Here is a 144,179-nt window from a genome sequence, read left to right as displayed (position 1 = left end):
GGAAGCAGTTAACCATGTGGAGAGAGAGAATATGAGCGGGATTATCATCCACGGATACAGACAGCGGGAGATAGAGGCACATGTCTGGGACCATCTCAAGGTCCTGCATGGCTGCGCTTTACAGGGCATGGTGGGTGTGGCTAGAGAAGAACCTAGAGTGGCGGGCCCCTGAGTGCTGTATTGAGGAATGTGGGCGTCAAGCATCGAAGCCTAGCTTGGTGCCATCCAGACGGCAGATACTCAATAGTCACCTGTGAAATTAAATTCAATGGCTGTAACCACAGGGAAATTCATGGTTTCTTTTTTAAATTAAATTTTTATTTATTTATTTACTTTAATTTTTTTAAAGTTGAAATACAGTTCTTTCACAATATCGTATCTGAATATATACTTTTTCAGAATTTTTTTTTGGAGGGGCGCACCTGCAGCATATGGAAGTTCCCAGGTGAGGGGTCCAGTTGGAGCTGCAGCTAATGGCCTGCACCACAGCAGTGAGGAATCCGAACAACATCTGTGACCTGCACCACAGCTCCTGGCATCACTGGATCCTTAACCCACTGAGTGAGGCCAGGGATTGAACCCACATCCTCATGGGTACTAGTTGGGTCTGTTACCACTGAGCCACAGCTCGGAATTTTTTACCTTATAGGTTATTATAAAATACTGAGTGCAATTCCTTGTGCCAGCCTATACCACAGCCACGGCCACAGCAATGCCAGATCTGAGCCACATCTGTGACCTACACCACAGCTCACAGCAACGCCAGATCCTTAACCCACTGAGTGAGGCCAGGGATCAAACCCATGTCCTCATGAATACCAGTCGGGTTCGTTACTGCTGAGCCACCATGGAAACTCCAGTGTGTTGCTCTTTCTTAAATCATCTCTAATGTATGAAGAGAAATATAATTAAATATAATTAAATACCCTCCTACATTGACCATCAGGACTCATTATGGAATAAACCACTCTCTTCTCCACAGATTTCAAGTAAAAATCCTGAACTTAAATTGGGAGATTTCTGACTCTTTAGAGACCAATTTAGGCAGGACTATGAAGATTCATATGCAGCCAGCAGGGGGCTCTGGGACATAAGAAAAAGGCCACTGCTAACGGGCTAAATTCTCCCCCAAATTTGCTTTCTCTGAACAAAATGAACTCTGATGTAGAAAGAGATAGACTATTCCATTTTCTGGCTGGGGCCCAGTGGAGAGAGGCCCCCTTTTCTGCTCATGGTGCTTAAAGATATAGGTGGGAGAAGATCCTGCAATGGCTCTGCAGGTTAAGAACCCAACTGGTATCCATGAGGATTTGGGTTCGATCCCTGGTCTTGCTCAGTGGGTTAAGGATCTGGTGTTGACATGAGCTGTGGTGTAGGTCACAGATGCATCTTGGATCTGGTGTGGCCGTGGCTGTGGTGTAGGCCGGCAGCTATAGCTCCAATTGGACCCCTAGCCTGGGAATTTCCACATGCCTCAGGAGTGGCCCTAAAAGAAAGAAAAGGAAAGAAAGGAAAAAAAAAAAAAAAGAGTCTGGTGGAGGAGGAGATGGACCTGCACTCTGAAGAAGCCCCATACAGAATAGTCTGTCTTAAATAGTGAGTTTTTTGTTGTTGGAAGGGCTCTAACAGAGGCCCCTATTCGCCTTTCAGAAACACGATCCAACAGTCCATGTCTCCCCAGGGTGCCTTGATATAAGCAACTGTGCTTGAATTTATAAAATGCAAAGCCCTTAATGACATTATTTGATGAAATTTCTCATCAATGACCCAGTAACTCTTTTGGCTGTGATTCGAGCCTCAGCAGAAGGACCTTACCTGCCTCCAACTCTCTCTCACCCCAGCTCCTGTGTTGACACCAGCAAGGATTTACTCCAGTGGGTCCCATCAGTGCTTTTTTCAGTGACAATGCTCTGTAGGAGGAACAGCAGCAGCCCCAGCAGCTGACTGGTCCTGCGCCTTGACGTTTAGCCTACTGTTTGGAGCCGGAGATGACTTTTCTGTCATTGCACTTTTGTAGATAATTTGCCATGGCCATGGCAGTGTGGAGAGGGAAGGAGTGTGGCTTCTAGTCTCAGCTCTGTCACTGGCAGACACAGGCTGCCCGCTCCTTTCCTCCCTGAGCCTCATTTGTGAGAGAGGGCATAGCGAGAGCCAAGCATTTTCTTAAAAGCCTTGCACTATGATTTTATGCAATGGTGGTATGAACACCACCAAGAACACTGCAGCTCTGTGGCGCGGTTAGCCTGGCTCGGGTTGGGTCAAGGTGATGTCACAGGCTCCACCTCTCCTGGAGCAGGTGTATCTACCAGAACCATTCCACCAGGATCAGTGGAATGAAAGACCAATAAGTTTGACAAATTTGTCAAACATGCAGACTCCTGGCCCCTTGCCCAGTTCTGCTGAGCCAGAGCTGCTAGCGGGGACCCAGAAGCCATTATGTAATTAACCCCTGGGGGATTCTGATGCGTAGCAAAGTGTGAGACCGCTACTCACAGGATCAAGTCTAGCCTCTCTGCAGCATGGAGTACAAGCCCTGTGGAACCTGGCCCCTGACCAGTGTGTCCTTCTGCCAACAACACACACACACACACACACACACACACACACACACACACACACGAACACACACCCGTACCAGAGACTCCATACCCGGCTCTCCCCTAACTGGCAGGTGGAGAAGGCACCTGGACATTAGTACTACTGTGATTTTGCTCATACCACTCACACTGGTTCTTCTCCTACATGTTGCTTCTATACCAACCCAAGATCAGCTGCTCATCTTTGTGTTTCATTTGAGCTGACACCTCTTCCCTGGAGCTTCTCATTCAGAATACGTCCATTCCACCTTCCCTTATGCCCCCTCTACCATGACCAGACTCTTGTCCATCTCACCTGATACTTTGGCGTCCTTGTGGGTCCACCCGGCCCCTCCCAGACTGCATTCCACAAAGGCTGGACCGCTGTCTTATTTGTCATTGTAACCCCAGTGTCTCCTCCGGGGTGGAACCTAGAAAGTACTATGTAAGTCTTGGATAAATGAAGGAGTGAATGAATGAGCTGTCTACAGAGTTCCTGAGAAGAGAAGTATGACATGTGGTCTGCTGAGTTCTGGGAGAATGGATAGAGGTTAGGCTGGATTTAATAAGGGTGAGTAAGATCCTTACCAGAGGATGGTGAAGAAGCCAACAGGGAACCTTGAGGATACTGGTGACAGAGGACAGGTCAAGAAAATTAAGTGACAAGGAAAGTGGGAAGGGGACATTGATCATCTGGGACTTAATCTCACAGTCAGCTGAGATTACTTTGGCACTTTGGATGGTGCAAATTTCAGGAAGTTGGTCTTCCTGCCCTTTGTCACTCATGCCTTGGTCATCCCAGACATTTGATGGTGCACGGTGCCTGGTACACAGTAGGCAGCGGAATAATGCTGGATGAGTGGGTAAGGAAATTAGAATAGTGCAGAGCTGACTTTCATAGGGAGGGAACAAAGCAGCAGGTACAAAGCTAAGCTAGAAATAGAAGCAGACTAAGCTTTGGAATTTGGCAAACTTGTGTTCAAATCCCAGATCTATTTGCTGTGGCTCTCGGGCCAGTCACTCAACCTCTCTGAGCTTTAGATTTTTCCTCTATGAACAGAGCTGGGGATCTCAACCATCACTAGGATGATTGGAACATGTTTATGAAGTGTGTGGCACAGAGTAGGTGCTCAGGAAACAGTAGCCATTGGTATGTGAGGTCCCTCTGGAGAACCTCCTCTGTGTGTATGGACGTGAGGGGAAATATTATAGCCTCCACACATGAGGTAGGCACAGCTCAGTGTGCATCCAGGCTCTGCTTTCATATAGGTTTTTGTAAGAGCCTTTGGCGGGAAAGATTTCCTTATTGAAATATGCCCAAGTGCACAGGAGTGACAGACCAACTGGCAGCCATTGCTCCATCCCTGGTAGCTTTTCTCTGATTACTAAGGTTCCCCCGTGAGTGCCTTCACCCTTGGGTAATGGAGCTTGCATAAGACTAAGCTCCTGCTCTTGAATACCTGACCTGAGACCAAAAGAAATTCCAAAGATTTCATGGAATGTCTAGAAGGAACAAGAGACAACTGGAGCATGAATTTAGAATGCCCACCATTCAGATGCCTGAACTTGGCAGAACTAGTGTCCTCTGGGGCTTGTCCTATTCCATGAGAGAATCACCCAAGGAATCTTCCCTTTTTAGTTCTTAGATTTCTTCCCCCAACTTTCTTTCTGGGCTCCCTCATTTTTTTGTTGTTTGTTTTTATCTTTTTGCCCTTTTAGGGCCACACCTGCAGCATATGGAGGTTCCCAGGTCAGGAGTCTAATTGGAGCTGTAGCTGCCGGCCTACGCCAGAGCCACAGCAACGCCAGATCCAAGCCAAGTCTGCAACCTACACCACAGCTCACAGCAACACCGGATCCTTAACCCGCTGAGCAAGGCCAGGTGTCGAACCCACAAACTCATGGTTCCTAGTGGGATTCGTTTCCATTGCACCACAAGGAGAAATCCCATCCCTTATTTATGGATGTTGAACCAGGCTTGCATGCCCAGGAGAAATCTCACTTGGTTGTGGAGTATAACTCTTTTTATATGCTATTAGACTCAATTTGCTAATATTTTGTTGAGGATGTTTGCATCAATGTTCATGAGAGATAATAGTCTTGTAGTTTTCCTTTCTTGTAATGTCTTTGTCTTGTTTGGGTGATAGGTTAATGCTGGTCTCATAGGATGAGTTAGGAAATAGTTCCTCTGCTTCCATCCTCTGAAAGAGATTGTAGAGCATGGGTATAATTCCTTACTTAAATATTTAGTTGAACTCACCAATGAACCATCTGGATCTGATGCTTTCTGTTTTGGAATATTATTAATTATTGATTCAATTTCTTTAATAGATATATGCCTATTCAGACTGCCTATTTTTTCTTGTGTGAGTTCTATCAGATTGTATATTTGATGCAATTGGTCCGTTTCATCTTGGTTATCAGATATGTGGGCACTGAGTTATTCATAGTATTCCTGGGGATCTACTGTCCATAGGGTCTGTAGTGATGTTCCCGTTTTCATTTCTGATACTAGTAATTTATGTCTTTTCATCCCTCCCTCTTTTTCTTTTTTAGTTAGACTGGCTAGAGGCTTATCGATTTTATTGATCAAAGAACCAGATTTTGGTTTCATTGATTTTCCCATTTGATTTCCTGCTTTTTCTTTGTTTGCTTGCTTTTTAGGGCTACCCTTGCCCCATATGATCCAAACTGTGTCTGCAATCTACACCACAGCTCATGGCAATGCCAGATCCCTGATGCACTGAGCAAGACATAGGATTGAACCTGCATCCTCATGGATACTAGTAAGATTTGTTTCTGCTGTGCCATAATGGGAACTCCCCTGATTTCCTGTTTTATTTTTTTTATTTTTTATTTATTTTATTTTCCCACTGTACAGCAAGGGGGTCAGGTTATCCTTACATGTATACATTGCCATTACAGTTTTTCCCCCACCCTTTCTTCTGTTGCAACATGAGTATCTAGACATAGTTCTCAATGCTATTCAGCAGGATCTCCTTGTAAATCTATTCTAGGTTGTGTCTGATAAGCCCAAGCTCCCGATCCCTCCCACTCCCTCCCCCTCCCATCAGGCAGCCACAAGTCTCTTCTCCAAGTCCATGATTTTCTTTTCTGAGGAGATGTTCATTTGTGCTGGATATTAGATTCCAGTTATAAGTGATATCATATGGTATTTGTCTTTGTCTTTCTGGCTCATTTCACTCAGTATGAGATTCTCTAGTTCCATCCATGTTGCTGCAAATGGCATGATGTCATCCTTTTTTATGGCTGAGTAGTATTCCATTGTGTATATATACCACTTCTTCCTAATCCAATCCTCTGTCGATGGACATTTGGATTGTTTCCATGTCCTGGCTATTGTGAATAGTGCTGCAATGAACATGCGGGTGCATATGTCTCTTTTAAGTAGAGCTTTGTCTGGATAGATGCCCAAGAGTGGGATTGCAGGGCCATATGGAAGTTCTATGTATAGATTTCTAAGGTATCTCCAAACTGTTCTCCATAGTGGCTGTACCAGTTGACATTCCCACCAGCAGTGCAGGAGGGTTCCCTTTTCTCCACAGCCCCTCCAGCACTTGTTATTTGTGGATTTATGAATGATGGCCATTCTGACTGGTGTGAGGTGGTATCTCATGGTAGTTTTGATTTGCATTTCTCTTATAATCAGCGATGTTGAGCATTTTTTCATGTGTTTGTTGGCCATCTGTGTATCTTCTTTGGAGAAATGTCTATTCAGGTCTTTTGCCCATTTTTCCATTGATTGATTGGTTTTTTTGCTGTTGAGTTGTATAAGTTGCTTATATATTCTAGAGATTAAGCCCTTGTCGGTTGCATCATTTGAAACTATTTTCTCCCGTTCTGTAAGTTGTCTTTTTGTTTTCTTTTTGGTTTCCTTTGCTGTGCAAAAGCTTTTCAGTTTGATGAGGTCCCATGGGTTTATTTTTGCTCTAATTTCTATTGCTTTGGGAGACTGACCTGAGAAAATATTCATGATTTTGATGTCAGAGAGTGTTTTGCCTATGTTTTCTTCTAGGAGTTTGATGGTGTCCTGTCGTATATTTAAGTCTTTCAGCCATTTGGAGTTTATTTTTGTGCATGGTGGGAGGGTGTGTTCTAGTTTCATTGCTTTGCATGCAGCTGTCCAGGTTTCCCAGCAATGCTTGCTGAATAGACTTTCCTTTTCCCATTTTATGTTCTTGCCTCCCTTGTCAAAGATTAATTGACCATAGGTGTCAGGGTTAATTTCCGGATTCTCTATTCTGTTCCATTGGTCTGTCTGTCTGTTTTGATACCAGTACCACACTGTTTTGATGACTGTGGCTTTGTAGTATTTCTTGAAGTCTGGGAGAGTTATGCCTCCTGCTTGGTTTTTGTTTCTCAGGATTGCTTTGGCGATTCTGGGTCTTTTGTTGTTCCATATAAATGTTTGGATTGTTTGTTCTAGTTCTGTGAAAAATGTCATGGGTAATTTGATAGGGATTGCATTGAATCTGTAGATTGCTTTGGGTAGGATGGCCATTTTCACAATATTGATTTTTCCAATCCAGGAACATGGAATATCTTTCCACTTCTTTACATCTTCTTTGATTAAGGTTTTATAGTTCTCGGCATATAGGTCCTTTACCTCTTTGGTCAGGTGTATTCCGAGGTATTTGATTTTGTGTGTTACAATTTTAAAAGGTATCGTATTTTTGTATTCCTTTTCTAATGTTTCATTGCTGGTATACAGAAATGCAACTGACTTCTGAATGTTAATCTTATATCCTGCCACTTTGCTGAATTTATTAATCAGTTCAAGGAGTTTTGGGGTTGAGTCCTTAGGGTTTTCTAGGTATAGAATCATGTCATCTGCATACAGTGACAGTTTGATCTCTTCTCTTCCTATATGGATGCCTTTGATTTCTTTTGTTTGTCTAATTGCTGTGGCTAAGACTTCCAAAACGATGTTGAAGAGCAGTGGTGAGAGTGGGCATCCCTGTCTTGTTCCAGATTTGAGTGAGAAGGCTTTCAGTTTTTCCCCATTGAGTATTATATTTGCTGTGGGTTTATCATAAATGGCTTTGATTATATTCAGGAATGTTCCCTCTATACCCACTTTGGCGAGGGTCTTGATCATGAATGGATGTTGAACTTTGTCAAATGCTTTTTCTGCATCTATTGAGATGATCATATGATTTTTGACTTTTTTTTTGTTAATGTGGTGTATGATGCTGATTGATTTGCGTATGTTGAACCATGATTTCCTGTTTTAAATTTCACTAATTTCTCCTCTAATACTTATTATTTCTTTCCTTCTGCTCACTTTGGATTTAATTTTTTTTTCTTTTTTAGTGTTTCCTAAAGTAGAAACTTGAATTATTAATTTTAGATATTTCTTTTTTTGGCCCCACCCACAGCATATGGAGGTTCCAAGGCCAGCGATCAAATTTGAGCCACAACTGCAACCTACACCACAGCTACAGCAACACTGGATCCTTAACCTACTGTGCCAAAGAGAGAACTCCAAAATTTCTTCTTTTTTAACATTTGTATTCAATCTATGTTTCCAAGAGCTGCTTTTGCTGCATTCTGTAAATTTTTTGTTTTGTTTTGTCTTTTTGCCTTTTGTAGGGCTGCTCCCATGGCATATGGAGGTTCCCAGGCTAGGGGTCGAATCGGAGCTGCAGCTTCTGGCCTATGCCACAGCCACAGCAACATGGGATCCAAGCCACACCTACAACGTATACCACAGCTCACAGCAATGCCAGATCCTAAACTCACTGAGTGAGGCCAGGGATCAAACCCGTAATCTCATGGCTCCTAGTCAGATTCATTAATCACTGAGCTACAATGGGAACTCATACATCCTGTAAATTTTATAAGTTGTACTTTCATTTTTATTTAATTAAAAATATTTTAAAATTTCCCTTGAGATTTATTTTTTCACTTATGTGTTAGAAGTGTGATGTTTAGTCTTCCTTAATTTCTTTTTCTTTTATTTCTATAGCCATATTTTTATAACCATGGACGTTTCTGGGCTAGGAGTTGCAGCTGAGGCCTATGCCACAGTCACAGCAACACCGGATCTGAGTTGCATCTGTAAGATACATGGCAGCTTGTAGCAACACTGGATCCTTAACCCACTGAGTGAGGCCAGGGATTAAACATGTATCCTCACAGAGACAATACTGGGTCCTTAACCCACTGAGCCACAACGGGAACTCCTAGGCTTCCTTACTTTTAAGGACAGACTCCCTGAGAGCAGGGAGATACAGCAAGGTGTGGTTGGTTGCCTAGACCTGAGAACCAGTGTAGCTCCAGATGCCTAATTTGCATGGTCTCTCAACAAACCAGGAATCTTTAGGCAATAAGAGTTCTTTTCCCTAAAGCTAAAGTCACACAAGCCAAGGCTGATGAGTAACTCAAAAATTCTGGTCCAGGGGATATGGAAACCATGAAACAGATCTTGTGCTAGAGAACTCACAGCTGAGAAGGGGAGGCAACACTGGTGACAGGCAGGTGTACAGAAAGCTCCATGGGAGCAGAGAGAAAGCCTAGTTTGAAAAAATGGACAGGTGTGCACCAGGTGTGTTTTGGGGATGGAGAGGCATGGAAGTGCATGTCACGAAGGGCATTCAAATGGAGGAAGTAGTGCGGCCAAAGTTCAGGAATGAGGCAACATGCCTTCACGGGAAACCTCCAACCTGGCTGTGACCGAGTGTGGGAATGGAAATACGATGAAAACTAGGTTAGGTTTGCCTTTAAAATTAATAGCATTTATAAATATATTTATACATTTATTTGTATATAAACAAATGGTATTTCTAATAAGTAAAAAGTGTGAAACAAAGTAGGCCTAAAACATAGGGCTTACTTTATCCTAGAGCCCAGTCTGGGCCTCAGTTTCTCTATCAGTACACCAAAGGTCACTTGGATAAGATCAATAATTTAATTGTTCTAGCCGCCGAACTGTATTTTCACCCCTTCCTCCAGGGAAACTTTTGCAGTCCTCCATAAGATAAAAGATCAAAATATATCAGTTGTTCGAAATAATTGGAGGACGAGGCTCCCAGCTTACTTAATACCTCATTACGGCTTTGAGGTTGCTGCAACTCCTTCAGACACTCCCATGGCCGAGGGCTAGTTGATCTGTAATAGCATCTCTACTGCTGAAACACAACGATCCCAAGTTTAATGGATTGAACGTCGCATACTTAATAATAAATAATAAATATTGTCTAAAGTAGGCACCATTAAGAAAGTCTTTGGAGGATCTTTCACATATTTAACAAAAAGTCTAAAATAGGAAGCTTTCCCCCCCTCTAGGGGGATTGATTCTAATCTCCAAGATGCCCATGTTAGCACTTTAGGAGACCTTTGAACATCCTGAAACCAAAGGCAGAATCTTCAGTTTACATGCAGGGTAAGAACTACTGGATAAGTTAGATGATTTTGTATTTTCAAAAGCCAAAGTTTACCAGGGAAAAAACTAGTAAGTCTTGTTTAAACTGGTTGATGGCTGCCTTCAGGGGGAAACTGTCTTTCACAGAACTAAAGAGGGGTTCCCAATCCAGATACAGAGGTGTGGAGCCTGGATCCTAACCTGGGCATTTTCTGGAACTGAGCCTGAATCATTTGCCTAGGATTTCCACACTCCTAAATATCAGAAGTAGGAGATATACCTTCAGGATTTCTCTCTCTCTCTCTTTTTTTTTTTTTTGTCTTTTTAGCGCTGCACCCTTGGCATATGGAAGTTCCCAGGCTAGAGGTTGAATCAGAGCTGTAGCCGCTGGCCTTCACCACAGCCACAGCAACACCAGATCTGAGCCGCATCTATAATTTACACCAAAGCTCACAGTAACACCAGATCCTTAACCTACTGAGTGAGGCCAGGTATCAAACCCACGTCCTCATGGATACTAGTCAGTTTTGTTACCGCGGAGCCACAACCGGCATTCCAGGATTACATTCTTATGGCTCTAAATCTTGTGATTCCTGATTTTGGGAAAAGAGACCCTTAGAATGAGGAACAGGATATTTTTCAAAGAGCTCTAGGAGTTCTCTTGTGGGGCAGTGGGTTAAGGATCCAGCATTGTCACTGCAAGGGCTCTGGTCGCTGATATGGCGCTGCTTCGATCCCTGGCCTGGGAACTTCCAAATGCTGTGGGTGTGGCCAAATAATACAAAAAATAAAATAAAATAAAAAAGGGCTCTATGTCTCAGAAAGATTTAGACTCTTGTGGCCTAAATGCACTGGAATAAAGCTGCCACAGTGTGGAGAGGAATGCCACAAGAAGGCTGGCTCTGAGCTGGGGACGCAAGGAGGGGGCTGTTTCCTAGGCTCACCATCTTCAGAAAGGGTGAGAATCACTTTCTGGGCACCTGCCACTCTTACCCACTGAAAGCAGTGGGAGAGGCGCCTTCATGGGGGAGTCTGACCACATAACTTACTGAAGAGCTGGAGTCAGATAGAGGAGGGAGGGTATCAATGAGTCCCCTAGCCCCTCCCTCACATCTCAGAAATAACAGCAGAAAAAACAACTCCAACTAAACCAGTCGACTAGTTAGGAAGACGTTCCAGAAGTCCAAGAACCAGCAGTGTCATATTTTATAAGATTTTGATAATGTCATAACTGCTTAAATGCATTACTTTGTTATCTGGTGTCTGTTGCTGTTCAGTGACGTGAGGAAAAGTAACATATAGTTAAGGATATTAGTCAGGACAGACTAGGCTCTGCTACAGAAACAAATAAACCTAGGAGTCTCTATAACAATGCAATAAAAACTTTTCTTTCTTGTGGGAAGTTCGGCGTGCTCAGGAGGCCCTCCTTCACCTTGCAGCTTTGTCATTGGTATGTAACCTCTCTGCAAGAAAGACACGCCACTTCATTCACCAACCACTGGCCAGAATGAGTTCCATGGCGCCAATCTAACCACAAGGACAGCCAGGGAGTGTAGGTGTACACAGAAGACTTGGTGAGCACCGTCTCTACCAAGTACGCTGTCTGAGCTCCAAACACCCCTTTGAGGTCTTCCTTCCCCATGCACAGACCACTTAACCCCTTTCCCCAAATCTCTCCCAGTCGCTACTTCCAGTTTTAAACCCTCCAGGATTTCCTAAAAATATTCGCCCATCTTCCCATCAGGTCTGCATGACTCCTCTTGGCTCAGGGATCTCTGAAAAAACTAGTCACTCATCAATCCCACGCTCAGGATATAATGATGGAACTGGGATGATAGGACCTCAAAAAGCACTTCTGCTGGGAGAGAGAGAGGATGGGAAGCACACAGCAGTCCTTGTCCATCGTGATTCTGAAATCCCACTGGGTAGACCCTATCAAAGCCCGTTTGGCCTGGATAAGCAATGAGGTCTTCCTGTACAGCACAGGGAACTCTCTCCAGTCTCTTGGGGTAGAACGTGATGGAGGATAGTATGAGAAAAAGAATGTATTTATGTATGTATGACCGGGTCGCTATGCCGCACAGCAGAAATTGACACAGCACTATAAATCAACTATACTCTAATAAAAATAAAATAAATTTTTAAAAAGTCTTTATCTGGAAAGAGTTGGCTTTTTTGTTTGTTTGTTTTTTATCCTTTCAAGGCACCAAATTTCTAGACTTTCTAGTTCTTCCTTTTCTCTCTGAGCTCATCTATTCTTAAAATATCTTATCAAATCCAGTTAATAGCAACCAACACCCATCACTAATGGATATTTTTCTTTTTCTTTTTTCAGCTCCACACCTGCAGCATATGGAAGTTCCTGGGCTAGGAGTTGAATTGGAGCTGCAAATGCCGACCACAGCCACAGCCACAGCAACACCTTGTCTGAGCCACATCTGTGACTTGTGCTGCAGCTCACGGCAATGCTGGATCCTTAACCTACTGAGCAAGGCCAGGGATTGAACCCATATCCTTATGGATACTATGTTGGGTTCTTAACCCACTGAGCCACAATGGGAACTCGAATATTTTTCTAATCCTTACCCTGGAGTTGCCACTTCAATAAGCTCACTGTCTGCCTCCAGAGTAACTGCAAGAAACAATTTGACCCTATGTTGTGCTTTTTTAAAATACAATGAACTGACATATTTCCACCCTAAGTCTTAATTTTCCTCAATGCCTATCACCCTACCATGAAGGAAGTGTCACACATTTTAGGTTTGTTGCTCCAGCAAAAGTCCAGTTCCTGTCCCAATTTCTGCTGTAGTTAGGATAATTAGTGCCAGTCACCACAACCAAGAAACCCAGAGGTTGCCCAGCTTACATGACCATTATAAGGTCTTGGGCAGCAGAAACCAGTGTTTTAGGTTGGGTTCCCAAGAAACAGGCTTTGAGCATGAGCTGTGTGTGGAGTTTCATTGAGCATGTTTTTGGGGAAATACACCTGTAAGGAAATGAGGGGGGCAGGATTGGGTGGAGGGACAAGCCAATCCCATGGGGAGCTCTGGAGCTGGGATGGCCCTTCAGCATTGTCCCAAACTGGAGCAAGAGAGTTGGGCCTTTGTATCCAGGCACCAGCCGGTCACTGGCTACTGGCTATCCCCTTGCAGAGGACATAAACTCGGGTATAGCTGTACCCCACATGGAGGGTAATTCCCAGTGAGGAGCACAGCTGTAAGCCATCAGCATCCAGGAGGTACGTTTATCATCCCTGAAGAGGGGATCTGCGGGGGACACCACAGTGTCCCGCTGAAAAAACACAAAGGTTCTGGTGTTACAGGTGGGGCACCATTACGGCCTCTACCTGCACTGGAGTTGGAGCAGGTCAACTCCAGGGGACCCGGAAGTGAAGAGCCGTTGGAACTGTTGATCCCAGCTGTCTGTGTCCAGGTTCCCCCAAACAACTGATTCTTCTCTTTTTCCTTCCATTCCCAAGCGAGGGCCTCTCTTTTGCAGAAATTACATGGGAACCGTCTTGAAAGAGGATTCTGGGAATTCCGGTTTTGTGCATTTCCCTTGCGAGGCAGTGGAGAATCCAGAAGGAAACGGGGATGTCATCCAGCTGACCGAGATCACCTCTCGGTGCTGAGGCGCTCCATGAACGGTGCAAGAAATCCATCACCCCAAACCGGGAAACCTTTGTGCCAAGGTATTAATCTTAGAGTGATTTACAAAAGGGAAAATCAAAACGAACCCAAACATCCAATAACAGGAATATTTGAGGAAGTGTGGGCATGAAAATATGAAGCCAGGCTGCAAGCTCCCTGGAAGCCAAGCTGTACCTAGCACAGTGCCCACTTCTGACTTTTAGTAAGTGTGGATGCTTGGGGGTAATTGGCCCTCTTGCCAGAGCATTCACAGGTATAAAAAAATAATAACACTCAGCTACCAAACACAAGTGATGATATTAAATGGACAGAGTGGAAAAGCAGAATTCAAAATCTTAAGCTCACTGTAATTCAACCATTAAAGTATCTGTGCAGGTGAAACAATGCAGAAAAGGAATTGGAGAAAAGAGCCACTGCAAGGGTCTGGGCACTGTCTTTGGAAGCTGAGAGGCTGTGGAAGCAGAGAAAGATTGGGGTTGGCTTCTCTGAAGGATGGGGTCTGAGGGGAGGTCAGGGAAGGCAGGGAAGTGAACCCAGATACAAGCCTGTGGGTGTGGGATCAGGACACTCCTCCTTGCCCATGTCGATTCAAAGTCAGTCAAGCCAGCTTAGCTCCAGAAAGAAGTTCACTGGGAGCAGGTGACAGTAATCGCCCTCTTCCTGAGGGTCCCAGCTGGTCATAAAGTCTTCTCTGTCTGATGGTTCTTTGAGCCAAAATTGTCCTCAAAGACCTCCTGGGGAGTGGCAGCCAGAGGTGGAATGTGTCTGTCTCTTGGTTCTTGGGGGTAAATCTTGTCTAAATAGCTTGGATGAATGAGACTTGGGGTAGGTTAAACCACTTTTTATAATGTGATAGTACTAAGATAAGACCTCAAACATGATCACATCAAGTTTATATTCTTTCAATGCCCATCTTTGCCTCTGTCTAAACTGGGCATTGTTAGAGAAGTATCCACGAGTAGGTACATAACTCATCATTCCATTATCATCCCATCAATATCATTGTCACTGCCATCACCATCATCCCACCACCACCATCATCCCTCCACCACCATCATACTATCATCTTATTTTATTATTATTATTTTTTGCCTTTTCTAGGGCTGCTCCCATGGCATGTGGAGTTTCCCAGGTTAGCGGTCTAATCGGAGCTGTAGCCGCCGGCCTCACCACAGCCACAGCAACGTGGGATCCAAGCCTCGTCTTTGACCTACAGCTCATGGCAATGCCGGATCCTCAACCCACTGAGCAAGGCCAGGGATCGAACCTGCAACCTCATGGTTCCTAGACAGATTCGTTGACTACCGCGCCACAACAGGAACTCCCATCATACTATCATTTTAATCATCTTCTTCATCATTCCACCACTACTACCATCATCATCATCCCACCACCATCACCACCCACCACCGTCATGCCATCATTTTCATCATGCCATCCAATCCGTTGAAGGCCTTAAGAGTAAAACTGAAGTTTCCTGGAGAAGAGGAAATTCGGCCTTCAGGCTGTAGCATCAACTTCTGCCTGAGTTTCTGGCCTGCTGACATACCCTACAAATGTTGACTCCACAATCTTCTGAGCCAGTTCCTTAAAACAGATCTCTTTATATATGATATTGATACTGTTGTAGATAGATATATAATAAAGATACATGTAAGGATAGAGATACATGGGTATATATGGATATATGTATGGATAAGGTATATACACACATATGTAGATAGATGTAGAAGATATATGTAAGGATACTTACATGTACTTAAAAACATACATACATATATAAAGACATATGTATCTTATTGATTCTGTTTTCCTGGAGAGCCCTGACTGATACACCTGGTCTAACGCCTCTTCTTCATTTTCAGGGAAGAGAGACTAAGGGTCAGTGAGGGAAGTGACGAGGCCAAGGTCACCCTTGGACACGGGAGCTAGATCTCAGGGATCCTGAGCCTTGGCTCTGGGCTCTTTTTTGTCCTCAAATGAATCGTTTTCTGAGACCTGTAATAGCGAGAAAGCTGAGCCACAGGGACCCCCACGCTGCCTCTTTTCCATCCCCTTTCAAGTGAACCCTTTCATCCTATGCAGAAGCGACGGGGTTCGTGTTAAAGTGGATTGGTTTTCATGTCTCAGAGGAAAAGAGGGGGGGTGCAGAGTGAGGGACATTTTCCCTGATTCTCATTTCCTTGCGATTTTGCATAATTTTGGTCATTAACTTTGGGGAGTGTAGTCAGACCGTTCAGTCCCCTGGGGGGCTGTAATGACATCTGTGGTGCGTGAAAGGCTGTTCCAGGTAGAAAACTCCAGGCAAAGAGGGCATTCAGCACTGGGAGCTGACCCAGTTTTTCAAAGAGCCCGAGAGCATTTGCTGTGCTTAAAATCCTCCCTGTCCCTTGTCCCTTGTCAGGGAAATTTCCCCTTGTTGTCACTTCTGCTGTCCTTGCCCTGGACAGTACATCATGTCTCAGGAACCTCCATGGCTTAGGGTAGGGTGGGGTGGCTCAGACCCTCCCACCCTACCTACGGGCAAGGACCCAGGGGTCCAGCCTTCACTCATGAGGCAGGAGCACTAGACTGAGAATCAAAGCAGGATTTTTGATTCTGCGGAGGGTCCATCCTTAACTCCCTCTCAACTTAGCTGTGCAGTGTTGCTGGAGTCACTCACCCTTTCTGGGCCTCCCCAACTTGTCTCCTTTCCTCTTGGAACTCTCATAGCCTCTTGTTTTTACTGTACAGTATTTGCCATGTGGTTTGATTAGTCATCTCTCTAATGCAATACGGGATTGGATGATCTTTGACTTGTTACTAAGCCTCAATATCCTCATCTGTGAAATGGGGAAATCACAAGTATTGCTCCAGAAGGCTCTTATGAGAATTAAGTAAGCTAATGCCGTGGTGACCCCTGAGTTTTCCTCGTCAGGATCAGCATTCAGTGACTCTCTCTCCCAGTAAATTGTAGACCGTAGAAAGCAGGGACTTGCTCATTATATTTCATCTTTGAACTTTAGCCTAGTGCATAAAGGATCTTCAAAAATGCTGAATGATTAAATAAATGCAAATGCCCACCCGTGTATTATTAAATCAATGAGAATATGCATTCATTCACAAATGAAAGCTTAGGAATAATTTTTTTATGTTAAAATATAGTTGACTTACAATGTTTCCTCAGTTTCTGTTGTACAGCCAAGTGACCCCATCACACTCAGTTCCCTGTGCTGTACAGTGGGGTCCCGTTGCCCATCCATGCCAAATATAACAGTTTGCGTTCAAAATCACGAACTGTCTATCCATCACACTCCCTGCCCCTCTGCCGCCCCCCAACCCTGGGAACCACAAGGCTGCTCTCCTTGTCTATGATTCTGTTTTGTAGATAGGTTCATCCGTGCCATATTTTAGATTCCATAAATAACTGATATCATATGGCATTTTTCTTTTTCTTTCTGGCTTACTTCACTTGGTATGAGAATATAGTTTCATCCGTGTTGCTGCATAAGGCATCAGTTTATCTTTTTTATGGCTGAATAGTATTCCAATGTCCATTGAAAAAGATACATGGACCCCTATGTTCACTGCAGCACTAGTCACAATAACCAAGACATGGAAACAACCTAAATGTCCATCAATAGATGAAAGGATTAAGAAAATGTGGTACCTATACACAGTGGAATACTACTCTAATGAATAATTTTGACCTCTAATGTTCAAACATATGTTTAGCAGTACCACTCTTTATTGAAATAAGATTGTCTGCTGGAGCCCAACACACAGAAGAAGAGAGCAAGACTCTGACTCAAGTGGAGGTGGGGTTGCCTAGGCACTCCCAGCTCAGCCCATCTTTTGGCCTCTCACTTGCCTGTACTCAGCAAGCACCATCTCTGGGTTTCTCCAGGACTCCACTAAGATGAGGCTTATAAGACACAGCTTTAGCCCCGCCAACCCACTCATCCATCCTTAAGACATACTCCAAAAACAGGAGAACCCCATCTTCTTAATCCATTACATGTAGAATGGATAAGCAATGAGGTCCTTCTGTACAGCACAGGGAACTATATCTGGTTTCTTGGGATAGACCATGATGAGAGAGAATATGAGAAAAAGAAGGCATATATATATATATATATATATATATATATATATATATATATAGTGACTGGGTCACTATGTTTTATAGCAGAAACTGACACAGCACTATAAATCAACTATACTCTAATTAAAAAAAAAAAAAAAACGGTAGAACCCAGTAGACCCCTTCTTCACATAAATAGTCTCTGTGCTGTTATTTATGGTGGCAAAAATTTGCAAACAACTAAAAAGATACAGCAGTAAAGATATTTGCACAAGAAAGTAAATTAGGAATCCCACTCTATGGGATAAGCTGGCTGATAACAAAGGTAACTGAAAGTCATTTGCAAAGAAGTAAAATACTGAGAAAGGATTGGAGCTTTGTAAAAATGCATCTTCATCTAAATAAGAGAAGCAGAAAAACATCAGGGAATTAAGACAAAGGGTTAGGTTGGACTGGAGGAATTCTGGTTGAGTGTTTTTGCTTCTTTCTCATTTCCTTTATTGTAGCATACAGCTGCTTGTGCAATATATAGAAATCAGGAGTAGAAAAAAAGGAATTTTTTTGATACAAAGGTGTTAACTAGAAAGTGCTTATTCTTTACTTCCATATTAAATTTGTTTCATAAAAGAGTCCAGCATACAGTCAAGTTGGGGAAGGTACTAAAATGCCTTGTGTGTGTGTATTGTGTGTGCCTGTGTGCATGAGGGTATGCGTGCATACGTGTGTGAATACATGCACGTGTGTGTGTGTGTGTGCGTGTGTGCGTGTGTGTGTGTGTGCGCGTGTGTGCGTGCCTGGCCAGCATCTCTGAGAGGCAAGCACAGGTGATCCCCAGCCTTGCTTTAGCAAAGTGGCCACAGGCATCTCCCTGCCTCCCTTGCCAGTCGCATCCCATTAGCCAAGGTGATGCTTCACCAGGCTGGCGCTCCCGGCTCAGAATGTTATTAAATACACAGATCGTCCCTGGCCTATTCTTAGTTCTGGCAGATTCTAGAGGAGGAAAATGAATTCCGCCTCTGCTCAGGAACAGCAAGTTCATTCCAAGTAGTGTCACCACAGGGAGAAGAAAATGCTATAAAACCTTATACAATAACCAGCAGTCCTGGACAGAGTGTTTTTTGTTCTGTGGGTTTTTTTTTTTTTAAAGAAAAATTTAAAAAGAAGGTCTGTGCTCAGTCTGGTGTAGTACAAAGATCACGATCCTTGAAATAAGAGAGATCTTGGTTTCAATTTCATCACTGCTGCTTCTAGCTGCTGGACTTTGAACGAAATATCTAATCTACTTGAGTCTTTTGTTTATAATGCTATATGGGGTTATGGAATGAAAGTTTGTTTATCTTTCCCCCTCCCTCCCATTCATAGGATGAGGCCCTAACCCTACATACAATGGTATTTGGAAGTGGGGCATTTGGGAGGTAATAAGATTTAGAGGAGGTCGTGAGGGTGGGTCCCCCATGACGGAATTAGTGCCTTTATAAAAAAAGGAAGAATTTATACCAGAGTTTCTTCTATTGTGTGAGGACACAGCAAGAAGTTGACGGTCTGCAAGCCAGAAAAAGGGCTCTCTCCAGGGACTGAATCTGCCAGCTTCTTGATCTTGGACTGTGGAACTTTCGGAACTGTGAGAAATAAATATCTGGGGTTTTTGTTTTTTCTTTTTTGGCTGCCCCACAGCATATGGAGTTCCTGGGCCAGGGATCAGATCCCAGCTGTAGTTGCAACCTGAACCACAGCTGTGGCAATGCGGGATCCTTAACCCACTGCATGGGGCCAGGGATCAAACCTGCGTCCCATTGCTCCCAAAATGCTGCTGATGCTGTTGTGCCACAGCGGGAATTCCAAATGTATGTTGTTTAAACCACACAGTATGTAATATTTTATTAAAGCAGCTTGATCTAAGATAACTTGGGATGAATTATTTAATTCTAAGTTTGATGGGAGGATGACAGGAGATAATATACAAAATCATTGATGTGCACTTGTTGGCACATAGTAGGTACACAATAAATATTAGTCCCAAATTCCTTCACACCTTGATGAATTGAAAGATGGTTCTTCATGTGCCATCCACCCTCCCAGGATTTAATACAGGTAAAGATAGAGGTAGAATCTGGAAATATCTGACCTGACCAGGCCCTTGTCTTTCTTCTCTGTTTAAGTTGCCTCACCAGTAGGGTCCAGAGGCAGCTGAATTTTAGAAGGGTTTTGTGCCAATTACAAGTGTGATTCCCTGTGGAATTGAGCAAGGACCCAGAGACTTCCTCTTGGGAGTTCCAGGGTGAGAAATGAACATTTTAAAATGCTCGAGGGGAAAAGTTTGGACCTTTGAGATCTGAGGGCTTTGGGAGGATGAAGGAAAGGCTGACATCCACCTATATATGTGGGCTTAGTCCTCTTGGCCATCAAGCCCTGAAGAATCAATAGAACAGTGGATTAACTTCCCCCTGCCCTTGATGCTGGGACAGGCTCTGAAGACTTGAAGTCAGGCAGACTCCTTTAGCCAGAATCCTTACTTACCAGAAGGCTACCTGTTGGTCTACCACCAGCTCTACTTTCTCACCTGCAAAACTGCTGTTGCTTAAGGCACACTAATAATCTAAACTGGAGCTCTAAAGAGGTGACAAAAAATGACCTATCTGGGGGTCCAGGGTCAGAGAGAGGAAGGTAAGTCATGAAGGAGCAGATGCCTAGTGAAACAGACACTGATGGAAACGGACAACAACTTGAAGTTTAAAACAAAAAGTAACATGAAGAAGTTCAGGTAATAGTACAAATAAGACCCCCTGGGACTGAAAAAAAGTGATCTTGAAGTTAAAAACCAAGGAGGAAGTTTTGGTCATGATTGAGACCCAAGTTAGTGTCTCAGAGAGGCAAGGGCATGAACTATTTGAAATTGCAGAACAAAATCATAAAGACTTGGAGGTCATGAGAAAAAAGATAAGAAATAGGAGGAGAGATGCAGAGACCTTAACATACAAACAGTGAGAACTTTAAAAAAATGAACATGGGATAGATGGAGAGATGATAATCAATGAACAAATAACAGAACACCGCTTTTATGAGCCAAAGGGGGGAAAAACCCAGAGACTGTGGATGGAAGGAGTTTGTCAGGTTCCAGCTTGGATGAATAAGAAAAGTCACAGTCTCAGGCATAGCCTGCTAAAGTCCCCAAATTCTAAGGATAAAGAAAAGCTCTTACAAGTTTTGTGGCAGAAATAATAAATTAACTACAAGGGGAAATCAATCCAGCTGATATCAGACCTCTCCTTTGCATCATCTGGAAGACTGAAGACAGTAAATTACCATCTACAGACAGCTGAGTGCGAAGGACCGAGACATCATATTCTGGGTTCCACCAAAGACATCCTTCTCCAGGAGGGTATATCCACATGATCCATCTGAAAAATGACCTGAGGTTTATGCCCATTAACTAATAAGTGAACTCAGAGGAAGACCTCAAGGTGGGAGAGAGGAAGAGGCAGGAAGCAAGGTGAGCCGTGGTGTGTAATAAAAATATATTAAATATATATTAATATATATTTAGGATAATATAAATATGTTTTAATATATATTTACTATATCTTAATATGTATGTTAAGATATATTAAATATAAACAAATAAGTTTGGACTGTCTGGGGTGTGTAATATGTTTACCGAATAAAGGCTGTTGAAATAGAAAGGACTAGCCACATTTGTACATTGAACTGATTCATCAAAATCAGGCACTGGGAGGGGTGGGGGGAGGGGGGAGAGTAAAAGCATCCTCGGGAGCATATGTGAAGTGGAAAGAAAAGTAGAAGAGGAAATTAAAAGTATTTCCAGCACTCATCTCACTGGGTGGCAAGGAAGTGTGGGTGACAGAGCATCTTGGGGACACTGTGCATCTTTGATGGGAAGGAGATTAGTTACCACCTTAGTTCCAAATATTTTTCAGCAAATATATACCTGGTGAAGAGTGCAGGCAGCAGATAAATAGGCACTGAGGGAATGGGAGAAGATAAGAGAGCTTCCAAATTAACAATGGCAAGAAATAAAATGAATAATAGCTTCTTATTCATGTGGCTTCATATAGGAAAATAGAAAAATGAAATGGAGTGAAACAAATAGTAAGCATAAAATAAACTGTAAGGAATAAAGTCTGTTGGTGATTACACTAAATGCGAATGGTTGGATTTTCTCACTCAAAGATGGAGGCTTTCATGTTGGGTTAAAAAAAAATAACATCTAGGAGTTCCCGCTGCTGTGCAGTGGAATTAGAATCCTACTGCAGAGACTTGGGTCCCTGTCGAAATGTGGGTTCAATCCCTGGCCTGGAGCAATGAATGGGTTAAATGGATCTGGCATTACTGTAGCTGTGGCATAGGTCACAGCTGTGGTTTGGATTCAGTCCCTGGCCCGGGAACTTCCATATGTCACAGGTGTGGCCATAACATTAAAAAAAATTTTAAATAACATAAAATAAAACCAGTAATAAATATTTAAAATAAAGAGGATAGCAGAGATGAAGTTGTTACAAGATGAAAATAGAAGAATCAATAGGCTTTGTCTCTTACAGTAATAAGCAACTTGAAATGGGTATAGGGAGAAAGAGTTCATTTGCAATAGTGATAAAAACTCTAAATTATCTAGAAATAAATATACGAAGAAAGGATAAGATCTATACGAAGGTCATTAGGAAATCTCATTGAGGTATAGGAAACCAAGAGCTGATCAAATGAAAAAAAAGTGAGTTACGGAGTTACGGCACAGCAGAAATGAATCTGACTAGGAACAATGAGGTTGTGGATTCGATCCCTGGCCTCGCTCAGTGGGTTAAGGATCTGGCATTGCTGTGGCTGTGGTGTAGGCTGGCAGCTTAGCTCTGATTAGACCCCTAGCCTGGGAACCTCCCTATGCCACGGGTGCGGCCCTAAAAAGACAGAAGATTATATATATATGGTTAGAAAAGGATATGTTTTATCATAAAAGTGTCAGTCCATCTGAAATACATATGTAAATTATACAAAATTTCCATTAGAATTTCAAATCTTCCCTGGGGTACGTTATTGAATAATATATAAATTTGTATGGGAAAATAACACCTGATAATGCTTCCACACATACACCAAATGAGTGTGAGTGTTGACCCACCAGACATATTAAAGGTATAGATGAAGAAGGAAAGACTCATCTTACCTGATGTCAGAATATATTACAAAACCACCGTGACCGAATCAATCTGATATTGGGTAAGGACTAGATAAAGTGTTCAGGGGAACAGAACTGAGCATGAAAAATAAGTCCCTTTTAGTAGGAAATTTTAACATAATAAAAGCATGGCTCAGTATAGTTGAGTAAATGCTTTTTTGAACAAAGAATGTTGACTCAACTGGTTATCCACATGGAAGGAAACAAAACTGAATTGCTATCTTAGATCATGCAAAGCATGTTAGATGGGTTACAGACTATGTTTTAAAAGATAAACTAAGAGTTCCTGTTGTGGCTCAGTGGTAACAAACTGACCAGGATACATGAGGATGCAGGTTGGACCCCTGGCCTCATTCAGTGGGTTAAGGATCCAGCGTTGCCTTGAGCTGCAGTGTAGGTAAAAGACCTAACTCAGATTCCAAGTTGCTGTGGCTGTGGCATAGGCTGGCAACTGTAGCTCTGATTCAATCCCTGGTGGGGGACTTCCATATGCTTTGGGTGTGGCCCTAAAATGCAAAATAAATAAATAAATAAATAAATAAATGAACAAACTAAAAATTTGCAAGATAAACTATACATATCATCTAGGCGTACTTTCTGAACAAAGGAGAAACTTTCTGAACAAAGACCAGAAAACTGGATGCCATAAAAGAAAAGGCAGACATATTTGGATATATAAAATCTAAAACATACAGAGCAAAAAAACTCTCTGAACCAAGTCAAGATACAAATGGTAGATTTGGAAAAAAAATATATGTAGCACAGATGATAGTCAATACATACAATATATACACAGTCCTTAAAATTTGATAAGATCAATCAACACAGTGGAAGAGTCCCCTTTGTGAAGAAGCATTATCTACAACAGCAAATCCAAACAGCCAAAAATCATATGGAAATTCACCATCAGTCAAAAACATGCAAATTAAAGTTACAATGATGTAGCACTTTATCCCCCAAAGCCTGATAAAATTTAAAAGAGTGATAATTGTTGCCAGAGGGCATTTGCGAAGAAAGGTTCTCATGCATTTCTGGTGGAAGTGTGAGTTGTTACAACCTTTCAGGAAAGCCATCTGCCAACATCTGGTAAAATTAAAAATTCATGTGAACCCTAACCTCACAACCCCATTCCTGGGAATAGATTCCCTAGTGGTGAAGCCACCAGCATGATAGCTCCTGTGGTAGCATCCTTCACTGTGGGCGGTGCTGGGGCAGGGCGGGGGGCGGGAACAACTGGATTTAAACAGATGCCTTCTTTTCTCTCTGTAATTAACCCCCTCCAAGGTCCTAATGCTCATAAGCAATGCTCATAAGACTCCCCACTTGAATTAGCCTTGGTCTGTACTCCCTTTCTGGGGCATTTGCCCTTGTACAGGGTACCAGAGACCAGAGGAAATGGAAGTGTCTTTGGGGCCAGAAGGTGACCCTCGATCCTCTCAAGAAAAGCTGTAGGGAAGCGAGTGGGTATGGGGTGGGGTGGGTTCAGCACTTGCAGAGCTTTGCACCCCAAGCTGAGGGTTGGACTCTGCAGACCATGGGGACCTTACAGACATGTGGTGAGCGACATCTACAGAAGGCAGGGCTGGATGCTAGGAGACCCTTTACCCTGGTGTTTTGTTCTCTGCTTAACTGGAGGCATGAATGGGCTTCAGAAGGTCACAGATTCCAGGTAGAAACAGCTTTTAGGGAAGGGACCACCATTCAACCCACAGCAGCCCCCATCCCCTCTTGGGGCCTCAACTTCCACCAGCCGTGCCATGGAGGCTGGACCAGGTGCTGGTGCTAGTGGATGCTGTGGAGCTGGGGGCAGGGCCGTGCTTTGCCTCCTGGGGGAAGAGAACAGAGTGCATCCTGAAAACAATGTTCCTCGTAGTGTTAGGTGTCCCTTGGGTGTGAGCAGCACAGAGCTCTCCATAAATTCTTTTTCAAACTTTCTCATTTTCCCCTTAGGCTTTCATTCCCACCAGACCTAAGGGAGAAATAAAATATGAAAAATGAGTTGCTTCCATCCTCTCCAAAATACCAAGTCGATTTTTAAGTGTTTGTTAAATATTCCAAACATGGGTAAAAGTCCAGAACGAATGTGATGTGGCACCCACGAATGGCGAGGAGATTTGGAGGTGTCTCTTTCAGAGAAGAGTGGAGGGATGGCAGGGCAGAGTCAAGGATGCACCTTACATTCCAGTTCAGAGAAAATAATCTGGCATCCTCAGCAGTTCTCTGCACCTGCCTGGGCTGATGCTCCGAAGCTCTAGGCAGTTGAATTTTGGGGTGATTTCTAGTTATTAAAATTTTATTTCATGCCATTTCAACTTTTCTTCCCCTTTTATCCTCTATATCCCCCTTTATCCTCTATATCCCTCTCCTTTCATACACACTCATTCTCATGTATTGGATGTCCTTCCAAACATTTATTTACTTGTAGGACTCATAAAAATTAGATGGCAACATTTCAGTAACATAGGTATATCTCTTATGAAGTAGATAATACATTAGATTCGGTTTTCTGCACATTTTCTCACTCTACCTCCTAGTTTAGAAATTGAGCCAACTTCTAGGTAGGCGTGTGCCGTGGACATCATCCTGTGATGGAAGTCTGGGCTACTTTCAGTCCTTTGTCACTATAAACATTAGTGCAGTGAACATCTTTGAATCTGTCTCCTTGAGCAGCTGTGAAGGGTTCCTTTGGGGTTTGAACTTGAAGGTGGACTTGCTGGTCCATTGGTGGAAATTCACCCAGGAGAACACCTCCAGGCTTCTGTTCTACAGAAGAGCCATTCCAGGAGTTCCCATCATGGCTCAGAGATAATGAACCCAACTGGTATCCATGAGGATGTGGGTTCGATCCCTGGCATCACTCAGTGGGTTAAGGGTCTGGCGTTGCTATAGCTGTGATATAGGCTGGCAGCTGTAGCTCTGATTAGACCCCTAGACTGGGAACCTTTATACACCACGGGTGTGACCCTAAAAAGACAAAAAGGGGGGGCATTCCACATCCCACTCGCATCAGCACCACATGAGAGCTTCACTTTGCTCACAGCCAAGCCTGCACTTAGATCACCCAATGTTTTCATTTTGCCAATTAGAGGCATGGAAGTGGTACCCCATTTTGATTTGCATTTCTTTGAATGCTGAACACTAGCTGTCTGATCCAGAACTGATTTCTTAGCCTTTTGTGCCTCTTTTTCCTCTTCATAGGAGGTGGTGAAGATTCTCCGAGTCAACTCCTGTAAAGTGCTTATATTATGCTTGGCATATAGTAAACACTCAATTAATGTCAGCTGAGCACAGTCCATATTTTTCAGCTTCATTGTGTCCAGTGACAAGGAGCTCATTAGTGAGGTACAATTTACCCAAGGTCAGAGAGCAGCGGGTGGCAGAGCCAGGTTAAAATCTGAGGGGCCTGCCTTTCAAGTAACTGTCTTACCTTTGGTACTGGCAGAAGAAACAGAAGTTGGTAGGCAGGTTTGTAACACATGACAGCCATCATCACGCATCTGGTCACAGAGAAGCACAATCCCCTGGGAATTTCAGCCCAGGGTCAAGTGATGTTGGGACTGGACCAGGAGGGCAGAGGATCTGGGGCCTGATGGTAATGGAGGAGGGGGTGGGGTGGGGAGGGAGAGACAAAGAGACAAGGACAGAGAGATGAAGATAGAGACAGAGACAGCGACAGAGATAGAGAGACAGAGAGAGACAGGGTGACAAAGAGAGAGACGAGCAGAGAGAGAAGAGAGGAGAAAGAGACAGAGGAAGACAGAGAGACAGAGAGAGAATGAGACACGGAAAGGGGACAGATAGAGATAGAGACTGATTGACAAGGAATGTGATGGAAACAAGGAGAAGAGAGGAGAGAATGGCAGATAGAGGGAGTCAGAGGGAGACAGATGCAGAGAGAGGAGAGAGAGAGATGTAGAGACACAGAGCTAGAGACAGAGAGGAAGATCAAGAGAGATAGACAGGTGGGTAAAGGGGAGAAAGAGTGAGAGATGTAGCAAAGACAGGAAAAAAATATAAAGAATGTTCCTAGCTGCTCCCCTGAAGCTTGGCTCTTGGTTCCCAAGGGTCTTCTTCTATCCCTACACTAAACTCCCCCTTTCTTATTTCTGCCAACTTGAGTGAGCTTCAGTCCTTGTAAACAAATGTACCCTGATTGAAACCGATGGGTGACAGGGACCCAGGATCACTATTTCTCATTCTACCCTCTGGCAGTCCCTAAAAAAGGTCCTGGAGGGTTAGCATCTTGGGTAGGCATTCTAGAAGCACAGCTGGATCATTCCAGAGACAAAGCAGGGGCCGTCCACATGCCCAACAAGAGAGGCTGCAAAGTCAAGCTATTACCAGGGTGGAAGGGCATAGAGACATTAAAAATGATAAATATGGTGATTACACAAAGTCCTCCCTGTGAACGAAAGAGGTAAGTGAAAAAACTTAGGAAGCAGGAAGAGGTACTGATTACCAAGACATAAAGGCATAAAAACAATGTTGACAGTTGATAAGGATCAGCAGAGGCTGTGGAGAGGTATGACTGGTTGTTTTGTTAAGATAACTTTTTTTTTTTTTGTATTGTTGATGCACAAAGAATATCATGAAATAAATGCTCTTTGGACCAGTAATAAGTATGCCCTGAAAAAATTTCCTGATAAAACATCTCGAGTATGGAATTCATGGTGTGTCTTAATAATGCTCTTCATGTCCTCTGCCCACCACCACCCACCCCAGAAAGGACCAAAGGTAGGGATCAGCCAGGCTCTTGGAACCAGGGAGACACAGGATGAGTGCTGGTTCCACCACCAAATCTGTGTGAAGTGGTTATTATTATCTGCCCCTTGATCCATCCCAACCACGTGGCTGGTGAACAAGCTGCACTCAGCTGACTTCTCTCCTCATTTTCATTCATTCCTTTCTTTTCTTTTTACTTTTGAGTCCACTGTTTAATTTATTTTTAAAGGTAATTTTATTGGAGTATAGTTGACAATGTTGTATTAGTTTCAGGTGTACAGCGTATAAATATAATCCATTCTTTTTTCCCATGTTACAAACTATTGAGTATATTTTCCTTTGCTATACAGTAGGTTTCGGTTACTCATCTCTTTTAAACATTCCTTTCCTAATCTGCAACAGAACGTGAGCACACGATACTAACAGGGTGCTAGGTACTGGGATACAAAGGTGATGACACTGGATCATTCAGGGGATTTCAACTATGAGTAACAGACACCCCAACCCAGACTGGCTCATACAGTGAGGAAATGCATTGCTGGCAGAATTAGGAACCCAGAACATGGTTGGGAGATCTGGAGGGTCCATGGCACCATGGAGGACACATTTTCTCCCATCTCTGTCTTCTGGCCTCTGCAAAGCTGGGTACACACTGAGGATGGTTTTTCTCATGGTCGAGGAGCCACTGGGCCAATGATCTTCCTCACTACTGGCTAATTCAGGTTGAGGAGAGAGAGAGAGAGAGAGAATCTCTGCTAAATCTACAGGTAATCTTGTCTTCTTACTGAACCAGCTTTTATGCCTGCACCTGAACCAACAACCATCTCTAGGGCAATCCATGCCTTGCATTGACTTGCTTATCCCTGAGTTCATGACCAATCATCAGTAATGAGGATGAAGTTACCACAACATCTTGGACTAATGCATGCCCATCTCTGGACCTAGAGTTAATTTTTCAAATTTCATTCTGCTGTAAAATAATGTGTTGGGGAATGGTAGAGCTGTTGGGATCAGCCACAATGTCCATTACACAGAATCTCTGTTTCTCAGGATTCACAACTCAATGGAGGAAGTAAGTAAATTCCTTTCATACAGGAGCTGATGGAGGAACACATAAGGCCCACCTCTGGGGTGTGGAATGATGGATGACTCAGCCTGGGGTCCTAAAAAGCGTCCCCAGATGACTGGGGAGCTGAAGGGGGACAGGGAAGGGTGGAAAGACATATCTAGGAGAGACGAGCAGAGGCAAATGTACAGAGATTTGAATGGCATGCTGCATATGCCTAACTGAGAAGTTCAGTGAGTGCAGAGCAAGGATATGGATCAGGATGGGTAGATAGCAAGTCTAAATGGCAGGATGACCCAGACCTTCATGCCCTGTTATTTAGTTAAGCATCCTGGGCTTGATTTGTGAGCCAAGAAGAGCCATGTGGTCTCTGATAGTAACCAAATGTCATCAGATCACTTCCTTGTTGGGGCTTGAAGATCCCTATTTAACCATCCAGGTGGGAGTCACCTAAAAGTGGGGAAAGGTTCATCTCTCATGACTTTATCATCCTTCCGTCAGTCAACTCTTGCACATATCCACCCAGTAGCTTATCTGCAGGAGAGGCCCAGACACCCAGGCTGTGACTCACACGGGTTCTTCTGCAAACTTGATGTAAAGCTTCCTGCTGCAAAGCTTTACTTAGCAGCATGTTCCCCCACTGCAAGCAAGTGACAGCCGATGACTAATGTGTGGACGCAAAGGTGTTGCCCAGAGCATACACCAGAGGGAAGATTAATAGGATCAATACTTGTCTTGTGTTGGGGTTTGGGGGAAGCTGATTTTAAACCAACAGTGAATCATGGTGCTTACTTTCTCCTCATAGTTGGACTAAGTAAGGAACAGTCTTATTCTGACCCTTGAGCCCTACCTGCTCAAAAGGGTCCTCTTTTGTATTGTGGGCCATTGAACAATTGTAGTGACACAGTGATGCCTAGAGTTCTTCTTGCTTTGTCTCTCTAAGTCTCTGTCCCTCCACCTATCTCTCTCTCTCTCTCTGTCTCTGCAGCATTTCTTGAGATTATCCTACAAATATCTGTACCATGCATTATTAAAGATTCAGGGAATATGAATTTATAATTCCTAGTCTCATTGCTGAGAATTTACATAGTTGGAAAGAAGCCCAATAACACAGAGAAGTTTTGTCATGTGAAATAGTAATGCAAGCTGTAAGCACAGGCACCTTCTCAACCACGGCTGGACCATGGCCCCAGGGAGGCATTCCTTGGCCTGGCCTACGGTGATATTCCTGGCAAAGAATTTAAAAGTGTTTTCCTTGAACACCTCCCTGGTGGCTGGCTGTGCTGGGTTCTGGAGATACAGATGAGTTAGGGACAGCCTAGGGAACCAGAATCCAGGCAGAGTGGTCACATCCTCAGTGTGGCATGCCGTGGGAACAGCCAAACCATGCCTGTCCTCTGCAACTGGATTTAGCCCGATGCTGGAAAATCCCCTCTGCTTCCTGGGCCACAGAGTCCTCATATGTAAGGCACTAGGTTTTGTGATCTTTCAGGCCACCACAGATCCAATCTTCCTTCGGTTTCCATGTTCTGAAACCAGAGCTGTTGCTGTCCGTGGTGCTGACCTGCAAAGAAAGCAAATCAGGATAGGGGTTTCTGGGAACTGGAGAGTCTTGGCACGTGTCTTAGATGATCTTTCTTTTTCTCCCACTCCCAGTGAATGGATCTCTTCTGAGCCCAGCAGTTCCTGGGAGGGGTGAGCAGTAGAGACTTGTTCTCTTCTTCAAAGGAACTTGAGGTCCAGCAACTGAGAAGTTGAGGCAGTTGGCTCAGGAAGACACATGATGTCTCAATCAGACTCTCTGTGTCCCAGATTCCTTTCCTACACTCAGGGACAATGTGGCAATGCCAGATTTAGAACCCAGGTCTCCTGATGGTACTGAAGCTAATTCCCTGCCTCACCCACTGTCACATCTGCATCTTAACGGTGCATCAGTATCCTACTGTGAAATAACTCTTTTCTAAAACTTCATGTGGGCTGTTGACAAGTGACATATGTGATGCTTTCTGGAATCTCTCAGCCCACCCTCAATCCCTACAGTATTTATACTTTGGGAATTTCAGATTTGCTTCCAAATTATGCAAGTATTATCTGGGGGAGCATGGAAATGTTACATGTAATTATGGAGAATCCTTTAGCAAACAATTAGGGACAGAAAACAAACAAGTCACTGTTTACAAAACCCCTTCTTTAATCACTTTGCCTATCTCCAGAACCTGGAGCAAATACTAAGATAATTAATCACTGCCAGCCTGTCAGTCATAAGGACAATGTTCCCAATTAATTATGCAGAGCTTATGCTCAGTCCAGGAGTGAGCTGAAGTTTTATTCAAGGTCTCACTCTAAATTCTGAGATCCCTTAGCTGTGAGCAGAGATTCAAGTCAGTTCTGAAGCTTCTTCCAGGATTATCTGTTCTGGACTTGGCTGTAATCAACAATGAATGCCACACAATCTAGCTAGTTCATTTGAGCATCTTCTGCAAGTCCTTGGGTAAACTCCCATGCTTGTAGGAGGAGGGAGAAACTTTCCAGCAATTTTTGGAACTTGGGATCATAGTGCTTTTGTTATATAAGGTCCTCTTGGAGAATCAGATAAGTCCAGGAAATCCACTAGTCTTTGGAAGCAGAGAGAGGTGGTGCCAGGTGGTATAACTGCCCCATCAGGGTCTGAGGCTGGCCTCAGAAAGCAGATGACTTCTGACAGTGGAATTTCAGAGAGCCAAGAGCTCAAGGGGAGATCCCAGGCTGGTGTGGTGTGCTGAGTACTCACTAGCATTCATAAGGGGTCTGGCACATGGCAGGACTATTAAATATTCATTTGGATAGATGGGTGAATAAATGAATCAAAACTTATGCCTTAGTCCTCACCATGGAGCAGGGGTAAGAAGCAAGCTCTTACTCCTCCTTCATGCTTCAGTTTACATTGAAAATGCTCCTTGAGGAGCTTTCAATGACTCCCCTAGCTGCACTGGGACACCTCCTTGAACTTCCACACACCCCATTTGCTTCCATCCCAGCTCAGACCACACCGCACAGAGATTGTCCCTTCCCCCACCTGTCTCTCTAGGACTGTGAGTTTCTGGGGCCGGGGCTGTCTTATTCACCTCTGCATGCCTGGTGCCTACCCAGGACTCAGCACATAATAGGTGTCCAGTAAATGTTTGCTGAGAAAATAAAGGGAAATGAAAACTAGACACAAGTGAACAAAATAAAGCAATTTGGTATAGAGCAGTGGTGGATATATGTATGTGAAAGCAAGTGACAGTCCCAGTGGGGCCAGGAGGACACTGGAAACACAGGCCAAGTGGGGTCTGTGAATGAGAAGAGGGAGCAACACAGAGGAACTGATGAGGCAGTTAATCTTGGTATGTTCAGTGACATTACAGTGAGGGCAGAGCTGGAGGAAGCTGTGGCTGTGTGGGGGCCCCTACAGGTTTAAGGTTCAATGGCTCATAGGACCGTTTGTCCTGAATACAGAGAATCAAGCTGTGGATTTTTCCCCTGACTGTTCAAGTCATTATGGCCCCAGCCACTGCTGTTGGATCAACTGGCAGAAGCCAAAATCCTCAACTCTAAGTGCATGAGCACACGGTATCATATGATTTTCAGCTCTTATTTCCTTGAACTCCTGAACTCTGGACCTTGCTGATAATGAGCCATCATCTGGCCATTTTGATCCTAGCTGACCCTCTGGGTTCATCCTACATGGCGTCTGTGTCCTCCTGACCTTCCTGGTCCTGCTCAGTCCCCCAGGACTGAGCCCGCAGGTGTGCGACCTGAGGGGAAGTGTGCCCTGACTTGGTTTTGAATCCTAAATTTACCACTTCCTGCTCTGTGACCTTGGGCTTCAGTTTCCTCATTTTTAACTGCATCTCTTATAGAAAAATGTCTGTTATACATCTAAAGTCCAGCAAAGACTTAAATATCATAGATTCAAGACAGCTGCCTACCTGTTCTTCCTTCTGAAATCCCATCGAAATTATAGTGAAGTGATTTTTAAAGAAGACTTAGACCATCAAGGCTGAAGGGAGAAGGGGAGGAGGCAGCAGGAAGTTGGGGATCTGGAACGGAATGCTCGAAAACAAATGGACAAAATGTGAGTGATCCAGCAAATTGGAGGCAATAAATCCTAAGTCATATGGGCCTGAGGTACAATAGCTGAAACGATGGATTGTAGAAGGGTGTACAATACTTTTGGAACTGGGGGTGATTTGAGGCTAGAAATAGGAGGATTGGTTGAAAGTTCAAGTTCAACAAGCAATTTGATTTCCAGCTTCCTGCTGCCACTTCATGTCACTGGACATTCCTCTTTCCCACTCCAGCAGATGGGAGCCTTATGCTCTAGGGAAAGTAAAAAGAGGGGCTCTGACTTGGGATGTCAAAGGTACCATACAGGAAAACAGGGTGATTTGCTGGAGAACATTGTATGCTGGAAGTCCTCTGTGAACCAAAGGCACACATTGTCAGTACAGAACTTCACAAAACTTTTACAAAAAAAAAAATAATAATAAAATAAAATAAGGAGTTCCCGTCGTGGCGCAGTGGTTAACGAATCTGACTAGGAACCATGAGGTTGCGGGTTCGGTCCCTGGCCTTGCTCAGTGGGTTACCGATCCGGCATTGCCGTGAGCTTCGGTGTAGGTCTCAGACGCAGCTCGGATCCCGCGTTGCTGTGGCTCTGGTGTAGACTGGTGGCTACAGCTCTGACTCGACCCCTAGCCTGGGAACCTCCACATGCCGCGGGAGCGGCCCAAGAAATAGCAAAAAAAGACAAAAAAAAATAATAAAGAACTTCACAAAAATTTTAAAGCTAATTAGAAGTAAGTCTCATGCTTCACACACATTAATATGCCTATTGCTAAAAAAAAACAGGAAAAATGACTATTGAGGAGGATATGGAGAAATTTGAACTCTTGTGCATTGTTGGTGTGAATATAAAATGGTTCTGCTACTGTGGAAAATGGTATAGTGGTTCCTTAGACAATTAATCTGAGGATGACCATATGATCCAGTAATTCCACTCTTGAGTGTGTAGCCAAAAGAAGCTAATGCAGAGATTTAAAGAGATCCTTGTGCACACAGGTTTACAGGAGCATTATTCACAATAGGCAAAAAATGGAAGCAACCCACGGATGGATGAATGGATTAAAAAAATGTGGTACATCCATAGAATGGAATATTATTCAGCCTTGTAAAGGGAGGGAATTCTGACAAAGACTACAACATGGATGAACTTTGACGACATGTTAAGTGAAATAAGCCAGCCACAAAAGGACAAATACTGTAAGATTCTATGTAGATACTAGGAGTAGTCAACTTTGTAGAGATAAAGTACAATGGAAGTTGTCAGGAGAGGGTGGGGAATTATTGTTTTAATGGGTCTAGAGTTACTGTTTCCAAAAATAAAAAGTTTTGGAAATGGATGTTGGTACACAACAATGTGATAGATGTAAGCTTCAAAAGAGTGCATTTTTGTTGTTCACATTTTAATATTTTATTCTACATAGAAGTTAATTAGAAGAATCTCCAGCACATGTGGATTCGGCAACATGCACTGTTTGAGATCTATTTCATCTTCTTGCAGATCTATTTCATCTTCTTGGGGTGCGAGGCAGGTCTCCGGTCTGAATATTCCAGCATTTATAAAGGAGACATAAAATCAACAAAAAGAACACATAATTGTAAAAAACAAAGAAACAGAACTTGAGTTATTTTGCCCCTATCATTCTAGGTGACCACTTAGAATTTATTAATGTTTAAAATTTCAATCAGTAAACTGGAATATGAATAGAATGCAGCACATTTGATTGGTAAGTGCTGGTTTAGTTCTTATTTGAAAAGTTTTACTGAATTTGCATGACACCTTGGAAATTTATTCTTCTGTTTTAACCATTAATAGTTTATTTTAAAACTAAAGAAGAAATTTACGGTGATTCATGCTGATCCTTACAGAAAATATTTTTTTTCTTATAGAAGAGGAGGTTGTATGTATAATCTATTTGTAAAGGAGGCTGAGTGTGTTTCCACAAAAAGTTGAAAATGTCCATTGGCATCCAGAAAGAGATTAGAAATTTTTATGGGAAATTTGACATACTCAAAAGAAAGGAATAAACAGTACTAAGATCTGGGATTTCCCAGGAGATTGCCCTTCAGGTCACTCAATATAGGCACCAACCATAAGCTCCCCACCACTCTGCCCAGACTCCAAGTCAGCTTTTTAATGACTGAAAATGAATACCACCCATCAGCCAAGAAATGTTAAGAATGCACTCATTATGAAAACCACCAAAACAAACCAAAAAACGCTTGAAAGAAATGGAAGCTTTGCAGAGAGGAGTAAACTTGAAATAAACTATCCTTGCGAGTCTTCATAATTAGGATCATTAATATCGTCTCTAAAGAAGGATGCCTTCAACAGAGGGAAATGCTGTAAGAAGGACTATCCCAAGACCAAAAGGAAATCTAAAAACATGGCGGCAGAAATGAAAAATTCAATCAAGAAGTAGCATGATAAAGATGGGAAATCGCTTGGAAAGTAGAGTGAATGACAACGAGAGGAGAACATAGGCGTTTAAGTAAGAAAACACGAGGACCAGTTCAGGAGCACTGATACTTAAATAAAAGTGGTTCAAAAAAAGAAAAGAGAAGAAACAGAGAGAAGGAACTCATCCACTCAAAAAAAAAAAAAAAATCAAGTTACTTTCCTAGGATTGGAGGAACTGAGTTTCTCATCTGAAGAGAACTACAGAAAATAGACCCAGCCACAGTAAGGTACATGGCCATGAACTTCCAGGATGCTGTGGGCAAGGTAGATTCCCACGTGCTTCCAGGGAGGGGGAACAATTTTCACAGGAGGGATGGAGACTCAGAATAGCTTGTGACTTCTTAATGCCCACACTGTATGTGAAAAGACTGTGGAGCAAAGCCTCCCAAACTGTGAAGGAGAATGATTTCCACCTACAAGTTCATGCTCAGCCATACTATCAAGTGTGAGGATAGACTACAGACGGTACCAGAATTTACATCCCTTGTAACTCTACTCGGGAAGCTACTGGAGGATGTGTTGCATCAGAATGAGGGGTCGAGTCATGGGAGAGCAAGGCGCATAAACCAGGAAATGGGGTGCAACAGAAAGGAGATGTAAGGAGGATGCCCCAGATGCTGGTAGAGGAAGATCCCTGGGGGTCAGCTGCATGGCAGATGGAGACAAGTCAGTCCAGGTCGGAGCGGGGCACAAGGCTCCAGGAGAAGCTAATTCATAACAAAACTGATGGATCACCTGGTGTGTTTGGACACTTCGGGAGGAGACTTACCTACCGGGAGCATCCAGGGTTGAACAGCTGATAAGCACATTAAAAAACTAAGCAGGGAGTATGGAGGAGAAACAGTGAAGGACAGTTCTGTTTTGAGGAGCAGGACCCCAAGATATAATGAGATGTTCAAGACTGATTGGGGGAATATCTGAAGTGCAGAGGAGGAGGGGGAAGCAGAAGGCAGGAGAGCCCTCAGAATGCATGCAGTGTGGACACGTGTGAAGGAGAGATGGAAGAGACGAAGGTGGGTAGTAAGAATCTGGATCACCATGCAGTTTCTGGAAAGAAGCAGCCAGAATGATGGGGAGTTCTCCAGCCAAACGGTGCCCATCAAAGGAGTGTTGGGCCTTGTGGGAATGGGCCTGTGCTCAGTCATTGAGCCGCAGGGCTGGAGCTTGGAGTGAACATGAAGATGGACCAGAGGGGCAGCAGCTGTGACCATCAGTCAGTTATGCTCCCAGAAGCAAGAGATCTGAGTAATGCCTTTTCATGGCCACTCAGCACCCAGGAAAACACACACACACGCACACACACACACACGCACATGCATACACTGCATGGCTTGGCTTGGTTTTGCGTTCATGCCATCATAATGATGCAACCCTGGCTGCTGATCTAAATAAAATGGCCAAAATCACCACGTTGGGAGAATGAAGGCAGGAAATGTGTATGTGACGGATGTGGAAGGGGGTAAAGGAGGGCTGATTCTGCTGTGGGAAGTGAAGAGATAATGTTCCCAAATCAAGCAATGGAAATATGTTACCTATAGGCATGGAGGAGGATGTGAAAAGAGTCAGCAAGAAGAATTGAAAGGGGTTGCCTCTGCGGAGCAGAGCAATGAGAGAAGGGAGAGGGGGGTGGAAAGGGGAGAAAGCATGTATAAAGAAGAAGGAGAATTAGGAAGCTTGGTCAAGTACCTGGCACATAGTAACCGCTCAATAATAAGTGGTAGTCATGGCAACGACAACACTGAGGATTTGATGCACCCAGTGCCTGACCCATAGTAGGTCTTCACTTAGTATTTCCCTCCTTGAAGGTCAAGCAATTAGCAATGGGTGTGTTGGGTTTTTTTTTTTTTTTTTTTTAAGGATTCTGTATTAAGTAATCAAAGCCTTTTGAGGTCCATCTGCTTCTCAAAGCAGGCCCTTACGGGGAGCCAGAGCCGGTGTTTCCTTCCACATTCATTTTTACATTGTGCGGATACCCTCCCTCTGCTCCCTCCCTTTCCCAAGCAGGTTGAGTCTGCGCTGCAGAGCAAACCTCTTAATGGTGCAGCAGAGGAGGACGGCCTGTGCGTTTTAATAAGCAAAAAACACTGGGGGGAACAGCTACTGGCTCAGGTGACGTCAGCCCAGATGGAGCTGGCAGGTAAGAGGTACAGGCTGGCTTGGCAGCCACAAGAGCTCCAGCTGTGCTGGGGGATGGAGCCAGATGAGGTGGGAGAAACAGGAGCGGTTCCACACACACCTGAATGTATACTGCAGTGTATGGAGCGGCAGTGGGGGAAGGCCTGGCTTACTTCACTTAGTATGAGAATCTCTAGTCCCATCCATGTCTCTGCAAATGGCATTAGTTTAGGATGTTCCTAAGGAGGTCTGGGCTCTAACTCCACCAGGTGCAGCTGGTTCAAAGTGGAATCTTGGGGACGCTGGCCAGCTCTACTCATTGCTCAGGGCTCCAAGGTTCCCTCGCAATTAAAGATGGAAAGTTGGGGCCAGCATGTGGCTGGTTGTTAGAAAAGCCTAATGAAAAAAAAATGCACAATACTTGTTGGGTTCTGAACACGGAGTTCTAAAGCAGGCTCTGCTGCTGTCTGTAAGACCTGGGAAATCTCCTCCCTTTCTGGGTCTCAGTTTCCCCCTCTGCAAAATGAGGGATCCCCTTCCTCTATTCTGGCACTTGCAAATTTCTATTTGGCACAGGGCCTACACACAACAGGGCAGCCAAAGACATCTACAAAGTGAATGAATAAAGACTATCATTCTCTTTGGGGACAGTTGTTTGGGAGGAATTGTCCTTTCTACCTCTTAAGTGTAAGGACAGAGAAAGCAGGAAGGATGAAGGACTGGCTGGGAAATTTAAGAACAAACAGGGGGTCCCTAAATGTGGCTTTCGAGGACCCTCTAGGGCAGGGGAAAGACCAGCCACACATCTAGCGTGAAGGGGAGGAGGCACCACCACCGCAAGTGACAGGCAGATGCCTGTGGGTTACCGTGGCAACAGCAGCTGGTGGGAAAGGCAGCCAGAGGATGCTGAGAGCGTCTTTGTTTCCCTTCTTCTTTTAAATGACCAGCTTTCTTTCTGCAAAGGAGAGAGGAGGAGGAATTAGTGGGGAAGAGAAACCAAACAGAAGGGAGACTCAGCGTGGGGGCAAAACTCACCTTTGAAACAGTAAGGAAATTCATCCTCTTTTTTTTTGCTTTTGTTTTTGCTTTTTAGGGCTGCACCTGTGGCATATGGAGGTTCTCAGGCTAGGGGTCGAATCGGAGCTGCAGCTGCCAGCCTACATCACAGCCACGGCAACTCGGGATCTGAGCCACATCTTCCACCTACGCCACAGCTCGCGGCAACGCCAGATCGTTAACCCACTGAGCAAGGCCAGAAGTCAAACATGCATCCTCATGGATATTAGTCAGATTCATTTCCGCTGAGCCACGACGGTAACTCAGAAAATCCATCTATTTTTAAGCAAACCCTATGAGAATGCTTTATGATTTGAAGGCAGCAGTAAATGTCAACAACCACAGTAGCGACCAACCAGCTTCTGTGTGGTGCTCCTTGCTCAGCTCATGACACACATGATTCGTTTCATCCTCATTATGAATGCCATCAAGATAGAGGATTAAGTCTGTTTTACGGGTGGGGAGACTGAGCTTCAGATAGGATAACTGTCTGTGTCCTTGGGTAAGGGCCACAGAGCAATAGAGTGGGGTTGGTACCCAGGTTTGTCTGGCTCCAGAGTCTGTGACTTGTAATTTGGCCTCTGCCAAATTGCTGTGGTGTAACCCAGGATAGGTAGGTGGGATGTCACAATGAATGTTCTTCATCCTTCTCAAGTGTTATTTTCAGGGTGGGAATCCTAGACACAGGCCATGTAAAGACGTTTGCTTCCTGTGGCTTGGATGCACTGAATGTTCTCTCCTCTTAGAGCTGATGGGACTGCCTGTGATGGGAAAGGGCAGAATCAATGGGGTGGGTAATGCATGGGCTCTGAAGGTCAAATCCCACGCTCGCCACTTAACAGGTGTATGACCTGGGGCTTTGCCTCAGTTCCTTCTCCTGTCAGTGGAGATGCTCATGGACATTTTCAGAAGGCTGTAGCAGTGACTGAATGCACTAATGCATGTAGACCTCACTGGAGCATCTGGCCCATGGCACATGCTCAACAGACATAAACCATTTTACTGAACACTCATTTTATAGGAAAAGGAAGGGAAACCAAGAGGAGGGGTGATTTCCCAAAGTCCCACAGCAAGTCAGCCTCCTGCTTCTCAGGGTGACTGTGATGCTCCCCTCACCATGGGGTTGCTGACTCACACATCTGGTGCACACAGACCCTCACCCAGGCTGAGCCCAGCCTCCGGTCATTGGTATAATAGGGACACAAAGAACACACTGTCAGGGAGCTCCCATCTGGGAAAAGGGAATGAATATTTGGAACCACAAGCCCAAGGAGCCCTCTTGTGCCCACAGCACCACCTCCCTGGAGCTGAGGTTTTGTCAGTGGAAGTTAGTGTAATTCATTATGTATGTCATGCATGCTGCTGTAATTCAGTAATCAACTTTCACTATCCTTTTAGTTCTCTAAACAGACAATCCTTCTTAGTTCATTGCTCTTGTTTCAAGCAGGGCGAGGGTTCTGGGGTGGGGGTGAGAGCAAAAGACAGTGTGAAAGCAGAGTAGGGTCCCTTCCTAGAATGCTGATGTTGGGAGGAAACATAAGGCTCTAGAGGACAAGTATGAACAGAGGGGTACGTACAATGTGTGGGAGCTCATTTGGGAGTCCTGTGAAAAGGGAGGGATCCAGGTAACAAGAGGGCTTCAAAAGAAGAGAGGATACCCTCTTGAGTAGCTACTGCGTGCCCAGCACCAGTGAGGAGCTTCGGAATATACTCACTTGCTAATCCTTTGTGGTGGATATTTTTGTCCCTATTTTTCCAGATGGGTAAACTGAGGCTCATAAAGAGAGCCAGTAGCTTGTTCATGGTCAATCAGGCATGCCAGTGCTAACTGACATGCTCCAGCCACTGGATGGAAGCAGTAGGGTCTGGAAAGACTGCAAGCTCATCCTAAGAGCGAGAAAGAAGCTGTGAGTGTTTATGTTGGATACGTGACAGGTGGGAGGTCAAGTTCTACAGGAACACAGACTGCTATGTTTATAGCACCTGGGTTTTCCAGAGTGAGAGAGAAAGAAGTCACCCCTTTTCACTGGGAGCTAGTGTGGACAGTATTCCCTGGACTCATTAGGGTGGGTAGAATGGAGTGTTATATAAAGGTTGGCAGGAGCAAGAGGGCCTGGCAGAGGCTGGCATTCAAGGCCAATCCATCCATCTTCCCAGAGTGGATGAGCCAGCAGGGGAGCTGCCTGCCAGAGGTCAGTGGCACATCTTTTGGGGAGAGGTTATACCACTGTTAGAAAGTGTTGACTCTTTTATTATTAGAAGGGGGTACTCCATTTGCAAAGCATTTCTTTGTCACTTTTAATTTGGAAGATGTTGGGTGCAAGTTTACTAATGCCCAAACATCAAACTGGGTTGGGGGTGCAGGGAAGCTGCTTTTTTGGTGATTCCTGCAAAAGGGAAAAACACTACATGATAATTATTGCTACACAAACCAAAGTTGCTCTGGAGGGTCATCGGATATGACAACACCTTTTTAGAGGTGAGGAATTGAGCAGGAAGGACCCCGAGACATGAGCTAGTCCAACCCTCCATTTAGACAGTATGGACACCGAGGTCCCAAAACGTTCTGTAACATCCTCAACTAACATCCAGCTAGTTAATGGCCAAACCAAGACTGAAACCCAGCTCCCATGAATATGAGCCCTTGACAGGAAGCACAAGAGTTCGAGGGTCTCAGGGAGTCTCACCATGTCACCATTAATTGGCTAGTGCTGGAGCTGGGACACGAACCCAGGTCTTCAGATTTCTGGTCAAAGAACCCAATCACTTACTACCCCTAAGTAAACCACACATAAGCCCCACAAACTGTTGGAGTTCCCGTCTTGGTGCAGTGGTTAATGAATCTGACTAGGAACCATGAGATTGTGGGTTCGATCCCTGGCCTTGTTCAGTGGGTTGGGGATCTGGCGTTGCCGTGAGCTGTGGTGTAGTTTGCAGACACAGCTTGGATCCCACATTGCTGTGGCTCTGGTGTAAGCCAGAGGCTACAGCTCTGATTATACCCCACATGTCGTGGGAGCAGTCCAAGAAAAGGCAAAAAGGCAAAAGACAAAAAAAAAAAAAAAAAAAAGCCCCATAAACAGTTCATTTCACCAAAAAGTCTTTTCCAGGTAAATCAAAGTTCTGAAGAGATGGTACAATGGACTTGCATTGTATCACTCAATTCTTTTTCTGTATTTGAAGAAGTTGCCATATTTTGAGTCTTTCTTCCCCATGTGGAATCCAAAAGTCAATTTCCTAGCCTTTCTTAAGGCTACAAATGTTGCCTAGACTCAGAACTTCAGAGGCATCCATGTAAGGCTTTAATTTAGAAGAAAGATAGGAAGCAGACTCCACATGGAATCCTTTCCTGATTAGGATGGCCAAGAACTGGGGGCAGAGGGAGCATCCCGATCACAGAACAAACAGATCTTAAGGATACAGCAGCTGTACCCTGTGCTCAGCATTGGGCCCTGAATCCAGAGGTCGTGAGATCGGGGTGAGCTGAGGACACCACAGGGGGCCATTTGGATGCTATTCCTGGGTCCCAAAACACCAGGCTCCAGTCTTTGGCTCTCTTAAAGATCCTACGAGTTCCTAATCATCTTTATAAATTCCACTTCTGTTTAAAAGTAGAGTGGGCTCTTATCTGCCGCTAAAAATCCTAATTGGCACAAGCATCATCATATCATCATCAACAACAACAACCAAAACAACAACATGGTTGTGATTTGTAAGTTGGATTTAAAATGACTTAAAAAAAACTGGTTTGTGTGTTTTTCTTTATATGACATTGAAGACCTTGAGACAGCAAGCTATGCATGCATGGTAGGTGTTTACGAATAATTTGCTGGGTGCTGGCTAGTTTGGTAGAGAAATGGATGAAATTTCCATGATAAAATATGGCACAAGTCTCATCTTTCATTACTGGTGGGTGTTGTTACTAGGATGATTTTTTTCTCCATTTAATAGACAACTACATTAGAAGAAGATTAAACAATAAAGGACCTTAATCATTTCACATAACCAGAGATTAGAGTAGAACCAGAAATAGGGTGGCGTCAGCACTGCCTAATTCAGAGGCTCAGTGACACGATCAGGGCCTGCCTTCTTTCTACTCTGTCATCTCTGTGTGACAGATTTTGTTCTCAAGTGTATCCTCTCATGGTCACAGGTTTACTGCAGCATTTCCAGACATCACAGGTAGATACAAGCATCTGCTAATACAAAACACCTACTACATTTAAACACTTCCTTTTGAGGTTTCCTCTTTGTCTTTTGCCAATCTGATTATACTGAATTTAGGGTAATTTTCTTTAGGTTGAGCTTTCTTGTTTTTTTGTTTTGTTTTGTTTTGTTTTTTTGAGCTTCAGAATCTGGATGTCTAATACCTACTGTATAGCACAGGGAGCTATAGCTGTATAGCCAATCTCCTGGGATAGACCATGATGAAAAATATTATATACTATATATGTATAATATATAGTATATACTATATTATGTACTTATATATATATACATATATAATGTATACATGTGTATGACTGAATCTCTTTGCTGTACAGCAGAAATTGGCACAAATTTGTAAACTATAATTTTTTTTTTGTTTTTTAGGGATGCACCCATGGCATATGGAGGTTCCCAGGCTAGGGGTCAAATCAGAGCTAAGTTACCGGCCTACACCACAGCCATACCAGATCTGAGCCGCATCTGCGACCCACACCACAGCTCACAGCAACACCAGATCCTTAACCCATTGAGCAAGGCCAGGGATCAAACCCACAATCTCATGGTTCCTAGTTGGATTCATTTCCACTGCACCATGATGGGAACTCCATAAATCAACTACAATTTTAAAAAAGTATCTATAGATGTCTAAATCTCTCTGAAGATCTAAGAAGTTTTTAGTCATTCTTTCTTTCTTTTCTTGCTTTCTTTCTTTTTTTTAATGACCACAACTGCAACATATGGAAGTTCCTGGGCCAGAGGTTGAATAGGAGCTGTAGCTAAGGTCTACGCCACAGCCATAGAAACACTGGATTCAAGCCACAAACATCTGTGACCTATGCCACAGTCTGCAGCAATGTTAGATCCTTAACCCATGAAGTGAGGCCAGGGATCCAATCGGCATCCTCAGAGAGACAGGTGTTGGGTTCTTAGCCCTCTGAGCCACAATATTTAATTATGACTTTAAATAAGCTTTCTGCCTCTCTCTCTCTCTCTCTCTCTCTCTCTCTCTCTCTCTCTCTCTCTCTCTCTCTCTTCTCCTTCTGGGATTCCCCTAATGTGTATTAAATTAGTTCATTTGGTGATGTCCAATAGACCCTGCATGCTTTCTTCATTCTTTTTTATTTTGCTCCTATAGAGAGTTTAGCTAAGTTACTTCATAGCATTGCTGTCTTAGAATCCACTGTTTGAACAAGCAGCTTGCATGGACCTTAAGTTGACACTAGCTCCTGATGGAAGCACATATCGTAGATAACAGCCCACAGAATCACAAATAATGTAATTTTTGGTATGACTTGCCAAAAGCTCTTATGCTCAGCAATCTCCCCCACCTCCCAGGGCCTTCTTTTGTGCACCCCTTAGATAAGAACCCCATGGAGCTCACAAAAATCTCGGTATTTTTGGTGTGAATTGATCAATCCAGACTTGGTTTGGGAGCCCCAAAGTACTCCACCCATGAACCTTATTTAAAGGCTGGTGTCCTGGGTCCTATTGCTCTCTCTGCATGTTCCCTGCCTTGAACCTCTCAAGTGGCCCCTCAAGGCATGCTGTGTACTTCCTTCTGGACCTGTGAGTAATACACTTCTCTATTTCAATTTCTCTTGCAGTTTTTCATTGAACTGCCGTTCACCATCTGGCACCCTGTGTTGCACTTAACAAATATTACTTTAGCAAAATCATAACACTTCCTGTAACTGGGTAATTTCATATGACTTCTCTGTAAGTTCACTGATTCTTTCTTCTACAGGTTCATGCCTGATATTGAAGCTCTCTATTGAATTTTTCAGTTGCGACATCACATTCCTCAGCTCCAGGATTTCTGTTAGGTCCTTTTTTGTGGTTTCTATTTCTTTACTAATGTTTTCATTTTGCTCATGCATTATTCCATTTCATGCAGTTTTGTCTACCTATGTTCTCTTCTATTTCATTGAACTACTTTAAGATGGTTATTTTAAATTCTTTGTCAGGCAATTTGTGAACTTCCATTTCTTGGGGGCTGGTTACTATAGTTTTATTAATTTCTTTTTGTGATGTCACATTTGCTTGATTTTTTTGTGATCCATGTGGTCTTGCCTTGGTAGCCATGCATTTAAAAGAACAAACAACTCTTCCAATCTTTATAGATTAGTTTTAGCTGGTAAAGACCTCTTCTGTTAGGTACTTAGGCTTATAGTACATTTCTGGGATTGCAGTGGAGTGGGGTTGGAGCTGGATCATTTGGCTACAATGGGGTCTTCAGTTGGTGGGCCTGTTACCTGAGCATGTCAGACATGTGTTCTCTCTATATGAATGAGACCACCTCCAGGACCTTAGTTGGTAGGGCAGATGCTAGAACAAGGGTCTACTTCACCTACAAACAGGTGTTACCTGGTGCACACATGGGTATGGCTCCCTCTGAGTGCCTTGGAAGTTTCCTGACGGGTCACTGGGAAGGTACCAGGCAGAGAGAATTGGTCCTGGACTGTGGTCAAGAGGGGCTGAATAAAATCATGAGGCTACTTCAGAATCTGAGCTGTAGGTCTGACTTTGGAGGCACAGAAGTTTGCATCTCCTTGGGCATAGGCGGGAGTGTGCCCAGATCACAGCTGAGAGGGGCTGGAGCCAGGTTACAGGCTATTGCAGAGTCTGCAGTGAGACTGTGCCCAGACTGCCTCTGGGGCATGTATAGATGTGTCTCCAGCCAGGTCACTGGGCAGGCAGGATTGGTGGCTAAGAGAAGCCAGAGACAGGTCACATGCTGCTTTAGAGTACCGAGGTTAATGTGTCCGTACCTGGGGCACGGGTTGGTGTGAATCCTGTTGAGCCCATTGTTGAATATTGTTGGTGGCAAGGCCATAGCCAAATGGGTCTGTAACTGAGTCTACAAGTGGGATTAGGCTGATTCTGGGTATGTAATTGGGAGTGGGGTCAGTGAGTGCCACCTGGACAAGAATCTGCATATGCAACACAACCCTGCTCAGTCTTGGGTTCTCTCAGGTTTTCACAATCTCCTCCCTGGATCTCAAAGTACCCACAGGGGCACTTTTGTCATAGATGGCTGACAAATTATTGTTGCTGAGGGTAATTGGCACCCTTACTGATTGGCTACTCCTTGTGGTGTCCCTTTGGGAAATCCATTGCCAGAAGCATATTTCCCATCATGTCTCATTTGCCAATAAACTGGGTCCTTTTTCTTTGTTAAACCAGACAGAGAAAGAAAATAAGATTATCATGATGTTATATACGTCAATCAAGAATCATGTCCTAGACTGGAAATGTCTTACCTTCCCCTGCCAAACCATAACAAAATGGGTGCTTTGTTGCAGAGAAGAGGAAGGAATGGTTTTGTGTAAGCTGCAAAGTTTGCTGACTGCCTCCAGCATACTAGCCCTTGACCTGACTTTTTCCATATTCTTTTCATCACATCAGCCTCTCTGCAAAAGGCAGGCAAGCATTACTATCCCCATTGTCTTGAACTTGAACCCAGAAAGTTTAACAGTAATTTGCTTACAGTCCCACAGCTGGTTGTAGGAGAGCTGGGATTAGAATCTGATTCCGGGTTTGGAACCACCATGGTCTCCTGAGGGGAAAACACTCTCCCTGCTGTTTTGCAGACATTTTTCAAAAGCAAGAAAGACTTCAGCATTGAAATAACTGGTTAATTGAAGGAGGAGGCATAAAAATGTATTCCCTTGCAGGAGTTAACTATGTATTTTAATAAACAGTTTAAAGGAAAGAGAAACAGCTTCCTGTTGGCTATTTAGAAGCCTAACTCTGAGCTGCTGAAATATTTACTCTCCTGTAATTGTTGGCCATCCCTCAGGCTCAGGCAAACTGCTGTGCAAGAGAAAAGAATTCAGCATGACTCAATGGGACTTTCACAGGAAGAAACTCCTGCCAGTGGGTAACTGTGGTTCACTAATGGGCTCCTTGGGAGCCTCACTGGGGATTTATTTGGGGGCAGAATTAATTTCTCTTTAGAGGGAAGGATCTCAGCTGCCTCTTCCGGAGAGAGTGGGGATAAGATCTTGCTAATTTTCTTTCTATATGGCTGGCAAAGTTTTCTCCCCCCAGGCACATGGGCTGTGCTGGAAAATTGCTTTGTATTTGAAGGTAGTTTTGTTTCTAATTCAGATAAATTCAGTCTATTTTAATGCCCATGTACTGAAAGCATCCACTGTGTGCCATACCCTGTGCCAGGAACAGTCAAAGTACATCAGGAAGGTCCTGTCTGCTCCAAGGACTCCACTGTCAGCTAGGAGAAGATTCTGATACCTAGGCACAGGCAATTCCAATAGAGTGTGGGTGTGGGCTGTAGGTGCCTTGCACAGGTCAGTTCCCCTACTTGGGGAGGTGGAGGGGAAGGAAAAGAAGGCTTCCTGGAAACAGAGAAGCTTAGCATTAAAGGAAGGGTAAATAAGGCTATTTCAGTGTGAGGGAGTAACCATGAAAGCCCAAATCACAGAATCGCAAAAACCTAAACTAATATTTCCTCCACCCCCCTAGGGACACTCTACAGAATAGTAAAAAAACAAATACCATTCTACATGTTTTACATTTATAAAATTATTTAATGCTCATAGCAACCCTCTGTGGTAAGGCATTTATTATTGCCTTTTTACAAATGAACAAAAAAAGAGAGATTAAACAACTTGGTGAAGCCAAGTACATGACAGAGAATGGGTTAGAACTCAGGCAGCCTGGCTCTAGAGCCCCCTACTCTAAGCCACCATGCTGTGCCATCTTTCTTTATGTGTTACACATATAAACATTATTTATTCAATGCGTATATTTACTATTGCAGTAACATTTATGTGCACATAAGCATACACAAAATTTGATTTTAAAAGATAGGAATTTAGGAGCTCCTGCTGTGATGCAACAGGACTGGCAGTGTCTTGGGAGCGCTGGGATGTAGATTTGATCCCTGGCCCAGCACAGTGGGTTTGGGATCTGGCATTGCCACAGCTGTGGCTTAGTTAGCAGCTGTGGCTCAGATCTGATCCCTGGCCCAGGAGCTCCATATGCTGCGGGGTGGCCAATATATATATATACAGAAATTTACATTTTTTTCCAACCTTCCAATAGCTTGTCTTAGGCAACTATACTCTTGAAGCAGCAGCATATTGGAAGGAAATAAACCACAATAGTCTGTGACTGGAACAAACCAACCAGAAAGTGTGTTTTTTGGTAGGAAGTGGCATCTAGGATGGGGAAAAAAACAACAACCTTCCTTTGTTTTTGGATCTCTAAACATGTTAGAATGGTCCTTCTGATAGTTCTTTTTTCTTCTATGACATTGAAGAGAATGACAATGACAATAATGTCTTATCTATACAGAACTTTACAGTTCACTGAAATACATCTAAAGCCTCTTTTGTATGTCACTACCGCTTTCAGAAGGAATCAGGGCAGTGGTCATAGTTGCCAATTCACAGATAAAGAAAGGAAGCTCAGAGATGGGGAATGATTTGGTGCAGGTCACAGAGAAAGCAATAGCAGAGCAAACCTAAGGAGCAGAACCAGGGACTCAGGTGGCTGCCAGGAGCAGAAGGGAGGTTTTGAATGGGGAATGTTAGATGACAAATGGATGCTGGTTTATTCTAGGAGGGACTAAAGAGATATGAATTGTTCTCAATACTTATTTTTTGGACTCCCAGTTAGTTATTGATAAGATAATATCAACTGAGGTTGTACCCCCATTTCGTTTTAGGTCATAGGGCTAAGAGGAGGTGCAGAGAGAGGTGGTCAGAAGTCCACTGGGCAGGAGCCTGGGGCTCCTAAACCTGTATGAAACAACCTGGAATAGGAAGGACAAGAAGCCCCTGCCTTTTCTTGGACAGTGACAGCTTCACGCAAAACATTCAAGCAAAGAGGCTCAGGAGTCAGACAGGTTTGGATTCAAAATCAGGTATTTATTCTCTATGGGCCTCATCTGTGAAATGAAAATAAAAGAGGACCTGTTATATAGTATTAATTGAGATGATATATGTAAAGATCATGTGATAGTGCCGGGCACAGTGTAAGTACAATTTATTTTACTAATTAACACTACAAGTTGTTGGGGTGCTTAGCGATAATGATGTAAATTGTCTCATTTGGTGCTGCTTAGAGTTGTGCTAAAATGTACTTACTTCTGCGCTAAGAACTAATGTTTATTGAGCATTTCCTTTGTGCCAGACACTACTCTAATGACCTTCATATATCAGTTAATTTAATGATCTCAATGACAATTTGAGATAGGGACAGTTTTGACTCTGTTTTGTGGATCATGAAGCCCAGAGAATTTGAGTAACTTATCTAAGGTCTACGCAGCTAGGATTTGAAGCCAAATCCTCTGGAAACTGCATTCTTAACCATCATAGTATTCTGCCTCTTGCTGTTTAGTATCACTCCTACTGTTGTGACATTCTTGTTATTATTCTTTTCTATTATTATTCTCCCTGTGATGCTTCCCATCAATGATGAGTTTTTCAAGAATTTTCTTCTCGTGACTGATATTTTCCCACCATTCTCTCCCTGCAGTTTGGGTGTACTACTTCCATGTGAGCAGTGAGTGATAGGGAAAATTCTTGGTGGAGTGTCTGGTTGAGGACATGTGTGTGTTGCCTGCAACTGTAAATATTGCTGCAAAGACTTCTTTGACAGAGAATGGAGGCCCCCAGCTGTTATAAAACAGATTCAGCACCACGGAGAGCTCCTTCCAGTCACCACAACATGGGCTTTTGGTGAATGGACGTGAAATTAAAATTCTGACTCTATAATGATACAACTTCAATATGTGGAGTGGTTTCTGTGTGCCATATACTTTTCATATGTGCAAGCTGAGTGTGATTTTTCCCATTTTGCCCATGTAAAGACTGAATCTCAGAGGGAAAAGCCACATAGTCTTAGTCATACAACTAGGAAATAGGAAAGCCAGGGTTAAATCTAATTTTTTATACCTAAAATTGCCTGCTTTTTACACAATATCAGTATGCTTCAAATTGCCCTCAGAAGCCTGTTGTAGGTTTTACCCTGGCCCCATGAACAAGAGCCACCCTATAGGAACACACCTTGGCTGTTTGAGTTAAACAGGAGTTTGCACTGGTTGATCTTCTGTTGCCCTTATCTGGCCACTGTTCTGGGACCACTCCAAATGGACATAACCCTTCATGGGAATGGACCATGTATATATACACTTTACTAGGGTAGCCCTGGCCGGGTATGAGCATATAGCAGGCACATGAGTATCTGTTGAATAAATGAATGAGTGAGTGAATGGATGAATGAGTGAATTGTTTTTGAAAGCCCTTCCCCAAAGGCTTGGCCTTCAAACTCTTGAAGTTGTCATCATCCCTTCCTGCTTTTTGAGCTCCAGAGATCTTGTCTCTTTGTTTCTGACATTCTGATGAAAGCAAGGTGGGTGTGTGGACAGGGAGGAAGAGAGTTACCCAAGGGGCACAGGGAGCTGTCCTTCACTGAGATGAACAACAGGGTCCAATAAACCTGTGGGGAGAAAAAAATACTCCACTTAGAGAATATTCTACTCCTTATACATGTATATTAGAGACATGGCTGTAACTTCTCACATCATTAATTATTGAGCACCTATTTTATACCAGACACTGACCTAGGCACCAAGGTGATGCTCCTGCCACACTAAACTTCTTCTACTCCCTATATATGTCACACCCTCTCATTTCTTAATTTTCTGACATCTTGTTCCCTCTGTGGGGAAACTGTCTCCTCTATCACCTGGACTCTTTCCTGGATTATTCCTATTCCTCCTTCGGGTCAGACAGCAGACAGTTCCATCTATCTTCCTGAATTTAGAGGTCAGTGCTTCCTGGGATCCCTTGTTCCCCCTGACTCCCATCGCCATTGCCTTCCTTAGTACCCTGAAATGTAATTTTTGGCTTCCTTGTGTATGTCTTTCCCAGGAGATGGTGGTGGGGAAAATGAGGCTCCCTGATGTGCTTCTTACTGTATTTCCATGGTGCCTTGCAGCCGTATAGTAGGCAATCAACAGATTTTTAATTGACTAGCTAAAATAGAACATACAAATGAACTTTCTACAAGTACATAAACATAAGTTATTTTTATTCTTCTCCACTGAGGGCTGCAGAGGATCTCATTTCCTTCTTGCTCAGTTAGTTCACCCTCAAGTCATAAGTTCATTCTCCTGACTCTTCTATTTCAAATGAATGGAATATTGCTTTCCCTGACATCCATTGAGTATGTATTGCTGGCCAGGTACTCTTTTATCCCCTTGTGTACACTGGCTTATTTTATCCTTAGAATAACTCTCTGAAGTAGGTACTATTGTTCGCATCATCACCATCCTATAGATGAGGAAAATGAAGTTCCAAAAACCTCAGTAACCAATACAAGGTCACACATCTTCGGTATCAGTTGATGTTATGGCAGGAAATAGCACACACAGCCTGGCAAATTGAGGAGGGTTTACTAAAAGAATCATTTAGTTGGTTGAAACAGGAGATGGCCAACATTTGATCATTTGTTACAGCATTTCAAATAACTGTCAATAATTTCAATGGACCCTCAAAATGGCAATTTTATAAGATTAAACCTAATGCAAATGTAAAGGTAGAGTCTAGGGAAAACAATAAGTGAAGGTAACCCCGAAGCCAGCAACTCAGGGAGCTGCGGACACCACTCGGACTGAAAAAGTGAGAGGAGAGGGTGGTCACCAGAGTCCAGAGAGGGACAGAGAGAGATGTATGAAGAAGCTGCCCAAGAGGTGGTGTAGCCTTGGACGATCCCATAGTGGCCCACCAGGGAGGGAGCTAAGGGAGTAAATTCCTCATCCTGCATCTTCTCAATTCCGCAATCTGCCCTGGACACCCTGTTGCCTGCAAGGCCATCCATTGCAGAAGTCTATCAAGGTCAGCCACTTGGAGCACAGAGCAGAGTGGAGAAAGGTAGAGAGTGATTTGGAGAGACAAACAGAAGACAATCGGCACTGCTGATAAGTTGGTGGGCCTGGCAGGTAGCCTCATTCGAAGGCCCGTGTTTGGAACCAGCACCTCTCACTTTGAACTTAGTGGGGGAAGAGCTGGGCCTACAGAGTTGCTGGTGCACCAAAAGCTCCTCATGGGGTGTTCCACTGGGCTCCTCAGGCAGCAGCCCTCACCAATGAAGTATTCACCATTCATATTAATATTTGATTTTTAACAAAAGAGTTGGCTTAAAGAGTTCTTTGGTGCAGAAGGGAGCCAATCTGAGCCCAGGGCTGCATCCCATTCTTGGTGGATCTGGTTCACCTTTGGCAGTTAAATGTTTTACAGTGGATAAGGGCCCATGCCAGGTTTCATAAATATTTTAGAAGTTAAGGCTGGTTATCAACATGCTGGTCCATTTATGAACAATGATGACATCTAACCAGTTAAAGGCAGCTCACTCAGACCACAAAATACGGACTATGGGAAGAAACATATGATCCTGGAAATTGAAATCCCAAGCTTTGAGGATATTTGGAGATGAAAACCACCAAAACATCAGGCTCTGGGACAATCTAGACAGTGGCAGAAAGATGAGAGTATGTGTTCTGGTGTATGTGCCAGTGGGTCTGCCTGGGGGCTGGAAGTGGCTCTATTCTCTCTATCTCTTTGGTACCTTTGCACTTGATCCTTCTTCTGCCTATAACATCCTCCACCTTTAATTGAATGGCCAAATATTACTCATTCTTCAATTATCACTTTTTCTAGGAAGGCTTTCATTTTCCATTTCACCCCAAGAACAGTGAAGCTTCTTGGGTAATAGAATAGTTTCCTATTTGTCTCCCCCACCAGACTCTAAATTAACTTCTCTTTGTGGTCAGAGATCATGTCACAATCATACTTAGCCTAGCATGATTCCTATAGCAGGTGCACAACACACTTTGGATGTGTGAATGAGTTAATGCTGGACACAGTTTCAGAAGAAGCTATCTTCAGTGTTGGAGGAATGGCTCAATAAAATTCTGTAAGAAATTCCATGGCTCATTTCACTCAGTATGAGATTCTCTAGTTCCATCCATGTTGCTACAAATGGCATTATGTCATTCTTTTTTATGGCTGAGTAGTATTCCATTGTGTATATATACCACTTCTTCCGAATCCAATCATCTGTCGATGGACATTTGGGTTGTTTCCATGTCCTGGCTATTGTGAATCGTGCTGCAATGAACATGAGGGTGCATGTGTCTCTTTTAAGTAGAGTTTTGTCCGGATAGATGCCCAAGAGTGGGATTGCAGGGTCATATGGAAGTTCTATGTATAGATTTCTAAGGTATCTCCAAACTGTTCTCCATAGTGGCTGTACCAGTTTACATTCCCACCAACAGTGCAGGAGGGTTCCCTTTTCTCCACAGCCCCTCCAGCCCTTGTTATTTGTGGATTTATTAATGATGGCCATTCTGACTGGTGTGAGGTGGTATCTCATGGTAGTTTTGATTTGCATTTCTCTTATAATCAGCGATGTTGAGCATTTTTTCATGTGTTTGTTGGCCATATGATATCACTTATAACTGGAATCTAATATCCAGCACAAATGAACATCTCCTCAGAAAAGAAAATCATGGACTTGGAGAAAAGACTTGTGGCTGCCTGATGGGAGGGGGAGGGAGTAGGAGGGATCGGGAGCTTGGGCTTATCAGACACAACTTAGAATAGATTTACAAGGAGATCCTGCTGAATAGCATTGAGAACTATGTCTAGATACTCATGTTGCAACAGAAGAAATGGTGGGGGAAAAACTGTAATTGTAATGTATACATGTAAGGATAACCTGACCCCCTTGCTGTACAGTGGGAAAATAAAAAAATATATATCAAAGAAAAAAAAAAGAAAAAAAAAGAAATTCCACGGAAAACTCCTGTATCTGCTCTTCGGGTGCAGTAGGAGCCTCAGCTGGAACTCTGAGTGCCTGACAATGGCAACAACTATGCAAGTGATATGTGCACTGGGATACTGGGTTTGTTCCCAGAATGCGTGTGTGATTCTAGTCCCATGAGTTCAGTCTATCCTTACTTTCCATCCCAGGGAGTAACTGGCGAAATGCTTCAGCAGCATGAAGACTAAGTCCAAAGCTTTTGGTGTCAGACAATCCTGGTTCGAGTTTCATCTTCGTCCCTCACTTGTAGAGGACTTACCCTCAATGTGCCTCAGTTTTCTTGTCAAAAACATGAATATAATCATACCTAGTCCTTTTGGCTACTGTACATTTTAAGTGAAAAGACATAAGCAAATTGTTGGGCACATATTTAACAATGAGTGATATTTCCGTGCTTCCTCTTTAGGCTGTTTTACCTAAAATCACTATCATTCACATGGTACCATTGCTTAGGCAATGTGGAGCAGATTGCCAGAGCACCAGCCAACAGGCTACTGCATGTTTCTCACACTTCCCTTAATGTTTTCCCTTCTTATTGCCTTGCTACTGATCTACATCCCTTTCATTGCAACTTTAGTCCTGAGCTGCTTTACCTCCCTCAGCTTGATTTCTACCACTTGAATCCACCCCCACGCACTTCCGTCAGAGTTGTGTTCCTAGAGCACAGCTCAGACCAAGCCACTATCTAGCTTAAATCTAGCAATGTCTCCTCCTTCTGAACTGAAATGAGCCCAGGCTCACTGAGAGAGCAGTCAGCCCTTTCTAACATCTGGATCCAACTTTTCCCTGCTTTGCTTTACTTTCTCCACTCACCTGGTGCTCTAAGAATTAAATTTCTCTGTTCTCTGGGTGATTCTGCCCATCCCACTTTTGACCCTTTCCTATTGTTGCACCTTTTTACCTGGAATGGTCTTGGTCCCATCTTCATGCCTAGAGCAACTTGTCTTTCAAGATTCAGTTCCATGATGAGAGTTCCTGTTGTGGCTCAGTGGAAAGGAATCCAACTAGAAAGAAACCTTGAGGTTGCAGGTTTGATTTCTGGCCTTGCTCAGTGGGTTGAGGATCTGGTGTTGCTGTGAGCTGTGGTGTAGGTAGCAGATGTGGCTCAGATCTGGCATTGCTGTGGTGTAGGCTGGCAGCTACAGCTCCAATTTAACCCCTAGCCTGGGAACTTTCATATGCCTCGAGTGCAGTCCTAAAAAGAAAAAAAAAAAAAAAAAAAAGAATCTGTTCTATGATAACTAGAACTGGAGGTGATCTTTCCCTTCCCTGATACTTAAACCTGGTTCTCTGTTACTCTCCGTGACCCACACACCACCAGCACCACCACGACTGCCATGTAGACTGAATGTTGGTGTCCTCCCAAAACTCGTGTATTGAAATCCTAACCCCCACTGTGTTAGAAGGTGGGGCCTTTGGGAGGTGATTAGCTCCTGAGAGTGGAGCCCTCACGAATGGGATTAGTGTCCCTAGAAAAGAATCCCCAGAGATATTCCTAGCCCCTCCTGCCATGTGAGGACACAGCAAGAAGATGCCGTCTATGTGCAAGGAAGACTGCCCCTCATCAGATACTGAGTCTGCCGTGCCTTAATTTTTTCATCTCCCAACTTCCACACCTGTGAAAAATAAATGTCTGTTGCTTAGGACACCTGGTCTGTGGTCTCTGTTATAGCAGCTCAAACTAATTCAGACAACCGTCCCTACCACCTTCACTATAGTTGCCATCATTGTTGTCACTGTCCTCTTCCTTTAAACATCTTACTACAACTATTGAAATGCATCTTCTCTGTTTTTCTAAGCACAGAGACCCTCAAAGGCAGTGTTAACATCTGTATGGTCCTTGTATCTAATCCCTTATGGTGCCCTGGTTTGGGAGCCCACAAGTAAGTGAAACTCCCATGTTTTCTCCTTTCTGTACCCTCTCCTTGCTCTTTCACCAGTTTGATTATCCAGGCTCCATAAAATGGATGGGGCTGCTTTTAGCTGGAGACACTGAGTGGATGAATCAGCACACACGCATGGCTTTCTTTCTGTTCCACAGGCTGCTGTGGTCATGGGAGAAGGCCTCTTTTCCATGGGGCCAAGTGGTCAGCTTCTTTTCTTTCTCTCTGGCATCTCTCTCTTCTTCCCTTGGGACAGTGGAGCTTGGTCATGGTTGTGGATGCCCAGACCAGTTTGGATGAAGGCACTCACATCGATCTCAGCTCCAAGAGGTTGGTGGTGTAGGCTTTTGACCTGAAGCACTAAGGCCAACAAGTTTAGACGGTAGGGCCAGCCCATCCAGAGGTGGCAGATGCTGCTACATACCTGCTTAGCTGAACCCATTCCTTTCCCCTCTCATCACACCCTCAGCTGGAATCTTCCTAGACTCCCATGCAGCTAGGTCTGAACTAGTGGCTGCCTTTTAGCCAATGGAATATAGGTAGTTGTGGTACATTGATGTTATAGAGTGGCTTACTCTGGCTCCAAGAGCTGATTATTAAATTTCCAGGAATTTTGTGAACGGGTTGTGAAATTGTTATTAGCTTGAAATCAACCATGGTGGAGGATGTATACCATGAAAATTGGCAAATGCTACAAATCAGATTTTTTTTCCCTCCTAAGAAGAGCCAGTCTTTAGCCATGTACCAGCATATCACTGCATGTCTGCCCCCTCCAGGGCTGGCTAATAAAGTTCTCCCTCACACAATCTTTGTTCTTTCTCTTTCTGCCACCACTATCAGGACCAAAAGAAGGACAAAGTCATAAGAGGTAAGGGGCCTAGGTCCTAAAATGGCCATATAGAACCAGGAGCACTAGCTTTGCACTATGATGGGAATAAGAAATATAATTTATTTATTTATTTATTTATTTATTTTTGTATTTTTGCCATTTCTTGGGCCGCTCCTGCGGCATATGGAGGCTCCCAGGCTAGGGGTCTAATTGGAGCTGTAGCCCGCCAGTCTACACCAGAGCCACAGCAACTTGGGATCCAAGCCGTGTCTACAACCTACACCACAGCTCATGGCAATGCCAGATCCTTAACCCACTGAGCAAGGCCAGGGGCTGAACCTGCAACCTCATGGTTCCTAGTCGGGTTCTTTAACCACTGAGCCATGATGGGAACTCCAGGAATAGAATTTATTTAATGTTAAGCCAAGAATTTGGGTTTTATCTGTTACTGCAGATAGTATTACTTACCCTGACTAGCACACCAGAGTTTGAACAAGAGAGTTAAGTTTGAGTTCTGCCTCTGCTACTTATAAGTTACATGACATTGGTCAAGCTGCACGACCTAATTCTCTTTTTCTTCTTCTGTGAAATGGAGATAATGAACCATCCATCTCACAGAGAGCTTGTAGTTTGGAATGAGATCATGAGTAGAAAGTACTTAGCACAGCACCTGGCACAAAGTAAGTGTATGTGAGAGTCTATGATTATTATCCTCTGCATGGGCCTTGGGGTCTCAGAATTGCTATTTTGCTTCCTGTCTGGCGTTGCTCCCCATCTTTCATATCTTCTAGGAAATTCATGAAGCGGGGAGGCTATAGTTTGGTGCAAGTTCTGAGGATTGCTTGGATCCTTGGTTATGATATTTCTTATGTCTCCTATCCAGTCATTTTTGATGAGTGAAATAGTAAACACCTAATAGTGTAACACCTAATAGTGAAGAACATAAGTAGCTTCACTCTGGAGGAAGAGGGGGTTCCCTAAGTTATTTCCTATTGAAGTTTTTCAAGCACCAAGATTTAGCAAGGTGAAAGAATGGTTACTGTCTCAGGTACCTTGAGCAAGAGCCCACACTCCCTAAATGAAATGAAGTTCAACCAGGAAGGAAATTGTTTAATGCAATCCTAATGTTTCATCTTTGCCTGAGCCCTTAGCAGAGTATCTCATATGGCTCTGGATACATAGGTATCTGGGTGTTCTGTCCCTGCCTTCAAAAAGAACTCTCCTTCAGTGGGAGGCTAATTTATGAACAGGGAAAGGAAGTCAATGGAACTTCTGCAGCAATAAATTCTGCTGAGATGGAAGGAAGGGCTATCTTTGGCATCCCCATAAAGACTGGGACTGAGAGGGCCTGGTCGCCTAAGGTGATGGTCATTCTCTCCCTGACTGGAATTATACCACTTCCCCACCCCATACCCCATGGTGGTTACAGTGGATTTCCCTCAGGCATTGTTTCAAATTAATTTCATTCAATAAACATTTACTGAGCACCTACTATGTGGCATGCAGTGTTATGGACACTGAGGGCCACAAAGGGAAGTTGAGGTGGGTGTGCTGACAGGGCCTCATTCTGTCGAGGACCAAGTGAGTCCACAAGTCTTGACAGACAAAGGCATATGTGTCACGTCCCTGTCCCCCACCCCAATGGCATGGAGGGAGCACCAGGGGGCTCCAAGGAGGAATAGAGGGTCAGCAAGATGGGCTAGACCAAGTCCTAGAGAACTTTGTGTGCTGGCCAAAGGTTTTAGAATCACTGGGGCTTTCAAATCAAGAAAACAACAAGATCAGAGCTGGGTATCAAGGAGAATGGCCTGGAGTGGAGACCAAGATGGGACGGGTGGGGGAAGAGACTGGAAGTGGTGAGGCCAGCCTGTGGCCCTGGGAGCAAGGTGGGAGCAAGCCTCCCAGGGTCAGGTGGCTTAGATTCAAATCCAGTAGCAGCACCAACCTGTGATGAAGATCAGTCGGAGCAATTTTTCTGATACATATGCTCACTTGGCAAACGTTAGCTCTCAGTGTGATCATCTGTGAGGTGCCTATGATGTGACAGGCACTTACAGGCACTGGGGAAAAATGTGAAAAGACAAACACAGTCACTGGCCATGGTTCTTGGGAGAGAGAACTCCGTAGCCTTGTCTAACTAACATCTATCAATTGCTCATCACTCTCAGAAAGTAAAGTGCTTTATCTTAGCAACCTATGAGCTGGATGCCGTTATTTACCTTCATGGTAGAGATGAAGAAACTGAGACACAGAGAGATCGAACAATCAGTCAAAAGCCACAGAGTCACAAGGAGTGAAGAAAGATTTAATCCTGAGCCTGTTCTGACTTCAGAGCCCAACTCTTAATCACTGGGTCAGCACAGAGGGCTGTGTTTGCACAAAGGAGGGCCCCTAGTAAAGGGCTGGGGGCAGGGGAGGCTTCTCAAAGGATATGATGTCTAGACCAGGGCCAGAGGGCCAAGTCGGTGTTAACTTTCCCAAATTTTTATCTATTCTAAGTGACTCATTTCCCCACATTATAACTTCTCCTGATGATGGGGGGGGTTGCATCTATAAATGATGGCATTTGATATGTAATGGGCAGCACTTTTTTCTTAGAGGCACATAAAATGATGCAGCCTAGAAATACAGGATTGATGGGTGGGGGCAAAGAGGGGAGAGAGGAGGGGGGTAGTTTCAGATGAAGGAGGGGCAAAGGCAAAGGCCTTAAGGAGAGAAGAACCTGGCCCCACAGGAGGGGCCCTCCTGCCCAGGGTTGGAGGCTTCTTACTGTGTCACAGATCAAGCACAGAGCTGCCGTCTTACAGAGGGACCGTGTGCACTTGAACTTCTGCAGCAATAAATTCTGCTGAGATGGAAATAGGGAAGTGTTATCTTTGGCATCCCCATAAAGACTGGGACTGAGAGGGCCTGGTCGCCTAAGGTGATGGTCATTCTCTCCCTGACGGAATTATACCACTTCCCCACCCCATACCCCTGCTACTTGCCCTCCCCATCCTGTCCTGCAATGGTCATTTCCCTCTGTGGCCTGCATCCTAGGCTGCCTCAACGGGGATGTACTCCCCCCAAAACAGAGAGATGACTTGAGAATTGGAGGCTATACCTTATTCATCACTATGACCCCCACCCCATCCTGAAGTGTGATGCACAATGTCCTGAACACAGTTGGTGCTAAATAAATGCTGCTTCAGCATTGAATGACATGAAAGGAACCCTGGAATCCCATTCCAGGTCATGCCACTTTACAGTGAAGCTTCACACTGACACCTATAAACCAGATTGGTTCGGGGGGATCCTGATCATGAAAAATCCATTGTAGTAATTGGCTTTATTTTCTCAGCACCCCTTCATTCCCGTCCCCAGGAATGACAGCACAGAACGTGAGGAATTTTTGAAAAGTTCTCAGATCCCATCTTAGAATGGGATATATCATTATTTCTAAGAATGCAGCCAAGAATCTGGAATAATAATAACAGAAACCCATTGAAAATTGACTTAATTAAAGAAAGAAATGTATCAGTTATGAAAATCAGAAGCTCATTGTTATAAGGTGTGGCTGAATCAGGGGACTCAGATAAGTCAGTTCTATAGGTTTCTTCTACATGGTGATCCTGCTTTAAATTTAAGGGATCCTGAGTCAAACACTGAAGCAGGTGTTGCCAGCTTCCAACCCATAGGAGACCCAATTTACTCTCTGAGTCAAATCCTTGACACCCATCTTTAGAAGTGAAAGGGGAGGAGTTCTCAATGTGGCTCAGTGGGTAAAGAACGCAGCTAGTATCCATGAGGATGTGGCTTTGATTCCTGGCTTCGCTCAGTAGGTCAGGGATCTGGCATTGCTGTGAGCTGTTTAGGTCACAGATGTTGCTCAGATTCTGCATTGCTGTGGCTGTACTGTAGGCCAGCAGCTGCAGCTCCAATTCGACTCCTAGCCTGGGAACTTCCATATGCCATACAAAAAAAAGAGATAGAGTCCCTGTCCTCAAAGTCTTTTCCAAAGAAATACCCTGGTAAGCCCTTCCCCATGCTCTAGGCATAACCATTTATACCTTCAATGTGAGCAAGGGGCTATCCCAACACCCATTTGATGTCTAATATCTGTTGTATCTTGGTGCTTCAGTCCAAGGTATTAGAGATCCCATGGTATAATTTCTGTGTAGCTCTAGGGGAATGTTGGAAATGGAAACTGACTTAAAGATAGCTTGACATCAAAGCTAACAGAAAGGACCAGAGTGACGATGAAAACTTGGAAGCTCTGTCCATAGGATTGAGGGATGAAGGATATCTCCTCCCCAATTCTCTGTGTTCTCACCAATGTGCTTTCAAAAGCACTTCACAGGGGTTTTGATGGAGACCCAGTGAGGCAGTGATTTGCGCAGAGCCATAGCATGTCCTTGATCCTAACAGTGAATCACTGATCTTGGTTATTTATACACGTGAAAACTCAATCAACTCTGACAACAAGCCTATGTAGCAGGCTGTGTTGTTAACACTGGTTTCACAGGGAAGGTCATTAAAGCACAAAGAAGTTGAGGAACTTGTCAAGGTCTTCTGGTTAGGAAATACAGGGTTTGAACCTAGAGAGCTAAACTCTAGGACCTTGGTCTTAATCTCTGTGCTATACAACCTTCCAATAAGTTACAGCTCCTTTGCTCCTGTCCCTTGATTTGAACTCAGCTGGCTTTGCCCCAGTCTTCCCTGCCATGTGGTCCATACCTAGTTCCATCTTCATTGTCACTTGACAAGTTGCACAGCCCTGTGGGGTTGATAATGGCAAAAATCTGGAGTTACAGCCAATGGATGGACATTTGGAAGAGTTTGCACAAATCTGGACTTTGGAACAAATCCAATTCTTTATATACGTGACATTCTGTGTGCCAGATTTATAAAGCCAAAATAGTCTCCATTTGGACAAGGATTCTCAGGAGATAAACCCAGTGGCTGGCTGTTAACGAAGAAAACAAATATACCACACTACTTGGCCAGAAAAAGGGCCAGACTTCCAAGTGACATCAGGAAAATAGGTTGTGTCTTTTTCCCACCAGCTGGCAACCACATCCTCTAGAGAGGTAGGCAGGCTGTAGCCCAAAGCAGCCCAAAATGTAGGAGCCATGCAGGTCTGGCCCTTCCACCTGGTGTCATTAGGGAGGCAGGCAGTTTTCATTTGGTCATACCACCTCTTCTGAGTGTGACTTTGGGCCAGTTACTTCCCATGCTTGAGCCTGTCTCCCCAGCTATAAAACAGAGGGAGGGGTGAGCTAGAGGATATCGAAGGTCCCCCTGGCTATGTGTGATTGTAAATGCATGGATCCATGCATGCTGCACATTGTGGGGGTTGGATGCTGATCAAGCAAGATGGAAATCAGAATTTTGTAATCAGGTGTGTTACGTAAAGGATAATCAGGAGGGAAGGTATTGTTTGGGGTCTCAGGATCTCAGAGTAGGTTTATGTCTTTTGCTTCTATCCTACTGTACACAGACCTAGGAAGAGTGTGAGAACAGATTCTGAGTTGTTTTGAGTCAGGCCCTTTTGATTGCTAGTGACAGGTAACACGAACTTTTGAAGTTCCCAGGACCATGGTTCTAGAAGGGAGGTGATGCCCTGGGTCTGAGGGACTCCTACGCATCTTTGTGTTTTACTGGATGTAGCTCCCACCTCCCAGACCAGCTTCCTTCCATAGCCAGAAATCAAATGAGCAATGGAGGGTAGTTAAGCATGTCCGCCTGCCTGGGCTCAAACTGCAGTTTTTCTACTTATTGGCTCTGTCCCATTAGCAAATCTGTTACTCTCTCCAAGCCTCAGTGTTCCCAACTGTAAAATGTCGATGATATTGGAAACTACCCCATAAAGTGTTGCAAATACTATTCCATGTCCAGTAAATTTTAGCTATGATGACGACGATGATGATGATGTCATAGCTTTGTCATTCAAGGGGAAGATACTCCTTCCTAATCTTTAGCCTAATTGTCCCAGCTTGGTGCTGATGACTATCCCTGGGCCATCCAAGCTGGCTATGTAGGAGGTTACTCTGGTTGACTCACCAATAAGCCACGAGAGGAAGGGACGGTACAGAGAGTAGGATCTGGAAGAAGACGACAGCTCCTTACTAGAATCATGTCAACTAAGAGAAGAGCACCATGCAGAAGAATGAGCTCTGTTTTGGCAAAAACAAGACTGTGGGTACCCACTACAAGATCCAGTCGCAGATTCCCCCAAATCCAACAAAGCCAGCGTTTCAGGACTTCTCAGATCTGAATGTGCTTTTCACAAGGCCCTCCGTAGGCCACTAGCAATGCATCCACAGGCTCCTAAGCTTTGGCAAAAATGAAATATTTAAACCACAATTGGTTAACACAGCTGTCTTACCAATCTGATTGCCCCTCCATCACACTTTCTCTTGTGTCAGATGACACTGGAGTGGCTGTGATCATCTTCAGTATCTGGCTACAAGGATGCTGAGTGAGGGACACATTTATTTTTAGTTTTGTGGAACAAATGGATGTCAGTCAGTTACTTTCAGATATAGTTAAGTTGTTGTTAGCTTGCCCAGTGCAGAAAGAGCTTCCAGGAAAGTTGTCACTCATTTAACGGGTTTAACTGGCCTTGTGACAAAAGTGCAAGGCCATAGACGGATTCTTAACATGAACAGGAGCTATGGCTCCCAGCCCTGGGAATACAGAGCTAATGGAGGAGGAACAATAAGGTTAGAGATATTCAAGAAAGGAGTTTATCTGGAAATTTTCTGATTCCTTCAAGCTTCCAGAGTCTCCTAGTTGGAAGATTTTAAGCACACATGACAACTTGGATTTTAGACTATAAGTAATGAGAAGATGTGCGTATTACAAAACTGTTTAAGCCTTGCATTGTGGGTGACAATCTTATAGAGCCTAGCAAATGTTTTGAGACTGAGATGACATAACACGCAAAAATTTTATTCTATGGCGTTCCTGTCATGGCACAGCAGTAACGACCCAACTAGTATCCATGAGGACTGAGGTTTGATCCCTGGCCTCACTCAGTGGGTTAAGGATCCAGCATTGCCATGAACTGTGGTGTAGGCTGGTACCTGCAGCTCTGATTCAACCCCTACCCTGGGAATTTCCATATGCTGTGGGTTGGCCCTAAAAAAAAAAAAAGACAACAAATGAAAAACCTTTTTTCTAAATGTGACTGTGTAGCTGACATTTCAAATTTTCATTTTCCTGATGATCAATGAAATCTTGCTATGATTATTAGTCATGTGTATATTTTCCTTTGTGAAATTTCTATTTAACTCTTTTGCTCATTAAAAAAATTGTCTTCAATTTTGTCAAATGCTTTTTCTGCATCTATTGAGATGAAATGATCTTATGTTTTCCTCCTTTATTCTTTAGCATCGAGCTATATTATTGCCTATCTGGAATAAACCTCACTTTGTCACAGCACATTGTTCTTTTTTATATACTGCTAAATGTGATTTGCTAATTTTAAAAGGATTTTTGCCTCTATATCCATGAGGAGTAACGGTGTGTAGGGTGGGTTTTTGTTGCTGTTTTGCTGTTATTGTTTTCAAATGTCATTGTCTGAGTTTGGTTCACATGGAAAGTTTTATGAGTTGGTAAATGCTCCCACTACATTATATTCTCTCTTGGCATACTTTATTTTTTTTCTTCTTTGTGTCTTTGACAGACTTTACAAAAGGAGCTATATGGTTTTCTTACTGGGGGGGGGTGTTAAATTTCAAATTGAATATCTTTAATAGGTACAAAGCTTTCAGGTTTTTTATTTCTTCTTGCATCAGGTTTGATAACTTGTGTCTCTTAAGGAATGTATCCATTTCTTCTATGTTGTTAAATTTATTGACCTGTAATTGTTTATCACATGGCATTATTATCATTATGATGTCTCTAGGGTGTATGGTGATGTCTTCTTTCATTCCTGATACTGGTAAATTGTGTCTTCTTTCTTTTTTTCTTGTTCAGTCTTGCTAGAGATTTATAACTTTATTGATCTTTTCATAGAACCAGCTTTTGGTTTCATTGACTGCATTTCCTATTTTTCTGTTCTCTGTTCATTGACTTTGCTCTTTTACCTTTGTTATTTCCTTCTTTCTACTTACCTGGGTTTTTTAATTGTATAGCTTCTTTGTGTGGATGCTTAGATTATGTGAGAGCTTTGATTTTCCATAGAAGCTTATTGCATGTTTTATGATGCAATGGTAATGTTATGTTTAATGTTATTTTCCGTTTGCTCATTTCTAGCATATAAAATAAAATTTATTTTTGTATATTGACTTTATATTCCACAACCTTGTTAAATTCTTTCATTAGTTCTGGTAGTTATTTTGCAAATTCCTTTGGATTTTCTATGAACAATTGTATTTTTTGTGAGTGAGGATGGTTTTTGCTTTTTCCGATCTCATCTTTACAACTCATTTATTTTTAGTTCTTTATTGCACTAGCTGGGATCTTATTATATTTCATTTATTGGCTTTCTATCTATATATATTTTTAGAGAAAATTTTCATTGTAGTTTTAGAAATTGCAATCTGCATCTCTAACTTATCACAGGTTATCATGTATAATATTATATCACTTCACATGTAAGGTAAGAACCTTACCTACAGTGTAATTCCATTCAATTCTTCACATTCTTCATTTTCATACACCTTACTTCTACCTGTGTCATAGTCCTCTCACTATATTGTTATTATATTTTATTTAAAGAATGCATTATATTTTGAACAGATTAATAAAGGGAAAATTTTGTTTTAAGAAAAATACTTACCTTATACTTACTATTTCTGGAAATCTTCATTCTTCCTGTGAGTCCATTTCCATCTAGTATAATGTGCCCTCAGCAGGAAGGATTTAACATTTTTGGTATAATGTAGTTCTTCTAATAGGATTCTGGTGCATTCTCTCAGCTTTTGACTTTCTAAAAATTCTTGATTTTTGTCTTTATTTTTAAAGGATCTTTTTCTGGGCACAGAATTTGAGGTTGCTTGTTTTTGTCTCTTCTTTCAGCATTTAAACATATAATTTATTGTCATCTATCTTCTATTCTATAGGAAGGGAAGTCAATGTTATTTCTCATTATTTTTTTTTTGAAGGAATTCATGTGTTCTCTATCACAACCCCTAGTTTCTTAAAAAATATTTTTGTTTTATCACTGGTTTTCAGTAATTTGATTATGATGAATCTTGGTATGGTTTTGTGTTTAATCTGCTTAGGATTTGATGAGTTTTAGGATCTCTGAGGTGAATATTTTCATGTAAAATGGGAAATATTTTTGGCCATTATTTAAGAACTTTTTGTGTTAATCTTTCTCTCCTCTCCTTCTGTGACCCCAATTACCTGTGTATTAGAATTCTTCATCTTGTTATACAGGTCAGTGAGGTTCTGTAATTATTTCTCAGCCATTTTTCTCTTTATATATCAGTTTGTATAGTTCCCATAGTTCCTATGACCTTGTTTTTAAGCTTAGTGATCTTACATATGTCCAAACTGCTGTTAACTCTATCCATTGAATCTTTACTTTAGATTTTGTATTTTTCAATTGGTCCTTTTATATAACTCTACTTCTCTACTGAGATGTCTCATCTGTTCACTCATTACATCTATCTTTTCCTTTAAAGTTGTAACATATTTACATAACATTTGCTTTGAAGTATTTTCCCACTAATTCCCAAATCTCTGGGATTGTTTTTCACATTTTCTTGTTTTGTATTTGTACCAATCTTTTATTGTATATTGGAAATTGTGAATACTACATTGCTAGGAATCCAAATTTTATTGCCACAGCTGATAGATAGATAGATAGATAGGTAGATAAGATAGATAGATAGATCTTTATACAGTGTTACATTGTGTCCTATCTGACAGTTAATTTACTGAGACACTGGCATGATTGTTTTCATAGACTTGTTTTTAAGATTTGTTTGGGAGTTAGAGCAACCCTAATCCTATGGTATAAATTTTTGGCCCTCAGTTGAATGCCTGGTGCGTTTATCAGAGTTTCTCTATTCTGGGGAATTGGCATTGCTATATATCCCAGCTCTGTTTGACATGCAGAGTTTCTGTTCAGCTTACAAAGTTCCAGTGGTTGTCAGACTCTCTGTCAAGCAGCAGAGTCCCACCCTTCCCATGGATGGTATATAATCTGGCAAAGACTAAAGTGGACCCCCATGCAGATTTATGGAGCTCTTTCCCTAGGCAATTCCCCTGTCTCCAAATGCTGCACCCCCAAACTCTGGTTTCTGCCTCTTCAGCTCAGTGAGACTGAGTTTTTATACTCTGCTTTGGCTCTTCCTCCCAAGCTATGATCCAGATACTTCCTACAGTCAGAAAACCAGAAAGATCTTGGGGCTCATCTCATGTGTTTCCCTTCTCTAGGAATCAAAGTTCTGTGCTGCCTGTTGACAATAATGTTGAAAACAGTAGCTTCATATAGTTTGTCTAGATTTCAGTTGTTTAAGCAAGAAGGCTGATCTGGTATGAATTACTCCACCAAGGTCAGAAATAGAGGTCTGCTCAGATTTTTAAAATAAAGTAATTCATTGTGAGGTTTTCAATCATCCTAAATAAGGATTCACTTTCATGCCTAATTTTGCATTTGTAATTTTGTATTCTTTTTCTTCAGGAGGGCCCCACATTGTAGGAACGGCTGGCCCCACAAAACTGAATCTGTCTCTTGATAAGATTACTTTCTTGAATGAAAATAAGAATTTATTGAACAAACAAAAATAACTCAACAGAAACTCAAGAGGAGGAAAAGGGGCATGCTGGGTTCAGGAAAACTCAGACCTGGAAGCATCAGAAATAAATTTTTCCTGTTGTGGTATTTTCAGCTCACTTTGCTGGTATTAGTCAGCTATAGCTGAAAAACAACCATAGAATCTCCATGGTATACAGAAATGACAATTTATTCCTCAATCACCTGTCTATAGGATGACAAAAGGCTCAGCCTGCAAGTGTAGGTTGGCTGGGGAAACTCTGATGCTGGAAGCTCATTTTCATTCTCAGGTGGCCATGGTGGCAGGTACCCAGAATATACTCTCTCATGGTTCTGTCAGAAGCTTAAGGGAGAAAACCCAAATGCAGAAGCACATTCCAAGCTGCTATTTGCATCACCTTCACTAGTATTTCTTTAGCTAAAACAAGTTATGGAGCCAAACCCAAAGTAAAGGTTGGAGAATTAACCATGAGAGGGGGAAGAGGAAGGAGAATATATGTTACCACTATATATGGATAAAAAATTATAATCAATAATTCAGTCCATCACACTGTCCATATACTTCATTTGCCTCTTCTGTTCCCTGTCCTTGAGGCTTCAGGCTGTGCCCAGCCATCTGTATATCACAGAAGCTTTCAATGTATTTATCCTTTTGACCTAGCTCCTTCCTGGAAACTTCTACTTAGATCTTTTGGAAATTGCCTTGGCCTAAGCCATCTTTTTGAGCCAGGTTGCATACATCAAGGTCCTTGGCTTGTCAATGGAATGGCTACCCTTGGGTCAATCATTTATCCCTGGACCAAACAGAAGCTTTTTCTGAGCTGAGAAGAGCCTGACACTGTGTTTCCTGAAGAATACAATTTGTGAGGCCTCCTCAGCCAGAAGGGGAATTTAGGAATGGATGGCATCATGACAGGTATATCTTTTTTTTCCTATTCAATGAATTTTATGACATTTATAGTTGTACAATGATCATCACAACCCAATTTTATAGCATTTCTATCCCAAACCCCCAGTGCATCCCCCCACACCCCAACCCATTTCATTTGGAAACCATAAGTTTTTCAAAGCCTGTGAGTCAGTATTGGTTCTTCACAGGTACATCTTGTGATAGGGAGCAACAGTGGGTAAACTTCTGCCATGGGGTTTGTCTGAAAGATTCTTCTACCTGGCAGGAAACATGGGAAGTGGTGGAGGCTGATGGAGGTTGAGGGATAGTGGGAGAGGATATAGCAAAGGAAGGAGTATGTTGGCCTCTTCTAGGAAGCATGAGGATAAGGCAAAATACTATTTAAAATACCTTCTCGGAGTTCCCTGGTGGTCTAGTGGTTAAGGATTCAGCATTGTCGCTGCGATGGCTTGGGTTTGATCCCTGGCCTGGGAACTTCCTCATGCCGTGGGCACAGCCAAAATAACCTAACTGTAACATAACTTACCTACTCATCTGTATGGCACGAGAACTAGCTAATGAGAATGGCATACCAACCAATAAGAACAGGTGTCAGGAAGATCCCATTTTTGCTAAGGGGGTTAAGAACCCAACTTAGGGTCCATAAGGATGTGTGTTTGATCCCTGGCCTCCCTCAGTGAGTTAAGGATCCAGCGTTGCCACAAGCTGCAGCACAGATCACAGATGCGGCTCGGATCTGATGTTGCCGTGGCTGCAGTGTCGGCTGGCAGGCTATAGCTCCAATTTGACCCCTGGCCTGAGAACTTTCATAAACTGCAGTTGTGGCCATTTAAAAACAAACAAACAAACAAACAAACAAACAGGTGTCAGCCCTAACAGCAAGTACACCCCATCCACACCGGTGTCCACCAGCTAAAGACCAGCTTTGGAAGCAGGCAAGGAAACAGGAGGGAGGCTCTCGAATGAGACTCTCAAATCATCCTGCATCCGAACTATTGGAGACAGAGTTAGAATTATATACGGTACAACGGAAGTATTTTCATTTAAGAAGGAACAATAAGTCTTGGTATACATTCCTGGGGATTCTCTTCTGATATCACTGCCTCTAAGAAAAAAGTGCTCAGGAGTTCCCATCATGGATCAGCGGCAACAAACCCGACTAGGATCCATGAGCATGTGGGTTCCACCCCTAGCCTCGCTCAGTGGGTTAAGGATCTGGCGTTGCCGTGAGCTGCGGTGTAGGTCACAGATGCTGTTCGGATCCAGTGTTGCTGTGGCTGTAGTGTAGGCTGACAGCCGCAGCTCTGATTCAACCCCTAGCCTGGGAACTTCCATGTGCTGCAGGTGTGACCCTAAAAAGAAAAAGAAGGAGAAGAAAGTGCTCAGACAAGTAATTTGTCTCATGGCCACACAACTAGTAAGTAACAGGACGCTTCAAGTCCTCCACTTTCCAATGCCGGATCACTTAGCCAGAGGGGTCTAGGCTGTCGTGCTGGGTGAGGTGGTTACTAAGGCTGACTTTAGAGGAGCTGAGTGGAGCCTTTGACTCCCTTGTCTTAGGGAAATAATAATAATTGCTACTTGGTGATCACCTTCTTTGTGTCAAGCTCCACGTTAGGCATTGGACACTCATGATGTGTAAATCTCACTGATTTTTTGCAGGACAGCCTCCTCTTTCACAGATAAGAAAGCTGAGGTGCACGGAAATGACATACCTCAGAAATTTAAATGCCGTCTACTGCAGGAAGGTAGTGGAGACAAAGACCGCTATGACCTTCCAGCAGCCCAGACTACAGCTCTGTCTTTTCCTGGAAAAGTAAAGAGGCAGGAGAAGGGACATGAGCACTGGCCGGAGTTCAGGAAGGATGTGCTAATTCCTGACTGAGACTCATGGCTGGTCTTCATCTGCTTCCTCCAGTCCACGAAGATTCCACTGAGGAGCACCTGGAATACACAGGGTCAAGGTACATGGCAAGTTCTATCTACACGTGCCGACTATTGAAATTTCCCATCCTGGGAGTTCCCATTGCGGCTCAGTGGTTAGCAAATCTGACTAGGAACCATGAGGTTGTGGGTTTGGTCCCTGGCCTTGCTTAGTGGGTTAAGGATCCAGCGTTGCTGTGAACTGTGGTGTAGGTTGCAGATGCGGCTCGGATCCTGAGTTTCTGTGGTTCTGGTGTAGGCCAGTGGCTACAGCTCCAATTAGACCCCTAGCCTGGGAACCTCCAAATGCCATGGGAGTGGCCCTAGAAAGGCAAAAAAGACAAAAACAATAAATAAAAAAATAAAAATAAATAAAATTTCCCCTCCTGCCATTGTTCACAACACACACACACACACACACACACAAACACACACACACCCTTTTGTCTTCCTAATAAAATTTCTCTTCTCTTTCTTTCCTTCCTTCTTCTCTCCCTCCCTCCCCTCTCTCTCTTTCTTTCATTTTCTTTTTAGCACCACGCCTGTGACATATGGAGGTTCCCAGGCTAGGGGTCGAATCAGAGCTGTAGTAAAAGGGTTCTGAAACATCACTGAATCTGATTCTTATATTCTTATCGTTATTCCTTAGTGGAAAAAAAGATTTTTAAACACAGACTTTTTAATTGCTGTTATTAATAGCGAATAGTAGCACACAGGCCTTAGTTCCCCAAGTGCTATTACATAAGCATGTAATCTGCACACCTACACTGGGAGACTGGATTTGTTCAATGCATGACGTGAAAATGAAATCTTGAGGGTCCAAGATCAATAGTCAGTTGGTGCCAGAATTAAGACTTCAGGCAGGGGTTCCCGTCGTGGCTCAGGGGTTAATGAATCCAACTAAGAATCATGAGGTTGCAGGTTCGATCCCTGGCCTTGTTCATTGGGTTAAGGATCTGGCGTTGCTGTGAGCTGTGGTGTAGGTCACAGACGCGGCTTGGATCCCGCGTTGCTGTGGCTCTGGTGTAGGCCTGAGGCTACAGCTCCGATTTGACCTCTAGCCTGGGAACCTCCTAAGAGAGGAGCTGCCTAAGAAAATGGCAAAAAGACAAAAAAAAAAAAAAAAAAAAGACTTAAGGCAGAGTTTCTGGTTTTAAACCCCTGTCCCCATTTCTGGATGACATCCTGGCCCTCAAAACACATGAGAGGGTGGGAAGGTGAGGAGTGAGTGATGGGATTTCTGTGCATGCTTATTGCTCAAATACCCACAGGCAATGGAATGATCCACTGACTTTTCTGGGGGAAAGTGTGGGAGGAAAGAACTATCAGGCAGCAGGGGTGACCAAGCCAACATCAAACCAGAACCCCACATTGAAGCTGAAGTCACATGTCTCTTTAATCCAGAGGCAGAATCTTTAGAACTTCAGAACCTAAAGTTCTGCAGCAGAGTCTTCAGAACTAAAAACACTAAAGTGGACTCTTTAGAATGGAAAACAAAGTGACCAAGCGGGGGAAAAATCATGGCCAACCTTGTCATGTCCTCAGAGGCTGGGACAACAGGGGCTCAGATGGTGAGAAGGTGATTCAACCAGGGGAAGGACAACCACAGTGGGGAGTGTGGCTTGATTCCTTTCTAAGAACGGATCTCTGGCACCTGACCAAGGAGTTAGCTAAGGTAACCAGGTATGGACTCCCATGGAAGCTATGCTTTTATTCTGGAAGATGCAGGTTTATAAGAAGTGTCTGAGGTCCACCTTTTCTGGACTGGAGGTCCCAGAGTTTCAATGACCTATAAGCATCCCAGTAGCTTGATTTGTGGCTGGTCCACACCAGTGGGTCATTAGTCCAGCCTTTGGCCTTTCAGGATAGAAGCATCCTCCTGATTACGAGAAAGATGTCAGCTTACAGGTCAGGGAGATTTGAGGAGGAGGAAGAACCTTTAGATCTTGCCATAATTAAGGCTGTCTCACCTCTGCTTGACCTAACTTTTAAATCCCCTCTCTTTAGGGCTGCACCTGTGGCACATGGAAATTCCTAGGCTAGGGGTCAAATTGGAGCTGTAGCTGCTGGCCTACACCACAGCCACAGCAACACCAGATCTGAGCCACATCTGTGACTTACACCACAGCTCATGGCAATGCTAGATCCTTTACCTCTGAGTGAGGCCAGAGATTGAACCTGTATCCTCATGGATATTAGCAAGGTTCTTAACCCACTAAGCCACAATAGGAACTCCCTACTTGACCTACCTCGACTCCTTTAGTCCCAGTGAGACAGGTACTAGTTTAAAACGTTGTCCTTTTATTATTGCTTACTAGCTACAATGTTTAGGACTATTCAGCTGTTACCCTTGGCTTCCTGCCCTTGGCTGGGGGTGGGGGTGGGATGCATCAACTGTCCAAATAGGGCATTGAGTTTTGCTATCCTTGAATGATTAGGAGCAGGAGACAGAGTTGAACATCCAGGCTTTGGAGCCAGGTCTCTGCATACCTGGCAGGCTGCTTGTCCCAGGTAGGGAGAGGTGTGCTGATCATTTATCACCTTGCTTTAGAGACCTCCAATCAGGACTCACCTCATTCTGCAACTGTTTCCCTGCTATTGTCTAATAGAAATAGACAAGGGTAAGAGTTCCCGTTGTGGCTCAACAGGGTAAGAACCCAACATAGTCTCTGTGAGGATGTGGGTTTGATCCCTGGCCTTGCTCAGTGGGTTTAAAGATCTTCAGTGTAGCTTGCTGATGTGGTTTGGATCCCTCGTTGCCGTGACTCTGACACAGACCTCAGCTGCAGCTCTGATCTGACCCCTAGCCCGGGCACTTCCATATGCAGCGGGCATGGCTGCTAAAAGAAGAAAACAATAGACAAGGGTAAATAAGTACGCCTCTTAACAAAGAGTTTTGTAGTGGAAAATTTAGATATTATGTAACCTCATTTCTCCTGGCAATATGTAGCCCTTCTGTGAAAAGTGTACACAGTTTGGTATAACTTGCTTATAAACAACAGAAAATATTAACAGTCTGTTCATTCCATCTGCTTCCCACAGGAGGGAAGAATCACTATGGAGCCAGAGGGTAGCCCAGCCCACAAGGGTTTCTGGGAGTATCCCATATAGAAGTCCTTCACCCCCTGGGGATGGGGGCCACAGAGTCTTCTAGGAGAGTTCTCTCAGGAGAGAAAGCAGGAGCTGTGGCTCTGGAAAGTTCTCTTTCCATACCTGACATTATCATTGACAGTCTGGGCTCCTAAGTAGCTATTAGGAAAAGTGCTTAAATGGCCCATGGGATTGTTTCTATGAAGAACAATGAAGAACAAAGGAGGGTGGGCGTTCTGATGTTCTTCGGGGGGCTGCAAACAGAGACCCCTGAGACTAAACATGGGCAATGGCCACAGTGAGGGGAAGAAAAATGAGCTGGGGCCCTGAGGCTTTGAAGAGGGAGAGAAGGAGAAAGGACTGAGGAAGGGAAAGAGAGAAGGAAGGAGAGAGGGGAATGTGGGAGAGAACGAGACAGACAGATGAGAATTGTTTCCATATAGATAAACATAGGTGTTTGTTAGAAGCCATACGAAAAGAAGGGTTTGGCCCAGTGTTTCTTTAGTAAACTGTACTTAGAGCCAGTGTGTGATGCATGTAGAGAACTGTTGATCAGAACTGCAACTCCAGTGCTACTTTCCCCTGCATTGAGCACATTTTTTTTTCTTTTTGGCCTTTTAGGGCCTCACTCACAGCATACGGAAGTTCCCAGGCTAGGGGCTGAATCAGAGCTACAGCTGCCAGCCTACACCACAGCCACAGCAATGCAAGATCCTTAACCCAAGGAGTGAGGCCAGGGCTTGAACCCACATCCTCATGGATACTACTAGGATTTGTTACCGCTGAGCCATAATGGGAACTCCCTGAGCACAGAGATGTAATGGCCGGTGGACATAACGAGCCTACCCAACTGTGATTTTGCTCCTTTCTGCTGGGAGCTGTATCTGCCTGGTCTCATCGACTTTCATAATGCAGAAATTAAGATGGGCTTTTTACAGATGAGGAAACAAAGGTGAAAGGACATGGAATGCCTAAGACCAGCACAACCACCAGAGTTCCCGGGTGTCAGAATCAGGCACCTGGGTTCCTCTGGATCAACAGCTCCAACTATGCCTGCTCATCTGGGAGACCCAGTAGAAAGACCCCAGACCAGGCTCCAGGCAAGAGTTATTAACCAGAGAGAGGCCTGAAGATGTGCACCTTTAATAAGCATCCTTCTGATTCCATCAGTTTAGGCTGGGAAACAAGGACTTATCCAGATGCAGCCCTGGAAGCCTGTTGTAAAGGATACCCCACAGACCTCTCTAAGGGGTCCCAGGGAAGGTGAAGGCAATATCTGGGATGCTTTAACGGGCAAGGCTGAGGGTTCACAGCAAACACCGACAATCACCTAGAGGCCCAACAGGAAGAAGATGAGAAATACAAGGTGGTACATCTCAACAACAGAATACCCAGCGGCCCTCACACGTGGTTTGCCTAAACAGATTGCTGGGTAGGGAAATGCATTCACAGTTGTTAATGAAAAAATGTCTGGGAGCCACGTTCACAGCATGGCACCGTTTGTAAAAATCATTATATTTGACCTCCTGTTTATGGGGAACTGTCCGTCGGGCTGCTGGGGATGGCCGTCTGGAATGTCTTTGGAGCCAGCAAGGAACAGAAATGAGGGAAGCTGTCTGCTGTCCCAGGGAACCTGGGGACAGTGACCTAAAGTGTCCCTCCCTAAAGGCAACAGTATTTTAAAGTTGCAAGGAAACTGGTCCCACCAAACAGATATGCAGGCCACCTGGCCTATAATTTCTATGTTAGATAGTAATAGTGGTTGCCGGAAGGTGGTGGTATTTGGAGATTCTTTTAATTCTCTAGAATTCATTTCAATTTTGTAGAATTTAAAAAAACAAACGCGATTGGAGTATAGTTGACTTAGAAAGTTAATTCTGTAGAATTTTTATAATTGTAATTTTTTTCAACTATAACCATACATGCGTGATTTATGAAAAGACAAGAATGAAGGAGCAGGATTGAGTTGCTGTGTCCATCAGCCCTCTTCTGTTACTAGCATAAAGTGCCTCTCCGGTCCCCAAAGCTGTGCTCTTTGGGGTCAGGCTGTCATGTTCCTGAAGACAAGGCAGGGACAGGGCTCCGGATTCTCCGAGAAGCCATCTGCACTGCACAGAAATTCCAGAAACAAGCAATGGGAAAGGGCTTGTGGTCCAGCCCCTAATAATTGGAAGCCCTTTTTCCTGGAATAAATCTCTATTCATTTTCCTATCCTGTGCTACCGTTGAGACCCCTGGACTACCGAGCTATGTGACTTCGGGACTTGGTCTTGTCTAGGTCTCAGTTGGCTACTGGTTCATAAAAAGAAAAAAAAAAAACTAGAGCATGGCCCTCTGCTGGTCCTCATTCCATCTTGGAGCAGCGCAGGGGCCCCGAGCCCTCCTCCACCTTCCTGCGATTCAAGGCCCTCACATTGGGCTTGAAGGTCTTTGGGTGTCCTCTCCCCGCCACTGGAACTCAGACCCCCTGAAGATCCTCATTTGAGGCTTTAAGTGACCCTCTTGGCCGCAAAGGTGAAGGGAGCAGCTTCTGCAACCCAGGCCGATGACATCATGGTCCCAGGGGCTTTGCTAAGTCGACTCACCACCTTTCCAGGCCACGCTTTCTGCATCAGTTAAGCGAGGTAAAAATACCTACCTGATGGGACTTGGGGGGGGGCATTAGCACCCCCCATTTACAGATGAGGAAAATTGAGGCTCACAGAGCTGGTGTGAACTGCTTGTGGTCACCTAGATCATATGAGGCAGAGATGAGATTCAGGCCCAGGCTGTTTCTGGCCATCAGCAAGCACCTTGCAGCCCCAGACCACCAGACCACACTGGCACTCATACCTGGTTCTCTCTGGGGTAGGGGTTAAAGGCATCGACGCAGCCAGGCTGAACAGGCCAGCTGTGTTGTGACCAAGGTGAGGCAGGCCTGGTGGGAAGCTGGGTCCTGGGGTGGAACTAGCTAGATAGCTCCAGTGAACTCAGACCCACAGCTTAGACCCTATGTGGTGTGGAGGGCATACAGACACAGAGCCAGAGGTCTGATTCTGCTGGTTTCCAGCTGTGTGACCTTGGAAAAATCAACCAGCCTTTCTCCTCATCCTGTAAGTTGGGGACAGGCACCAGTCTCACGGGGTTGGTTGTGAGGGTCCCTAGGATGGATGGGAGGTGTACAGCCCTTGTGTCCTTTTGGTTGCTACTGGTGCCAAGGCTAGGCTCAGCGCCCTCGGACTCTAAAGACCCAAGGCCACCAGCTGACCCCACCGCACCCCCTTGGGATGCCTTGGGATCCTGAGGGAAGCTCTGCCCAGTGCATGTTCTCGGGCTTTGCTAAATTAGAATAGAAACAAGACTCTCCTTGCACTTTGGCTGGCAGTCACCAAACGGGCTGCTTTATTTCTAGGCTGTGGATTTGGACCATCTCTAAGAACCATCAGGGAGCTGTTGAGAGGGTTGGAAAGGCGAATTTTCTCCTCAATAAATTTCAAACTAGTACACTGGGAAAATCCCTGGGGTTTCTTCAGTCCAAACAAAGCAGTTTCAGTTTATGAGAGTCACCTTCAATTCTGCATGATTTTTTTAAAAAATAAATATATGTATAGGTAAAGGAAGGACATGTAGGTTTTAAAACACCCGGAGAGTTTCTGTTGTGGATCCGTGGGTTAAGAGCCCGACTAGTATCCATGAGGATTGCAGGTTCCATCCCTGGCCTTGCTCAGTGGGTTAAGGATCCGGTTTTGCCGTGAGCTGTGGTGTAAGATGCAGATGCAGCTCAGATCTGGCGTTGCTGTGACTGTGGTGTAGGCTGGCAGCTGCAGCTCCGATTATTCGATCCCTAGCCTCGGAACTTTCGTATGCCGCAGGTGCGGCCCTATAAAGAAAAAAATTAGAAAATTAAAAAATACCAAAATGTTGGTGAAGGAGGGAAGGAAAAAAAGGACATCGATAGTTTTTTTTTCCATTGCACCTTTATTGTTTACTCTGTTCACTGTTCAGAATTCTCATACAGTCTTTCTAGAAGCACACAGAACCTGTGAGACAGCTCCCTCCCCCGACAGTCCATTATTCTTCTAAGCAGCCTCCTCTTGTTTTTCACCTTTACATGTATGGCCTTCTGCCAGGGTGCAAGGAGTTTCCAGGAGCAGTTATTTTATGGGGGGGGGGGGTGCAGAGCTGGCCCTCAGCAAAGCCATCTGTTTGCATCTGACCCCTGAGGGCCCCTTCCTGGGTCCAGTCCCTCTTTTGCCAGCATTCGGCCAACCTTCGCAGGGCCAGGGAATCAGACAGATTGGACGTTTGCATCCTGACTCACCACCGGTAGCCACCTGCTCTCAGGGAAATTTCCTGATCTTTCGGAGACCTCCTTTCTTCTTCCAGAAATGGGGCAAAGATTCCCTCTCGCACCTATCGTGAGAATTCAATGACTTAAGGAATACAGTGTCTGGCACAGCGCCTGACATACAGCATGCCCTGAATGCCCATCAACTTCCTTTCTTCTAGTGGGGAAGAGAAGACACCTGATGAGAGCCAGGTGTTCAGGGCATTTGCCTTATAAAAGAGCCTGGGCCCTTGGCAGAGCCTAAGAAATGACTCTCTAATGGTGGATTCAGACACCACCACATCAGGAGGGAGAGATCTGACCGGAGGAAGACCTCCTGGGCATCATTTGAATCCAACTAGGCAGATCACTGCTTCTTTTGCCACGGCAAGGCTGGCACTGGCAGAAGGAATTCTAACCCTCTTTTTAAGGCCCTGCCGCCGCAGCCAGTCAAAGGCCCACCTCAGGGAGCCAGGAGAATGGGGGGAAATTCCTATCTATTCAACTGTTCCTGCCAGGGAGGAAGAAGCTTCATGTGGGTGTAAACCAGAAGCTTTAAGAAATGCAGCAATCCTTTAGGGGGATTGCTGCGTCCCCTTCTGGTGCCCTTAAAAGTCGCCTGTCACAGGGGCGTCCTGAAAGCCTGACGGGAGTTCCTGTGCCATTCACACCCCGCCTGCCTTGAAAAGGACCCCAGGCAGCTCACTAAGGAAGGAATTATGCACCTAAGGCTGAGCTTTCACCCTTCTCCTTCCCATCCTTCTCATGGTTATGTGGCCATTCGATTCAAATCTGATCAATATCAAACCTGATCAATGACCCGTCACAAGAAGGAGACCACGATGCTGCCAATAAGAAGCTTTATGCTCTGTCCTAGAGGTGATCTGCCAATGTAGTTGCACTCTTCCTCCACAGTCCTCTTGTAAAAAAAAAAAATTTAAGCTGATCTATCACTCAGCCCTTGTTCATGCATCATTCTCAGTAAGGAAACAGTGCATCCGAGGTCCACATGCCTGCGATCGCTCGACACCTCCGATATAACAACAAAAAGCCGCTCAACGGACAATCTTAGAACATGCACCAACCAAGGTCACGGCTGGTATCACGGGGGAAGAAAACGTCCTCCAGACTGAAAAGAGCGAGAGGGAGAGAGTCGGCAAAGGATTCAAGATGAGAGAGAGAGGACGAGAGTGAATGCACAACAGAACATCTGCAGTCTAGGGGCTGAAGCAGCTTAAACCAAGGAAAGCTCTATGGATCCAGGAGCGCCTCTCCAAGTATTTGGTTCATGCTAAAAAATAGAGCACATTTATTAAAAATATATATTTATAAACCTTGATATGAACAGATACACACATCAAGCCAATGAAAAAAGAAAAATAAGTTATCTCCCCGGTATCAAATAGTCAGACACTTTTGATGAATGGGATGCTTGTCAAAGGATTGTCCCTGCGGTTTTTTTTGTACTAAACAGCTCATGGCGTTAGGAGGACACGCGTGCCCTGGGAGACGCGCCCTGAGCTGCGTCCGCCCCGTTCCTCTTTTGGAATCCAAGACACCTGTCAGGGTTCTGGGACAATAAGCCTCTGCACCCATCTGCTCCCTGATGGCATCAAAGGCTGGGCTTCCCAGCGCTCTTTCGGGTCCCCTGCTGACGCCGCTGACTCCCTTGCTGGGCGAGTGAGTTTTGTTGGATTCATTGTGCTTTAGTGTCTGCTCCTAGCAGAAGGATCCGTTTATTTTGGTGACCCTTGAGCAAGTTCGAAGGTGCATCTGATGGAGCGGTGTGAGGAGGTCAAGGCTGCTTGTGGGCGCAGCGTCCGGTCACTCATCTGCCGACATACAGGACTCCCGTCTTCCGGCCATGCGGAGGCCTGAGGACCCGCTGGGCGTTCACAGCGTGGTGTATATGTATACAAATATGATGACAATGAGGTTCAGAATGGTCCCAATAATCCCCAGCATCGCCAAGACACTCTCCTCTTTGCTCTCTTTTTCTTGGCCTCCTCTGTCTTCATCGTTTCCACTCGTGATTACCATCTTGGTGGCAAATGTCTTTATCTTCCTCCCCAGGCTAACCTGTCATTGGAAAGAGGCAGCACAAAAGATGATGGTTTATAAGCATCCTCTCCGTAACCAGGGAGATGAGATAGGGCAGTGATTTCATACCTGGGGACTAGATCTTGGGGCAGTGGGTGCGGGGGTGGGGGGCAGGGGGGCAAAAAAGTCACTCCTCAAGCCAACCTTAGGATGCACTGCTCTTGGCCATGGAGCAGAGTATAACGGATGCATCTCAAGGATGAATGTCCTGACATTGGCATTAAAGAGATTAGCCCAGGAATCCAGCCTGGGTACCACCCACTCTACTGAGTTTGTTTGCAGCCCTTTTCCTTGAAGCAGAAATGGAGACAGTTGCCCAGCAGTCCAGCTAAAGCACGTGGGTTCTCCCACGGCCTCGGGAACTCTGACGCAGGTTCTCATAGTGGATTCCACCCTGGAAAAGTGCTGCCCTGCTTGTGCACGCAAGTGTGTAGCAGGATGTCACGGTCACACGCTGCTCTGTGAGCAGGGTTTCCTGAACCTAGAGAAGGTGATTTACTGCCACCAAAGAGGACGATAAGGGGGTGGGGAGAGCGTCATAGGCAACTTGCATCACCTCCAGCAGGAGCCAAGTTGGTGGAATCCTTCTGCAACGTTCCCTGGTATTGTGGCTGAAACTCTGCGTCCATCCAATGGTGCCGAATAGAAATGCAGAGACTGAGTTTGGGGGGAAGGAGAAAAAAATAGCTTTCCTGCACTGCCAGGCAAAGGAAGCCACAGCAGGCTGATGCCTTAAGGACTGTGGCCTCCCTTGGGAGAGGGAGGAAGTGGGCTTATAGTTGGGGAGTAGAAAATAGGGCCTCAAATTAGGATGAGAGCAGATGGTAGCTCGCTTTCTACCTCCAAGCTGATGTTTAGCGGCCCCACAACTGGCTCGGGGGTCCTTCTTTCAGGAAGGAAGACTGCTTCATCAAGTAGCTAACGTCTTTTCTTTGTTGAAGGTTTTAGTTCTGCACAGGAGCTCAAAGCTATTGTTAGGTGGGTTCCTTGAGGAGGAACCAGGTCCCTGCCCCCAGGCTGCACTGTGGTCTCCAACCGCTCCTCTCCAGTCTCTGCATCCCCTCCCTTCCTTGATTAGCAACTGTTTGAAAGGTCAGGGAGGCCGAATGAGGCCTATTTCCTACCGACAGGACATGGAGGGTCACAGAAGGGCTTTTGTGCCCAGGGGCCCCACAGGGCCGGGCTCAGTTGCAGTATCACCCGGAGAAGCAAAGAAACACGTATTCTACAATCGGCTGAGGACCTGCTCTCCTAGGTATAAGCCTAAAAACCCTCCCTGCACTTGTGCACCTGCAGGTGGGGACAGGAATGCTTCTGTGAGCTTCATCTGTGATAGCAGAGGACCGGAAGCCACCCAGATAGGCACCAAGGGTTGAAGAGACGGACACGTGGTCCATACGATGGCAGTGAAATGAATGCACTGAAGCTACATGTGACAGCCTGGACGGGGCCCCAACACTGCATGGAACGTGCAAAAGCATGATGCAGGGAACACAGACGTCACGCATCAGCTCATAAAGGCTCCAAAGAGGCCAAACCAATACACTGTCTAGAGACTATATATACTTTTGCTTTTTATAAACAAGCAAGAGAATGATTAACAGAAAACTAAGGGGAGTGGCTTCTTATAGGTAAGGACCAAGTGGAAGCCCTGGGGAGGGACACCAAAGGCCTTCTATAGACTGGCCATTTTCCATTTGCTAAGCTCAGTGGAGCGTACGCGGGGGGTTCACTTTTATCCTTATCCTTGAAGTTGTTTCATAGATTCTTTGATATGTATGATACATTTGGCAGTAACTAAAATCTCTTCGTTTTATTCTTTAATATAACAAAACACATTGAGGGGCCCCGGTGGGCAGCTGAAGCCTTCTTTTCCATGGATTATCCAAACAATATGTAAGAAATGACCAGGGTAGGTGAGGTAGTGACAGCCTTCTTATTTGATGGGATGTGACACAGCTTGGACCAAGGCCCCGGCTCTGACTCTTCCATTAAAGAGCTGTGCCTTTAGGTGTTTCATGCTCTGGAGTTGTGACAGTTAATTTTATCTGTCAACTTGACTGGGTCACAAGGTGCCTAGACATTTGTCAAATATGATGCTAGGCGTGTCCGTGATGGTGTTTCTGGATGAGATGAATGTCTAAACTGGCAGACTGGGCAAAGCAGATTGCCCTCCCCCATGTGGGTGGGCCTCGACTGATCAGTTGAAGACCTGAATAGAAAAAAAGGACTGAGTAAGAGGGAACGCCTCCTGCCTGCCTGCCTGCCTTTGAGCTGGGACATCAGATTTTTCCTGCTTTCTAATTCACACTGAAACCTTGGCTCTTTCTGGCTCTTCAGCCTCCAGGCCTTCCTACTGAAATGAAACCATCAGCTCTCCCGAGTCTCCTGGTTGCTGACTCACCCTGCAGAGTCTGACACTTGCCAGCCTCCATAATCACATAAGCTGCGTTCTTTTCACAGACCTTAATCTCTGTCTCTCCCTTTCTCTCTCTCTCATGGGTTCCATGTCTCTGGAGACCCCTGACTAATTAGTTCAGGGGTCAAAGGATCTCTCAGGATAAATACGTGGGAAGCAGCACAGAAAGGAACCTGAAGCAGTGGGGTGTGGAGCTGCAAGGTGAAACGGCTACACGTCTCTTCCTCTGGGCAGAACCCCTGATCTTGCCCTGCAGATCAAGCCCCGATTCAGAACACAGTATGTGTGGCTAGTTGTTTGTGTGAAGGAGAGTCAGAGAGTCGGTGAAGGCTGGAAGAATTAATGTGAGCACGAATGGTCAAATGCATGTCTTAAAGGGAAGTTTTATGTCTTTCTCCACTTTGGTTTACTTGATAGGCTCAGAGTGGGTTCCTCCCCCTGAAATGCCCAGGGCCAGACTTCGTCTTTTCAGAGCTGTCCACTCTGTCTAAGCCAATGGAATGAAACTCCTTGGAATTAACACCTGCATGTAGGATGTCGTTTCTAATTAAAATTATGTTTAAAATTAAAAAAAAAAAATCTGGAGAGGACAAGATGGCGGAGGAGTAGGGGGACACGCTCGCCCTCTCCCACAAACACAACAAAAAAAGCACATCTACAGAAGAAATGACTCGCACAGAACAACAACCAATCGCTGGCAGAGGAACCTAATCTCCAATAACGGCAAGAAATTCGTGACATTATTGGGCAGAACGGGAGAAAAGAGGAGAGTGAGAGAAGGTGAATCCGAGCGGGACGGGCGCTCCCGAAAGGGAACTGCGGAGGGGAAAGGGATCCCGCACCCTGGAAAGTCTCCTACCGGGCGAAAGATCAAACGAACCGGAGGAATCTCCAGATGCAGAGAAGAGTGTAGCAGTAAGTTGGAGTACGGAAAAACGATCAAGAACCCAACGGACCATCTGAACTACGGGCACAGTCACCAAAAATTGAGACGCCTGGGTGGGGACTGGGCACCGAATCCTCGGCTCCAGAGGTTAGTCCCCGGGAAAGGGCCGGGGGACGCCTGGGTGGGGGCTGGGCACCGAGACCTCAGCTCTGAAGGTTGGTCCCCGAGAGGGGGCCGGGGACGCCTGGGTTGGGGCTGGGCACCGAGACCTCGCCTCCGAAGGTTAGTCCCCAAGAAAGGGCCGGGGGACGCCTGGGGGGGGCTGGGCACCGAGACCTCGGCTCCAGAGATTAGTCCCCGGGCTAGGGGGGCGGGGAAGAGCGGAAACTGCTTGGGAGGTCTCTAAACCATTTGACGGGGCAGAGACTGCCTGGGAGACTAGAAAACAAAGCTGTCGCAGAGGAAGGGAGCAATACTCTAGGGGCGGGGAAGTGGAAAGCCGCCTCAGAGGGAACCTGGGAGAAGAGCCTGGTCTGCGCCAGTGCTGAGGAGGGGAGAGAAGAAGGGGTGGGTCCCCATAGAATACCCCCCACGCCACAACAAGCTTACAGGCCCGCTAGCTAGCAGAAAGCTGTGCTTCCCAGTGCATTCCCTCCCCCCACCCCCACCACCCCCTACGCTCTCGCCGAACCTGGGGCTGCCTGCCATCCAGGAGGGCTGGCCTCAACAATTGCCTGAAGCCTACCACCGCAGGGGCTCTCCCTGCACAGGCCTGCTTGCCCTTTGGAGGGGCTACACTTCCACAGAGCAGCACCAAACACCACCAGCCCCCTAAAAAAGGCCTGCAGCCCAGAAAAGCTAGAACAAGCCTAGCCAGGCCGTGAATAGATCGACCTAATTCTCTGACGGTTTTTCTGAGACGGGCTCCCCCGGGGAGGAGCCTCTTGAGTCTCCAAGGGCCTTGCTACACGCCCAAGACCCTAGGGGGTGCTAAGACCTAGTGGACCAGCTGCATAGGACTGCCAGCTCCAGGCAGGACCCCCTGCAGCCCAGAAAAGCTGCAACAAGCCTGGCCGAATCGGGAAAAGATCTCAGACGGTCTTTCGGAGTCGGGCTGTCCTGGGGAGGAGCCTCTTGAGTCTCCAAGGGCCCTGCTACCCGCCCAAGACCCCAAGGGGTGCTGAGACCTAGTGGACCAGCTGCATAGGACTGCCAGCTCCAGGCAGGACCCCCTGCAGCCCAGAAAAGCTGCAACAAGCCTGGCCGAATCGGGAAAAGATCTCAGACGGTCTTTCTGAGTCGGGCTGTCCTGGGGAGGAGCCTCTTGAGCCTCCAAGGGCCCTGCTACCCGCCCAAGACCCCAGGGGGTGCTGAGACCTAGTGGACCAGCTGCATAGGACTGCCAGCTCCAGGCAGGACCCCCTGCAGCCCAGAAAAGCTGCAACAAGCCTGGCCGAATCGGGAAAAGATCTCAGACGGTCTTTCTGAGTCGGGCTGTCCTGGGGAGGAGCCTCTTGAGCCTCCAAAGGCCCTGCTACCCGCCCAAGACCCCAGGGGGTGCTGAGACCTAGTGGACCAGCTGCATAGGACTGCCAGCTCCAGGCAGGACCCCCTGCAGCCCAGAAAAGCTGCAACAAGCCTGGCCGAATCGGGAAAAGATCTCAGACGGTCTTTCTGAGTCGGGCTGTCCTGGGGAGGAGCCTCTTGAGCCTCCAAGGGCCCTGCTACCCGCCCAAGACCCCAGGGGGTGCTGAGACCTAGTGGACCAGCTGCATAGGACTGCCAGCTCCAGGCAGGACCCCCTGCAGCCCAGAAAAGCTGCAACAAGCCTGGCCGAATCGGGAAAAGATCCCAGACGGTCTTTCTGAGTTGGGCTGTCCTGGGGAGGAGCCTCTTGAGCCTCCAAGGGCCCTGCTACCCGCCCAAGACCCCAGGGGGTGCTGAGACCTAGTGGACCAGCTGCATAGGACTGCCAGCTCCAGGCAGGACCCCCTGCAGCCCAGAAAAGCTGCAACAAGCCTGGCCGACTTGGGAAAAGATCCCAGACGGTCTTTCTGAGTCGGGCTGTCCTGGGGAGGAGCCTCTTGAGTCTCCAAGGGCCCTGCTACCCGCCCAAGACCCCAGGGGGTGCTGAGACCTAGTGGACCAGCTGCATAGGACTGCCAGCTCCAGGCAGGACCCCCTGCAGCCCAGAAAAGCTGCAACAAGCCTGGCCGACTTGGGAAAAGATCTCAGACGGTCTTTCTGAGTCGGGCTGTTCTGGGGAGGAGCCTCTTGAGTCTCCAAAGGCCCTGCTACCCGCCCAAGACCCCAAGGGGTGCTGAGACCTAGTGGACCAGCTGCATAGGACTGCCAGCTCCAGGCAGGACCCCCTGCAGCCCAGAAAAGCTGCAACAAGCCTGGCGGAATCGGGAAAAGATCTCAGACGGTCTTTCTGAGTCGGGCTGCCCTGGGGAGGAACCTCTTGAGTCTCCAAGGGCCCTGCTACCCGCCCAAGACCCCAGGGGGTGCTGAGAACCAAGTGAAATCTGCTACCATCGTGGGGTGGACCTCCCAGTCCTGTCTGCCCTCAGGAAGTCCTCCTTTGCTTCAAAGAAACACTGTTAGTCCCATCAACACTCCAGAAAAGCCACACTGCCTCAAAAAAAGATTGACCAACAACGACAGCCCTCAGGAAATATTCCAGGGCAGTGACAAGGCAAACACTACCCGATAACAGAGAGTACAACTCCCTCAGGAGAAAGAAGACAACAAGCAAGATGAAGAAGCTGAGAAACCACCCCCAGTCAAACCAACAGGAGAACTCACCTAAAACAGTCAACAATGAAACTGATCTCTGCAGTCTGACAGACCTGGAGTTCAAAAGAGAAATAGTGAAAATACTGAAGGAATTAAGAGAAGATATGAACAGCAATGCAGATACCCTCAGAAAGGAGCTAGAAAATATAAGGAGGAGCCAAGAAAAACTAGAACATTCATTTGCAGAGATGCAAACTGAACTAGGGGCAGTAAAAACCAGAATGAATAATGCAGAAGAACGAATCAGTGATATGGAAGATAGAATAATGGAAATCACTCAATCTGGTCAACAGACAGAAAACCGAATCAAAAAACTGGAAAGCAATATAAGAGACCTATGGGATAATATAAAACGGGCCAATCTACGCATAATAGGAATTCCAGAAGGAGTAGAAAAAGATAAAGGAATGGAAAATATATTTGAAGAAATTATCGCTGGAAACTTCCCAAATCTAAAGGATACTGGATTCAAGATACAAGAAGCACAGAGGGCCCCAAACAAACTGAACCCAAACAGACCCACACCAAGACACATCATAATAAAAATGGCAAAAGTTAGTGATAAAGAGAGGATCCTAAAGGCAGCAAGAGAAAAACAGAATGTTACCTACAAGGGAACCCCCATAAGAATATCAGCTGATTTCTCTACAGAAACACTACAGGCCAGGAGGGAATGGCAAGAGATATTTAAAGTGCTCAAAGGAAAAAATATGCAACCTAGAATACTTTATCCAGCAAGAATATCATTTAAAATAGAAGGGGAAATAAAAATTTTTCCCAACAAACAAAAACTTAAAGAATACAGCAACACAAAACCCAGGTTAAAGGAAATATTGAAAGGGCTTCTCTAAACCAAAAAGAAAGGAAGGAAAGGGAAGAAAAAAGAAAAGAAAAAAAAAAAAAAAAAGAAGAAGAAGAAGAAGAGGAAGAACTAGGACTGAGGAAGATACAATCAGAGAGCAGTCACTCAAATAAGCCAGCATACAGATTTAATCATGAACATGCTTCAAACAAAATAAAATTAAAAAGAAAAAAATAAAAGAGTCATCAAAACCATAAAATGTGGGCAAGGGATGTTAGGAGGTAAATAATCCTTTTTGTTTGTATGTATGTCTCTCTTCTTAATTTTAATATAATAATGAAGTGTTTGAACTTACAGGACCATCAGGCTAAAACACACAATTATGGGAAGGGGTTAGCATACTTAAAAAACAGGGCAACCACAAGCCAAAACCAAATATTGCATTTGCAAAAAATGAAAAAAAAAAATACACTCAAGCAGATAATAACAGGAGACCATCCAACCAAAAAAAAAAAAAAAAAAAAGAAGAATGGAGAACCATAGAATCAACTGGAACACGAGGATCAAATGGCAATAAATAATCATCTATCAATTATCACCTTAAATGTCAATGGACTGAATGCCCCAATCAAAAGACACAGAATGGCTGAGTGGATAAAACGGCAAAAACCTTCAATATGCTGCCTACAAGAAACTCACCTTAGGACAAAAGATACATATAGATTGAAAGTGAAAGGCTGGGGAAAAGTATTTCATGCCAATAGACATGACAGAAAAGCAGGAGTTGCAACGCTCATATCAGACAAAATAGACTTTAAAACAAAAGACATAAAGAAAGACAAAGAAGGACACTATTTAATGATTAAGGGATCCATCCAAGGAGAGGATGTTACTATCATCAACATATATGCCCCAAACATAGGAGCACCCAGATACATACAACAAATATTAACAGACATAAAGGGAGATATTGATGAGAATACAATCATAGTAGGAGACCTAAATACCCCCCTCACATCAATGGACAGATCCTCTAGACAGAAAACCAATAAAGCAACAGAGATCCTAAAGGAAACAATAGAAAAGTTAGACTTAATTGATATCTTCAGGACACTACATCCAAAAAAATCAGAATACACATTCTTCTCAAATGCTCATGGAACATTCTCAAGAATCGACCACATATTGGGACATAAAGCGAATCTCAATAAATTTAGGAGCATAGAAATTATCTCAAGTATCTTCTCTGACCACAATGCCATGAAATTAGAAATCAACCATGGGAAAAGGAAAGAGAAAAAACCTACTCCATGGAGACTAAACAACATGCTACTAAAAAACCAATGGGTCAATGAGGAAATCAAGAAGGAAATTAAAAACTATCTTGAAACAAATGATAATGAAGACATAACCTCTCAAAATCTATGGGATGCTGCGAAAGCAGTGCTCAGAGGGAAATTTATAGCAATCCAGGCCTTTCTCAAAAAAGAAGAAAGATCCCAAATTGACAACTTAACCCTCCACCTAAATGAATTAGAAAAAGAAGAACAAAGAAGTCCTAAAGTCAGCAGAAGGAAGGAAATTGTAAAGATCAAAGAAGAAATCAATAAAATAGAGACTCAAAAAACAATAGAGAAAATTAATAAAACCAAGAGCTGGTTCTTTGAAAAGGTGAACAAAATTGATAAACCCCTGGCCAGACTCACTAAAAAGAGGAGAGAAAGAACCCAAATCACCAAAATTATAAATGAAAAAGGAGAAATCACAACGGATACAGCAGAAATACAAAAAACCATAAGAGAATACTATGAACAACTATATGGCAATAAGTTTGACAATCTGGAAGAAATGGACAATTTTCTAGAATCTTACAGCCTGCCAAAACTGAATCAAGCAGAAACAGACCAACTGAACAGACCAATCACTAGAAATGAAATTGAAGAGGTCATAAAATCACTCCCTACAAATAAAAGCCCAGGACCAGATGGCTTCACAGGTGAATTCTATCAAACATATAAAGAGGAATTGGTGCCCATCCTCCTTAAACTCTTTCAAAAGGTTGAAGAAGAAGGAATACTCCCAAAGACATTCTATGAGGCCACCATCACCCTCATTCCAAAACCAGGCAGAGATACCACCAAAAAAGAAAACTATCGCCCAATATCATTGATGAATATAGATGCAAAACTTCTCAACAAAATCTTAGCCAACCGAATCCAACAACATATCAAAAAAATTATACACCATGACCAGGTTGGGTTCATCCCAGGTTCACAAGGATGGTTCAACATACGCAAATCAATCAACATCATACACCACATTAACAAAAAAAAAGTCAAAAATCATATGATCATCTCAATAGATGCAGAAAAAGCATTTGACAAAGTTCAACATCCATTCATGATCAAGACCCTCGCCAAAGTGGGTATAGAGGGAACATTCCTGAATATAATCAAAGCCATTTATGATAAACCCACAGCAAATATAATCCTCAATGGGGAAAAACTGAAAGCCTTCTCACTCAAATCTGGAACAAGACAGGGATGCCCACTCTCACCACTGCTCTTCAACATAGTTTTGGAAGTCTTAGCCACAGCAATTAGACAAACAAAAGAAATCAAAGGCATCCATATAGGAAGAGAAGAGATCAAACTGTCACTGTATGCAGATGACATGATTCTATACCTAGAAAACCCTAAGGACTCAACCCCAAAACTCCTTGAACTGATTAATAAATTCAGCAAAGTGGCAGGATATAAGATTAACATTCAGAAGTCAGTTGCATTTCTGTATACCAGCAATGAAGCATTAGAAAAGGAATACAAAAATACGATACCTTTTAAAATTGTACCTCACAAAATCAAATACCTCGGAATACACCTAACCAAAGAGGTAAAGGACCTATATGCCGAGAACTATAAAACCTTAATCAAAGAAATCAAAGAAGATGTAAAAAAATGGAAAGATATTCCATGTTCCTGGATTGGAAAAATCAATATTGTGAAAATGGCCATCCTACCCAAAGCAATCTACAGATTCAATGCAATCCCTATCAAATTACCCATGACATTTTTCACAGAACTAGAACAAACAATCCAAACATTTATATGGAACAACAAAAGACCCAGAATCGCCAAAGCAATCCTGAGAAACAAAAACCAAGCAGGAGGCATAACTCTCCCAGACTTCAAGAAATACTACAAAGCCACAGTCATCAAAACAGTGTGGTACTGGTATCAAAACAGACAGACAGACCAATGGAACAGAATAGAGAATCTGGAAATTAACCCTGACACCTATGGTCAATTAATCTTTGACAAGGGAGGCAAGAACATAAAATGGGAAAAGGAAAGTCTATTCAGCAAGCATTGCTGGGAAACCTGGACAGCTGTATGCAAAGCAATGAAACTAGAACACACCCTCCCACCATGCACAAAAATAAACTCCAAATGGCTGAAAGACTTAAATATACGACAGGACACCATCAAACTCCTAGAAGAAAACATAGGCAAAACACTCTCTGACATCAACATCATGAATATTTTCTCAGGTCAGTCTCCCAAAGCAATAGAAACTAGAGCAAAAATAAACCCATGGGACCTCATCAAACTGAAAAGCTTTTGCACAGCAAAGGAAACCCAAAAGAAAACAAAAAGACAACTTACAGAATGGGAGAAAATAGTTTCAAATGATGCAACTGACAAGGGCTTAATCTCTAGAATATACAAGCAACTTATACAACTCAACAGCAAAAAAACCAATCAATCAATGGAAAAATGGGCAAAAGACCTGAATAGACATTTCTCCAAAGAAGATATACAGATGGCCAACAAACACATGAAAAAATGCTCAACATCGCTGATTATAAGAGAAATGCAAATCAAAACTACCATGAGATACCACCTCACACCAGTCAGAATGGCCATCATTAATAAATCCACAAATAACAAGTGCTGGAGGGGCTGTGGAGAAAAGGGAACCCTCCTGCACTGTTGGTGGGAATGTAAACTGGTACAGCCACTATGGAGAACAGTTTGGAGATACCTTAGAAATCTATACATAGAACTTCCATATGACCCTGCAATCCCACTCTTGGGCATCTATCCGGACAAAGCTCTACTTAAAAGAGACACATGCACCCGCATGTTCATTGCAGCACTATTCACAATAGCCAGGACATGGAAACAATCCAAATGTCCATCGACAGAGGATTGGATTCGGAAGATGTGGTATATATACACGATGGAATACTACTCAGCCATTAAAAAGGATGACATCATGCCATTTGCAGCAACATGGATGGAACTAGAGAATCTCATACTGAGTGAAATGAGCCAGAAAGACAAAGACAAATACCATATGACATCACTTATAACTGGAATCTAATATCCAGCACAAATGAACATCTCCTCAGAAAAGAAAATCAATCATGGACTTGGAGAAGAGACTTGTGGTTGCCTGATGGGAGGGGGAGGGAGTGGGAGGGATCGGGAGCTTGGGCTTATCAGTCACAACGTAGAATAGATTTACAAGGAGATCCCGCTGAATAGCATTGAGAACTATGTCTAGATACTCATGTTGCAACAGAAGAAATGGTGGGGGGAAAAACTGTAATTGTAATGTATACATGTAAGAATAACCTGACCCCCTTGCTGTACAGTGGGAAAATAAAATAAAATTTAATATAAAAAAAAAAAAAAAAAAAAAAAAAAAAAAAAAAAAAAAAAAAAATCTCTGGTTAGGCAAAGTTCTGGATGTGTTTGGTTGTTTTTCTTTTCCTTCCTAGCACAGTTTGTAATGATGCATATATAATTCACATACAGACGAGCACACAGACTTTAAGCGTATGGTTGGAGAAGCGTTCACATCTGTTTAGCTCTCTACCAAAAATCAAGAAACAACCTTCTGGAGGTCCCATCATGGCGCAGAGGAAACGAATCCAACTAGGAACCATGAGGTTGCAGGTTCGATCCCTGGCCTCACTCAGCCAGTCAAGGATCCGGCGTTGCCGTGAGCTGTGGTGTAGGTTGCAGACGTGGCTCAGATCTGGCATTGCTGTGGCTCTGGTGTAGTCCAGCAGCTACAGCTCCAATTAGACCCCTCGCCTGGGAACCTCCATATGCTGCAGGTGCGGCCCTAAAAAGACAAAAGACAAAAAAAAAAAAAAGAAAGAAAGAAAGAAAGAAAGAAAGAAAGAAAGAACCTTCCATGATAAGCAATGAGATCCTGTCCTGCTGTGTGTGTGTATATACACATATATATGCATGACTGGGTAACTTTCTGTACAGCAGAAATTGACAGAACACTGTAAATCAACTATAATAGAAAAAATACAAATCTTACCAAAAAAACAGAAAGAAATGAGTTTCCAGTACCCCAAGAAGACTTATGGCTCCCCAATTCACTCACAATCCCTTTCTTCCTTTTCAAAAACCGTTATCCTGTCTTTTAACATCCTAGGTTAGTTTTGCTTGTTTGTGAATTTTATAGAAATAGAATCACACAGCATGTGCTCTTTTGAGTCTGTTTTTTCTGCCCCTGACGTTATGTCAGTGGGATGCACCCACACTGTGTGTAGCTGTGGCTCAGTCTCTCTCACTGTGAACAGTTCCCCCTTATATAAATTTACGTAATTATTTTACTGCTGATGAGTATTTGGGGTGTCTCCAGATTGAGGCCACTGTGCTGCTACGAACATTCTTGAACATTTCTGTTGGCAAACACACATATGCATGTTCCCCGATGTTTTAAATGAAAATTTTCAACACAGAATAAAGTCTTAAAAAAACTTACAATGAGCACCCATACAGTCAGCAACTAAATGCTGCCATTAACATGCTATTATACTTGCTTTATTTGATACCTATCCGTGTATCTATCCATCCATCTTTTGGGGAGGGGTGTATTTCAAGGTCAACTGCAAATACTATTACTGCAGCATGCATGCAATAACTAGAGCTCAGTATTTTTTTGCACTGTTTTCTTTTGATGTAAAATTTACATGTGTGCAATTTCCTACTGGCTACAGATATCCAGGAGAAGAACTGCTCGGTTATAGGGTATGCACATGAAAGTGGCTGGATCCAATTGCTTGTTTGAGTGAGTTAATTTGGTTCTTTCTTTGTTTTGGTGATTCCATGGCCAAGCCTTTGCATGAAGTCCCAAGAAGGCATCGGTACTTGAGAAATCCACGCCCTCCTCCTCGCCCTGGACAGACAACTACCCAGCTATCTCTCTAATGGGTCTCTTGTTTCTTGTAGTTTGCTTAGCTAGACTCCAAGCCCTGAGAAGACCAGCTTTTGAATCTCCATCTCCAAGCACAGTGCTTGGCATGGACCAGGCACTTGGGAGAAGCATGCTGGATGAACGCATGGGTACCGCGGAGGGGTCTGGTGCACTCGCCCATCTTTGCAAGGCAAAGAAAAGAGCATCAAGGTTAGTCTAAAAAGACACAAGTAGTGCTGCCCTGAAAACCAAAGACCCATCATCGCGGTCACTCAAGCAAAACAAAGTGCCTGTCACGGAGGCTGCTTGGTTTCAAGGCTTAATTTAGCCTCTTCCCTGCGTTAACCCGAGACAGCTCTGACTCAGGAGGAAGTGGAGGCGCATAATCAGGTCGACTCTGTTTACTTTCTGAGGACTAGGCAGCAAACCAAGAGCCCAGCAGAGGCCTCCTCCGACTCACACAAGAGTTGCATCCCAGAATCTGGTTTCCAAGGGGCTTGAGTCATCGGCCTGACTTTCCCCAGAGAAACCATGTTGGGAGCTACTGGGGGGCTTCCTAGGAGAGACAGGGTTGGCACGTTGTTTTCTTGGGAAAAATATGTTTGGCTGGGGAGTGGGGAACAAAGAGTGGGCAGGAGCCTGCAAGAGGCCAGAGACGAGCTTGGAGACCAGACCAGTCGTAGAGATGGGAGGGGGAAAATAAAACCAAAACAAGACAGAAAGCAACGGCTGGGGCTGGGCAATGTCCCACATGAAGCCCCTGCTGCACAGGCATAAATTCACTCATTCTTTCACACCCCCATTCCTTCCTGCCAGGGGCTGGGACAGGGAGGAGGGGGAGTTAACTGCTTGTGGGAAAGGTATTTCTTCTGCGGGGGGGGGGGGGGAGGGTGATAAAAATGTTCTAGAAGATTTTGGTGATGGTTGCCCAACTCGGTGAATACACTAAACTCACTGAATTGTACGCTTTGAATAGGTGAATTCTGTGGTTTATGGATTATATCTCAAAAAGATGTTTATTTTTAAAAGACAGAGTATTTACAATAGTAGCTAAAGTATAAATTATCTAGGAAAAAATCCAATAAAAATGTGTGAAATCTTCATAAAGGTACACCTACATAAAAAGGAAGACATACTTGGGAGCTCCCTGGTGGTTCAGTGGATTAAGGATCTGGTGTTGTCACTGCTACAGCTCGGGTCACTGCTGTGGCGTGCCTTCGATGCCTGGCCCGGGAACTTCTGCATGCCATGGGCATAGTCAAAAAAAGAAAAAAAGGAAAAGGAAGATATACCATCTTCAAGGACTGTGAGATGCAAGATCTGGAAAACAGGAGTTCTTCCTAAGGTGATCCAGGAAGACTGCAGTCAAAATTTCTGCACGGTCTTTGGTGCTACTTGACGGACTGATTCTAAAACGTGTATCAGGGAGTTCCCGTCATGGCTCAGCAGTAACGAACAGGACTGGGATCCATGAGGATGCAGGTTCGACCCCTGGCCTCACTTGGTGGATTAAGGATCCGGCGCTGCTGTAAGCTGTGGTGTAGGTCACAGAAGTGGCTCAGATTCTGCTTTGCTGTGGCTGTGGTGTAGACCAGCAGCTGCAGCTCCGATTTGACCCCTAGCCTGGGAACTTTCATATGCCATGTGTGCAGCCCTAAAAAACAAACAGGGAGTTCCTGTCGTGCCTCAGCCGTTAATGAATCTGACTACTATCTATGAGGATGCAGGTTAGATCCCTGGCTTTGCTTAACCCAGTGGGTTAAGGATCCGGTGTTGCCATGAGTTGTGGTGTAGGTTGCAGATGCTGCTCAGATCCTGCATTGCTGTGGCTGTAGTGTAGGCTGGTGGCTACAGCTCTGATTTGACCCCTAGCCTGGGAACCTCCCTATGCTGTGGGTGCAGCCCTAACAAAAAAAAAAAAAAAAAAAGGAAAAAAAACCCCACAAACAAACAAAAGGACAATAAAATAAAGTGTTTATCAAAGTGAAAAGGGATAATAATAGCCAATTTATTTTCTAAAGAAGAATAAGGTAGGGGAACTAGCCTTTTAAATGAATCATTGTACTGCTTTAGTTGTTACCCCTTAGACAAATAAGCCAAAAGGATGGAAACAGCCCTACACAAAATGGACTTGCTGATCACTGGGGGAAAACGGACCTTTGGGTAAACAGTGCTGGAATAACTGAGGAGCCACATGGAAAAATAAATGAAATAAAAGCAATATTTCACCATCTCCAGATGGATTACAGACAACCATGAAAGAAAAAACTTAAGAACTTTTATAAGGCAATGTATGTAAATAGCTTTACGACCCTGGGATGGAGAATACCTTAATAAAAGATAATCAGAACTAGGGGGTTCCCGTTGCAGTGCAGTGGAAATGAATCCAACTAGGAACCATGAGGTTGTGGGTTCGATCCCTGGGCTCGCTTCAGTGGGTTAAGGATCTGGTGTTGCCTGTGAGCTGTGGTGTAGATTGCAGATGGGGCTTGGATCCCACGTTGCTGTGGCTCTTGTGTAGGCCAGCGGCAACAGCTCTGATTAGACCCCTAGCCTGGGAACCTCCATATGCCGTGGGTGAGGCCCTAAAAAAAGACAAAAGACAAAAATAAAAAATAAAATAAAATAAAATATAAAAGCTCAAATTGTAAAGGAAAACATGAATAAATTCAATAACATTAAATGTAATATCTGTTTATTTAAAAATGTCATAAAAAGTAAAGAGTTAAGCCACAAACTGGGGGAATACACACACACACACATATAACACACACACACATTTTTAATATATACTTAAATGTACATATGTATAAGTGTATATATGTATAGATATTATGTATTTATCATATATATGCTATATATACTATACACAGCATACATATCCTGTTAGTGTCAAGGCAGTAAGAAAATGATAAACTTCCAGTAGAAAACTGGGCAAAAACCATGCCCAGGCACTTTTCAAAAGAATAAATAACCATAAAGCAGCTAAACCTCCATCATCAGATAAATGCAAATTAAAACGCAGTGAGTTACCACCCAACAGCGATCAGGTTGGCAAAAGCTAAAAGATTCAAGAAAACCACTCAGCATTGACAGAGTCTGTAAAGCAACAGGGGCTTTTATTCATCAGCTGCAGGAGGACGACTTGCTTACTGTCACTTTGGAAAACAGGAAGCCATCCTCTCACAAAAATGAACATACTCTGATCCTGCTGACCCGCCACGCCACCTGTGGGCACACACCTGGATACACCTGCACCACTGTACCGGGGTACGCAGCCAAGAATGCTGACAGACAGCAATGTCAGTGTCAGAGACATGCTGGGAACAACACAAATATCCATCCATGGTGGCCTGTCCTATATTCATACACTCAATTCTATACAGCGGGAAAAGGAATGAAATGCTGCAGCCTGCATGAATGAACCCAATACAACATTGCACGGCAAGGCACGCCTCTGAAAACTACTAACGAAAGGATGTTTCCATCTACAGAGAAAATCTAAAAATGTGTTGTTTAGAGATATTAATGAGATACAATTACAAAGAAAAGCCAGAGAATAAGAATATGAAACCCAGGAGTTTCCATTGTGGCTCAGTGGGTTAAGAACCCGACATAGTGTCTGTGAGGATGCAGGTTTGATCCCTGGCCTCGCTCCATGGGTTAAGGATTTGGTGTTGCCGCAAGCTGTGGCATAGGTTGCGCCCGTAAAAGAAAAAATAAATAAATTAGGTTAATTGGCTAAAAAAGAATAATAAACCCCAAAGCCAAGGGAGCAATTACTACCAAGTGGAGAGGGGAGGTGAGTGGGATTGGGGAGGGATGCTCCAGGAACCCCTGAAATACAGGTAATATTTTTTAAGCTGGGTGGTGGGTACAAAGATGCTTGTTCTTTATAGCTTAAATTTTCTAAACAGGCTTCCACTGTCGATCCAATAAGTAATATACCCATGAATGAATGAAGTTATTTCAATGGAATACTTCATAAAACAATGCTGATAATAAAAACAAATTAATAATTTATTAAAACTTTAAAAAACAGAACAAGGTTCTAAAGACTAGGGGTATTAAGTGCCAGGCAAAATGCCAGGAGGAGCCCTGGGCTCCTCAAACAGGAAGAGCACCACCCTTTCTGCGAAGACAGAGCATCTCTAGAGCACCAAGGTGACGGACAACTCGGTTTTGAACCTGCTTCTCAGTAAATTGGTCCTCTGCGGGGCTGCTTCTGATAAACACACTTGAGGCTTTTTACTAGTTAGACTACTTACAGAGTTCCCATCATGGTGCATCAGTAACGAACTAGTATCCTTGAAGATGTGGGTTTGATCCCTGGCCTTGCTCAGTGGGTTAAGGATCTGATGTTGCTGTGAGCTGTGGTGTAGGCCGGCAGCTGCAGCTGCATCTGCCATTTGACCCCTAGCCAGAGAACTTCCATATGCCAGAGGAGTGGCCCTTAAAAGCAAAAAATAAAAATAAAAAAAGAAAGAAAGGCTGCCTTCTCAGAATGCCTTGTGAGTACAGGGTGCTGGGCATGGCCTGAGTTCAGAGGGTGCAGGGCAGGAGGGGTGAGCTCTGAAGCTCTGAACAGAAGTCAGGGCTCAGTGTGGCTCCCGGAGTCAGTGTACAGCACGCATGCCCAGCACCTGTGCCCTTTCTTCAGCATCACTATTTCGTTTTCCCTCTGGAAGGTTAACCTCTGTCAGTCAAGGTGCCAAGGATGGGCCTGGATCCAGGCTAAGCCCATGAGATGCTCTCTCTGGGACTCAGTTTTAGGGAAGGTGACAGCAGGTGGCCCAACTCCAGACCCTGCTCATTGCAGCCACAACACAGAATGAGATTCCATCAGCTATGGTGGCCTGGGTGCCTAGAGCCAGCCTGACTTCTGGCTTTTTTTTTTTTTTTAAGTTGGATGTGACATTTCCTTCCACCCCATGAACTATCACACATCCCTATAAAAATAGTATGTTTTTGCTTAAGGCAGTCAGAACCTGTTTCTTGCCGACACCTGCTGCTTAACAGCCAAGGAAGCTTTACTCATACAGCAGCGACATTCAAGTTTATTTCGTTTGCTTCCTCATTTGACCTTCGAATTCCCCCTAGAAGAAGAACTCCACTAAGTGTTCACTTGGCCTCCTCTTGAATTCCTCTTATCGCTCTGGAACTTCCCACCTGTCAGGACAGCTTATTATTCTAGCTCAGTCAGGAAAAGTTCTTCTTCACTTTAGGACAAAATACCCTCGCTGTAGCTTCCAGCCCCTGGGACTAACTACTTTTGTCTCTAAAAACTAGCAAAAATAAGTCCTTTTCATCTTTTGCAAGGCGACACCTCCATTTTTTTTTTTCTTTTTAGGCCTGCTCCTGCAGCACATGGGAGTTCCCAGGCTAGGGGTCAAATCAGAGCTGCAGCTGCCAACCTATGCCACAGCCACAGCAACGGAGGATCTGAGCCACGTCTGAAGCCTACACCACAGTTCATGGCAACGCCAGATCCTTAACCCACTGAGCAAGTCCAGGGATTAAACCCGAACCCTCATGGGTACTAGTTGGGTTCTTAAACCCCTGAGCCACAACGGGAAGTCCCAACACCTCATTTTGTTTTGAAAAATTCATACTCAGTGGGGAGAAATGACAACTCTGGCCTCAAATACACTTGACATTCAGTCTTGGCTCTGTGGTTTACCAGCTGTGTGACATGCACAAGCCGCCTCACCCCTCTCTGACTCAGTTTCCTTATCTGTAAAGTGGGGGTAATGCTTAGCTTGCCCAATTAAATATAATGGTCCTGAACCGCCTCGTTCAAGGACTGGCAACTACTCTCATTAAATGATGATGATGGTGATGGTGATTGAGGCTCCTTCTCATGGCCCACGAGCCCCCTTTTCTCCAGCTAGGCACCCCTGCTGTCCTCCACTTTTCCATATAGTCCCTCCTAATGACAATCCTTCTCCTGGAAAGACCCATCCTAAAATCAGAGCATGGGAGTTCCTGTCATGGCTCAGTGGTTAACGAATCTGACTAGGAACCGTAAGGTTGCGGGTTCGATTCCTGGCCTTGCTCAGTGGGTTGAGGATACGGCATTGCTGTGAGCTGTGGTGTAGGTTACAGACGTGGCTCAGATGCCGCATTGCTGTGGCTCTGGCGTAGGCCAGCAGCTACAGCTCCGATTAGACCCCTAGCCTGGGAACCTCCATGTGCCGCAGGGGCAGCCCTAGAAAAGACAAAAAAAAAAAAAAAAAAAAAAAAAGCCAAAAAATTCAAATCAAGTCAAATCAAATCACAGCATTGATAAGAAAAACGTGATTCCAGGAAAGGTTCCCCCAGCCCAGACGGGGCAGAGCTGTGCCCTCTCTCATTCTGAGGCATCGCACCCTTGAATGGTGCCCAGAACCACATTGGCTTTGGGCCAACGCACGGTGCTGTGGGTTCATGGTGCTGCAAAGTTCACCCCATCCTCGTAGAGGGAAGTGAGTGTTTTGAACCCAGAGACAGGACTGAGTATTTGGACTGTGTTACAGTTCAGCATCTGGGCTCCTGGGTGACCCCTTCTCCCTACAGAGTCAAAGTCCTCCAGCTTCAGCTCATCCCCCAACTGGATGTGCACACCCTCTGTGCTACTGTCTAGATGACTCATTTCCTGATTTTGGAGCAGGTTTGCAAGTTAATGCTCGTTCGCCAATAAGCCTTATGGCTTGTTTGCCTTCTCCCCCTGCCCACATGTCTCCATTTTTTCTATAAGGTGCCATGAAGTTCAGCTAGGACTTCTAGGTCCACCAGGCCAGTGACCTTGTCGGAAGGACGTGGCTGAGAGATGTAGCCCTAGGGACCCACGCTGGGTCCTGGTACCCTCTGCCCCCTTGACTCACTTGCAGGGTCCCCTTCTCTACATGATTTCTGAGTTTACTGTTTACAAGAGTCACAGATCTTCCTTCAAAAGCCACTCAGCGATCAAAAACAAACAGGGAGTGAAAAAACAAAAAAAACAAAAGCAGGATTATGACCCACTGAAACACTGCGCCGCTGTTAAAAATGATGGTGAGAAGATCAAGTGGCATAAAGACAGATGCTTAGGAGAGAAGAAGGGGAAAAACACAAGCTATTACAATTCGGGTCTTTTGAGGACTGCAAATAATAGTTTAAAACCTCGCGAGTGCAGGAAAAAATGGGCGAGGGAGAATATTCAGAAGTTTTCTGTAATGCAGTCAGTTATATTATTTTATTTGTATCTTCCAAACGCATATATACAAAAATAAAACCATGGAGACTCCAAGTACTTCTGCTTTCCTACAACTCGTGGAGAACATCACCACCCAGGTCATAAGAACAAAGGCATCTGATGCCGGCCTGTAAGCAGCCACCTCTGTGACCATCTGCCTCTGCTGGGAATGACGAGGGGGCGGGGAGGGTGGAATTCGAGCTGGGAAAGGGCAACAAGTGATAAAGATTCTGAAAGCCTTTCCATTACAGCAGAGATAGTCAGGCTGAACAGGGTTGGCTGCAGTATTCTTCATGTTAGCAGAAACTCATTTTTCAAAATAATGCCAGTCTTGGGACTAAATCTGTGCTCCCAGATGCTGAAAGGTACCACACACCCACGACAAGGAGGAAAGTGACTATTTTCATCCAAATTCTTTCCATGCCTCACAGACTGCCTTCTCAGGAGTGGCAGGGGCTCGATCGTAATCCCAAATGTTTCTCCATCTCAAGGACATTTGTCTCCTGTGGGGTGAGAAGTTTCATTCCGATCCTATTTAACAAGGATGAGCCCTTGCCTGGAAATTCAGAAACGCTGGGTGACAAATCCAGCGGATGATGCCAGAGCCTCAAGGAAGCATCAACTTCTCCCTGAAGAAGAGACCTCGGTGGTCACTTAAAACACAGTATCCCCTAGGGAAACCAAGGACCAGGCTCCCAGTGAGTGTGCCCTGAGCATCCACAGAGCCATGGGCATCCGGATGTGAGCCCAGGGCTCCAGGGGAGCACAGAATGGGGGAGTCCTGACCTGTCTGGGAGTACTCAGGGAAAATGGGGTGGGGGGGGGCGTTGCTAAGCTGAGACCTGAAAAGCTAGCAGGATTAACACTGCCCATGGTGGGAGAGAATTAAGTGTTAGGAGATTGACAGGTGCAAAGAAAAAGTGACCGTGCAGAGGGCTGCATGCAGCGAGCCTGGACAATGAAGCATCATGGTGAGCATGGAGAGAGCTGAAACTGCGGGGGGGAGGACGAGGCCAGAACAGGGGCTCTTGTAAGCTCCTCAGAGAGCTTTGGAACTGATCCAGTAGACCACGCAACGGTTAGAGGGATGGTCATGTCATATTTATTTTCTCAACCATACACACACACTATTTATATATATTTCATAGTAGATTAAAAAAAAAACCATTTAGCTTCTACGATCGGAACACAGTAAATAAAAATTGGTAAGCTGCCTTCCAAGATGAAATGTTTGGACCAGGTGGCCTCCAGCTCTGCCAACATTCCATGAGGAGGGCTCCAGCCTTGTCTTCTGAGGCCTTAAGAAATTAGCTAGGAGCCACTCTCTGAGTGACAGACACCCTGCAGCCAGGCAAGGTCCTTTGCAGAAGCTGGGCAAGGGTTCTCCAAGGGACAAACTCCTTCCCATGGGCCCAGGCCCAGCCCAGGAGGCCACAGAACGGCCAGGGTTTCATTACATGCTGCTCAAGGGATACAGCAGCCTGCACGGCCCTGTGACTCTGTCCCCAGGACTTCCAAAGAGCCACCGAAGAGAGAACATTTGTAAAGCATTCTATCTGCCCAATGCACGTTCACAATTGTAATTGTCACTGTTGTTGCTTTGTTATTATTACTGAGTTCAAGCTGCTACGGCTCACTGCACGACAGGCCAATAAATGGAGAGCTACTTGTTAGGGCAAGGAATAGTGACTTCATTCAGAAAACCAGGAGACCGAGATGATGGTGGACTCATGTCCCAAAGAACCATCTCACCTTAAGTTAGAACTCAGGCTTCTTTTATATTCAAAGGGGAGGGAGTCAAGTCCAACATTTCCTGGTTCCCATCACCCTCCAACGGGGGTGTGTCAATTTCCTCTTTCCTGCAGTTATTCACTCCTGGGCCTGCTCAGCATGTTTCCTGCGAGCTGGAGGATGGGATTTTAGCTTACTGCTCATTACCTGGAAGGGAGGGCTCCCAGAGATGGGCCATTATGTATAATATAAGCTTATTGGCAACATCCCTTTGGTGATTAAGCTGTTATAAAATGCCAAGGTTCTTCCATATTACATTATTATTGTTATTAACCAGCAGAGCATTGTCCCTTACTAACTGCCAAGATACAGCTGCATCTAGGTTTCCACATGAGGCCTGTCATGATGGGAACAGTACTACTTCTCCAGCTGCACATGTTGAAAACCATCATAGCGGCTAATTAGTACGTACAAGGTATGGGCCAAGCTCTGTGTTGTCACCCAGCGATTTAGCCACTTGACAAGTATTTACTGAGCACCTACTATACTCCGGGCCCTGTTGTAGAGTACCGGGATACAGCAGCAGGCAGCACAAAGAGTAGTGCTAGTCCCCTTTTAGAAATAGGGAACTGGGACTCCAAATAGTTACTAAACACCTACAGCCTGCCAGGCACTGTCGCAGGTACCAGGGATACAGCAGTGAATAAAACAAAGAACTCATCAAAAACTGAATCAGGACTGAACCTGGCAGTCAATGTACTGCTGCCTGCCTCTCACCCCCTCACTCCAGTCCTTCGACCTCCAGCTCCCCAGTGCCCACCGTGTTCTCTAACTGCAGTGCATCTGTCACTCCCTCTTCCTGGCTCAGACAACTCCTCCTTCCAGGCTCAGTTCACTCAGCAGCATCTACAAGGACCCCTTTTCCACGTGGGGAGGCCCGCTGCAGACCATGTCTGAGCATCTTTGCCCCTATTCTGCAACCATCCCTTTATCTGGGTCTTTCCTCACTAAACTGGGAGCTCCTTAGGGGGGCCTGGCTGGATCTGACTCATCTCCATGCCCCCCATCCCCCACACCTGGCCTGGACTACCAGTGATCAAGGATGCTCAGTGTCCTGAGACAGCAAATGAATGAATTTGAAAAGATGAAGCTCAAGGAGCTGGGGAGAGGGGCAGTTTCCACATTAATGGAGGGAAAGTCAGCAGAGACACCTGAATGGGTGATAGGGGCAGCCGAGCCCACCCATCTGGACCACACGATAAAGAGACAGGCCAGGGGGAGAACTTGCGTCAAGTCAGCAGGGTATCTTTCCCAAGCCTGCAAGCAGGGGCTGGTCAGTGTGTGCATCGTGGGATGCACGGTGAGGAGAGCAAGGGGTCATCAGGTCAGAGAGTCACCCTTCCTGCTCCAGAAGCACCTGGTATCTTCCTTCTCCGGTGCACCATCTACAAATGGTGACCCCATGTGCACTCAGAGTGAGAAATGGAAAGACTGGGACCAGCCTCCTACCTGGGAAAGAGCCTGGGAAAAATCTCCCTGGGCTCAGCTTGCCCACGTGACCAAGGAGAGTGTAGGTCCAAACAATAAAGTACGGGGGCCCTCTGTAAATGTGCTTGTTTTCATTCCCACCTTGAAGTCTGATGAAAGAGAGGTGTAGTTTACTATATGCAAAGGAAGAAAAGTTTAAGTACTGATATAAAGAGAAAAAACAGCTCCCTGTACTAACACTTAAGAGTAAATTAATTAGTATTTCCCTTGCTCAGATGAAAACACATTTTGCAGTTGTGGGAAAAATGAATTATACGAGCCTAGACTTCCCCCAGGAACACGCCATCAGGTAGCTCTGTGGCAAGACTGCTTAAACCCAGTAGTGGAAACGAGACATGCATACGGTCCTCCAGCCCCACCACCAACATCACATCTACCTGCCTGCTACTTCCACTGGGCCATGGACCCTACGTGGCCATGGACCCCCCTTGCCAGCAGATCCAACTCCCAATTCCTAAGGGCGGCAGGAAGTAGGGAGTCAGGATGGGACCCTGGCAAGCTGGGTTTGAGTTCCACTTTGGCCCCCAATAAATTGTTTCACCTTAAATACATCCTTCCCCATCTCCAGTCCTCATCTGTAACTGACTCAAGATGGACACAAACCTTGACTTTCAAGAAACAAGCATTTTCCAAAAGTTTACTGGAAGGAAAGCTGGCAAAACACCTACCAGAACTGCACATGCACTTACCCTCCAAGCTGGCAAGTTCACTCCTTGGATGCTGCTCTGAACATAATACTCCCCAGCACTACAAAAACACACATGCGAGTTTATTCACTGCAGCATCATTGGAAAATGAAAAAATATGACACGCGACCTAAATGCCCAGACACAGGAGAAGGGCTGAGTAAACTCTAGGACAGCCACACTGTGGAGTACTGTCCATCTGTGAAGAGGGAGGGGAAAAAGTGACATGAACTAATTTAAAAATAATTCCAGGGCATACGGTTAAATTAGAAAAGCGAAGAGTGAGAGTGGAGCCATAAAGTTTATAACCTGCTCATGTGTGCAAAAGAAACACAGGAAGAGTATATTAAAAATCAAAGAGTCTGGCTACCTAGGGGAGGTGAGAAAGAAAGAGGAGGTGGAGAGAAGACAGGAACAAGGGGGGAGTGACATGTCTCCTAGTGTATCTTTTGGTACAGACCTGATGGAGAAGCACTGCAATGCTTCAAGTGAACTTCACACACACACAAAAACGCAGCTAGAAACAACCGAGATGGGAGGGAAACCCAAAACAGATTGTAAACACTAGCAAATCAACCAAACCGTGACAAACAAGTAACATAACCTCCCTGAAAGAGGTGGGAAAGAAAAGCGTTAACCAAAGCGATTTTGCAAATCAGTGTTTTGAACGAGGAGTGTAAGACAGAAGACAAAATGTCAGTACACAGGGAGTTCCCACTGCAGCTCTGCAGTAATGAACCCAATTCATATCTATGAGGATGCAGGTTTGATCCCTGGCCTCAGGCTGGCAGTTACAGTTCTGATTCCACCCCTAGCCTGGGAACTTCCATATGCCACAGGTTTGGCCCTAAAAAAAAAAAGGTCAGTACACAAATGCTGTCACCACCTACTGAATGTGTTTCTCACAGGGATGTGGGATAGCAATTCTGAAATTATACTGGAGTTACATAAACATATTTGAACTAAATATATTTGAGAAATAGATTTGCGCTAATAAATATACCTGAGCTAATGCTGAAGAAAGAAATTACAAATGAGGAAAGAAGAGAAGGTTAAAATGAACTGTGTGCTGTTGGAGTGGAATGAGAGATATGAATACAGACTTACAGTTTTTAATATACATACAGGCAGGAGGATCCAAAAATATAGATGAGTGTGTATGCATGTGTTAGGGCACATCCATGTAATTCCCAGCTGTGTCCCCAGGAGGGTCTAAGAGCAATGACACCTCAGTAGCAGTGAGCACACCCAACACCCAGATCTTGGTTTCTATATGCCATTGTCCAATGAAGGGAACCAGGACCTCCTGAAGAAGTGGCTGATTAAAGGGCTGGAGAAAGGATAATACAAGATGAGCTCTCAAGGTCTTGCAATTTGAGAAAGTAAGGAAGAGCTCCAAAAAAAAAAAGTAGGGCTGGTCAAAAACATCAGGGCAAAACTGAAGGTACTCTTAATCTCGGGCCAAGGTGGGACAACTTCAGCAAGACAATAAATAATGACACTATCAGATTATAAGTCATAAAATTATACAAATATCCAGGAGCCTCTATGGCTCTAGATAATCACATAAGCAGATAAATGGAGGAGAAGGGACAGTTCTTTCTTACAAGAGAATTCCAAGTGGTAAATGTAGAAAGAAAAAGGGAAATAGAAAATTACCATGAAGCAAACACCACAGTAACAGCGGTTGTAGAAAAGATCCACTGATGAATGCTAAAATTAACAGGCGAAAGCCTGAGAAGCAACAGAGTTTGCCTGGTTCAAAGTCCCTTCCTTAACACAAGTATTAATTACTAAGGAAGGACAGGAACTTGAGAGTGGAAAAGCCTGGCAGAGGCCACCTTAGCCAAGTGGCCAAGGTCAGCACCATCAGTAATGAGATGTGGATGCCACAAACCTTGGATATGAGGCACCAAGCAGGACAGAGCATCGCCTCAGGGATTCTTTCCAAAGATGCACAACTTTGGTCCAAACCTGACAAAACATCGGACAAGCTCAAAATGAGGGGACCTTCTACAAACTAACTGATGGGTACATTTCAGAAGTGCTAGGATCATGAAAGACCACGAAACTGTCACAGACTGGAGGGGACTAAGGCCAGGACGACTAAAGCCATGTGGGATCCCAGATGGGAGGCTGGAATGGAACGAGGACATAGTTTGGGGTTGGTAGATGCAAACTATTCCATTTAGAATGGATAAACAATGAAGTCCTCCTGCACAGCACAGGGAACTCTATTCAGTCTCTTGGGATGGACCATGATGGAAGATAATATGAGAAAAAGAATGTGTACATATATATATATATATATATATATATATATATATATATATATACATATAATATATATATTTATGACTGGTCACTATGCTGTACAGCAGAAATTGACTCAACACAGTAAGTCAACTACATCTGAATAAAAAATAAATTTAATTTAAAAAAAAGAATACTTGCCGCACACCTGGGGATGTCTGAGAGAGGTCTGAGGTTTACTTAGTGTATGCAGATGTTCACTGCTGGGGTTTGCTCACTGCTCTCTGGTCATGCAAGACATGAACTTGAGAGGAAATATTTATGTACTATTTCTCCAACTTTTTTTCTTTTTTCTTTTCTTTTTTTTTTTTTTTTTTGCTTTTTAGGGCCACACCTGCGGCATATGGAAGTTCCCAGGCTAGGGGTCAAATCGGAGCTGCAGTTGTCAGCCTACACCAGAGCCACAGTAACGCCACATCCAAGCCATGTCTGCAAGCTACACCACAGCTCACGGCAACACCGGATCCTTAGCCCACTGAACGAGGCTAGGGGTGGAACCCTCATCCTCATGGATGCTAGTTGGGTTCATAACCATCTAAGACACAATGGGAACTTCCTATTTCTGCAACTTCTCTGCAACTTCTCTAGTTGTGTGTGTGTCTGTGTTTTAAGAAATAATGCTTAGTCATCACTGAATTATTTCACAAATGCTTACTGCTTAAGCCATCTCACCAGGCCTTCGCTGCATCCTCCATGAAGATCTGTTTGAGCGTCAATCACTGTGGAGGTGGGAGAGTGACAGATGCTAATAGATCAGTCCTTGGTTATTACAAGGAGCTTCAGGATTGAAGGGAACTTACAGAACATTCTGTGCAATATCCTCAGCCAGGGCTGGAGTTCTGAAGAGAAGGGGTCCACAGTCCGGCCCCACAGGGTTCCCAGGCTGGGCTGCCACTCAGCTCCCCCACCCCCTGCAGACCCTGCCCACACTGCTCTCAGGAGCAAGCAGGACCCAAGGCCACCGTCTCTCAGGGGCTGAGTCTCTGGGCCCTGGGTTCCGGTCACTCCAGACTCTTCATTTCAGCGCTGACACCCGGGCGAGGCCAGCCCACACCTGGGCTGCGTGTCTTAGGACCAGCCCCCTGGCTGAGTTCAGACTCCTGGTTTCTGTCTGTGGAGCCCACCTGGCCACTCCGGGCCTGGGCCGCTCTCTTCTGTGTCTGTGTCCATCCTCCCGGGAAAGGATATTCTGCTCCAGAAGCTGCCCGGTGGCTAGAGCTCTGCTCCTGAAGTTGAGGGTCAGGCTGCCTGCGTCCCCGAGTCTCGACTGTGCCCACCTCCCCCACTCCCTGCCCCCCAGTGCTGCCCATCTTCTGGCATGTCCCCCACTGCCCGGTGCCCCACAGACCCCAGTGCCAGCTGCTTGCCAGGCCTCAGTCTGTCTGCCAGACTGACTTTTCCCAGCTCCCCCAAGAGGCTGGCCGTGGCCTAGGCCCGCCACTCAGGTCTCCAGCTGTGTCAGGCAAGGCCCCATATCTAGTCTGAGGGAACCTCCAGAGCTCATTTCACATGGATGTGACTCCACGGTGACCCCAAAGCCCTCTTCCCAGCTATGGGGGATTACAGATGACCACGAAGCCTCTGACACTCTCCCCCCTGGAGGTGTGGGCATCCAGGTCCCCTCCCCTTGGGTGACAGCACACAGTGGCAGTGACCTCGTGCCAGTTTCTGGGCCCAGCCTTAAAAGACTGATGGCTTCCACTTCCTTGGATAATCCCGCTCTGGGGGACACCTGAGGCCAACTACCCCAGAACATTCTGCTGCCAAGAAGCCCAAGCCAGCCCCGTGGGGCGGGGGGCACGGGGAATGAGGAAAAAGAGGCCTAAAAGCCTGGCCTGGGTACCAAACACATGGTTGGAAGAGCCGTTGGAGCCATGCGACTCCAACGCAGGACAGCCCAACATGGGAACCACCCAGCTGAGCCCAGTCCACCCACAGAACCTCCGGAGAGGAGGAGAGAATAAGAATCTTTGGTTCCAGCCACTAAGTTCTGGCTTGTGGTGCACCAATGGATAACACTGGCTAAAAGAGGCTTTCGTTTGCAATCTTTCAGCAAAAGAAGGTTTTTTTTCTTCTTCAAGCAACAGCGTGAGCTTCCAGCAGACCCCGACAGACAGAGAGGCAGAGCCTTCTGGGGGCACAGCAAAGATTACGAACATCAATCTTCTCATCTGCAAAGTGGGAGTCATAATTCCTCAGGCACCGGATGAGAAGAGTGTGAGCAGGATAACGGACCAAGCCGCCTGCATCTGAGATTCGGGTCCAATGTGTGTCCTTGGGTGTGTGCGGAGGGCGTTCATCCTGGAATCTGTGCATCTTGGTTCAAACAGATCCAGAGACCTAGCAGGGTCTCTGGGATCAAGTTTGGTTGCCCCTCCTGTGGACGATCCCGCTTGGCTAGAGCCAGCATCTCTTGCTTCCTGCTGGCCAAGGGGCCTCGGACACCCTGAGACCGTCGTGGAGCCCTGGTTACGGAGCATTTCTTAGGGGCCAGGCAGCCTGGGCTCTTTACATTCACCGACAATTTTTACCCTCACGACAACCGCAGAGGGGGAGGTGCGAGCACTGTGTTTAACAGGTCAGCCACGTCGGGCCAGTGAGCGGAAGGGACATCATCCTAAGGCAGGACCCGCGGCTGGCAGGTGTGAGAGCTGCACTTGACCCACACATCTGGCCCAAGCCCACGCTCCCAAGTGCCCTGTCCTACTGCTTCCTGGCAAAGAGCGACGAACCTCCCTCTCTTCTTTCATCGCTGAGCCTGTTTCTCCGTGTACAAAATGCAATGATAACCCCCAGCTGCAGAGTGCGTATGGATTAAACACGCGCTCATCCTCGTGTCCAGCCCACATCTGACCCTCTCCCCCCACTGCCGCTCTTTACGGCTCAAGGTCGCAAATAAAGGGTATTTACTAGGAAAACGTATGTTCCTTTGTCTCCCTCAAAGCCACAAGAAAAAGGACAACCCTCTTAAGAAAATCCAACCTGGAGTTTCCACTTGGCACAATAGGATTGCTAGCATCTTGAGAGCCGCTGGGACGTAGATTCGAATCCCGGCCTGGCACAGGGGGTTAAGGATCTGACGATGCTTAGGTTTTGACTGTGGCTCAGATCTGATCCCTGGCCCAGGAACTACATATGCTGCAGGGTGGTCAAAAAAGAAAAAAAAAAAAATCCAACATTTTTTATGGGATGGATGGGGAGTTTGGGGTTTGTAGATGCAAACTGTTACATACATGTAGACTATTACATTTAGAATGGATAAGCAATGGGGTCTTTCTGTACAGCCCAGGGAACTGTGTACAATATCTTGGGTTAAAACATGATAGAAGACAGTGTAAAACAAAGAATGTACACATATGTATGACCGGGTCACTTTGCTGTACAACAGGAATTGAAAGAACACTGTAAATCAACTATAACTAAAAAATAAGTCAAAAAAAAAAAAAAAGGAAAAATCTAACCTGAAGATCCTGAACAGATAAGAAACAGAAGAGGCCAAAAGGGGGGCAGAGGAACGTGGCAGCTCCCTGCAGGCGAGATAGAGGCATCAGTCTCTAGTCTTGGCCCCTGCAGTCCAAGCTGAGAAGTCGGGCTACAACATGAAAGGGTGGGGTTCCCGTCATGGCTCAGGGGAAACGAATCTGACGAGTATCCATGAGGATGCAGGTTCAATCCCTGGCCTCGCTCAGTGGGTTAAGGATCTGGCGTTGCCGTGAGCTGTGGTGTAGGTCACAGACTCGGCTTGGATCTGGTGTTGCTGTGGCTGTGGTGTAGGCTGGCAGCTGCAGCTCCGATGTGACCCCTAGCCTGGGAACTTCCATATGCTGCAGGTGCAGTCCTAAAAAGAAAAAAAAAGAATGAGAAAAGAAGGTGGCCAGAAAGTTCTTTCAAGAGGCAGGCTTCTACTCCCTGGGTCATAATTACACAGCACTTGTGTGTCCCCATTTCTAAATGGCCCTGGGGAGACCTAGGGTTTCAAAGGCCCCTGCACGGAACAGGGTCTGTAATTGAGATTTCTCAGCACTAAGGTCTTGCTAAGCCAACAGCATGGTGGCTTGCTGTGGATCAACAGCCCGTATTTCATGAATATTTTTCTTTGGAGAGCTGTCCCATCCACATTTCACTTGCTCGGGAGCATTTGCATTTTAATGTGATTTTTTTTTTTTTTTTTTTTTTTTTTGGACACGGCCAGACAGCTGGGTGGGTTTTACCATCCACCAAGATACAAAAATCCCATCTCTGCATACGGATGGCTCCAAGGGTGTTTGCGTCCTGGCTGGAAATAGCACCCGTCTGAATGATAGCTTTTCTGAAGAAGCTGCTACCGACAGGGAGAGAAAAGGCAGGTTGCCATTCTGATCCAATACCTGTCCAAAACTAATGGGGACAATTTTTTAAAATGGATTTTGCTATAAGGCGTCAACCTCCCCAAAGTATACATGATGCAGCTCCCGCCTACCTGTCCTGATTCCTCCTACCCCCCCCCCAGTCAATCCTACACCAACTACACTAGCACTTTTGACCTTTTTTGAAGATACGACCCCAGGGCCTTTGCATGTGCTGTTTTGTCTATCAGAACACATTTTGCCCAAACTTTTGCGCTGAACTGCTTGCACAGTATCCAGGTTTTGCTCAGTTATTTTACCATCAGAGACGTCTTCCTGGCCCCCTGTCTGTAAAGGCCCTCACTCTTCACTCCGCATCCACGTGCCACTGCACTTTCCTCAAAATACTGATCGCTACCTGAAAAGAGATTATTTTTCATCCCTTCTCCTCACGACGAAGATAAACCACGTGACAGCAGTCTTGTCCTCCCCTGGAGCCCCACGGCCTAGAATAATGTCAGAGACATATTCTGTGTGGCGGAGACTCAACACGCTGTTTTGAATGAATGTATAACGGCCCATTTTCCAGAAGAGGAAGTTGTGACTCACGGGGGGGGCGGGAGGGGGGAGCGAGGTGCCCAGGACGCCACTGCAGGGACCCAGGGGAGCATCAACCCTCACGATGCCATGAGCCTAAATCTACTGGATTAACTCCTACATCCCACCTTTGCATAAGTGCTCTTTCCTGACTCCATTCAAGCACACTGGCTCCCTTGACATCTCCTATACCATCCACACGGGCTCGGCGCCTAGAAGATGCTCAGAGGAAGGAGATCTGAATGCCTGAGTAGAATCCCCAGCCCCTGACTCTCACGGGGGGGGGTGGGGGGGGTGATGGGAGCACTAAGATTCTTCCCACTCAGCCACTCACTGAACACTCAATCTCTCCTCAAACAATCTCCCCGCATGGTCGCCTGGTTTCTGTTGGAGCTTCTCAGGGCTACAGGATCACACTCCCCTAAGCCACTGCTCATCAGCACCTCTCAGAAAGTTCTTATACCAGCCAGACAGCCAGGCAGCGCCTGCTCATGTCTCTGCTAAGTGCTCGCGCCTCCTGGAGCTATTCCTTGTGTCGCCTCCTACCCACCTCAATCATTATGTTAGAAAATAAAAGAGAGAGGAGTTCCAGCTGTGGCTCCATGGTAAGGAACCTGACTGGTATCCATGAGGGTGTGAGCTTGATCCCAGATCTCACTCAGTGGGTTAAGGATCCAGCACTGCCGTGAGCTGTGGTGGAGGTCGCAGACGCGGCTTGGATCTGGCGTTGCTGTGGCTGTGGTGTAGCCCGGCAGCTGTAGCTCTGATTAGACACCTAGCCTGGGAACTTCCACATGCCGCAGGTACAGCCCTAAAAAGACTAAATACATAAATACATAAATAAATAAAAGAGAAAATCAATAAAAGATCACCGAAGATAAAAAGCTGGGGGAAATATGCTCTTAAAAGATAAAGAGGGCAGGGAGTTCCCATTGTGGAGCAGCGGAAACAAATCCGACTAGGGATCATGAGGTTGCAGGTTTGATCCCTGCCCTTGCTCAGTGGGTCAAGGATCCGGTGTTGCCGTGAGCTGTGGTGTGGGTCGCAGACTTGGCTTGGATCCCGTATTGCTGTGGCTCTGGCGTAGGCCGGCGGCTACAGCTCTGATTCGACCCCTAGTTTGGGAACCTCCATATGCCGCGGGTTCGGCCCTAAAAGGACAAAGGACAAAATAAATAAATAAAGAGGGCAAAAAAAAAAAAAAAAAAAAAAAAAAGCACTTATAAACCACCGTCTTGCCACTGCATAGAAATGGACCAGACCTCCTTTCCTTCCGAGGAACTCTGTTTGCCTGTCCATAACATGGGACTCGGGGCCAGGTAGGCTCGCCCCTTCCAAAGGCATGTGCTCTCCCCTCTTTGGCTGCTACTTGTTAATGCTGACGGGACTCGGAAATCCAGCACCAGCCGCTCTCTGGAAATATTCACTACCTGCAACCCCAGGCACCTGGTCATACAGGATAACAGCTAAGGTGGAGCAAGCGCTTACCGGGTCCAGGCCGGCCCACTCACTCCCCAGCACAGCCCTGGGCAGAGGCAGGCCTTGCGCCCTTCATCCAACAAACTTAGGGCTACCAAAGGGGGGAGGGGTGGGGGAGGGATAAGTTAAAATTTGGGATCAGCACGATACAAGCTCCTCTATATAAACGAGATAAAAGGAAGGGCCTCCTGCAGAGCACAGGGAACTCTATTCAATGTCTTGCAATAAATCATAATGGGAAAGAATATGAAAAAGAACACATATATAACTGAATCCCTGTGCTGTACCCCAGAAATACAACACTGTAAATCGACTGTGCTTCAAGAAAAAAAGAAAGACAGAGAGAAAGAAAGGAGGGAGGGAAGGAAGGAGGGAGGGAAGGATGGAAGGACGGAAGGAAATCAGTTTTCCGATGCCCTGAGCTCCTGCCCATCAGGACCCCACGATTCTGGAATGGGCCTCGCCCTTCTGCACCTCAGACCCCTGGCTCTTGCTCCAACCTCAGCCGTGTCCTGCACCCTCACCTGTAACATGCAAGTCAAGCTGGGAGCGGAGGCTGAGACCTGCTGAAGGCAAAGACTGCCCTCCCCTACCCCTTGTAAACAGCGCAGTCTTATGCTTACAGAAAGACCTCGTGTATATTTGCTGAATAAATGAAAGCCATCAAGGAATAGCTAAACCTCCCAGTAAGTGCCTCCATCTCGGATTCTGCGGGATTTGAGGAGCTTCCCGAGCTGTGAATTTTCTTTAAGTGATTTTACTGTTTCCTCTCTGCATGTCAGCACATTCGGAGGAGAAAATTCTCAACGGCAGAAGATGAGGGTAAATGAACTAAAACACCTGCGGTTAGTGTGTATTCCACATTTTCCTACTTGTGCACCTTACCTGGAGTCATAAACCCCTTTGAAGTCTTCCCTACACCAGTGGAATGCCCGGGGAATCCAGGAATCCTTGTACGGGGTGCTGTACCACAGGCAGTAGGCTGGTACACTGGCATCCTCAATGGGAGGGTCTCCTGGCCTGGGAGGGAGGCACCTTGGTCCTTCCCAGCGGCTGTGGGGGGCCTGGGAGTGGATTCTGCAGGTCTCTGCATTTGGGCAAAGGATATTGGTTGCCAAGGAGAAGCAACCAGCCTGGGACTGAGCTGCAGGTCCCCTGACCGCCACAGAACTCAGAAGGAACGCAAGCAGACCTGCTACCGGGGCAGCAAAGACAAGTGGATGGGAACTCTGCCACCAGTCAGAAAGGACATTAGAGAAAAAAGAGAAAAACAAGGGTCTGCACTTGTATGAGGTGTGGGAAGAGTGCGGCTGTGTCAGTGGCCGGTTGTGTGACTTCAGCAGGCCCCTCCCCCCCATGGGTGTCCCTGTCCCCATCTTTAAATCAGGTGGGGTGGACAAGATACCAGACAATCTCTGGGGTTGCCTCCCACACCTACATCCCATTATTCAAGAAACAGATGAGAATGCAGAGCAGGATCAGAAAGCCAGGCATCTACTGAGGCACCAGCATCCACCAGCAGAAATAACTCTTCTTCTTTTGCAAAGACACTGGGCCAACTGCTATCCCCTGGTGCTTCACACAGCGAGGTATCTCACTGATGCTCTCTGACTACACTTGGCCTCCCCTGCTGCACGCTACAGAACGAGAAATCTGTCTTCCTCTTTTCTGACCGCCAGCACCTTCTACGGTGCTTGGCACGCTGTGGGCACGCAATAACACCTGCCGGATGGATGAGTGGGGCCCTGGCAGATCTCTCCAGGATGGCTCACCTCACTCTCTGTGGTGGAGACAGCCGAGTGTCTCACCAAAGCCACCTTCCCGTTCCCCCTGGCACACAGCCAGGCTTCATTTTCCATCTGCCTTGCAGTTAGGTGTGGCCATGCGACTGAGGTCTTGCTAAAGGGACGTGAGCCAACGGATGTGTGCCAGGGCCCTGGGAGGCCCAGAGGTCGTGCCACTCTCTTTGTCATTCCTCTAGCCTGGTAGCGGCGATGACCAGGTCCCAGAGGATGGCGGTGCTCAAGATGGGGAAGCTGGGTCCCTGCATCACTTCGTGGAAGAGAGTTACCCCCAACCAGGACCACCCACGGGGACTATTTATGTACGCAAAACAAACCTCAACTGTGTCTGAGCCAGTACGTCTGGGGGTCATCTGCTACAGTCCTTCTGCTTTTGCCCTAATATTATCTCTGCCCTTTTCAAAATGGAAAAGAAAATGGTTGAATTGCAAAAGGGGAAGATGATGGAAAAGCTGACGTATCTGCAATTCCTCCTTCGGAGGTGGTGTTTCCAGGGCTTTGAGGATCAAATCGCTTGTCCTCTTACTGACACACCTCCTCCCACAACTGCCTAGAAGCAGAAAATTCCAGTGTTCAACTGTCAGCAAAAAGGATGAATCTGGACCTAAAACCTATCTAAAATCAATCAAGTCTTTTGGAAAACGGGGACTGAAGGCCTCCTAGGTATAATGCACCCGGGTGGATGCCCTAACGTTGCTGTCTGTTTTTCCACACCCTGACTCGGTCTGCATGGTCTGAGAAGCACCAAGTCCAATAGCACTGCCAGAGGCAGCAGAAGACAATAAGTGACACTGAGAGAGTCGCAGAGAGGGCTGGCCAGACACGAAAAAGCTGGTCTTTTTCCTGGGGGTGGGGGTGGAGGTAGCCACTTATAAAAAGAAAGCAACTCCCAGCTACTGAGAAGGCAGAGTTTGAGAGAAGAGCAGATGAGAACTCGGAGGGCCGGGGTTTATTAGCTGTGCCCTTCCTCCCTGTGTGACTTTGGTCGATTAATCTTTCTGAATCTAATCACTTCTTAGCCAAGGAAGAAACGGGGGAGAGACACTGGACTTTTCTCAATTCCGATGAATGGGCACATGAGCAGATGAGCACCATGAAGAGAAAGATCCAGATAAACAAACACAAAAACTGACCTTAGAGGAGAGAGAAATACCTCAACAGATTAAAGTAAATAAACAAAAAGCTCTCATTCATATCCCACCACTCAGTATATTTATAGCCGTGAAACAGAAATAGATTTCCTGGAGTTGCTGTTGTAGCACAGGAGAAAACGAATCTGACTAGTGTCTATGAGGATGCAGGTTCGATCCCTGGCCTCAATCAGTGAGTCTGAGATCTGGGGTTGCCATGAACTGTGGTGTAGGTTGCAGATGTGACTTGGATGTGGCATTGCTGTGGCTGTGGTGTAGGCCAGCAGCTGCAGCTCTGATTCGACTCCTAGCCTGGGATCCTCCATATGCCAAGGATGTGGCCCTAAAAAGAAAATAAAAAAAGGAAAGAAAGAAATAGATTTCCTGTGAGGAAAAGGAGCAATCAGAGAATAAGAAAAAGTCCTTAGGAACTAAAAATATTAGGGCCAAAATGTTTTTTAAAATAATTTCTTAAAAAAGATGGACTGGAAAATGAAGTCAACAAAATCTAGAATAAATGGAAAGTCAGGAGTTCCCAATGTGACTCAGTGGTAGCAAATCCAGCTAGTAACCATAAGGACTCTGGTTCAATCCCTGGCCTCACTCAGTGGGTTAAGGATCTGGCGCTGCCATGAACTGTGGTGTAGGTTGCAGATGAGGCTTGGATCCTGCACTGCTGTGGCATACGTAGGCCAGCAGGTATAGCTCCAATTTGACCCCTAGCCTGGGAACTTCCTTATGCCGAGGATTAGACCCTAAAAAGAAAGAAAGAAAAAAAGTCAAAGAAATAAGAAAATAAGGGGAAAAAAAATAGAAGTACCTTGACCCTTTCTGGAAGATTAAAGAACCAACAAGTAAGAGACTCAGACATGCAGGATGGAGACAAATTGGAGATTTAAAATATATATATTAGGATCTCTCAGACCTAAAGGACGAGAGTCTTCGGATTAGAGGGATCCCCTAAGTGCCCAGGAGAATGAATTAATGCAAGGTCTCCTCAAGTAATACACGAATGCCATGAATGAAGAAAAATTCCTAAAATCTGCCAGGAAAGAAAAACAGAAAATATGAGGGGCACAGAATCAGACTTCTCATCGACAACATGGAAAGCTCTAAAATTGTCAAGATCCTGGAGGAAGGGAAGTGATTTTAAACCTGGAACTCTGCCCTCAGTGTTAGTATAAAACACAGCCATTTTGGAGTTCCTATCGTGGCGCAGTGGTTAACAAATCCAACCAGGAACCATGAGGTTGCGGGTTCGATCCCTGGCCTTGCTCAGTGGGTTAAGGATCCGGCATTGCCGTGAGCTGTGGTGTAGATTGCAGACGTGGCTCAGATCCCGAGTTGCTGTGGCTGTGGCGTAGACTGGTGGCTGTAGCTCCGATTAGACCCCTAGCCTGGGAACCTCCATATGCTGCAGAATCGCTCCCAAGAAATGGCAAAAAGACAAAACAAAACAAAACAAAACCCACCCATTTTTATTTACTCCCCACATTTCTTCTCTTAGGAGGCTCCAATCTAGGAAAGTAACGAAGGGAAGCCCAGGATGATCCCTAGGGAGCGGGTTTAGAGAGGAAGCAGCACGGTTCAGGAACAGCGGACCCGGAGAGGACAAAAAAACAAACAAAAACCATGGGGGGGGGGGCTCCACAGAACAGGCACTATAAAAAAAGAACACATGAAAAAAGAAGATAGGCTAAAGGCAGACCAAGCAAGAAGGAAGAAAGAAAGGCAATTAGAAAGTCCAGTGGGGGAGGGGGGATGAAAACAAAGTCCTGCATAGTAACGTCATGATCCAAACATGAACCAAGTTAAAACAAGCATGAGATGGAGCAACGGAGGGCATGCAAAAGAGACTCACTTCGGTCTGTTACAGAACATCCTGTCTTGGGGACCCAGGCAAGGGTCGTGAAGCCGGAGGGGGAAACGTAACCCCGGAAGGCAGGTTAACCCGCAGCAGACACCTGCGAAAGGGCAAGAACTGTACCCGGGTCACCTGCTGTGTTCCGCCTTTTCCAGGCATCCTCCGACAGAGGATGTGACAGAGAATACAGGCAGGCGGTAAACACGAACAAGCCCAGTGTCACATCGACCGCTAAGACGTGTGACGCCAAATGCGGGAAGGAAGGAGGAAAAATGGCAAGACCCGCAACCTCATCTTCCCAAACGAGGAGACAGAAGCAGTGTATGAGGGTGATGGGGAAGGATGTTCCTTGAAAGATGAAGAAGTAACTGACAGAAGCACTTAAAGAAAATAGATAAAAATGGGCAGAGGCAGACTCAAATCTTTCTCACTTCAGAATGTCCACAGCCATGGCCCCAACGGTGCAAATCCACAGCCTGGTTGTGAATCCTCACTCAGGAAAAAAGTGGGAAGAGTCGAGATGAGGACTAAACGCGGTTTGAGTACCACCCGCAGAACGATGCTTAATACAGAATAAGCACCCAAAATACACCAGGCGTTTTCCTACACTCTCACCTACGCCAATCCCATCTGTTACAACATAGTATGTGCGTTGATTAAACAAGAGTTTGAAATGGTAAATGAAAGGCTATGTCAAGCCGAGCTATTGGGAGGAACGAATGCAAAAGGGAATCCGAATCAGGGCATAAAGAGTAAAAAGGCTGCTATTTTAGAGGCTGCTTCACAAGCAGGGCAAGCAGCTCGTGCTGGGAGCTAAGGGGTGCCTGGAACATTCGGGACAGGGGCTTTGAAGCCTGGAAGGAGATTCTGCTCTTTGTACTCCTGAACTGTCTGCAAACTGGAGAGACCTCTACTGCTGCATTATATTGACATAAGTAGCAGTATTTTTTTTTTCAAATAACACAGACACAAAAATATAAGTCTGCACACCTTTTGGGGAGCTCACGGGCTTTGAAAAACTATTTGCAAGTGGGATTCAAACCGCTACCCCCATGCTTATGTTATCTGCAGAGTCAGGCAAATGCTTCAGAGGTCTTTCTGTTTTCATGAAAAGAGACACAGCTGAGGCTCAGAACCCTCCAGAGTTCAGGAGGGCCTCATGCAGCCCCTGGCTTGACTCTAGCACACTCCAGCCCCTTCCCGGAAGTCTCAGCTTATTCTGAATCACACAGGACAAGTGGTATCCTCGTCCCAAGAGATGGGGTGGGAGCGAACCTTGCTGCCCAAGACAGCCTCCAGTGGCTCAGACTGAGGACCGCTCCCTCCTGTGGATAAACGGTCCACGCGACGGAAGCCACACAGCATCCCAGCCTCTCCCACAGAGCCCCCCCGAATGAGGATACTCCCGCCACCCCACCGGTGACCACCTCTCAACCTTGGCTGCAAGACTCTCCTGTCCCATCTGCGCTGGCCGAGGAGGCCGGCAGGCTCCTCCCTTTAGGCCTCTGGAAGCTCCACCACGGTGCAAGGAGAAGCAAGTCAACCCGCAGAGAAGCTCGTTCTTCCAGGCACAGCCTTAGGGATTTTTTTTTTAATGTAAAAACCTAACAATCTATAGACTCACAGCTCAGCACCTGCAGAAGGTCATGGGCCTGATTCCAAATCTCTTTTCTCTGTCAACTGGGAACAGTTTATACTAAGAAAAAAAATGTTTCGATGAGCATGAAGGCCACTGGAGGCCCCGCCAAGCCTGCCCCCGCCCCCAGCCTCGAGCCGGTCCTCGAGAAGCTGGACGCCTTTCTCTCTCCCTCCCCTGCTCTCGGCTGCACCCCCCAGGGGGTGGGGAGCCCAAAGCACGCTGGGCTCCGGCAGGCTGTGACTGTCTCATCTGATTCACTGAGGGGTCCCCAGCCCCCTGCACAGTCGAGGCCCAGAGCGTGTATTCAATGACAGCTCGTTAAGGAGAACCCCACTGCTGTGTCCCCAAAGAGACGAGTTCTGACAAAACGGCATTTGTTTCACCCCAAAAGGACACCACATCCAAGGAGACAAACTTTTTTCCACTAAACACGGTTCCAACCCGATGGCTTTTTTTTTTTTTTTTTTAAATAGCTGAACCAGCAGCACATGGAAGTTCCCAGGCTAGGGGTCGAACTGGACCTGTAGCTACCAGCCAACACCACAGCCATAGTAACACCAGATCTGAGCCACTTCTGCAACCTACACCGCAGCTCATGGCAATGCAGGACCCTTAACCCACTGAGCGAGGCCAGGGATCAAACCTGCATCCTCATGGATACTAGTCTGGTTCATTACTGCTGAGCCACAATGGGAACTCCCCTACTCACCCTTTAACGGGCGCTCACCACCACTGACCCAGCTTTGGACCATCGGGCACTGGCTGCTCCTCTTCCTCTTCCAGAAACCCGCTGTTTCCCAACGCAGAGTTTGCCAAGGCTGTGCATGGCAAATATCGGCTCTTGGCTTTGAATCACCAGGGTGTCTATGGACTAGGCATTGTGCTGGGCCCACCACAGGCATCATGTCTGCAAGGCTGGGCCTCAGAGTGAAAGACGAAACGGGCCCAGCAAGGCAGGCGTGTGCCCAGCCGCGCTGCTCCTCAGGTGCTCGGTAGCACATCTGAGCCCCAGAGGCAGCATGAGCGGCGAGCTTTCAAAAGTCCTCCTGCCTAGGCCCCAGCTCAGACCAGCTGAACCCTAAGGCAAACTGAGGAGGCCCAGGCATCAGAATTTTCCAAATGATCCCTGGGAAAGGGAGAGTACCCACAAAGACAGCCGGGGTTGGGGACTCGGCCCTTGAACCCGCTGCCTCAGGTCCAGGCTTCTTACACGCAACCACTTACTATGTATCTGGCACTCTGCTGGCTGCAAGGGGGGCTGGCGGTCTTTCAGAAGCAGCCCCATCCCTCAGGGAGCATCCAGGCAGTTGCAGGGATCAAGGCCACACAAAGAAGCAGGAGGACAGATCCCAAATGTCACAGCTGTAAGGAGCGGACAAGGACGGCCCCTGCTCTGCGGGCCACTTGGACTCTTTGCAGCAAAGTTTTCCTTAAAGGGCCAGGCAGGCGGTAATTTCAGGTTTGCCAACCCCATGCCCACCCCAGCCCCAGGCTGCCCCAGGCTCCCGTCTCCTAAGACCTTGAATTCCCATCTTCCAAACCTAAACATCCCAGGCAGCCCTCTGCACTTCCAACGGAACAGGGCACTCCTGCCGGAACTCCTGCTCTGCTCCCCCCCTCCCCCGGCCCCTGCCTATGTCCCCTCTTCTCTTGGGAGAGTCTCCTCCGGCCCTTGACAGAAGACCCCCCATAGAACTCTTTAAGGAGTTCCCATCGTGGCCCAGGGGTTAAGGAACCCGACTAGTATCCATGAGGATGGAGGTTCGATCCCTAGCCTCACTCAGTGGGTTAAGGATCTGGTGCTGCTGTGGCTGTGGCATAGGCCTGATTAAACCCCTAGCCTTGGAACCTCCACATGCCAAGGGTGTGCCCTAAAAAAAAAAAAAAGAAATCTTTGAAAGGTTCCTGCCCATCCTCCCCTCTCTGGTCTCCTCTAGTGACAAAACGCTGGCACTTGGTGGGTGGGCACGGTGGCTGCAGACTTGACAGACCCAGAGGACTCCTCATCCACATGCTGCACGTGCAGGTGCAACAGTTTCTGCAGGGAGCCACACCCGCCATCCTCTCCTAGGATCTGTTTCCACGGGACCCTCGCTGTCACCCATCCCTTGGCCAGACAGCGAGGAGCCATCTTTGATGACGCTCTGTTTGTCAACCAAGCCCTGCCGCTTCCTCCTTAAACATCCCCGAGATCATAACCAGAGTTGACATTTCTCGAGTGTGCGGTTTTAATTAATGTACACGAGCTCATGGAATCCCACAGCAGCCCTGCACTGCGCACGGTGTGAAGAGACCCGCCCAGGGGTATCTCAGGATGCCTGCTGCGTGGTGAGTGCATTTGTAAACAAGCGGCAACTCCCAAGGGTCCAAAACTCTGCTGGAGGGAAAACAGAAATGACCAGACGTCCCTGCCCTGGAGATGTCTGCGATCTGGAGGGGGCAGGAACCAGGCTAGCTCACATGTCTAAGCACCGTGCCACCTCCCCAAACACGGCTGCCCTGAAGTCAGACTGATACCCAGACTGAGTGAAGAGCCAGCTGCCGCCCAGGACCCCAAGGAAGGATGCCACAGCCAGCCTGGGGCCGCCTGGCTCCCCCAAACACGATGTGCTCACGAAGACACCCACTCACCGCATCCAGCCTTTGGCAGCATCCCAAACAGACGGCAAAGCAGCACAACCCATCCCCCTGAGCTCTAAGCTGGCAGAACCAACCTAATGCCCCATCCTGGCAGAGGGGCCAGAAGACCCAGGGCTCCTTGGGGGACAGGTGAGACCCCCACAGGCCAGAGAGAAGTGACTACTCATAGAACCTTCTGGTTGAGGACACGGTCCCCTAGAGACCTTGCCACCAGGTAGTCTCAGGGTCATCCCCCAAAAGATATATTCAACCCATTACACTGAGAGACTGGTACTCATGACCCTTTTTGGGTTTCTGCAGATTAATCAAGTTAAGATGAGACCACACTGGATTAAAGTGGTCCTACATCCAATGCCTGGTATCTTTATAAAAGAAAGGATGGAGAGACACACGGCGCCCCGGGAGAAGGTCACGTGAAGATGGAGACAGAGACTGGAGCAGTAACACAAGGGCCACCAGCAGCCAGGAGAAGTTTCGAAGATGCAAGGGCTAGATGTCCCCCTAGAACCTTCAATGGGAGCACGGCCCTACTGACACCCTGATTTCAAACTTCTGGCCTCCAGAACACATTCCTGTTGTTTGGAGCCACCCAGCTTGTGTTACTGTCCCTGCAGAAACGAAACAGTCAGCAGTCAACAAGGACCCGTGCCGAGGGAGACCCAAGAGCAGAAGAACCCTCCCAGGTGCAGGTGCGACCTAACTGCAGGGCTCTGGACTTGGAGTGAAGTTGTCCACTGGGGTAAGACTGGGAGGCCCAGAGAGCCTGGTCCTCCTTCCTGCTCCACCCGTGTGACTCTGGGCATGCTCCCAAGGCAGCCCCAGCCTTTTTCCTCATCTGTCATTTCGGGCCATTAGGTCCCACCCACTACCCACAGAGCTGCTAAATTCGACTGTGCCCTCCATGGGCTCTATAAACAAAGCCACTGTATAAATTACGGGACTCTCACGAAGAGGGTGGAAGTTCTTTTATAAGCCGGCGGTTTTCTCCAATGAAGGGAATTAACATTCAAAGTCGAGGTCGCTCCATGGCTGCCCCCAGGGAGGTGGAACATTAGTGTAGCTTGCGACCAGGAATGCATTTGCAGAAATCAGTCAATTTGAGTCCATCCGCATACGCCAAACATTTGCTCTCTTTGAAAGTGTCTTCCAGCACAGATTTCTAATCTGCAAATGTTGGTTCAACCTCCACATTCCCAAATAAGGCTGTCTTTCTCAAATACAGACTGGCTGGTGTCGCTTCCCTGCAGCCCAAGCTTGGCTGCCTGACTGTAAAGTCTGGCCTGGGCTCTGCATCCACCCCTGCCTTCTGCCAACACTTCCGTCTCCATCAGGTGAACTCACCTGGCCCAACTAAGGAAACACCTCTCTTTGGGGAACTGTCCAGAGTCCTGTTATTCTTTGAACAGCTTGTTCATTCCACTAGCACACCCGTGACACAGGCTTGCCTCTCTTAGAGGCGCCTCACCCATCTCCCTCACCCCAAAGGACCCGCCTGAAGGAGCCAATAACTTGGAATCAAACCCCACTCCTTCTTGAGCACTGTGGACAAGGCCCCGAGCTTCACTGCCTCCAGCTCACAAGGTGGAGGCAGTGACGCTGCCTGGAGGAGGCTCTGCATTAAATGGTGCACGACCTCGTGCTCTGAGCCCAGGGCTGGGAGGTCCGTATTCTGTGGACATCATTAAGTGACCTGCGTGGGCTCTTTAATGTCCATGGGTTCCCAATGTGGGTCCACAGACCAGATCAGGTCTATGACCCAAGTTCTTAGTTCTCTTTGGTAAAATGAAGAAACCAAGAACAGTGCAGGTCCCTTGGTTAATGGCTCGCTTATACGAATTAATGAAAAATAATTACTTGCTGAAAATTCCCACATTGGAGCCTTCCTATTTTGTCTTGTTTTCCATCATATGATGGTGGTAACAGAGGGTGAGTTAGAATTTGGGGATCTTAGGCGGATGTCTCAGTTCAACAAATCTCCCCACCGGCACACATTCAAAAGTCGGCAAGTGCAACCCTAAACTGTGAAATGGTTTTGGGTAGTGGTCCCCACCTCTGTCTGCACACCCTTCTGGGGAACAGGCCCCATTACAGGTGAGTAGGGTCAGCTCTCTCCATCAGCTGACCCCACCTGGCCCCACCAGCTACTCAGACCAGAAGGTCACTACCCCAGCCAGGCCGCTTAGCTTTTCCCCTGGGAATCTAGGCCCCGAGGAGTCGTGAGGTCCTACAGATGCAGAGCTGAGACGGTCATTTTGGGGTGACCATCACTGAGCCATGTGCTCAGAGGAGCAGGAAGCAGCAGCCAGGGCTGAGGGATGGGGGAGGAGAGAGTTACCAGATGGTGAGACCTGGGGCCCCAGACAGGGAGGAGGGAGACGATGTGACAACAGGGAGGAGGGAGACGATGTGACAACAGGGAGGAGGGAGACGATGTGACAACTGAGGATGATTTTTTTCCCGTGACTGGTTCTCCTTTGTGAAGCCGGACTGCACTTCCTGCTTTGGTGTCCATGAAAAGCTGACTCCTTATCCACAATCTCCTAGGGCTTATAATAATTCTCAGGATGCTCTAGCTGTTTTTCTGCCCCTCTGGGTTCCATGAGGACAGAGACTGGGTGGGTCTTGCTGGCACAGAGTAGCTGTTCAACAAGAAGGGTCTGGATGAGAGTTCCCGTCCTGGCGCAGCAGAAACAAATTCAACTACAATCCATAAGGACCCAGGTTTGATCCCTGGCTTGACTCAGTGGGTTAAGGATCCGGCATTGCTGTGGCTGTGGTGTAGGCCAGAGCAGTAGCTCTGATTCCACCCCTAGCCTGGGAACTTCCATATGCCACGGGTACAGCACTAAAAAAAAAAAAAAAAAAAAAGCGCCTGGGTAGATGAAAGGCTTATTATAAGCCTGCTGGGGGGTGAGTGGGGGACATCTGATTATTGCCCCCCATGTGCCAATCAAGATGCAGGACCTCTCGCAACTGCCCAAGAAAAGTCACTTCTCTGTACTGCCACATCTCTAAAGCTTTCAGGGAAACGAGGGAGAAAGCCTGAAAGCAGAACCTGATGGAGATAACTGCCTGTGGGCTTATGGGGAAGAAGCCCCTGCTCACAGAAGGTCTGTCCCCAGTGCAGGGCCAGGGGGCCCAGAGTCAGCGGGAACATTCTGTCCCCAGCTCTGGTTCTAGCCCAGGGGATGCAAAAAGAACCTGGGGGTTCATGGTCCAGGAGAGGAGAAAACCTGCAGAGGGGGGACCAGCACCAGGAGTGAAGCACTGCACGGGCGTTCCCATTATGGCTCAGCAGTAACCAGCCTGACTAGTATCCATGAGGGTGCAGGTTCGATCCCTGCCCTGGATCAGCAGGTTAAGGGTCTGGCGTTGCCATGCGCTGTGGTGTAGGTCACAGACGAGGCTCAGATCCCAAGTTGTGGTGGCTGTGGTATAGATCAGCAGCTGATTCGACCCCTAGCCTGGAAACTTCCATATGCTGCAGGTGCAGCCCTGAAAAGAGAAAGAAAAAAAAAAAAAGAGTGAAGCACTGTCGCTGAGGGGAGGAGAGGGAGGGGGAGGGAATGGAAGTTGGTGGTCAGGGAGCAGAGGGGCAGGCAGGCCTGACTTCTCCATCAGATGCAGCAGGCGCAGGGCCCAGGACCCATGAAAATGTTTCCATTTCTTTTAAAATCATAAGACAAAAAAAAAAAATGAATGTTTACTTAGAAGAAAATGCTTTAATATATAATACAGAAATAAGAAAATACTCCTCTTGATATCGACTCAATTATGAGATAGAACTTTTAACTTTGCCTATGGAGGCAAAAATGCCAAAGGCCCAAGAAAGTGAGCAGGAGGCCCTGGTACGGGGGAGGGAGGCGGGGGGACGAAATGGGGGGCACGGGGGGTGGCCATGCTGGGTCTGCACCAGCACCTCTTTGAACCAAATAGAAGACACTGGGCTCTCAGCAGCTGTGCTTGCTTCTTCAAGGAGGACACCGGAAAGGTGGAGCAAGTGTGGCACCTGTGTTTCACTGGGGTGACCGGAAGTGCACAGATCTAACTGCTACCACACTCTGCCACCTACCAAAGTCCACGTGCTGTACACGCCACCTGAGCTCTCCATGGTGGCTTAAGACATGCCGCCAATTCCTCAACGCTCTTCTCATCAATGTGGGCTCCGATGTGGGCAGCTCTAGTGATTTGCTTCTAAGGGACAGAACATGCCAGAATGATGCTGTGTGATTTCCGTGCCTGAGCCACAAAAGGAGACACACACTGCCCTCCCACCGCCACCTCTCCCTCTTAGGACACGTGCACCGGAGCCCTGAGCCACAGAGTAAGACGTCTGGCTGGCCCGGCCCGCCCTGCGGGAGGAAGCCCATGAAGAGGCTGCACAGAGATCTGAGGAGCCCCAGCTCTGCCAGCTTCCTCGCCTCCACCCAGGCTGCGTGCATCTTCCCGGCCCAGGTGCCAGGCATGAGAATGAGGAAGTCTTCCAGATGATTCCAGCCCCAGCCACCTCCTGCCTGGGATCCCACGTGAGGTCTTTAGCAAGAAGCACCTAGCTGAGCCCAGGAAGCCTCTGGACTCCTGAGTAAAACAAAGGATGGCTAGTGTTTGAAGCCACTAATTGGAGGTGTTTTACATGCAGCCATAAACATGCTCTAAGCCTCAGTTTCCCCATCTGTAAAATGGGAGAAATAAAAATTACTGCTTCATGGAGCTATTGCTCAGATTAAAGGAAAGAGTTCATGGAAAGTCCTAATTCAGCACAAGGTCTCCGCCCAGAGTGAACACCTCGGATATACACGCTGTGACGATCATTCATTGCTACTAGGATGCCGCTGTACAGAAGCGAGCAGGGCTTGAAGAGGCTAAAGCAAGCTGCCCAAGAATCACACAGGAGTTAGATGCTCCTCGGTTTGACTCTGAGAACAGGTTCAACCAGAACAGGTTCCAGCCAGTGTGCCCCCTGGAAGGGGCAGCGACAGTAATCAAAATCCCACTGAAGAACTGCCAATCCCACCCAGAAGGGGCAAGGTCCCCGGCCAGAAAAACAGAGGGACACAGGCAGACACTCCAAATGCCCTCATGATCACCACCCCCATCTACCTGCGTGACACCTACACCCTTCCCAAAACATTTAGCCTCCCTCTCCACGAGGCTAATACTTTTTAGCTCTCCTCTCCTCTTTTGCTTAAAAAAAAAAAAAAAAAAAAAAAAAGAGAGAGAGAGAGAGAGAATAAGGTGGCAAAACCTATGAAATTTGCCAGGAGGTAGATTATCTCTGTCCTGAACTATAATAACCAATGGGCCTCCCTGGATTATTTATCTAATACATATATTTACCAAGTTTGGGAGTAATAACCTGGGAAAGTTTGCAAACACTTCCTTCACGTTCCTCAGGGCTGTGACAGACGCATTTTATGAACGGGAACTGTACTTATATATCTGCCTAATAAAGCCGTGAAGGTTTTACTGTTTTGAAGTCAGTCGGCAGATTTTGCCATCAATCAGCTCCTCGTGCCTTCGGGAGAACCTACTTGATAAGGGGAAACACAGCCAGGAGAGCCAAGTGGCTCCAGAAGTTGTCAGCCAAGTCCCTCTCCACACTGCACCCCTCCTGCAGCCACAAAGGGGCCGCCTAGCCACGCCTAGCCCTAAGCAAACGCTGTCCATGGTGCTGCTGGGGATGCAGGACCAGACAGCTGAGTGGAGACAGAGACGCCGATGCCAAAGGCCCTTTGGGCTACACTCCAGTACGTCTGAGGAGCTTTGAGAGTCTGGGTGGCAGGCTTTCCTGGAGGACTGCTGGGGCTATTCATGATACCCAGAGCTCCAGAGAGACCTCAGCCCCCATCTCCCCATACCCAGACCCTAAGAAGCACCCCACTCTGCCCCGGTACAACTCTCTCCTTGAATCAAACACCCACACAAGCTTCAGAAATGAAGTGAGTAACAAAGGGCCAGAAATGTAAGGATCATTCCCAGCTCCCAACTCTGGTTGCCCAGAACCAGAGGCTTCCAGGACAGGCAAAGGAACAGGGAGAAAGCCACATCCTTGTGCCCGGTTGGGGGCAAAGTAGCGTGAGGACAAACTGTCCGTTTCCACCTGGATGTTCGCCAACACTGGGCATTGGCCAGCCTCAAAGGTCATGACAAACTCCAGAAGGATCTGATGCCCCGCTGGGCTCCATTCCCACTGTGTGACCTTGAGCCAGTTGCTTAACCTCTCTGGCCCTCAGTTTTTTTGACCTTCAAATGGGGCCATTGAGAGGGTAGAACTGCGTCCCTTGCCTGAGCCCACGTTCTGGTGCGGTGAGCTCTCCAGTGGGTGGCAGCTCTTCAAACTGCCTAGGATGTTCTGCCTTTGGCATGATTAGGCGGTCAGCCTTTCCGGAAGAAGGCTCTTTGCCAGGGCCAAACTCCCCAGAAACAGCTAAGCAGTTGCCCACTGGCCTATGGAACCTACTTCTGATTTTCCTCTCCTCTTAACAACAAAAAGGTGGAGGACAGAGGTGGCATAACCACTAGGAACCCCTGGGACCCTCTTCCTGTGTCCTGTCTGCCCCACGGCTCTACAGAAGTCACCTGTCCTGTCAAGCATGTTGATTTCAAAGCTGATGATTGGAGTGGCACACACTTCGGCTCCTGACCTGACCCCTTTCCTGCCCATCGAGCCCGTCGCTGGGGGGAGCTCAGGGAAGCTGGCTGGCAAACACATGCCCTGAATTCTCTCGGCTGCAGATGTAGGTCTGGGAGCATTGTTTTTAGGCCAGGCGCAGCCTGAATGCTTTTGCAGAGGCGCAGGGAGACCCACGGCTCGGTGAATCAAGCTGGGACACTGCCCGCTCCATTTCCTGTTGGCCAGAGTCCACGCTGGCTGGGCAGCCAGTGCCGGAGCCAACGGCTACCTCGTTCTCCCTCCAAGTCCAGCAGGGTCGGTGGAGCTGGGGTCTGGGCAGCGGGGCCTGGAGGATCCCTCAATGGAGATAGTGTGATCAGAGCCCAGGTCCCAGACAATCATGCTCATCCTGCACAGACCACGCCTTCTTTTAAACACTTATCATCTCTGTGCACATTTATACATTGTACACAAGGACGTTATAACAGAGACGTTACGGGGGGCCATGAGACAAGACCACCAGCTATCCTGTTAACACCTCCACCCCCATTCAAGAACTTCCCAGCACTCCCCACCACCTGTAAGACACAGCACTCCTCCACCTGGCACTCCAGACCCACTCCCACAGGGACACCCGTGCTCCCGAAGCCTGACACCACAGCCCAGCACCACCTGCGCTTTCACCCACGATGGTCCAGCCTTCACCTCTGCTCATACTTTCCCTCCAGCCTGGAATGCCTTTTGCCCTCATCTCTGCTTGACAAATTCCTACTCATCTCTCAAGGCTCATGACATGTACCCCCACCCTCCCCCATCCAAACCCATCACTCTGCTTCTCAGGGCATATCCACCACTCTAATGAGCTACAGGTAGTTACACGTTTCCCCAACCATCTTCAAGTCCACTGAAGACACAAAGCATCTTGTTTACTTCTATCTCCACACCATCCTGTCTGATGGCCTCGCACTGAAGACCTGGTCCATGCGTCCATGGCCAGAATCTGCAGATGGATGCGAAGGATAAAAATGTTCCTTCCAGAAGATTCGAGGAGAAGCGCCTACCGTGGCCAAGACCCAGAAGGGGCTAAGGTTTTCATGGCCTTTCTCACATGGCTATACTGCTGAGCAGGCTAGCTTCAAGGGACCCTGAACTAGCACCATGTGCTGACCCAACTAAGACCTGCTTTATATCTTCTCTCTCTTTACCAAGTTATGCACAAGGTCCTCCTTGGAGGCAAACCTTACCAGTTGGTCCCTCTCTCCCTCCTACTCAGCAGACTCAGGATTAGTTTTTTTCTTCTCCTTCTTCTTTTTTTTTTCTGCTTTGCTTTTGAGGGCACACCCATGCCATATGGAAGTTCCCAGGCTAGGGGTCAAATCAGAGCTGCAGCTGCTGGCCTATGCCACAGCCACAACAACTTAGGATCCAAGCCATGTCTGTGACCTACACCATAGCTCACTCCGGATCCTTAACCCACGGAACGAGGCCAGGAAGTGGACCTGCCTCCTCAGGGATACTAGTCAGGTTCATTACTGCTGAGCCACCATGAGAACTCCAAGAATCAGAATTTCTGAGCACAGTTTGCATCACCTGGCTGGGCCCCAGGAGAGCCATCCTGATAAATGGGCCAGAGCTTCTCTTCCTTGGTGGGAGAAGACAAAGGCCAGGAGAACGTTGTACAGGCCTCATTGTATGAAAGCAAGAGCTGGAGTTGGAAAAGCAAGCGGGCCCCAGAGCTGCGACATCTCCCATGTATAGCAGGCCTGCAAGGGCACCTGGACAGAGCTCGTGCTCTGGGGATGTTTGTGGAAGGAAGAGAAGGAGGAACGACAGAGCTCCCAGGATTAACTGTGGCTGATGGAACATCCAGCCCAAGGGAGGAGGTTCAAACTCTTTCTAGAAAATTCCTGCGAGAGAAATCTCTAGGCCCACTTTGACAATCTCACTCAGTGATGAGTCATCCCATAATATGGTGCCTAGAATTAAAGGGCTGCCCCTAAAAATAACCTATACTTGATGCAGAGCCTGAAACTGAGATTGGCCCCAATAAGCATAAACGCACCTGTATGGGGTTTCAAAGCAGTGGTGGGACAGAGAACTGAACCATAGCTCCTCAAGGCCGCTCCCCACCCACTCAGCACCCTCCCTGATCAGCCCCCAGGACCATGGGCTTTTGGAGAGGGACAGGGCTCTTGGGCAGCTGTGTGGGTTTTAGGAATAGGATGGAAGCCACTGTGGCTAGAAGGGGAGAAGCAAGGGGCAGGGTAAGCGTGGAGGTGCGACCTCAATCAGGCAGGCCCTAGAGTTCTTCTTCCCTAAGTCGCTAGCCACTCCCCTCGGAGCCCACGGGGCTCTGGCCAGCTCTGAGCAGAGAAGGTCGTGATCACGATCCTTCAAGGCTCCCTCTGGAAAGCAAACTGTAGAGGGCAGTGGAAAAGCAGAAAGAGCAGTTAGGAGAGAGACAAGGGCGGCTTGGGTGGAGATGGAGAAGGTGGCCACCAGAGAGGGGGCGCCACGTTCTGAGTATTTTGGAGCAAAAGGGGGCATTAGAGATCAACTACCTCTAAGAATTGGTTGTTCTCCAATTTTTATTGCTCCTGAGATAAGAAATACTTGAGAGTGCTAAAAGTACAGATTCTGGGCCCCCACTCCCAGAGGTTCTGACTCAGCTGGTCAGCAACAAGGACCAGGAATCTGTATTTCAGTATGCTCCCTACATGCTTGCATGGAAGAGGTCCCTGGATCTAACTCTGAAAAAACCCTGTGCCATGTGGCTTAGCTTTGCACTTGAGAGCCAGGGAAGCCAAGAGAGGGCCAGAGTAGGGTGGAGACTTGTTCCCAGGTGTCCAGGTAGAATGAGACAGAAAGGAGCAGACCTCCTGACTCCCAGCCTGGGCTCTGCTCACTGGCCCCCTTGCTCTCCTGCAGGTTTCGAAGGGACCCTGAAGGAGTGCTGTCCCCGGTGTATGAGAACAGGAGCCATGCAGCTATCCCTGGTCCGCCCATGTGGCCCCAAAGTCCATCAGCGCCTAGAACAGAGCTGGTGTTCAATGGATTTTTGTTTGGGCATTGGTCCGATGGAAGAATGATAGAGGTGTACGCCAGCGATCAGGTAGGACCAGAGAGGCATGGCCGATGGAGGAAATGGTACCAGGCCTGGACAGATGGACAGAGCCAGCTCTCTGACACCACAGGGATGTCCTGGACAGCCAGCCTCCTGGAGAAGCAGCCTCAGCATCTACAGGAAATTCAAAGACCAATGTTCATCTTGTTGGGAAAACTGAGGAAAGTCTCAACATCCCCCTTTAGAGAAGAAGTGTATTCTTCCATGCCTGCTTTCCGGGTGGAGACCACAGGCTTCCATTTCTACCTTTAGAGTTTAATGCCACACAGCCAGGCTTACTCTTTCAGAAGTTTTCGATAAAGCCCTCACCACAAGTTAACGGGGCTGCAGGCATTCATAAATCATTTTAAGCTTTTGCATTATGCTCTCTGGGCATATTCACTTCATTTAAAAACAGACTTGTCAATATTGATCATTAAAAGAAGATGACTGCCGTTATCATCCATCTCCTGAATTAAAAGGAATCAAGAATCTTTGGGGGAGGGATCACATCAAGGCCAATGAGACCTGAGTGGCAGCACGGAACAGTGCTGGTCAGGATCCCAAACCGTATTCGCAGAGAGAGGCTGAAACCCTGGCATGATGGCAAGACAGGAGGCCCAGGGCCTTCTGCTCTTCTGCTTGGGGGTGTTAAATGAGGTACACAGAGAAGCTCATCACAATTTAATAAGAAACCGAAGCAAGTGAGAATACATGGACCTTCCCAAATACCCCACCTTGCCCTGTGATTCTAGTTTCAATGATGCTGATGGCAGAAGCATTCAGCCTAGCAAATACTAAGACATGCTCTTGTAGTCCACCAGGAGGGTTTGCGAAGGCATAGCCTTTTAACTCCGTGTAAAGTCTCATTTATGTTCATTTACGCTTGTCATGACACACACACGAAGATAGCACAAGACAGCTAAAATTCTTTTATTTTTTTGTTTAAGGGCTGCACCCACGGCACATGGAGTCGAATTCGACCCAGGCTAGGGGTCTAATCAGAGCTGTTTCTGCCGGCCTACGCCACAGCTATAGCAACACCAGATCCAAGCCATCTCTGCGACCTACACCACAGCTCATGGCAATGCCGGATCCTTAACCCACTGCACAAGGCCAGGGATCGAACCTGCAACCCCATGGTTCCTGGTCGTATTTGTTTCTGCTGCGCCACAATGGGAACTCCTAAAATTCTTCAGTAAATTTATTCTGTGATTCTTGACGCTGAAAATGGATGTGAAGTCACTTCTATTTACCACGCCCCAAACAACTGGTTATAAGAATCACAAATCAGAGACCAGGGACTTCACTGCCTTCTTGCCTCACCCCTGCTGCCTACTTGTGCATTCTCTGCCACCGAAGGGGCCATTTAATGCCACATGTACTCAAAATCAGGCCCCTAACTAGAGCTACCGGGGAAGTATTAAGGTTTAGGGGCAAAGGTTTCTAACTCTATGGGTCTCGCCAGGGCCATGCAATGTAATTTCTCACTCTCCAGATCAAACAGCGGTGCTAGCTACTAAGATGTTTCAGTATTTCACAGATGACAGATGAATCTCAATTGAGTTTTCCAACTCATCCTGTCTGCTTTTTCTCATTAATCACCGATCATGAAACTTGAAGCTCTTGACACGGAAGCTGTTTGGTAATCCAGGAGAGGTGGGGGGAGGGACCTGTGTGTTAAGACATCAGTCCTATGACAGGGGCAGAGGGCTAACATCGGCGCTGGAAGGATTTTACACTGCTGGAGAAGAGAGACGGCTTGAGTATCATTACTAGAATGTCAGTAATGATACAGTCTTGTTCAATGACCTCCCTTTAGACTCTGTAAACTGCATACGGCATGTGGGATTCTGGAATCTCCTGTCCTGGGTATGGACGACAGTCATCTAGCTCAACAGAGCTAGCAGCAAAGACAGCGGCAGCTATACCAACATGGGTGGGCTTCCACAGGGCCCAGGCAACATTTGCTATGATAGCATCTCTGTTCCGGGGCTTCAAAGTTCTCGAAACCTACGTTTCGTCCTCTAGGTCCAGGAAACTCTTAAAAGCTAGCTTCCCTTAATGTGAATATTTAAGTTCTTGTATATGTTCTTCCTACTTCCTCCTCTAGCGTGTTGTGTGGGGGAGGATTAACCCACGTGGCATCCTGGAGGAGGAGTCCCACTCTTTTTGAAAACTTCTGTTACATAACTTTGATTCTGTGTCCCTTTCCGTGCAAGGTGCGGGCTGGCAATGCCTTCCAAAACGCCCCACGTGCCAACCTGTGATCGCTTCCCACAGCATTCAGCGTGATACGGGACGTCAAGCAGTGATGTCAGCTTCCCCTGAAGAATCACCAACACTAACCATCGTGGGGTAATACCTGGTTTATTTCTGAGTATTTTTCCAATCTAGTATATTTGATACAGAGGGCAAAGAAATCCAATGTCCTGGGATTCAGAAGTCTCTCAAGAGGCACATCCCCCCCCAAATATTATCTACATCAAATCTCCCCCTCTACCCCATGGTGCTAGAAATTTGGGAAGAAGGACACAATTCAGTTTCCAGACAAACTGCAGCATCGGTGGAAATGAACTGTGGCAGGTGTGTGTGTGTGCTTGCAACCCTAGTGGAGTGTACCTGAAATCATGCTTGGTCCTGCCATTCCATAGTCAGGCGAGGCTGCCGCACACTTCAGCGGAGCTCAGGTTTTGCATGGAGAGCAGGGGTTCCTAGGCTATAATTTGCAGAGTTGTGAGGATGGACCACTGAAGGACCCATAGGTCCCTTCTCCCACGCTCTTTATCTGACAACAACTGCAGCTTTGCTAGGGAACCTGACCTCTGACCCGAGACTCCTGAAAGTGTGACGAGTCAGCCTGCAGAGAGAACCGGGCAAAAACACCACTGCCAAGTCGACAAACTTCTCACCATCTTTCAGCTTCAGCAGAATTCAAGGCTCTAATTAAAGTACTTTCCATTTTCCAAAACAACTGCAAACAGTAATTACATAGTTCCTCTCCTACCTTCCAGGAACAGTCGAAGACTCAGGCAAAACCTCCACGTCCCCTGGACATAAAGCTACCCAGCTGGTCGTCACTTTTCTTCTTCCTCATTGACCCCAATTATATAACGGCTCTACACAGACCCTAGAGAGGGTCCTGGTGCATCCCAGCCCTCAAAGCTGTGTGCCAAGATTCCACTGCGTAAGGCGCCCTGATGGGGAAGCTGGCGTTGCCGCCTTTAAGATGAAAGTCCTATCATCATACCTTCAGGGCAGAGTCCCTGCTTAGGGTAATCGATACAATTTTTTTATAATAACTGGTTCCTTACTGTTTATGTGAAAGCCTAATTGAAAATGTTACGTAACCTTAAAGTGCAGAGCATTCTGGAGCTATTAATAACCAGCTGCATCCAAATTCTGAGGACTCGTCAAGCTTAGAGTTGGAGGGAGCACCTGCCACGAGCACACACACAATGCTGTGGACACACAGACACAGATACACTCACTGCGCAGATGTAAATAAAGCCCTTGAGAACAGGGGTGACGTGTCCAAGGTCACAAAGCCCATTAACAACAGAGTCCAGACTAAATCCCAGGTCTCCTGGCCTCTGGAGGATATTCCTTTTTCTATACACCCTCCCATAGATACCTGCATACATCCTGAAAGCTGAACAAATGCCACAGCATCCGAATGGGGTTCTCAAGATATGGGGCTTGTCAGCTCCAATCAAAAGAGTTCCGGGCTAGACTACGGAGTTAGAAATGAATGCCAACCAGAGAAATATCTCATTGGTGTCATCTCTTTATGATGCAGGTCCCTCCTGCTCTCGCAAGAGAAACATGAGGTGCCTAGAGTACATCCAAACACGAGGCCGTTATATGCATGTGAAGGAAAAGGTGAGGTTTAGAGATCTTCCTGGAAAAAAAAAAGTGGGTTTAAGACAAAGCAGAAGCGAAAAGGGAGACTTTGTTCCCCACAGCAGGCTTTCACACCAGGAGGATAAACAAGAGCAAAAAAGGGGAGAGACCTGATGATGAACTGAAAACGAAATATGAGGAACAGGAGGGATGTTTTTGGGTGTCATCCGGCTGTGGGTCGCAACAGTGTCTGATAGAGGACATCCAAACCATTCTCTCATGATTACATTATCCTTTCCAAAAGTAACTTCATGAAGCTTGTGTCTCTGCATGCATTTGTATTCAAAACCTCACCAGTTGGTTATGAGGAGCTAAAACACACAATGCTGGGAGATTAATATGCCCACACAAGATGCATGACTTGCCATTCGCAGACCCTCTGAGCCTGTCAAAAATGAAAGCTTTGCTCTGGTTCTGTGAATATCAAAAAGTCACAAAACCTGCTGGGAGCTCAGTTTCTGGGAAAAAGGTGGAACATGCCCCATTTCATCTGAGATTCAGTAACGCTTTAAGAGGTTTCATTAATCCCCATCTTTAAAAGACCTATGACAACCCCATTAAGGGCCCACAGGTCAGGTTGATGAATTTAGCAGCAATCAACAGGCAAAGGCTACGTCGGGGGCCAAACATCCTTGTGGCTCCTTGTGACAATCCTCCGAATTCCCGCTGAGGCCAACTCCACCTGCCACTGATAGAATCGGCTAACGATGGAGAGATGAGGGTCTTAAAACCACTTGATTCATCTGCATTAATTGTTTAGGCTGAGGAGGTTTCACCTATGCCACAATGACGAATTCTTTCTGGAAGGAACAAGCAGGCTCACCAGCTGGCTGCTCTGAAGCCGGCTGGACATCTAGTTGACGCATTGTATTTCATCAGTTCTTAGGGGTCCATGTCATCTCATCAAATGAAATGCCTAACCTGTCCCCATAACCCCAATCTGGCACCTTGGGACATTTTATAGCCACCATGCTTTAGCCCAGTAAATAATCCACTCAAGCTTGGCCCAGGCTTCACCTCCTTTGAGTGGAACCTGAATTTTTGCAGCTCCCTCTGGCACCACGTCCTCCTCTTGGAAACCAATGACCCATTCACTGTGGACCTATCCATCCAGGTGTACCAGTCCGACCAGCTCACGCCTGTCACCCATTCTTCTCCCCATTCAAAGAATCATTTAATTGGAGGGGCTCTAAGAGTTCATCCAGTGTGTCCCTGTCCTTCTACTAACGAGAAACCGACGGTCTTTCTCTGCACTGACACCAACACTGTCCAAGTCCTGCAGAAACCAAGCCCAACACTCGATGCCTCAACCTATTAAACAAGTCACTCAGACCAGGACCAAATGCTTCCGTGTGGCTTCCTCTTTCAGGATCGACCTAAATGCACTTAAGCAAACAGTGAAAAGCTGCACAAGAGAGGGCTGGGGGCCAACTAAGCCCTCCTGTCTGCACTAAAATCCCCTCTCCTTTTCCTCAGGATTGAGAAGGATGAAGATCTGCTGGCAATGGTTGGCAAGTAAGAACCAAGATAAAATTTCCGACAGGGTCGGCTCCTACACGGTGGCCATCTGGGATCAGCCTGTTAAGTAACCATCACCAAGACTTACACAACCAGGGCCAGGAGCCTTGATTAGCCCTCACATCATAGCAAGGTTTGGGACTCGGTTTGGGACTTGGTTTGGGACTGGTTCCGAGGCTGAGCACGTGCTGGGCACACACAGCACAGAAGAGGCACACGAGAAGACCCAGTGCTGCCCTTTGCATCCTTTAAGAGGCCTGGGAGAAAGAGAATCCCAAGAAAGAAGGCATCCAGGGGAACATAGGATCCCCCTACCTTAGCAGAAGTGGCCTGGCACCTACAAGTCACATAAGGGTGGGCAACAATGTGGCAAAGGAAGGAATGGACAAAAAATACATGCAATTTATTTCATCTGAGTGGATTCTCATCAGCACAAGTATATTCACATTCACACACACACACACACACACACACACACACACGATAACTCCAGACAGGAGCAGTTAGTAGAATAACTGGGACAGGTGTGTTTGTTATAAAGGGATCAGCTCAAGGGAGGGGTGCAAAGAACCCCCCCCCCCCGGTTTCCAATCCGGGTCTCCCTGGTTTGTACCTCCTGGCCTTGTGACCTTGATTAGGTCCCTGGGCCTCAGTTTCCTCATCTGAGCCAGAGAAGAAGGGAAGCCCACTTCCTCGGGAGCTTTGGAGGCACACAAACCAGACTGGACATCCGCTACGAGGTCACTATATGTGCGTCGTCTCCCCCTCGCAAATGATGAGTCTGAACCCAGATTGCCTTTATCATTATCTAGACCAAACAGGTCTCCTCCCGCCTGCCTGTCAAACCCGCCCGCATCTGCCTTCCTGATGGCCCAGGAAAGCACCAGCTCTCGAAGATGCCCGGCAGTTCAGCCTCCAGGCAGGGTTTGCGGCATGGGGGAATCTAGGGCTTCAATCCGAAGCCCCGCAGGCTTTGCGTGGAGGTCGGGCAGGGGGTTCAGAGGCGGCCTTTGGGACCGTGCGAAGGGGCTTTGTTCCCGTGGCGGAGGGCCTGGCTTACCGAGCAGCGCATCCGGAGGCGGGCGGGGGGCGCGCGGGGCACGCAGCAGAGCCACAGTCCGGCCCGGGCCCCGGGCGCCGGAGCCGGAGAAAGGCGAAGAGGAGGAGGAGGAGGAAAAAGAGGAGGCTGCCGCCGGCTCCTGCCTCATTCTCCCGGGCAGCGCCGATCCGCTGGCCGCCGCCGGCTGGGGCTGGCTGCCGGGCGCCGGACCCCGTGTGCGCGGCTCATGTCCCGGTCCGCCGCTGGCGAGGTGTGCGCGCAGCCGGGTCGTCTCCGGGCGGCGCCCGGGGGCTCCTCATGCCCCACTCCCGGGCTCGGCGGGAGGACCTCGGGGAGGCAACGCGGAGGAAAAGAGAGGAAGAGAGAGCTTGAGAGCGTGTAGAACTGCGCCCCGCGGGTCCGGGGGCGGCAGGCGCCCCGCAGGACCGCGCCGCCCCACCCACCGCGCCGCTGCGCCCCGCGCTGCGCGCCCGCCGGGTGGGGCGCCGAGCCCCAAAAACTTTAGCACATAGCCGGCCCGGCGGCTGCCGTGGCGGAAGATGCCAGGCTTTTCGTGCCCCCCCTCCCCACCCCGGCCCCGAGCGCAGCTTACCAACGGCAGCAGCGATCGCGACAGTGGGGGCGCCCGCCCGGCCGCTCACCGAGCTGTGCGCACCGGCTAGGAAGGAGGAAGGGGCTGGCGGCGTCGGGGTCCCTGCAAGGGAGGGGCACCTCAGCGGCGGCGAGCTGCGTGGGTTAAGGCATCCTGGGAGGGGGCGGTGTTCGAGCCGGGGTCCGCAGGCCCGGATGGGGGATGGTCCGTGCGCCCCCCGCCCGCGCCCGGTTGCTGACGAAGCACGCGGGCTTCCCTGGCCCCGGGTCTGCGGAGCCAGCCCCGTTACCTAGCGACTTGCTCCGGGGAGCCCACGCTGACGCGCACCACTAGCGGGGCTGCGGCAGCCGAGGGGAGGGGAGGGGGAGCTTCGGAGGTGGGGGAGGGCGGGTGGCTGCGGCCAGAGCTCCTCCCTCCACCGCCCTCTCTGCGCTGGGGAGGGGGCCCGGGGAAGACACCCAACAGCCCGGCCCTGGGGGTATGGGGGTGGGGGAAAGACCGGCGCTGGACGGGGACGGATGGGGGAGGCACGGGGATGCTCCTTCCCCCTCCACTAGGGTTGCAGCAGCAGCAGGTGGTGGCGACGTGGCTGGTGGAGGCCCGGCGCCCACAGACGCGCGGCTATGGGCCCTGCCCGCGCGGGAGTGCGAGGAATGTGGCAGTGGGTGCGTGGGTGGGTATGAGACACGCTCCTACCCACGTGTCGCACTTGGGGACCCGAGGACGCGAGTGGAGGGGGAGCCTCCTCCTTCCTCTGGTCTGTCTCCTTCCCTCCTGGATATTTTGCTCCCTTACTGACTCTTCATCATGGAAGCCCAGGTCGCTAGGCTTCGGCTGGCTCTGAGCATCTCCTGCCTTCCTGAAATCAGAGGGGTGGCCAGGGATCTCGGGGACAGCATCCTTGCGAGCAAAGTAACCCCCATATTGGCATCCCCCACCGCCACCCCACTCCTGTATTCAGTTGCCCACATAATCTGACTCAGGGTGCCTTCCTGTTTGGGGATTTGAGGTCCCTCCAGTTGCCTGCAATATGGAGAATGCGCCCTAAGCTACCTCACAACTTCGGTAAGATAGAGTCTTGGTCTCCAAAGCTGGTGGCTTAGTATTAGCACATAAGGTGCCCCTTAAATGTGAACATGCTTTTGTTATAAAGCTGTGGGACTTCCCGCCAAGTGCACCAGGGAGAGTGGGGCAGGGGTCTGGGAGAGTCCCTCATGGACAGGTGCCACTGCTGTTTCGGATGAGGGTGACTGGCTTGCCCAGGTTCACTGAGTGCCTCAAAGCTGGGCGAGGCCCAGGCCTTCTGATTTCCAAGCTCCCCACCCCCTACCACTGTCTCCTTCACAGCTGGGTGCAGACAGCCCCCCTTCCCTGCTCCATTCCTGCCACCGAACCCACAGGACCAAGCCCGCACCCCTTCCTCACCCTACTGTTCTCCCTTTCCCTCCGTGTGGCTGAGGAGAGAAAGAGGCAGAAGACAGACCCTGCAGAGGAGAAGAGGGATCTTCCTGCCCACAGAAGTCCCCACATCCTGGCGATGGGTCTCAAAAGGGCAGGTCCCATCCCTGAGGGGCTTTGGGAAATACCAGGGCCTGAATGGGTTTTGTTGGCCCAGTGACTGCCTTATTTTCCTATTATTATTTTTATTGAGATACCAGTAACTCTTGTTGAAAAATCCTGCAAACCCATCCAAGCAGAAACCTGTATCTTAAGAAGCCAAGGGCCCAAGGTAGCACTTTTCTGAGAAGAACACTTTGCATCCCAGCCCACATGCCACAGTTGAGAGCCAGTGTTTTCTAGTGAAATGGGGAGGCACCCTTCTGAATTTCCCAGCCACTCTGCAAGGGTGGTGGTAGCCAGGCAGCTGGTCCACAGAAACTCCAGGACTGTTTCTCAGTGCCATGTGGGCAGGCGGCTCTTTCTTCAGCCTGCTTCCCAAGATGCAGATATAATTGGACGTTGGATTTAGTCAACAAACCCAGTGCTTACAATAAATGAAACCTCAGAGTTTGTGTTCCACGCACAACCAGTATCTGGGCTCCACGATTCCAGGAAACAAGGCAGCCTGTGGGGAAAATGTGATTTGACAGTACAAACATTTCATTCACACTTCACAAAGATTTGAAAAATATTGGCCTGTGTCAAAGCCAGCGTGTTCATCCTTCATAGTGTGTGTGTTGGGGCGGGGGGAGCAAGAAGGCCACAGGTAGGACTTCTGCTACATCTCATGACTATTCCTCATGCTTTTCTGAATGGGGGGTGGTGTATGAGCACATCAGGTTTAAGGAAGCCCAGGAATCCGTAGGGCCCCATCTTTTCAGAATGTCCATCTGCACTGCAATGGAGTAACATCTTTGCACATTTCTAAGGAGCGTGCACAGGAGTAAGGCACAGTGCTAGGCACTGAGGATGCAAGGTGAATTAGATCAGCCCTCTGTCCTCTGGGTCCTCCTCGGGACATTTATAGATGGCCTAACTCATGCCAGGTCCTCCAGTACTAAAGGCTTTGACTACCAAAGCTCACTGGAACCTCATTAACTCTTTCCCAAGGATGCTCAGAAAGTTTATATAGGTTCCCTAAGGTCATGTAGCTGGCAAATGAATGGAACTGGGCATTGCAGCCTGGACATCTGGACCCCGAAGCCCACATTCCTCACCATTCCTCTATTTGGTCTGCCAGGCTAAAGAAAACTGGAGACGATAATAATATAGAAAATGCCTATCTGACGTTTGGGATTGCAAATGAGATGTGTGTATAAGGTCACCAGGATTGTTCCTGGAAGAGGTGACTCTCAATAAAAGCTAGCTGTTATTAACCTCATTAGACCTTCAAGTTTGTTTTGAATTGATAAGCGCTGTCTTATAGGGATTACCAAGTACTGTTTTTGGAGGCACAGACAAAAGTTCAGATGTCTGTCTGCAGGATTGCAGCTGCCTACACAGAGGAGGTGGCATTTGTGTTGAGTCTCCAGGCATGAGTAGGTGTTGAGGGCGGGAGCAGGAATGGGCTGATCAGAAGGGATATGGAGGGGAAATTCACCAAGCTGTGATTAAGCAGCTCCTGTGGGCAAGAGATGAGCCCCAAAAGACGAGAGCAGGAGGATGGACAGGCATGGAGGAGGCCATGGTCTCTGCGAGTGTTGTCCCCTCCCTGAAGGTTCAAGCTAGACCATTTGCTGAGATGGGACTATGGGGTGGTGACTGGGGAGGGACAGGGGGCAGAGAGCGGGAGGAGAGGACCCAGCCTCCAGGCAGCCACCAGGCAAAGATTTGCTGGCCTTGCTTGCCTGGGGCACTTTCCATCACTCTTAGGGACAAGGGCTCATGATCCTTGACAACCTCAGCATTTTGCAGAGCCACTGTGAGGGACAAAGCCCACCACACAGGTCACTGAGTGTGAGATGGGCTTGCCAAGGTGGGAGTGGGTGCATGGTATGCGCAAGAAGGGCGACTAGTTCACCCATCGCTAGGCTTTTCCTAGAACTCATTCATTCATTTAATAAATGTTTATTGAGCACTTACTATGTGCCCAGCCCTCTGTTGGCTCCAGGGTTTCAGCAGTGAACATCCGCGGTCCCTGCCTTTGCTTTACTCACAGTCTGGCAGGAGGAGAGAGCAGTTGGCAGGGTTGTGTGGCAAGACCTGGGATCAGCCTGCAGACCATGTGGTTTTGCACAAAAGAGGGGCTCCTCCCTGGATTCAGGGCATTGACGAAGGTTGCCGTGGTGGGATGATTCCCTTAGACTCAATCTGTTACCTGGCAGACCCCAGGACTTGAACCTGGGCTGCCTCCTGGGTAGTCTGGTCCTGAAAATTCCTAATAATTTTATATTATTTATAATTTTGTGTTATATTACGTTATACTATACTATCCTATTATATTACATTACATTACATTATGTTATGCTTCACAAAGTACATTCGCCTCCAAGTCTACTTCATCTGACTGTGTTAGCATCTCTAGGTTCAAAGAAAGAAAATGCCAGCCCAGAGAGAGAGGGGGCACTGACCCCACAGAACCTGGGGATCAGCATGGAGCCTGGAGGGTGAACTATGGGGTCATCCGGACAGGCTGCAGCCTTTGGGATGAGCAGCGTTTGGGCTAACAGGACAGCCGTAGGTAAAGAATAAAGGGTGTGTGTGTGTGTGTGTGTGTGTGTGTGTGTGTGTGTGTGTGTTGTGGGGTTGTGTTTTAAAGCACACAGAAAATGAAACCCTGTTTTTGTCTAGAAAAGGAGGTTTGGGGTCCAAATTCTTTCTTTCCAACACCCATATTATTGTGGGTATCAAAATAAAATTATTAAGCCGACTGCACTCAAGAGGAGGTGAGACTTGAAGCCAGGACACCTGAGAGGACAGATGAGGTCATGGGAGAAAAGAAAACAGATAACTTGAAAGGAAGGTTATCATCACCTTCAAATAGCTGAAGGGCTTTCTTCTTCTTCTTCGTCTTCTTCGTCTTCTTCGTCTTCTTCGTCGTCTTCCTCCTCCTCCTCCTCCTCCTCCTCCTCCTCCTCCTCCTCCTCTCCCTCCTCCTCCTCCTCCCCCTCCCCCTCCCCCTCCTCCTCCTCCCCCTCCCCCTCCCCCTCCCCCTCCTCCTCCCCCTCCCCCTCCCCCTCCCCCTCCCCCTCCCCCTCCTCCTCCTCCTCCTCCTCCTCCTCCTCCTCCTCCTCCTTCCCCTTCCCCTTCCTCTTCCCCTTCTCCTTCTCCTTCTTTCTTTTTCTTTTTGTCTTTTTTGGGACCACACTTGTGGCATATGGAGGTTCCCAGGTTAAGGGTCTAATCAGAGAGCTACAGCTGCTGACCTATACCACAGCCACAGCAGTGCCAGATCCAAGCCGTGTCTGCGACCTATACCACAGCTCATGGCAAAGCCAGATCCTCAACCCACTGAGCGAGGCCAGGGATCAAACCTGCAACCTCATGGTTCCTAGTCGGATTCCTTTCTGCTGCACCATGACGGAAACTCCTGAAGGGATTTCTTATACAAGAGGCTTGCATTTGCTCTTCTATGTGGTCACAAAAGGGAACTAGACCCCTGGGGAGACAGTTGCTTTTTTTAGGACAAGAAAGAATGGCATTTAGGTCAATGAACTAAGGCTCACAGGCCATATGTGGCCCTCTGACTACTTTTGTAAACAAAGTTTTATTGGAACAAAGCTTGCCCATTCGTTTACGTATTGTCCACCGTGCTTTCAGGCTACAGGAGCAGCGCTGAGTATTTGATCACGAAGAAGAGGCACTCACATGTAAACTCGTTGATGAATGAGGGTGCAGATTGTTTCTGGGCCACCCACGTACCCACAAGGCTCACACGTTTCTGTGTGTTTTAAAAGGATCAGCTATGGAATAAGCTCATTTAGCTTTGTTAGACTTTTGTCTGAGTCCCCGGGGACGACATTCAGCAAAGTCGATGCCAGACCTTGAACTGAGCAAAGTACCTGCCCTTGAAGAGCTGGTGGCCTGGGCCCTGGCAACTCGGCCAGAATGTGATGAGTCTCTGGTCGATCCCCAAGGCAGGGAAAGACTTGCTCAGCCAGGTGCGTTTATCCAGCAAAGCAACATTGCTACACAGCACTGCTAACAGGAATTTGTTTTCTTTCCAAGTGGAATTGCAAAGAAAAGCAAAATGTTCTCTTGAAAGGGGAAAAAAATAAGTCTGTGGCCATTTCACGATCTTGTCCTCAGCTAGGCTGGACATAATAGGGTCAAGTTCCCCACCGGAGATTGTCTTGCCAACACCACGATGGACACAAGAAAACATTTTCTCATGCAATAATCCACAGCCTGTGTACAGAAGCAAAGATTTTCCAGCCCAAAAAGGGGAACATCCCCTTCTGAAATGCATTGACAAAGGCTAAATTGATTTAATGCTATGCCTCGTGTCTGGATCCTCCCCAGCCCAGTTCACTTCACATCATAGTGAGTGCCAGGTACTGATTTTCCTAAAGCCTTCATGGCTTTGAGTTTTCAATCCTTTCCTCGATCAAAGTAAAACAACAGCAGCTACAAACTCCTTTCAGTGTTTTTACATTTCATATTTTTCTTGCTGCTGCTTTTGTTTTGGGGTGACAGTTGGATAATCAAGGTACTTGGTTGTAAGTTGGCCTTGGC

General features: G+C 46.4%; 1 protein-coding gene across 3 annotated transcripts; it reads right to left on the bottom strand.

Annotated features, from left to right (window-relative positions):
- Positions 1 to 76,709: 76,709 nt before the first annotated feature.
- Positions 76,710 to 138,393, bottom strand: TUNAR (transmembrane neural differentiation associated intracellular calcium regulator). 3 transcript variants are annotated; one of them, XM_084967056.1, is made up of 3 exons: positions 138,066 to 138,393; positions 137,474 to 137,800; positions 76,710 to 79,157 (listed from the first exon to the last, which is right to left on the bottom strand). In XM_084967056.1, exons 2-3 carry the CDS (start codon positions 137,483 to 137,485, stop codon positions 78,972 to 78,974), a joined length of 198 nt encoding a protein of 65 aa, XP_084823182.1. In that variant the 5' UTR covers positions 137,486 to 137,800; positions 138,066 to 138,393; the 3' UTR covers positions 76,710 to 78,971. The 3 variants fall into 3 exon arrangements, with proteins under 3 accessions (XP_084823182.1, XP_084823183.1, XP_084823181.1); XM_084967057.1 differs by lacking the exon at positions 138,066 to 138,393 and having other exon boundaries at positions 137,474 to 137,913; XM_084967055.1 differs by lacking the exons at positions 137,474 to 137,800; positions 138,066 to 138,393 and adding an exon at positions 118,433 to 118,474.
- Between the last annotated feature and the right edge of the window lie 5,786 nt (positions 138,394 to 144,179).

This window comes from Sus scrofa, chromosome 7 (genome assembly GCF_054392235.1).
Source record: "Sus scrofa isolate SSC_HxYL_T2T_F1_AM1 chromosome 7, Sscrofa_HxYL_maternal_Yorkshire_Landrace_v2.0, whole genome shotgun sequence".
Classification (NCBI taxonomy): Eukaryota; Metazoa; Chordata; class Mammalia; order Artiodactyla; family Suidae; genus Sus; species Sus scrofa.
The sequence above is the reverse complement of the archived record's forward strand: the minus strand, read 5'-3'. Positions and strand labels throughout refer to the sequence as shown.

What these genes read in the sequence shown, in the direction of transcription:
- TUNAR (XM_084967055.1), bottom strand. Translation starts at nt 118,459, where the DNA reads ATGGGACAGGAGAGTCTTGCAGCCAAG. An exon ending in AGGAGAGTCTTGCAGCCAAG is followed by an intron (nt 79,158 to 118,432) that starts GTTGAGAGGTGG and finishes TTCCAATGACAG; the next exon opens with GTTAGCCTGGGGAGGAAGAT.